Here is a 132,723-nt window from a genome sequence, read left to right as displayed (position 1 = left end):
AACACAGATGTGGTATTAGAACTTGCAGCCAACTGTGCTGGGGTTCCCTACACCTGATAAAGAGACTGAAGGGCCCACAACAACTACAAGCAGCTGAGCATTACAACAGCTGGCCAGGAGCATAACTCGGCCTCCCTGGGTGCCTACAGGGAGAGCAAATAGGCCACAGCAGAAGGATACACGTAGCCCACATAGGGGTCACCCCTGGAACATTGAGAACTGAGGGAAGCATACTGGAAGCCTCCTAAGGCATCACTTACATAAGGTCACCTATCCAAGAGCAGGAGACGTAGCTGACCTACCTAATACGTAGACACAAGCACAGGGAAAGAGGCAAAATGAAGAGGCAAAAGAATACATTCCAAGTAAGGGAACAGGACAAAACCCCAGAAAAGGAACTAAGTGAAACAGAAATGAGCAACCTACCCGACAGAGAGTTCAAACTAAGAGTGTTAAGGATGCTCACTGATCTGGGGAGAAGAATAGATGTACTCAGTGAGAATGTCAACAAAGAAATGGAAGATATAAAAAAGAACCAATCAGAAATGAAGAATACAATATTGGAAATGAAAAATTCATTAGAGGGACTCAAAAGCAGAGTAGAGGATACAGAAGAACGGATCTGTGAGCTGGACGAAAGACTAGAAGAAATTACCCAAGGTGAACAGGTAAAAGAGAAAAGAATTAAAAAGACTGAGGACAGTCTAAAGGACCTCTGGGACAACATCAAGCGCACTAACATCCGTGTTATAGGTGTCCCGGAAGGAGAAGAGCGAGACAAGGGGCAGAGAATCTATTTCAAGAAATAATAGATGAAAACTTCCCTAACCTAAGGAAAGAAACAGACATCCAGGTACAGGAAGCACAGAGAGCCCCAAACAAGATAAACCCAAAGAGGCCCACACCAAGACACATCATAATCAAAATGTCCAGAATTAAAGATAAAGAGAGAATCCTAAAAGCCGCAAGAGAATGTCAAGTTACATACAAAGGAAACCCCATAAGGCTATCAGCTGACTTCTCTGCAGAAACCTTACAGGCTAGAAGAGAATGGCACGATATATTTAAAGTGCTAAAAGGAAAAAACTTACAGCCAAGAATACTCTACCCAGCAAGGTTATCGTTCAAAATGGAAGGAGAGATCAAAATTTTCCCAGATAAGCAAAAATTAAAGGAGTTTGTCACCAAGAAACCAGTGCTACAAGAAATGTTAAAGGGACTGATTTAAGGGGAAAAGAAAAGACCACAAATAGGAAAAATTATCTATTTCCATGATTAGAATGTAATGGATACAAATGCACAACAAAGATGTTAGATATGATATCAAAAACATGAGGAAGGAGGGGAGTTATAGAGTACAGCTTTCAGACAGAGGTCAAACTAAAGTGACCATCAATTCTGTATAGAAGAAAAAAGGAACAGAGAAGGACTACTAAAACACTGAGAAAAAAAAAAAAAGTTAAAAAATGGCAGTAAGTACACACTTATCAATAGCTACTTTAAACGTCAATGGACTAAATGCTCCAATTAAAAGGCATAGGGTGGCTGACTGGATAAAAAAACAAGACCCATATATATGCTGCATACAAGAGACACACTTCAGACCTAAAGACACTCACAAACTGAAAGTGAAGGGATGGAAAAAGATACTCCACGCAAATGGCAATGAAAAGAAAGCTGGGGTAGCAGTACTCATATCAGACAAAATAGACTTTAAAACAAAAACTGTAAAAAGAGACAAAGAAGGGCATTACATAATGATCAAGGGAACAATCCAACAAGAGGATATAACACTTGTAAATATCTATGCACCCAATGTAGGTGCACCTAAATATATAAAGCAATTATTAACAGACATAAAAACAGAAATAGACAGTAACACAATAATAGTAGGGGACTTTAACACTCCACTTACACCAACAAATAGATCATCCAAACAGAAGATCAATAAGGAAACACTGGCCTTAAACGACACACTAGAACAGATGGACCTAGTAGATATATACAGAGCATTCCATCCAAAAACCGAAGAATACACGTTCTTTTCAAAGGCACATGGAACATTCTCCAGGATTGATCACATATTAGGCCACAAAACAAGCCTCCATAAATTTAAGAAGATTGAAATAATACCAAGCATCTTTTCTGAGCACAACGGTATGAAACTAGAAATCAACTATAGGAAGAAAATCAGAAAAGCCACAAATACGTGGAGATTAAACAAAATGCTACTGAACAACGACTGGGTTAACGAAGAAATCAAAAAATACCTGGAGACAAATGAAAATGAAAATACGACATGCCAGAATTTATGGGATACAGCAAAAGCAGTTCTAAGAGGGAAGTTTATAGCGATACAGGCCTATCTCAACAAACAAGAAAAATCTCAAATAAACAATCTAACAATGCACCTGAAGGAACTGGAAAAAGAAGAACAAACAAAGCCCAAAATCAGTAGAAGAAGGGAAATAATAAAAATCAGAGCAGAAATAAATGAAATAGAGACAAAAAAAACAATAGAAAAAATTAATAAAACCAAGATCTGGTTCTTTGAAAAGATAAACAAAATTGACAAACCTTTAGCTAGACTCACCAAGAAAAAAAGAGAGAAGGCACAAATAAGTAAAATCAGAAATGAAAGAGGAGAGGTTACAACAGACACCTCAGAAATACAAAAGATTATAAGAGAATACTATGAAAAGCTATATGCCAACCAATTCGACAATCTGGAAGAAATGGATAAATTCTTAGAATCATACAACCTTCCAAAACTGGATCAAGAAGAACTAGAGAATTTGAATAGACCAATCACCAGCAAGGAAATCGAAACAGTAATCAAAAACCTCCCCAAAAATAAAAGTCCAGGACCAGACGGCTTCCCTGCTGAATTCTACCAAACATTCAAAGAAGACTTAATACCTATCCTTCTCAAACTCTTCCAAAAAATTGAGGAGAGGGGGAAGCTCCCTAACTCATTCTACGAAGCTGACATTACCCTGATACCAAAACCAGACAAGGACAACACAAAGAAAGAAGATTACAGGCCAATATCACTGATGAACATCGATGCAAAAATCCTCAATAAAATACTAGCAAATCGCATACAACAATACGTTAAAAAGATTATACACCATGATCAAGTGGGATTTATTCCAGGGATGCAGGGATGGTTTAACATTCGCCAATCAATCAACGTAATACACCACATTAATAAAATGAAGAATAAAAATCACATGATCATCTCAATAGATGCAGAGAAAGCATTTGACAAGATACAGCATCCATTTATGATAAAAACTCTGAATAAAATGGGTATAGAAGGAAAGTACCTCAACATAATAAAGACCATATATGAGAAACCCACAGCTAATATCATCCTCAATGGTGAAAAACTGAAAGCCATCCCTCTAAGAACAGGAACCAGACAAGGATGCCCACTGTCACCACTCCTATTTAACATAGTACTGGAAGTCCTAGCCAGAGCAATCAGGCAAGAGAAAGAAATGAAAGGGATCCAAATTGGAAAGGAAGAAGTGAAACTGTCACTATTTGCAGATGACATGATTTTATATATAGAAGACCCTAAAGAATCCACCAGAAAACTTTTAGAAGTAATAAACGAATATGGTAAAGTTGCAGGATACAAAATCAACATACAAAAATCAGTTGCATTTCTGTACACTAACAACGAAGTAGCAGAAAGAGAAATTAAGAATACCATCCCATTTACAATTGCAACAAAAAGAATAAAATACCTAGGAATAAACTTAACCAAAGAGGTGAAAGATCTGTACACCGAAAACTATAAAACATTTCTGAAAGAAATTGAAGAAGACACAAAGAAATAGAAAGATATTCCGTGCTCTTGGATTGGAAGAATTAACATAGTTAAGATGTCCATACTTCCTAAAGCCATCTATAGATTCAATGCAATCCCTATCAAAGTTCCAACAACATTTTTCACAGAAATAGAACAAAAGATCCTAAAATTTATATGGAACAACAAAAGACCCCGAATAGCTAAAGGAATCCTGAGAAAAAAGAACAAAGCTGGAGGTATCACACTCCCTGATTTCAAAATATACTACAAAGCTGTAGTAACCAAAACAGCATGGTACGGGCACAAAAACAGACACACAGATCAATGGAATAGAATCGAAAGCCCAGAAATAAACCCACACATCTATGGACAGCTAATCTTTGACAAAGGAACCAAGAACATACAATGGGGAAAAGAAAGTCTCTTCAACAAATGGTGTTGGGAAAACTGGATAGCCATATGCAAAAAAATGAAAGTAGACCCTTACCTTACACCATACACAAAAATTAACTCCAAATGGATTAAAGACTTGAATGTAAGACCTGAAACTGTGAAACTTCTAGAAGAAAACATAGGCAGTACGCTCTTCGACATCAGTCTTAGCAACATCTTTTCAAACACCACGTCTGACCGGGCAAGAGAAACAATAGAAAAAATAAACAAATGGGACTACATCAAACTAAAAAGCTTCTGCACAGCAAAGGAAACCATCAACAAAACGAAAAGACAACCTAACAATTGGGAGAAGATATTTGCAAACCATACATCTGATAAGGGCTTAATCTCCAAAATATATAAAGAACTCATGCATCTTACCAACAAAAACTACCAACCCAATTAAAAATGGGCAAAGGACCTGAACAGACATTTCTCCAAAGAAGATATACAGATGGCCAACAGACACATGAAAAGATGTTCAAAATCATTAACTATCAGGGAAATGCAAATCAAAACTACAATGAGATATCACCTCACGCCCGTCAGAATGGCTATAATTAACAAGACAGGAAACAACATGTGTTGGAGAGGATGTGGAGAGAAGGGAACTCGCATACACTGCTGGTGGGAGTGCAAACTGGTGCAGCCACTATGGAAAACAGTATGGAGATTCCTCAAAAAATCAAGGATAGAACTACCATATGATCCAGCTATTCCACTGCTGGGTATTTATCCAAAGAACTTGAAAACACCAATTTGTAAAGGTACTTGCACCCATGTGTTCATTGCAGCGTTATTCACAATAGCCAAGACTTGGAAGAAACCTAAGTGCCCATCAAGGGACGAATGGATAGAGAAGCTGTGGTATTTATACACAATGGAATACTACTCAGCCATAAGAAACGATGAAATCCAGCCATTTGTGACATCATGGATGGACATTGAGGGTATAATGCAAAGTGAAATAAGTCAGAGGGAGAAGGTCAAGTACTGCATGGTTTCTTTCATTAAGTAGTAGATAATAGCAACAATAAACAAACACATAGGGACAGAGATTGGATTGGTGGTTACCAGAGGGGAAGGGGGGAGGGAGGAGGGTGAAGGGGATGATTCGGTGCATGTGTGTGGTGATGGGTTGTAATTAGTATTTTGGTGGTGAACATGATGTAATCTATGCAGAAATAGAAGTACAATGATGTACACCTGAAATTTTTACAATGTTATAAACCAATGTTACTGCAATAAACAAAAAATTTTTTTAAAAAATAAATAAATAAAAATAAAAAACCTGAAAAAAAACAAGAAAATATAAAACAGGTGTGGTAGATTTGCACAATGGAATACTATAGAGCCATGAGAAAGAATTATGTACAAATACAGGCAACAATATAGATGAATCTCACAGAGGAATCTCACAGATACAAGGTTGAGCAAAAGAAAATAGATTTAAAAAAAGAGATCGTACTACTTGCTTCCACTTACATGAATATCAAAAACAGGCAAAATTAATCTATGCTGTGGAAAGTCAGGATGGTGGTTTCCCTTGACACAGTGGCAATAAGTGACTTGGGGGGGACATGATGGGGTTGCTCCAATGCTGGTCATCTTCCTTTCTTGATCTGGCTGCTGGCAGCATAGGTGTGTTCTGTCTGTGAAACTTCATGAAGCTGTTCACTTATGTGGTCTTTCCTAAAAGTAGATTATACTTCAATAAAAAGTCAAAGAAAATTCCCTCTGGATTCTGTGTGAAGAATTGGTTAAGAAGGGTGCAGTGGCAAGAGGAGAAACATGGCCCCAGTTAAGGAGGCTAATGGAGAAGACCAGGGAAGAGGTGATATGGCCAGGTCCAGGCCAATGACAGTGAAGATGAACATGTGGAGACACATTTGGCATCCATTTGAATATCTCTCTGATCTTTCTCAATTTCAGTCTATCTTAAATCAAATTCAGAGAATCACAAAATCTCAGGGTCAGAATAGAAACTAAGGTTTGGCTATCTGTTGAATAGAGCAATGCACCCTCCTGTACATGGGGCACTGCATGGTGCAATCATCAACACGTTTAAGCCCTCACAATTTAATGACTATTACGTTACACACACACACACACACACACACACACGGCTGTAACAGCACCCCCCGCATCCACCCCAGCACTGGTTGACTTGGCTCAGACACAGCACCCCTCTAGAAACATTCCTGCTAAAGGTCACCTAGTTTGATCACATGTCCAGTGTTGGGATCTCTTTATATCCCTGCCAAGAGTTTATTCAGCTTAGGCTTGAGGGAACTTGTTCTTTCCAAGGCAGCTTATTCCAAATTGTAGGCCTACTAGCAAATCAATCCTTCCTAAAGGGAAGAGGAAATCTCATCCAGTCAGGGTTTCTTGTTATACCCTGTGGGCCATAGAAAGAAGAACCCAGTCTTCCACACTGCCACCCATCTAACGGTGCTTAAGTTCCTGCAATGGCCCTTCTTTCCAGACCGAGTACCTGTAGTCAGAGGCTCCAACAGGCCTCCAGGCCACTCAGCGGCTGGCTTGTCTTGTGGCCTCTCAGCCATGGAGGACATGGGACCTTCATCCCCACAATTCTACATGTTAGACTGTGTGAATATGACCTACGGTCTGGTCAGGCTTGTATGTGTTTGTTTGGGTTTGGTTTTGCCCCCACATTGTTCATTCATTCATTCTGGGATTACTGCACTCTCACATCCTAAACATTTTTTTTCACTTTTGTTGCTGCTGAGCCATACTTCTCCACCTGTGCTTACACACTTTCCCTATAGCAAATGAGGGGTCTTACATTTACCCCTAGTCAATGTCATCAGGTAGCCGGGCGTGGTTAAAAAGCTCGTTTATCTGGAAGTCAGAACATCTGGGCTCCATTCTCAGCCCTCTTGCTAGCTAGCTGAAAGTTGTAATGAATTTTGGGGCAAAGGCTGCCCCCGAAGAACTGTCAATGTTAAGTGAAACTTTCAACCGCATTATTTAACTTACAAAGAAATATTTATCACAAAGGATATCCTTTTAGTCTATCAAATTGACACAGATTTAAAAATGAGTATTTTCAGAGCTACACCCTTCCTGTGGGAAAGCAGAACAAACGTCTCCACAGAACACAATTAGTGAAGAACCCGAAAGGTTCATGGCCCCCTGGCCCACGATTTTAGGAATGCATGCTCAGCAAATAATCAACGAAGTGGACAAAGATATTCGGGCAGGGCTGACTATTTCATTTTGCCCATGGTAGCTAAAAACTGGAAATAATCTGGATGTCCAACCAAAGCAGAAAAGCTAAATTATGGACCATCCATTTGATAGACTGAATGATCACTCATAGATCATATTTCAAATAAAAGTACTGTGAGCAAATAATTTTACTGAGGGTATTAAACTGTATATGTTATATGATCTCAGTTATATCCATGGAAAGACAATACAATGTTATTATTATTTTTTGTGTGTGTGTGAGGAGATCAGCCCTGTGCTAACATCTGCCAATCCTCCTCTTTTTTTTTTGCTGAGGAAGACTGGCCCTGGGCTAACATCTGTGCCCATCTTCCTCCACTTTATATGGGACACCACCACAGCATGGCTTGCCAAACAGTGCGTCAGTGTGCACCCGGGATCCGAACCGGCAAACCCCAGGCCGCCACAGTGGAGCGCACGCACTTAACCGCTTGCGCCACTGGGCCAGCCCCAACACAATGTTAATAATTACCTTTAAGTTGTGAGGTTATGGATGACTCTTTCCTTCCTAATACTTTTCAGAAATTTCTGCGTTCTCTCAACCAATATTTCTTCCATAAGACAAAAAGCGTTTTTTAAATTTATTTAAGAAAAATCTTTCTAATACAATCTGTGCACAGAGGGATTACTATACCAACTTGCTAAGCACCTCCCTAATTTTTTAATCCCTCCTAATTCCCCTGCATAATAGTGCCCCTCAGTCAACTCTTTCATTATGCCTAATGTTCTCCCATCCCAAAACCTCCAATAGCTCCCATGTACCAACTCCAAATGATCAAGTCCATATATTTCAGTCAGAGATTTAAGACTCTTTATCATATTAGTTCGTTTCCTGGACTACTTTCTCTTCACACTATTTTCTACGGCTAGAGATAAGTGTTTTCTTACTTTGTAATTTTCTCAGTGTCTAGTATAATATTAGGCACATGGTTAGCACTTTTAAAACAATCCCAAAGTAAATCTGAGAGCAAAAATGTTTCCCCTATGATTTGGAATTCGCGGTAGGACTTGGGGTCCAGTTTTAGGAAACATAAGAATTCAGAAGCAATTAAGTATAGTGTGGAAGGCAGGATTATGGAGTATCATTGACAACAAAGTGTTCAAACAGATGGCCACTGTCCACAGCCGTGAAGGCGAACGAGAAGCTGGTGTCTACCTCAGGCTGAACAGGATAAATGATGTAAGGTGGCTGAACAGAGAAAAAGGAGCGGTAGCCAGGCAGGATAACCACAGGAGCGGAAGCAGAAGTGGGTTCCCACCAGGGCTGTGAAACACGTGATACCCTCTCACTGAAGAAGTCTGAGGAGTCTCACTCTTGGGATGTGTTTAATGAAAGGAAGGCCAAGGAACACGGGAATGGTATCAGGGCCGTTCGCCCCAGCCCCAGAAGCATGGGCTAAGTGACACTGGGGATCACTTCCAGGTCAAATGTTCTGAGAAAAACAAGCTTCACTGACTGACTCTGAGTGAACTAACCTCCCAACTGGTGGAGCACGGACTAGAGAAGTCAACAGGATCCTGAGTCTAGATTCAAGTGGTACAGGCTCAGCTGGTCTAACAGCCCCAGATTTTAATGACCGGCATGTTAATGTTTGGGCATCAGATTTCAGGTGAACGGAGAGGATTTATGTACTTTAATCAGTCAAGTCTTCCTCAGAGGCAACCTGAGCAACGTGTGTTAAGATGAGCATGTTTTTGTTCTGAAAGGTTAATACTCCTTTTAAATGGTATCTATTTCCTGTAACTCTTCCTTGCCCTAAATCTAACACACACACACACACACACACACACACACACACACACACAGGTCTTCATATTTTGGTTGCAAAATATTACTTAGGACTCCCAAAAAAATGTCCCTCCCACCTGTCTCCCCACGTATGTTTTGTGTGTAAACTATTTGTCCTATCTTATGAATTCTTGCTACTATCGTGATTCATTTGTGCATTTATTCTAGTAAAAAAGGAAGATCTTTCCCCCTTCCAAGACTGGATCATTTTCTTCCCCACCTGCTACCCTCTCTGTGGCCTCCACATTAAGCCAAACTCACTGCACTCACAGATTCTTGCCTCAAAATTGAAAAGATTTTCTGACAAATTAGCTTGAAGAAATCTCTGATTTTATAACTGTATGATACTAATACTTAAAAGTCATTCAATTAATATTTGGGAAACCTACTATATTAAAATTACTAAGCCAGATCTTGACTTGCTAAAATTGGATTAAGTAAAAGATATCATTTTAAGAAGGTAACACCAAGACTATATGCCCCCCTGTCCCTCCACACCCCAAACCCCAGAATTTGAGAAAGATATATTTTGGGTAAATGAATTTATTTTATCTGTACTAATCAAGAGGTAAAATTAAGAAAATATATTTTGAGATTCTATCTCAAACAACTGGACAGAGGCTTTCCACATATGAAGTCCTATTACATAGATGAGAAAATGGAGGTTCAAAACAAAGTGCTTTGCTGTAGTTTCAAAATTGTGACAGTGCAGGAATTTAAACTCAGGTCTCTTTCCACCAGATGGCACCCCAATTGAGAAATAATTCCAAAGACCAAAAAAAAAAAAAAAAGGAATGACTTTTAAATGGCTATTACTATTGATTTTTCTGTTTGCTAAGGAATGCATTAACTGGTAAAATAACCAAAATATGGTGAAAAGCTCCCTGAATTCTTCCAGTGAGAAATTCTGTATAGGTAAGTTTTCAGAGTAGCTGATTCTTAAATTTTTATAAGTTCTTGCATTTTTTAATTTTTATTGATAAACCCCTGAGGAATGTGTTAAATCCCTTTCTTTACTTAGACCACTAAATGTCCTTTAAAGTTTGTGGCTGGCACAGGGTCACCATGAAAGTTGGTCATTGGCCCTCAGGGACACAGACACGCCTGGGGCTGCAGGGACACAGGGCTCCTGGACCCCACACCACACCACTTCACCTGGCTGTCGCATGCCTCATCCTTACTTTTAGGTTAGCCGTGTTTCCTCCCTTGGTGTCAGTCGCCACTTCTAGTTTTCATCTCCTCTCTGTCCATTCGACTTGCAGACTCGAGCATGACTTGAGATAACCAAGTTTCTTCATAGAACTGCTACTAACAAAGCTACCGTTTTCTGAGGACCTGCTGTATGCTAGGCACGCTGCATGTCATCATCTATTTCATCTTTTTAACCTTCACATGACTCTACGCATTAGGTATCATATCCATTTATAGGTGAGGAAACTGGGGTTCAAATAGTTTGTCCAGGTTTTCACACCACGTAGATGGTGGAGGCAGGATTTATAGTGGACTCTCAGACTCGAAGGTGACCTGCCCCCTCCGCCCTGCTGTGTAGGTACCGCCAGAGTTGCCTGCTTGTTGAGCATTGCTGTGAGGTTAGAATCAAGAGGCGCTGACTGGGTGTGAAGGGCTCCCTGATCATTAGAGTTTGTGAGCATTCGAGTTTGCATTTTAGACACCAAGTTGGCCAATTTTGTTTACCTCCTGGGTCAAAGGAGAAAATAAAAGGAAACCTTTTGTAAAATGTAAAAGTCTATACAAATGTTGCCCTTATTTTCTGGACAGGTCAAGGGTTAATAACAGTAAGACTCACATTGCAGTCCACGTGGAAGCAAGCAAATGGAGGACAGTTGAGGCTACACACGGGAGTCAGGCTCATCGTTTGACTAACGGCCTCTGACCTCCCAGGCAGAAGGTGTCCTTGCCCCACATCAGACCCGGAAGGGAGTGCGAGGTAAACCCAGGAGAGGGCGGGCAAAGACACAGATTTTCATGAGAATACTCAGTAACAGGTTTTGACAATTTTATTGGAAAACAAGTACAGTCCATTGATCAATGATACCTGCTGTACATGAATCTGGTGTTTTACTGTATAAAAATATTCAGTATCTGTGGCAGAATTATACAAACAAGTTTTTAAAAAACCCTTCATTGTTAACCAGTACAAATATAATTTATCAAAAACGTCATTAAAAAAATGGCTCAATACCTTTTCTCTTATTGCAAATAAAATAAAGAGAGGCAGGAGAATGAACATACACATTCTGCTAAGCCAGTTTAAGCAAGTGGAAATGAAACACTTTGGTGCCTTTGCTTAAACTTTTCTTAAACACTTAGGCTGACAAAAAAAAAAAAAATACTATCAGATAATGCAGTCAAATTTAATTAATGGGGAATGCCTGAAAGGAAAAGCTTAAGAGAGGTTTTGGGAGGAAACAATAAAACAAAGGAAGTTCCCAGGGAACTAGGAACTCAGCTCCTTCCTCCGGAAAGGAATCCTCCCGTGGGGATGGGAGTGACCCCCCACATGCACTTTCCTGCTGGACTCCTCCTCCCTAAATTCCAGGTGCATTGCCACTGGTAATTCTTGGTTGTTGTCCCCTCTCCTTACTTTCTGGCCAATTGTGCCGCTAATTCTAAGTTTCAGAATTGGCTTTCTGGGCACTACACTTTATAGATGACAGACTACAAATGATCAGCAACATTGCATGTTCAAAGCATCTGGCAGCCCTGTTGGGACACGACAGCCCCGCACCCCCACCCTGCAGACTCTGGCTGCAGTCTGCGCGTGCTGCCAAACGCAAATAAGGCCCTTTCTTTGAAAACAGCAGCTCCAGCACAGCCCTGTGACTCAGGGCTGTCAGACTGGATCCAAGAGAAAACAGGTGGAAAGAGAAGAGCCAAAGTATTCGACTCTATTTTTGTCTAGTTCTGACTACTTTCGGGGAATAAAATATACCAAATAAAACTCTGTGTTCACCCATAATTTTAAATATTAAAAATGCAAAAAACAGAAGGCCTGTCCACGTCCTTACGACTTTTAAAACTGTACATGTGTCCTTCAGTTAAGTGGCACATAAACTTGGCTTTGTGGTTTTCCAGGTTTCTCTAATTATTCTGAGGACTATCACCAAGTTTTAAAAAATATTTTTCTATACCAAAAAAACCAATTTTCTTTCATTTTTAAAATATTTTTAGATTTAGAATGTTTAAATTCTAAGAAATATTTACCTTTAGGGAAAGAATATACGAAAGCAGAAAATTTTTTCATAAAATCTCAACATAATTTTTGTAAATTCCAACATTCAAAAGTTTGGAATTAAGTTTCTTAAATAAAAGCAATCCTCGACTCAGCCACCATTCTAGAAAACCATCATTTCTTCTCACAAAAATGCCAGGGTAGGGGTAAAGGGGACATTTATTGACCTAAAATCAAATATTGAGGACACTGTACTAGAAGCCAGCAACGGAGGTGCAAGCCCAGGTCTGATAATACTAAGAATGCAATATTTTTAAAACAGGTCACTTACTCTCTCTATAAAATTAAGATGATCGCAAAAATTAAATAAGATAATCTGTGGACATTTTTAAACAATAAAGCACTACACAAATCTATGTCATATGTGCAAATTACTCGTGAAGGCCCTGCGGACAAAGACACGCATGGCCTCCCTCTCAGAGAGCAGGCTTCTAGATGGAGAGAGAACAAGCTTCTCATAGAGTGACAGCCAACAGGAAGTAGCATCAGACTGAGGAGCCTGTGAGCATCTTAGAGCAGTCTCTTGGGGAAAATCTCCTGGAGAAACGGAGTAAATTTTGAATTTCACTAAAATTCTGGTCAGCTGGAGAAAATGCGAGAAGGCATTGTGGTTAGAGGAGACAGGAAGGCGAGGCCGAGATGGAGGAGCGCTGGGGCAGGTGCGAAGGCGCATGAGGCTGACCTGGGAATTCACATAGCAGGACAGAGAGGGGACGGCTGTGTGGACAGACTGGGGGTTTTGGGGCAGTGGTGAAATGCTAGTGGGAGAACTTGGGCTTTAGCTCCTGAACCAGGAGCAGCCCCGTGGAGGTGTTTTAGCAAGAGCGTGATGAGATGAGAACAGCATTTTATGAAGGATGGTTAATCTGTGGGACGTGTGTGACAGAGCGGAGGGAGAAAGCGACTTGGAAGTAATGAGTCTAGTAAAATGCAGAAGAATAAGGTAGAACAGAATGGTCACTCCAGGGGGCAAAGCATTAGGAGGGGATCAGTTCTCTGCTACTCGTGCTTTTGAAATTCTCTCTCCAGTGGAAAGCTAAGGTTATTTCAAAACCTTGGAATCCTAGAGAATCCCTTTGTTCATTGAAATGACAGTTTTAAAGATCTGTAAAATGAAATTCAGTCTTTGGAAACTGACTGCTAGCTGTTGATATGTATGGAAAATGCAAGGCAAATGGAAAGTTCTCCAAGGATATTTCTGCTTTCCTGAAGTGTCAGTCTCACTTCACCAGCACCTCTGCCCAGGAGAGCAACTCGAGGGCCAGTCAGCCTGCAGTCCCCAGACTGGGCCACAGCCCCGCCCTCCACCTGTAGACAACGTCAAAAAACCGTCTAGAGATGGTGAGTATTTCCTGCATGTTCTTTCCTCTCATTTGTTGTCCCAGTGTCTTTTCCCAGCAAGTTCAAACCTTCAGACAGGGCATTTGCCTTTTTAAAGGACTTCCCAAGCCCTCTGTTCTGAATTGCCCTGGCCTGCTATTGTCACCACATCCTGCTCCCTTAACAATCTGATTCCAGGTGACCTTGGGAATAAGGGACTATACAGGTGCATTTTATGACTGTACAAGTCAGTGGAGGCACAGCCCAGCCTGCAACGCCATAAGACAGGAGCCACCCAAGGAACTCTTGGCTGAGCGTCTCCCTGCTAGCCTAGAGGCACGTGGACCTCCCCTTGCAGTTTCTCCTTAGAGTCTGGCCGAGTGGCTGGGGACAGTAACTGGCGCTTGGATGAACGCAGCTGCCGCTGGACTGGCATCTGGTACCTAACGTTTTTCCAGAACCTTGTCTTTGCAGACTGCGATCCCTCTCTAAAGTCCCCCGACCAGCGTATGGCCCCATGTTTCTGCTTAATGAATTTAATGGATTCTGGCATTTTCTCATAGTCTTGGATTTTCTCTAGCTCAAGCAGGACAACTTTAATTCCATCCCGAATGAGAGCATTGTACATGGCTATTTGCTCTTCAGATGAGCTCCCCAGCCAGCTCAATCCTGATGTTTCTCGGACCAAAATGATAATCAGTCTCCTGCTTTTCTTTATGTTTTCATTAGCGACCTCAACAATGTCTGAAAAACATGAAGAACAGCATAGTAAGTAAAATTTCAATTTATAATCATTCTCGCTAGAACCCAAACTCCACAAGGTTCTTCCCACCCCACCCTCTATGTCTCCGAATACTCTTTTTTTCTTACCTTCTTAAGATGAAAGGAGTTTCTCATTTTATAGACTAGCTCAAAAATTGACCCACATAAGTTGGATATTTCATTTAGGACTCAGAATACTTTCAGTAGAAATTTTAAAACCTTCTTGTTAAACCATTTGATCTATACCACTCCAATTTATTGTATCAGTGGTAAAGTAACTATTGGCTCTAAGTAGTTGTTAAGTTTTCCAAAACTAAATAAAACTCAGGTAATTGATGCTCCAACAAAATATGAGAAAAGTAAATACTCCGCATTTAACAAAGGTGAAACTCCTTATCATGTACCACTAAAGAGGTTCTTAAAATCGTCAAATATGTGCTCCTATGCTACATTCTTCTAGAAAGATGAGACTCAACTGAATTAACCTAATTAACTTAGTAGTTAAATCATTTTTCAACAAGACTTTTACTTTTTTCCATTACATACATACCTTCCCCAACATAGTCATCTCTTCCATAAATGAACAGCTTATAGCCACACTGTTTTTCCAAGACCTCAGGCAAGACTTTAAACACAAAAATATCTGAGTTAGAGCTGGACCCTTCCCCAAGGGTCTTTGGATATAGTATGTATGCATCATAGGTCTTTCCATCTGAAGCTAAAGGGAAAATGTAATATATTTAGAACCAAAAGGAAAAATAAGAGATTTGGTAAAGCAAATCACAAACATGCATTTCAGAACATCAATATCACAAAGCATTTCAATATCACAAACATGCATTTCAGAATGAAGTATTCATTTTTTTGTATGATGGTACGAATGAAGCAGCAATACCAAAAGTATAATACCTTTTTAAAGTGTTCATCTCTTACAAGTTCCTATTTATTGTGTTTTACTACAAAGTTCTTCCTATATTCTTTGATGGCTACCCCACATGCAGAGATTCTTACCCCTCAGGATGGAACTCTCCTTGTCTCCCTGGTCTTATCTTCTTCCCCTAATGTCTCAGCCCTGAATTCTATCCATTCTTCCTTCTATATATTATTGTATTAGTTTTTTGCAAGGTTTAAACAAAACAGAAAGAGAACACCTCCCTGATGCATGAAAATCAAGCCATTTCTTTCATTTGAAGGCAGAGTACGGGGTGATCCATGTCCTACCCAGAACAGAGCAGGTCCTCAGCAATGGCTTCCAAACAAGTGGATTTATAAGCAGATGCTTTACATGCCTGTTTATCCCACCATTACGAATACTAAAACAGTAACTTGGAAAACAATGCTATTTAGTCATGAAATTATAATTATGTATAAGAGTAACTACTGTTCTTGTACATGCCACACTTCATTTTAAAATTTAAGTAAAAACCCTCTGAGTTATCTTCTACATCTCTTAACTATCCCTTCTTTCCAACAAGAAAATACTGCATAGAATACAAAATTGTACCTTTTGGGGGGCGAAAATCATAGCAAGAATCTCTGTACCAAAGCACTAGGTCAACCTTGAAGATTTTATAGATGAAAACAGAGAATGTAATGACTATTGTTAACAGGACAAATATACCAATCATGTGCTTCTGGAAATCAGGGACTAAAGAATAAAAGAGGAAAAAAAAATTTAGAACTAAAAGAACTGAAAATTTGAGCATAGAAAATTAAACATTATCATCCCAGAGAAACCATATTTGGGATTGGTTTAATCCCAGACAGTATTAACCCATTCATTATTACCATTTAATAATGGATACTAATGTACAAAGCCATCTAGAATGGATATAAAACTAAGGTACACTGTATTAACTTTCCACCTAAGTAGTATAATATACAATAACAGAAAAAATACCAAAGACTATAGGCCAGAACACTCCATAGCAAGACGAGTAAAAGTCAAAGTCCCCCAAAAACCTATAAAAGTTCCTGGAGGTAGAAGAGTCAGGTGGGAAAGCTGAATGCTGGGGGGAAGAAAAGAAAGGGTTTAGGGACGCCATACAGAATGTTTCACACTTCCACATTCTCCTGGCTTCGCTAGCTAATTATTCACCCAATGATTACAGAGGAGGAGGGGCAGAGGAGTAAGGTGAAGGGGAGGTAAAGAGGGTAGAGAAGAAGAAAGAAGAAAGTGTCTTCTAAATGTCAGGAGCCATGTAGGCATCCAGAAAAGAGAATCTAAAAGCTCTATTTTACTTTTCCAATTTAGGTGTTTGATCCATCTGCGACTGATGTGGGTATCACGTCAGTAGAAATCAAGATATTTTCCAGACTAACATCCAACTGGCCCAACTGATAGTTCACATGTACAGTCTTAATTATTGTAGCTTCATGCAAGATCCTGATATCTATAGTGTAACTCTTCCAGATTTATCGTTTTTATTCAAGACTACCTTGACTTCTTTTGGCCTTTTACATTTCTATATGACTTTTAGAATAAACCTGCCCACAACAACACACCCACACAAACACACACTTGCACTTGCACAAATACTGCTGAGATTTTGATTGGAATTATTTTGAACCTACAGATTCATTTGGGGAGAAGTGACAGCTATACAATATTGAGTTGTTTAATCTATGAACATTTTATATCCTTCCATCTACAGTCATTCATGGCTTAATAACAGGGATACGTTCTGAGAAACGCGTCTTTAGGCGGTTTCATCATTGTGTGAACATCACAGAGAGCACTTACACAAACCTAGATAGTATAGCCTACTACACACCTGGGCTATATGGTACTAATCTTATGGGACCTTGTATATGTGGTCCGTCATTGAAACGTCATTATGTGGCGCATGACTATATTTAGGACTTCTCTAATTTATCTCAATAATGTTTTTTACTTTGTTTACAGAGATCTTGAACAGCCTTTACTAGATTTATTCCTAAGTATTTGATAATTTTTGATGCAACTGTAAATGGTCTCTTTTAAATTTAATTTCTATTTGTTTGTTGTTGGTATTTATAGACACACATAGAAATACGACATATATACACACTAGTGATCTTGCTAAATTCATTTACTAATTCTAATAGTTTGTCTGTAGGTTCTTTTAGATTTTCTTCCATGCACACATTCATAAATACCCTGTTTTTAATTCAACTACAAATAATCTTAAAACATTTCACAAATACTTTCAATCCTGTGCTTGATTACACAATTTACGAAAATCAAAACTTCTGACATCCTCTCTCGAAAGTGGATATTTAGGCTTTCCCTGTGCATCTATCATTAGTCATTTACCTAAAAATACTCATTAGATACCTACGATGTACCAAACTTAAGTTGCTACTAGCTCTGGAAATAAAATGATTAGTAAGACAAGTGGTCTGCACCATCACAGAATTTACAGTCAAGTAAAGAAAACTGAGTATGGCAGATCCCGTGACAGGGACATATGGTGCTAGGGAAGTACTTAATGGAGGCCCTAAAGTCCTCTGTTTGGGCAGAGAGCTGGGTTGAGGGCAGACAGCAGGACAGAAAAGCTTCCTAGAAGAAGAAATACTTCAGGTGAGAAGTGAGAGAGGAATAGAATTTACCCAGGTGAAGAGGAATCCAAGAGTGTTCTGGGCAGAGGAAAGAGGTTTGCAAACCTCAAGGTCATGGAATCTTACCACGGTCGAACAAAATTGCATTTCAAATAAATAGTTCTGTTGTTTACCTGGATGCCTTAATTGGACATATGCTGCATTTATACCATATGAATTCCTGGCTAAACAGGTAAATGGATATAGATAAAATCTACTTTCCACTTCTGTAATATTAAGCACTGTGATGATTGTATTCCCTCTTCTGGGTGCAGGATTTTGCACTCCTCTGTTCAAAAGAGAGAGCGTAAATAAAGTTGTTTAAGTAAATTGCATCAACTACAAATAAAACACGTACACATGGCTTATCTCTTTGTCGCATAAATTACAGCAGAAATAATCATTAGCCCTAAGCACATATAACAATCAGGCTGTCAGCAACAGTGATCTGAGATTTTTACAGCCCTAAGACCATTGTCAGTAAAAGACTCAGTAGCAGAGAAATCAAATTAAAATTACCAGCTTCCAAGAAGAAAAATGTAGACATATGTATTCTTGTCTCCATGAGGCACAGAGTAGAACTGATGAAACAAGAGTAAATTGGGGCAGATGACAAAGGGTTTGGAGGTGACGCTAAGGAGTCGGGAGTTTATCGCTAGAGAGTTAATAGGGAGCCATTAGAGACTTGAGCAGTGGAGTGCCTGATTCTTGGCCCCATTTAACAAGTCTTTTCTAAACTGCTTAAAAAACAGAATAACATAATGGTAATTCAGGAAAATCGCTTTATTGGAATGTTGCAACATATATAACTGAATTTAAGGGAAAGCCCTCCAAGTGGTCCAGAATTTGCACCACAATGACATGTACTTCTACCTTAAATGTACAAGATAAATACACTTGCATCCTGCTTAGCTTAGCAAAACTCAATATGGGCAGCAAAGGGTTCAGGACTAGTCAAGTGCCAACTAACCCTTGCTATTAGATTAAACTATCAGAGTTAGATAAAGTATGACATGGAATTTAATACCAAAACTTCGCTATTATTGCACGACCGGCTCTTAGCATACTTACCCTTTATACTCTTCCACCAACACTGGATCTTCGTCATCAATTAATGAGCCATTCCACTTCCAGTAGACAAAGTCACTCAACTGGCCAGTGACATTGCAGATCAGTTGTACCCGGGATCCTGCAAAGCGATGTACTTTTAATCATAGCATTAATTGATTTTTATCTGATCTTTCTATCTCAATGGATTTACAAATGGCTACTGAACAAAAATTTTAAATTATTGAAAAGCACAAAGAAAAACTGTCCTAAAACCCAGAGACAGCCACTACTAGTAACTTTATGTATCTCGTTCCTTATCCTCTCTGTGTACATATGCAATTTTTAAAATGGGGTGTTACTGTCTACTATTTGTAATTATTGTGCATTGGGAATTTCGGATCCCATGATTAGCCTTCCAAAATAGGCTGCTTCATGGCTGCTTAGTATTCCATAATACAGATATACTATGATTAACTATCTTCCTATTGCTAAACACAACTTGTTTCTAATTTTTCATTATTATGATTAATTTTCCAATGAACATTCCTGTACATCAATATTGTACATATCCTAAAGTATTATTTTGAATAAAAATCTGGAAGTAGAGTTGAGTTAAAAGAGATACACATTTTAGAAGCCAAGCCCCCTCTCCCAAGTGAGACGGTACGCACCTACTCTGTCTAGCAGCATATGCACGTGCCATTTAGCCCCAAAACCCCCAGATAGCAAATATTTTGGGTTAGTCATTGCCAATTGAGAGAAGAAAAAAATTCCATTTAAATTTTCAACTGCATTTCTTGAATTCATGGTGAATTAACATGTTTTTCATAAGCTCAGTACTCACTTGCCTTTCTTTTGTGCACTGCTTGTTATGCCTACTGTCCATTATTTAATTCCACTCTCATAACACCCTTACTGATGTGTAAGAGCTCTTTATTCATCAGGATATTAACTCTTTATCACACAGGAAAACTATTCCAAATATCCAAATATTTCAGTTTGTTGCTTTCACTTTATTTTTGTTTGTGGAAATTCTTTGGTGTAAATTTTTTTTATTTGATTAAATTTATAACAGTTACCTTTATTTTATGTGTTTTCACGATTTTTTTCTAAAGCCCTCTCTACCACCAAATCAGGAAAATATCCACATATGTTTTCTTTTGGGTATACAGTTCACTGTCTTATTGTTTTGATTGTTTTAGCTCTCTAAGCTGTCTAGAATATAACTGGCTATGGCATGAGAGGGAGCTCTAACTTAATGTTTTTATCCAAACAGCTGATTGATCATTTCAGAACCACTTACTGAATAATAAATCTCTTCCTCACTAATTCGTAATGCTGCCTTTATCATAAAATGGGACTTTCTTGGTTGATCTGAATGTGTATACTGATGCCAAGGATACCACACTCTTAATTACTACAGTTTTACGGTAAATATTAATATGATTTAGTGCCCTTCTTCCCAACACTGTCTTAATAATCTCATCATTTTATTCTCCCAGGTGAATTTTAGAATCACTTGTCAATTTCTAAGCACATTTATATTTTTACTGGAATTCCATTAAATCTGTAATTTTGAGAGTTGATATCTTTTCAATTTCCAGTTTTTCTTATAGGAAAAACACATACATTTCTATTACAGTTTTCCTTAAACTGATCTTTCTCAAGACAGTTTTCATTATGTTCCCTTTGGAGCCTTTTTAGACATTTTATCCTAATTGCCTCCTTCCCCATGAATTTTTAATACCACAGATATACAGTATATCTGTTGATTTAAGATTTTTTTCACCCTGTAAGAATCAATTTTCTCCCCACTGGAGACAACATCGACACCCCCCACCCCCACCACCTTGAGAATATATGCTTTCAATCTATTTTTATGAGATTTGTATGTCAGGGTTTGGGTTTTTTGTTTTTTTCTCCCTTATAAATCCCATATATTTTAAAAAGATTGTTAAGATATTTTATAGACATCTCCATGACATTTACTGTTGGAAATAGCATCTCTTTTGCCATTATGTTTTTTAGCTGATTATTGCTAAACAAGTCTAATATTTTAGAATATTAATCTTATATCTGGCCAATTAATTCTATTTTTTCCCAGTAATTCTCTTGAGATTTGTAGGTACATAATTATATGATCTGAAAATAATAAAAAAGTGATTTTCTTCCTTACAGTAAGCATGCCTTGGTTCTTTTTATCTTTGATCGCATTAGTGGGCACTTCTAGAACATGTTAAGTAATACTGGTTATACAGGTATCTTTGTCTTGCTCTGGACTTCAATGAGAAAGACTATGCCCGTACATAGTCTAACGCTATAATGTTTCACCATTAAAACTGTTGGTGACTATTGGTTTGAACTGATGTTATTTATTAAATTAAGGAAGTATCTCTCAATTCCTATTTTTCTAAGTCATTCTCTTGGTAAGTGGTATTGAATCTTATCAAATGCCTGTTTGACACCCTTTATGATAATCATATGACAGGGTGATGTTGCATCTGATCAATGTGATATATTAAAATAACTGTTTCCTGATATGAAGCTATTTTTAGATTTGGAGATCAATGCAACCCAGGCTTTAGAGCTCTAAAGTACACACCTCTAAAGCATACATTCTCATCAGGAGTGACGGCCAATGGGGCAAAAATTGGTTCTTGGTGAGGGGGTAGGGGCAAGAAAATCTTAGCTATTGCAATGGTTTGCGGCCCTCCAAAGTGTCGTGGTACATCAACAAAAGACAATATATCTATGGCATTAAAATTCCAAGAAAAGGAAGAGTATTAGGAGGAAAAATGCCTTTTTAGGCTCTAAAGGGGAGCAATAATGAAAAAAAAATCAAGGTTGAGAAATATTGCTTTAGATTCTATTGGCCTATATTTAATTTTATTTGTTTATACCTAAGAATGTCTTTATATCATCTTCCACCATGAATGACAACTTGGCCAAGTACAGAATTCATAGGTCACAAACTTTTACCTTATAATCTCTGTACAATTATTCACTGTCTTCATGCAATTGCTGTTGCAGAAGAGAATTCTGTATACCAGCCTGATTTTTGATCCTCTGATACAAAAATCTGTTTTTATGTTTGGACCAGTGATTCCCGAGAGAATTTTTAGTGATGCCGGGAATGTTCTATATTTGTGCTGTCTAATCCAGTAGTCACTGGTCACATGTGGCTATAAAGTCCTTGACTGAGAAACTAATTTTTAATTGAACTAAATTAATTTACTTAATTTAAATTTACATGTACATGGCCACATGTGGCAAGTGGCTATTGTATTGTATAGTATAGGTCTGGATGCTTATAGGATTATGTCCTTATTTTTGAAACAAAAAATTTTCACTAACTTGGAAAAGTATTTTTCTAGAATGACTATCTTTTTGGCCTGTAGGTTTACTCTTCTGCCTAAAAGCTCTGGTCATAAGAAATCTACCTTGTACCAAATAAATTACATTTCTCATCCCTAGGCCTGTTGAACTTGGTCTTTGGCTGATGTTTTCACGAGTCATAAGTGTCCATAAAAAAGTAAGGGTGGGTAAATCAGACATGGCTAGATTTTTGCCATAAGAGACAAGAAATCCAAAGAAACATTTAAGACACAATCTGTGCCACTTCCTCTCTAATTATAGATATATCCAGTAAACAACCTAGGTTATGTGTAGTAAAAGTACAGTTTAGCTTAATCTTGAGTTCAAAATAACAATTTCGGCATATCCTGATTGGAGTCCACTTACCCAAGTCCACTTCTATCGTCTCATTAACTGGACTCACGATCACAGGACTCGTGGGCCTGTTATCCTCTGAAACAAAAACATCCACCGGGCTTCTCAGTCTCTCATAGATCAGAATCTCAAGTGATGACAACACTTGCCAAAATATACCAAAATATACTACATGACGTCTGGCTAGATACCCCTCCGAGTGCCCAAAGCATATATGGCAGGAGAGAGAGGTGAGAGGTGAAGGAAGGAAGCTGACACAAAGTCCACAGCAAAACTGTAAACACCCACTACAAAGCCTGGGCCCTTCTGAGCCCAGAGAGTTTGCAGCTACAAAAACAAACAGACGACAAAACACACAGACCGCTGAGTCTCCAGATAAGTGCCTCTCTTAAAGCAAATCAGGAAAAACAACTCATCGTGGAAAGGTACTTCTCTGGACGGAGCATTACTAACCAAAAGGGCCGTCCAGTGACACACATGCTTGTATCTAGTAACATTCGTAATGACAGAAGAGTAGAATGCCAAGCAATTTGGCGTAATTTATTAAAAGAGGCAGAAAAATACTAAGGAGCTCCAGAAATCAATCTGACTTTTATTTACAAAAAGATTGGCTTCAGGGGTTGATCTGTGGCCAAGCCTGAGAAACTATGAGCTTGAATGCCAAGTATTCTACCACAGTCAAAGAAAAAAGTAAGCTCCATCAGGGCAGGATATTGTCTCTTTTGTTCCCTAATGAATTCCTGGAACGGTACCTGGCACAGAGTAGATGCTCAATAAATGCTTCTGAATCTGCCTTTAGAAGAAAACAAACTATGACCTCACTCCTGATTAAGTATATTATTTCTACATAAGGGATCATAAAAGGAGATGGAGAATATTTAACACATATTTGACCTGTTTAAAAATTCTCTAGTGTCCAGTTTTTCCTAAAATTCTGTCTGCTGGTCTGGTTGCTATATCTCAAGAGCTACACAATGACCGGAGAGAGGCTGCTAAAAACTCAAGATGGTTGTGACACAAGGACTATTGAAAATTATGATTTGCTGATGCTCGTGGGACCTAGGCAGGAATTAATTTTTATTTAATAAAATTAATCTTTGAAAAAATAAATTATAGAATTGAGAAAACTTAGCTATATGTAGGATGAGCATATTCTGGGTGTTCCTAGGATATTTCCTATTTATGCCTGCTGTCCCAACATAATTATTATTATATTTTTGGTGAGAAAGATTAGTCCTGAGTTAACACCTGCCACCAAACTTCCTCTTTTTGCTTGAGGAAGAGTGGCCCTGAGCTAACATCCATGCGAATGTTCCTCTATTTTGTATGTGGGTCACCGCCATAGCATGGCTTGATGAGAGGTGTAGGTCTATGCCTGCGATCCAAACCTGTGAACCCTGGGCCGGCGAAGTGGAGTGCACAAACTTAACCACTGTGCTACTGGGCCAGCCCCCCAGCATAATTATTAATAGAGACTCATTTAACTTTCTAAGTCCTGGTTAGAGTAACTCTTCTTATATTACTTACAAAATCTGATATTTACAGAAAGGTTGAACATTCTGCCCATCCCTAGGTAATATGTAGGACGGCATTTTGTTGTAAAACAGTTTTTAATATGAAACATGGTTAATAGAGAATAGAAAGCCTCAGGAAAATTAACAAGAATAATCATCGTATACCTATTTATTGCTCATCTGTTATGCATCAGGCACATGACTGCAAGCTGAGCATAGTGATCTCTAATTTTCTCAACAACTTGGGAAGGTTGTATCATCTTCTTAAAGAGGAGGAAACAGGCTTAGAGAAGTTAAGTAACCAACAGGGAACTAACAGGAGGTAGATTCTGGGAGTGTAACTTATTCCAAAACCCGTTAGCGTCCCCCCATCACGCAAATGATCCTCATTGCTAGACACTGAGACTCCCCAAGTAAAGGTTCTCAGACCTGTCCTCATACACCAGCTGGAGACAGCCCCAGAGCTCTCTGGTAGGACCATCTTTAGCCATGCCAAACAATAATCTTCCTAGTTCAGTTGGAAAACAGAGCACATATTGTCTGTTTAACTAGCACTGCATCTGAAGCAGGAATGAAAAATATTTACATCGTATTTAGCAACAAAAACTAAAGCCAGGTGACCTTTGGAAAGTCATGAAGCTTCTCTTGGATTTAGTTCCTCCATGGACAAGGAAGGTCATATTAGAATCATGCTCTCTGGGCTTTCCCAGATTGAAACTCCTAGGATTGGAGCTATGACTCACCTAGAGTAATAAGTCCTATCACCCGGGTAATATGATACTGCTTTCCCAAGTGTGTGTAGGATATATGACAAGTATAGTTCCCTTTATGCGCTTCAGTCACGTTCACCACGATGAGTTTATCTGTTTGTCCAATAAAGTTTATATTGTCAAGCAGTAGAGGTTTGCAGTCCTAGATAAAGGGAGAGGAAGGAAGTATTGAAAACCAATTAACAACTTTCCCCAGTCTACTGGCAAAAGAAACTCCATTTTTTCACATTGGCAAGTGTTATATAAAAATTCACATATATGTGAATAGAAAATACTTGCATACAAGTTTTAATATTGTATTTTTTGGGCAAAAGTCATAATTTTATTCCTGGGATATTAAATTTTTATGCCTATGAGCCTTGCACTTTGAAGACAAGTGAAGACAAATTTATTTTGCAAGAAAAACTCATTTGAGGAAAGAATGCTAACACTATAGCTTCCTAGTAAGGCTGTACTTCCTTTCTTCACTGATATTATTTATTGTGTATTTCTTAACCTCTACAAAATGATTCCCCATGTCAGCTCCAACAGACAAGGTAGATCAAAGATGCCAAAACATGATGTGCCCCATGGAGTGCTAGCCAATACACTTTTAAGACAGTTCCAGAAACCGCTAAGTTATTTAAGAACCGCTTAATATTTTTAATGAAACACAAAATAATATATTTTGTAATAAATAGTTATCTTCTAAAACCTTTAAATTTATAATCAGCCTTATCTTTAAACATCTTTTATTCCTACTATACTTTTCTCAACTGTATCTTATTAAATAAAAATAACAGAAAGTAAGATTTTAGTTTAGCTGCAAATTAAATGTATGCAGTCTTCTAAAAAATTTCCTAGCGAGTTTCACTACTCTAAAGCAAACAATATGCCAAATGAAAAAGTACTCTGCAGATTCATTCTATTGTCTATTTTATTTGCTGGAAAAGTAAAATACCATATTTAATATAAAATTACCTTATACCACTGTATTTCGGGTAACTCATTGTTTTCATCTCTAAAAACTTCCAAGTAAGGACACACAAGTTGCCCATCTTCTGCAAGGGGTAGTTTCTGTGTAAATATAGCTTGGGCACTGTAGCACAAGTCAGGCTCATGCGCTACAAACTCTGCAGTTATTTTAACTTTGAGGCAGTGAGTTGAATTTCTAAAATAAATAAAAATAGGTGAATTAAGCACTATTAAAACATTTTTCTGTCCTCAACTATTGCAGGTACACAGAACACATGTTTGTAACATATTAATTTCTTTCTTACCTTACTTCACAAAAGTAATGTCCAGAATCCTCCATCTTAGCAGGAACAAACCAAAGTTTATCTTTGTGCTGATGAATCCTGGAGTCTCTTTCCATAGATACAGGAGTCTTGGTGTCATGTTTATACCAAATTATTGTGCCTTTGCTTTCACTTGGGTTAAGAGGACACGAACGAACATCAATTTCATATGCAGATGAAACTAAAACTACTTTTTCGTCACGTTCCTCACATGTATCTTTAAAAGGGAGAAAGGGAAAGCAATTTCTATAAGAAATTTGTCAGTGTTTCTTAATATAATATCTACATATAAACACATCAATTATTAAATAAATCAATTCATATTATATATGAGGGTTTTAATGCTCTTATGATTAAGAGCATTATCTTGAGAGTCTGAAAGATTTATATTCCAATCCAGTTGTGTCACTTACTACCTGTGTGCCTTTGAGCAAGTTATTTAACCTCTCTCACCCCGTCTTTATTCATCTAAAGATTGGTGAGAATACAGCAGGAGAGAGATCTGCTTCAGTAAAAAGATGGAGTCACAGGAACTGGATTTATCCTCCCACCTGAACAACTCAAAAATGGACAAAGTATCTGAAACAACAATGTTCAAGACATTGAACATCAGGGAACAAAGGACAGAAATACTAGAAAGATGAGAAACACAGGAGGCGAGCCCTATAATTTTCCCAAATTACTGCCTAGAGAAAGATTCCAGGCCAGGACACCGCAGGGAGGAAATGTAGGCAAAGCCCAGTGATCTCTCCGATCATTTTGGAGATGGAGGTGGGAAACAAGGTAAACCAAGAGTCTGCAGGGCAGAGTACCAAAGAGATTCAGAGCTGCATACAGAGAGAAAGAGCTTTGAGATCAATGGAGAGTCTCCCTCAAGTTTTCAGCTGAGTATTGATTAGTGTAAGCAGGTAAGAAAACTACTCAACGCAAGAGTGAGAATTGCCAAAAGGATTAGAGTGAATAGTGCCTAGAGCATGCACAATGCTGGGAATAGTTGCTGTTCTCAACAGCCCAAATGGAAAATCTCATTAATCTTGGGGCATCAGGTAGAGTACCCAGAAGGGTTTTGACTCAGTAGAAGGAGCAAATTAGGCCTAGAATAAACCTTGTTCTGATCTTGACTAATAAAGCTTAAAAGCAAGACCTAAAAGGATCGATTATTCCCAAGTAACAACCTTGTGGCAGAACAAAGCTCAAGAATACTTTTAGTAATACGAAATACCCAAAATGGTATAATCTATAATACCCAGCATTTATTCAAAAATTACTAGGCATGCAAAGATGCAGGATAATACAACCAATAATAAGGAGAAAAAAATCCATCAATCAAAGCCGACCTACAAATGACACAGATGATAGAATTAATAGATGGAAAAATTAAAATAGTTATTACTATTATGTTCCATTTGTTCAAGATGGTAGATCAGACACATTGAGTAGAGAGACATGAAAGAGACTTTTTTTTAAAAAAACCTACTTAGCGATTAAGTGCACGTGCTCTGCTACTGGTGGCCCAGGTTCGGATCCCGGGCGGGCACCGATGCACCACTTCTCTGGCCATGCTGAGGCCGCGTCCCACATACAGCAACTAGAAGGATGTGCGACTATGATGTACAATTATCCACTGGGGCTTTGGGGGAAAAAAAGGAGGAGGATTGGCAATAGATGTTAGCTCAGAGCCAGTCTTCCTCAGCAAAAAGAGGAGGATTAGCATGGATGTTAGCTCAGGGCTGATCTTCCTCACCAAAAAAAAAAAAAAAACCTAAACCAAACTTTTAGAGACAAAAACTACAGTGTTTCATCCAATATGCTAGATGTGATTAATAGCAGATTTGACATGGCAGAAGATTAGTAAACTTCAAGTCATAGCATTAGAAACTATTCAATATTAAACACAGAGAGAAAAACAACAGAACAAAATAAACCGGGCATTAATTAGCTGCAGGACAACTTCAATACGTGTAATATGAATCCCTGAAGAAGAGGAGAGGTGGGTGAAACAGAAAAAGTATTTGAAGAAATACAGGTTGAAATTTTTCAAGATTTTATGAAAATGATATAGCCACCGACCCCAAAATCACAATGAACCCCAAGCAAAAGAAGCATGAAGAAAACTACACCAAACAAAGACAAAAACAATGCAGCTTTCTTGCCAGAAACAATACAAGCCAGAAGAGAGTGGAATAAAGATAAATACTGAAAAAATAATCATCATCCTAGAATTCTATATCCAGTGAAAGTATATTTCAAAAATGAAGGTAAAATAAAGACATTTCATATTTATAAGAGCTGTATAAATTCATCCCCAGGAGACCTACTCTACCAGAAAAACATAAGGAAGTCCTTCAGAAAGAAGGAAAATACTATCAGATGAAAAATAAATCTACACAAAGGAATAAATAACACCAGAAATGTTTACTACATGGATTTTTTTTTATTTTTTTATTTTTTTATTATTTAATATATTTTTTTTTATTTAAATCTCTTTAAAGATAACTGAATGTTTAAAGCAAGAATAATAATATATTGTGAGTTTTATAAGATATAAAGAAGTAAAATGTATGGGAACAACAGGCCAAAGTTTAAGAAAGGAGAAGTGGATGTATACTGTTTTAAGCTTTTTATACTATATGTGAAATGGTGTAGTATCACTTGAAGGTGAACAGTGATAAGTTAATGATAGATACTATTATCTAAGCCCTAGAGCAGTTATTTAAAAAACAGTTATTAATATAAGCCAATGCAGGAGAGAAAATAAATCATGAAAATTCTCAGTTAATCCAAAAGGCAGTAAAAAAAAAAAAAAGAATTGATGGGACAGATAGAAAATAAAATAACAAGGTCCTAATATTAAATCCAAACATATTCATAATCATATTAAAATTTTTTAATGATCTAAACACCCCAATTGAAAGGCAGAGACGGTCAGACTGGATAAAGAAAGAAGGATCCAACTATGTGCTGCCTAACATACACACGCTCACACATACACACACTTTTAAGTACAAAGACACAAACACATTAAAGTAAAAAAAGTAAAAACCATACCATGCTAACACTAACCAAAAGAAAGTTTGAATGGTTATTATACTATTATCAGTCAAATTATATTTTATAGTAAAGAATATTATATTACCAGAGATAACAAGGGTCATTTCATTATGATAAAGGAGTCATTCATCAAGAGGTACATAGTAATACTAAATGTTTATTCACCTACTAACAGTGCTTCAAAATATATGAAGCAAAAACTGATAGAACTGCAAGGAGAAATAGAGAAACCCACAATATAGTCCGAGATTTCAGCACTCTACTCACAATAATTGATAGAACAAGTAGAACAATTAAACAGATAATCAGTAATGATACAGAAGATTTGAACAACACTATCAACCAATTTGGTATAATCGATATTTATAGAAAATCCAACCCAACAACAGTATCAGATACACATTCTTTTTAAGTGCACACAAAAAAATTACCAAGAAATATCATATTCTTGCTCATAACCAAATACTCAATAGATTTAAAAAGATTCAAATTAGACAAAGTATGTTCTCTGGAGACAATGAGATTAAATTACAAATCAATAACAGAAAGATATCTCAGAATTCCCCATATATTTGAAAACTAAAAAACACACTTCTAAATAACCCATAAGTCAAAGAAGAAATAAAAAGAGAGATTAGAAAGTATTTTGACCTAAATGAGAAGGAAAACACAACATATCAAAATTTGTGGCATGAGGGCCGGCCCCGTGGCTTGGTGGTTGAGTGAGCGCACTCCACTGCTGGCGACCCGGGTTCGGATCCCGGGCTCCCACCGGCGCGCTGCTTCTCCAGCCATGCTGAGGCCGTGTCCCACATACAGCAACTAGAAGGATGTGCAGCTATGACACACAACTATCTACTGGGGCTTTGGGGGGAAAAAATAAATAAATAAAAATCTTTAAAAAAAAAAAAAAATTTGTGGCATGCAATGGAAGCAGTACCTAGAGGAAAATGGATATTTAATGCCTATATAAGAAAAAAATCTCAAATTGATGACTTTGGTTTTCACTTAAGAAATTAGAAAAAAAAATTACATTCAAAGTAAGCAGAAGATAGTAAATAATATAGATCCAAGAGAAAATCAATGAATTGAAAAACAGAAAAACAACTTAAGTGAAATGGGCAAATTCCTTGAAAGGCACAGACTAAAAACCTTCAAAAAGAAGTAGATAACTTGAATAGCCCTACAGGTATTAAAGAAACTGAATTTGTAATTAAAAACCTTCCAACATAGAAAATTTCAGGCCTAGATGGCTTCACTGTTATATTCATGGAAGAAACAACACCAATTTTACACAAACTCTTCCAAAAAAGTGAAGAGTCACTAACACTTCCCAATTCACCATATGAAGTCAGCATTATTCTAATACCAAAACCAAACAAAGACATTACAAGAAAAGAAAACCACAAACCAAGCTTCACCATGAACACAGACGCAAAATTTCTTTAAAATATTTTAGCAAATTGAATCCTACAACATATCAAAAAAAGATAACGCATTAGGATGTACATAACATCCCAGGAACCCAAAATTGGATTCACACTCAAAAAAACTGATGAAATTCCATATATTAACAAATTTTAAAAGAAAAACTACATAATCATCTCAATAGATACAGAAAAAGCATTCGACAAACTCCAACATCCATTCCTGATAAAAACTCTCAGCAAACTAGGAATAGAAGAGAACTTCTTGAACTTAATAAAGGCCAGCTATGAAAAACCTACAGCTATCATATTTAGTAAGATTAGGAGCAAGGTTAGGCTGTCCACTCTATCCACTTCTATTCAATATTGTATTGGAAGATCTAGTTAGTGAATTAAGGCAAGAAGAAATAAATGGCATCCAGATTGAAGGGGAAAGCAAAATATCTTTATTTGCAGACAACATGATCATTCATGTAGAAGATGCTATGAAATCTACAAAAGACCTAGAAGGATTAGTAAGTTGTAGGATACATATGAATATGAAAAATTGAATGTGTTCACATAGACTAGCAAAGAACAATTAAGAACTGATTTTTTAAAATACCATTTACAATAGTATCAAAAGATATGAATAATTAAGAATAAATCTGACAAAAGATGCAGCTGTATCCAATGAAAATTACAAAATGTTGCTTATATAAATTTTAAAAGATCTAAATAAATGAAAACATACATATTCTATTCATGGATCAGAAGACTTGATATTGTTAAGGTGTCCGTTCTCTCCAAGTTGATTTATATTCAACTCAATCCAAATCAAAATTTGAGCAGGATTTTTTGTACAAACTGACAGCTGATTCTAAAATTCATACAGAATTAGTCAAAATAAGTTTTATTTTAAAAAGAACAAAGTTGAAGGAGTTACACTGCCTTATTTCAACATTTATTATAAAGCCACAGGAATAAAGACAGTGTGGTATTGGCATAAAGGTAAACAGGCCACTGGAACAGAATAGAGATCCCAGAAATAAATTACACAAACATATTCAACTGATTTTTTACAAGGCACAAAGGAAATTCAGTGGAGAAAAAATAGTCTTTTCAACAAACTGGATATCCTTACGCAAAAAAAAGAACTTCTGAGGCAGGATTTCCAGTTTGGCAGAGTAAGGGTCTTCATAAATCTATTCCTCCATAAAAACAACAAAAAGACTGAAAAAATTTTTCAAAATGAAAGGCTTGCAACAATCAGAACATTTATTAAACAACAACAATACCAGCTTAATCTCAGCAGAACAGCAGGGTTTGTGGCTTTATGACTTAAATTACTCTCATTGTCTCCTCTTCCCAGCTCCAGCACAGCCTTGAAAACCAGCAGCCTTACAAACAGAGCAGCTGTGAAAACCAGTACACCTGCAAGAGCAGACCAGGTTTGGAGCTCCTCAGAAAGTCCCATTCTCAGAGCACTGCCACAATTTAACGGGTAGCTCCCTGGAAAAGTCACACTCACAGATTAGTATTGTTGTTGACCTGACTCAGAGCTCCACAAGAAAAGCCCTATCCTCAGGGTGTTGGGTTAAAAAAAAAAAAATCAATCAGTGGCGATTGTGTAACCTTGCAGCTGCCTGAAGCTGCAATACCAGTTGGGACAAACAAGAGTCTGGCCAAAACATCTGGGGAACTAAACGTCCACAGTGGGCTTTGAAAAGCTCTAATAGATTCCTGGGGAATCTAGAAGAGTGCACATGTATGCAGGGCTGTGTACACGCCTAGGAAAGACCAAAGAAGGACTAGTCTCTCAAATCTGGATGACCTTGAAGTCATGCACAAGCATGAAGTGAAGGCTAAGGCAGAGTTATGAACAGCCTAAGTGTTAAAGACATACCTCAACACATGTAGAGCCCTTCAGCAAAGGGTAAAAAACTTATTGGGTCAAATAATCTAAGGAAATCTCTGATCAATCATTAGTTTACCAAGCAGAGACTTTAGTTGCCATACACTACAGAAAACACAGACTTTATGGTATTAGCCCAAGAAAGTTATTAAACAAATGAGCAGCAGCAGCAGCAACAACAATAACAAAATTAACAATAACAACAAACATTGTGTATGGGGGGTGGTGAGGAGGACGTCTGATTTCTAGACTTGCCACGTTCTCCTACCTAAAATGTCCGTTTTCAACAAAACACGCAAAGAAACAGGAAAGTACTCCCCACACACAGGGAAAAAAGCAGCCAACAGAAGTTCCCAGTGGAGTTCAGATAGTAGAATTGCTAAACAAAGACTTTTTAAATCAGCTATTATAAATATATTCCAAGAACTAAAGGAAACCATCCTTAAAGAATTAAAGGAAACTATGACAGAAATGTCTCATCAAGTAAAAAATATCAATAAAAAGAAATTATCAAAAAGAACCAAGTAGAAATTCTGGAGTAGAAAAGTCCAATAACTGAAATGAAAAATTCACTTGGGGGTTTCAACACCAGACTTGAACTGGCAGAAGAAAGAACTGGTAAACTTGAAGAGAAGTGAACTGATTACTGGAAGATTATCCAGTCTGAAAAATAATCAAGAAAACTGAACAGAGCCCCCGAGACCTGTAGGGCTTCACCAAGAATACCAGTATATGTATAACAGAAGTCCAGAAGGAGAGGAGAAAAAGGGTCAGGAAAAATATTTGAAGAAATAATGGCCAAAATTTCCCAAATTTGATGAAAACCATTAATCTACACATCCAAGAATCTCAAAGAATTCCAAGTAGTATAAACTAAAAGAGATATACACCGAGATACATCATAGCCAAACTGTTAAAAGACCGAGAGTCTTTTTTTGTGTGTGTGAGGAAGATCAGCCCTGAGCTAACATCCGTGCCAATCCTCCTCTTTTTGCTGAGGAAGATCGGCTCTGAGCTAACATCTATTGCCAATCCTCCTCCTTTTTTTTCCCCCAAAGCCCCAGTAGATAGTTGTATGTCATAGTTGCACATCCTTCCAGTTGCTGTATCTGGGACGTGGCCTCAGCATGGCCGGAGAAGCATTGCATCAGTGCGCGCCAGGGATACAAACCTGGGCCGCCAGTAGCGGAGCGCGTGTACCCAACCACTAAGCCAAGGGGCCGGCCCAAGACCGAGAGTCTTAAAAGCCAAAAACTTCTCATCACATACAAGGGACCTCCAACAAGATTAACAGCTGGTTTCTCAGAAACTACGTAAGCCAGAAAGCAATAGGATGACATATTCAAAGTGCTGAAAGAAAAAGACTATCAACCAAGAATTCTATATCTGGCAAAATTATCCTTCAAAAATGAATGAGAAATGAAGACATTCCCAGATAAAAATCGAGAGAGTTCCTTGTGAATAGACTTGTCCTACAAGAAACGGTAAAGGGAGTCCTTCAGGCTGAAATGAAATTACACCGGACAGTAACTCAAATCCACATGAAGAAATAAAGAACATCAGTAAAAGTAACTATATAGGTAAATTTACAAGTCAGTATGAATGTCTTTGGGCTTGTAACTGCCTTTTTTCCTATATGATTTTAAAAAATAACTACATAAAATAATGACTATAAATCAATCAAAAGGGAGCATAGACCTAAATGTAAAATCTAAAAGTATAAAACATCTAGAAAGAAATATAAGAAAATACTTTTGTGATCTAGGGTCAGACAAAGATTTTTTAGATATAGTGTCAAAAGCACAACTCATAAAAAATTTTAAAAATAAAATTTTGGACTTCATCAAAATTAAGAACTTCTACTTTTTTGTGTGTGTGAGGAAGACTGGCCCTGAGCTAACATCTGTTGCCAATCTTCCTCTTTTTGCTTGAGGAAGATTGTCCCTGAGCTAACACCTGTGCCAATCTTTCTCTATTTTGTATGTGGGACGCCGCCACAGCATGGCTTCATGAGCAGTGTGTAGGTCTGCACCCAGGATCCAAACCCGCAAACCCCAGGCCACCAAAGTGGAGTGCATGAACTTCACCCCTATGCCACTAGGCTGGCCCCAAGGACTTCCACTTTTTGAAAGACATCTTTAAGCAAATGATAAGACAAACCATAGACTGGGGGAAAATATTTACAAATCACACATATGATAAAGGTATTGTATTCAAAACATATGAAGAATTCTCAAAACTCAATAATAAAAAACCAAATTACCCAATAAAAAATGGGCAAGAGATTTGGAAATTTCACCATAGAAGATATATGGATGGCAAAAAGCACAGGAAAAGAAGCTCATTAGCATTAGCATTAGCAAAATGACATTAAAACAACAATCATATATTATTACTTTTAGGATTAAAATTTCAAAGGTTGACAATATCAAGTGTTGGTGAGTATATGGAGGAACTAGAACTCTCATACACTGCTGGTGAGGGTATAAAATGGTACAACTACATTGAAAGACACTTTGGCACTTTCTTAACAAGTTTAACATAAGCCTGCCATATGACCCAGCCATTCCACTCCAAGGTATTTACCTAAGAGGAATGAAAGTATGTGTCCATTCAAAGTACATTAATGTTCATAGCACCTTTATTCTTAATAGTCAAAAACAGGAAATAGCTGAAATGTCCATCAACATGTGAATGGACAGATAAGTTGTGATATATCCATACAACAGACTACTACTAAGTAATAAAATAATAACTATTAACATATACAACAACATGAATGGTCTCAAAATAATTATGCTGAGTGAAAGAAGCCAAACTAAAAAAAAAAAAGAGTGCCTACCTAAAAATACCACTTACTTAAAATTCTAGAGAATCCAAACTAATCTATAGTGACAGAAAGCAGATCAGTGGTTTCCTGGATATGAGGGAGCAGGGAGGGCTGGGAAAGAGGAATTACAAAATACCAAAAGGAAACTTGAGAGAATGATGGATATATTCTCATTATCCTGATTGTGATGATGGTTTCAGGGGTACGTATGTACGTCAACACATTAAATTGTATACTTGAAACATGTGTGGTTCATTGTATGTCAATTATAACCTATAAATATATAAATCTATTTAAAAACATAGCATTGAAGTGAAAGTGGCTGGGAACTTAGCATAGTACCTGCACAGTGAGAACTCCTAAGTATTTAGCTACTAGGAGTAGTAAGAGCAAAAACAATAATAGTGACAAAAAGAGTAAACCTTAAGTAAGGTCTCAGCTAGATATACTCTTCTGTTTATCTGGGCTTTGCTCCACCACTCCACCAAAATTGTTCTGATCAAGGTCACCTATGACTTTTAGGTTTGCTAAATCAAATAAACAACTCTCAGACATCATCTTAGTTAACATATCTGCATTTGACACGTATTATTTGCTCTCTCTGAAACACTTTCTTCACTTGCCACTTGTCTAATTCTCCTCCCATATTTCAGGCCAGTCTTTCACTGGCTCTCTGATGAGTGGAAGCCTGACCACCATTCCTTGGAGGGCTACAGGGCTCAGTCCTTGAAGTTCTTATCTTTTCTAACCACATTCACTCCCCAGGTGACCCCACCTAGTCTCCTAGGTCTAACACCAGCTGCTTGCTGAGGTCTCCAATTTTATATTTCCAACCCAGACCTCTCCCTCAGGCTCCAGAATACTTAGTCAACGTCACTACTTAGACATCTAATGGACAGCTAAACTCACCATGTCCAGTCTGAACACTTGTTCTTCCCCCATCCCATCAATGGAAACTCTACCTTGCATTTGCTCGGGCCAAGACTTTTAGAGTCATCCTTGATTCTTCTCTTTCTCTCACACCCATCCAATCTATCTGCAAACCTTGCTGCCTCTATCCTCAAAATATATCCAAATGTTGACTACTTCTCACTTCTCCTTGCCGCCCTTGAACAAGCTACCACCATAGCTTGCCTGGATTACTGCAACAGCCTCCTACCTGGCCTCTCTGTTTCTGCCTCTGCCTCCTTATGATCTGTTCAAAATATGAGAACCAGAATGAGCCTGTTAAAATGTAAGTTAGATCACCTCTCTGGTTTTGAACACAGAACACTGCAATCTTCCCATCTCACTCAGAGTACAAGCCAAGATCATTAGAAAGGTCTACAGAGTTCTACCCAATCAACCCTCCACCAGCCCCCCATTACCCAAATGATTGCATCCCTCACCTTTCACTCTGCTCCAATCACACTGGTAATTTAGTTCCTGGAACACATCAGTACTCTTGGCCTCAGGGCCTTGGCACATGCTGCCTGGAACATCTCCCCACCCCCAACCTCATATCTGTATAGCTCCCTCCTCCTCCTTCAGGTTCGACTCAAAAGTCAACTCAGTGAGGCCTCTTCTGGCCACACTTCCAAAAAATTTAGCCTTCTGCCTACTCCAATCCCAAAACTTTATACATTCCATTACTGCTCTTTTTCTCTCTACGCTTATAACCACATGACCTAATATATATTTACTTATCTAAGGTATTGTCTCTCTCCCCTACCGGAATGTAAACCCCACAAAGGCAGACATTTCTGTCTGGATTATTCACTACTGTATCCCCAGCATCTAGTACTTCGCACACAGCAGGGGCTACGTGCATTTGTAGCAAGAGTGGGAGAGGGGAAGAGAGAGAATGAATAAGCAGAGAAAACAAAGAACTATCTCTTGATGGTTTTCCGCTTGTGTTCATAAAGACTACACTAAACACCTCTTTTGAATGAAAGCCAGGACTTCCGTATCATACTCTTCTATCAGCAACAAAGTGGGAAGAGGCCTGGACTAGATATCGCAGACCGGGATTTTAGCTCTTGCTCTGAAACTAGCGACATGACCTTGGGCTCTTAATCTCACTGGGCCTCCGTTTCCCCATCTGTAAATGAGAGAATGAGAAGTGAAGATGCTGAACGGTACATCCAACAGTACGTTCTGTGACTCTGAGGCTCTGTGTCCTGGGATTCAACAGAAACAGGTAAGAAAAACGACTCTGTTAGGGAAGGTACTTCTTATATTTTAAATAGTAGATTTTTCTTAGTAGACAAGAACACAAGGATATGGTTAACTCACCAGCCTCCAGAGAAGAAATCAGCAGAGCTATGAAACAAACAAACCTCAGTAACACTTGCATATTCTCCTGGAGAAACAGAGGAATGGAAGAAAAACAAAAATAAAAATGTTACTATTCCAGAAAATCTCTAAAACTACATACACTAACTACCCACCTGCCCCACTCTCACCCCCAAGTCACACGGATGGGTTAATCTCCCTACATCATTAATGTGGTCATGCTTCTTCTGGATAGAAGATGGGGGAAGGGGATGAACATTTTTAACAGAATTGGGGACAAACTCAAACAACTTAAGATTAATAAAACTTCCATCATCTGTCCCACTATTCATCTCCAGTCTTGGATCCCATTTAAATTTTCCCAAAATCTAATCTATGCCACATCCAAATTAGACTACTCACTAGACCCTAAACCATCTTGCCTCTACTTATGTGGATTTGTCTCCCACCTGGAATGCACCCCACCACCAGGATCCACTTGTGGAAGTCTCCCCATACTTTTCGGTGCAGCTCAAGGTCACACTTTCACTTTATAAGGTAAGACACTAAATCACTTCTACAAAATGATATAGCTACATAGAAATGTACTAACAAAGACGAAAAGAAATAATAATAAATTAAAATTGGGTTGGTTTTTGTGGGTGGGTGGTTTTGCCCTTCTCCGGGGCTTTCCATCTAAAATTTCTACAATAAGCATGTATTAATCTTATCACCAAGAAAAAAATGAAAAGAAAACCTCCACAGCCCCTCTGAGTGGTTTAGGAAGGCCACACCAACGTGGCATCAGCCACAACAGGTATGAGGTCAGCGATCAGGCTGTGTATTAACTGAGGTCCTGGTAACATGTGGTTTTCATTAATAACACTGTGTCCATACTCACGGCGGGGTATGTCATCAGATTAGGCACTTGACTAATGCTGGAAGGAAAACACGCCCATTGCCTTATCTATAAAACCACATCACTAAAATAATTATCAATTAAATGTGAAAAAGGGGAAAAAATCGCTACTTTGCCTACCTTTCTAAACTTCTCAAGCCCAAATGAAGTTAATACTCAGTATAGCCTCTTCTCCTTTTTGAACGTCCCTGTTAGCTGCTCCTGAAGGGGGACGTTATAATTATGTGCAGTAAGTTCCAGCCCCGGATCTCCAGGGAACATCTGCACAAATCTGTTCACGGGCCTGTGGGTACCTCAAACTCAACAGGCCCCAAGCCCAACTCATTCGCTCCCACCAAACTTGCTCCCCACCTCACTGCAGGCACAGCATTGCCCCACACCGACCCCACGCCCACCCAACGAGACCTGGGCTCAACCACCCTGACGCTGCCACCCCCAGCCCTAACTAGTCTGTTTCCTTAGATCATCAAGTGGCCAGGGTCACTCACGCCCACCTCTTGACACCTCTTTAGCTCAAGCAGTCACCAGCTCCTGCCTGGATTCATTACGGCAACCTGCTCCTTTTTAGTCTCTCTGCCCATGGATTTACTGCTCCCCTTCAATCCAGAGAGCCTATGAACTCATAGTTAGCAAATAATCGTTTCACCTTCATTGGCTCCCCAGTGCACCAAAAAGGTCCAAACTCCTTAGCAAAAGCATACAGGTTCTTTGTGCTGAGGCTCTGCCTTACCGCTCCAGACTCAATCCCCCGCCTCCCACTCCTCCAGCACAGTCCATACAGTCAGCCCTCACCTTGCCCTGCTCTCCAGCCTCAGAGCCTCTGCCTTCACTATTCCCTCCTCCCTTCACCTCCGACATCCATCAGGTCAGCCCAGGTCTCCCTCCTCCCACCCTGCGCAGGGAGCCCCCAGCCCCGTTGCCTGGCTCGGCTTTCCTCCTCTGGACCCCCCAGCAACCTGTGTGTATGCCGGTCACAGCCCTTAGCACATTTTCCTGCAGTTACCCCAGGATAGGAAACCTCACGAGGGCGGGCACCAGGACTTGCTTATCCTGCACCCACGGTATCCAGCACTGTGCTGGGAACTCTGAAGCCCTTAATGAATTCTCGTGGAATGAATGAAAAGATGAACAAAAAAAATAGCTGTCCCCTCTACCTGACCTCAGGGGCAATGTCCAAGGTAGACCATGTAATTTCATGCTTTGAGAACATCAGTCCATTAATTCTCACAGGAGATGAAATTTTCCTATATTCTTATCTGAAGCTGTAACTACAAACATAAAATATTTTAACTAAGATATCACTAATTCAGACTCTAACGACATGTAATCATTTGAATATTAGCTGAAAAATGTTCTATTTAAGAAGTGGTATTAAAATGTATAACAAATGTCACACGTGCTTCTTAGGTAAATGCAGGGGAAAAAAGACTTTCTAAGCATGAGAGAGACCCCCATTCATAGTCTCCTCAGTCTACCCCCAGCATGAGGACAATGACCCCCAAGCCTGGTTCAAGCCTTGAAACCCACCTCAGAGCAGTAAGACTGCATTCCTTAAATATTCTGTAATTCTGACACTTTATTCACGTAAATTGGCCTCCCAAATTAGCCTAGATTAATAGATTATCATATTTATCTTTAAACTATATTCAAATTATTAAAATAAGATAGAAGGCTTTAAAGTCTTACAGCCTGGCTTATTACTCTTTCTGTAACTATGGAAGTATGTTTTAACTCTCTGTGATAGAGAAGAAGAAAATAAAGGGTTAAAATGTTTCCCAGTTACCATTTCCAGGCCAATCAGTGACTCAACGTTAGTTTATCAAAAGCAAAATAAAGGCACCGTGAAACCAACTGAACACTGCCTGTAAGTTCATCAGTTACAAGATCTGGCCTGTTTGATTACTAAGCAGAGGAGAAGAAAAGGAAGACGCCAGACTGAATTGTATACAGAGTGTATCTTGAGATATAATTCCAAATTAATTGTGGGGAAACAACGTTTAATCATTCCAAGTCCAGGGCTGGTGGCCTGCCACCACACGGCAGTGTGATCTTGGATGTGACTCTTCCCTGGGCCTCAGTTTCCTCATCTGTACAGGTGGGCGATGAGTTGGATGATCTCAGACCCCCTCCTGCCCTAACAGTCTATAAAACATGGGAGCCAAGCCCCAGGGACCCAGGGTTTACTTCGCCTGCCCCAGAACTGCTCTGGGAAAAAGCCACAGGGTGGGAGTGACCCCTTCCCCTCAGCAGAGGGCTTTCTGAGTCCATATCAGTCCCCAGGACCCTAGGGCAAGGGGTCCAGCTCCAGGCCATGGGATGGGAGGTAAGGGTCACATGACCTAAGAGAGGGAGGACAGTGGGAAGGAAGGAGGGAAAGATACATCCAAGACTCAAACTAAACTCGCTCCTGACGAAATCAGCGCAAACCTCACTATGCCCCGAAACCACAGAGAAATCCCAAGGGTGAAGCCAAACCGGACTAGCCTTCACATCACCAGTGGTGGAAAGGCTGGCCAAGACAGGAAGGCCCTCAACGACATCTGTGTTCTACTGCATGCCAGGCAGAGTGCTAGTGCCAGAGACAAAAGTAATAAAATAGTAAAATACAACAAGAACCTGCCCCTCGAGACGGCCACAATCTAGGCATTAACCTCATGTGAACACGAGACACGGCCCACAGCCCATCCATGACACACTGGGTAAAAGTTCAGCCTCGGTTCCCCGCCTGACAAAATTGGGATGATGATCACAGTAGCTGTGGGTGACGGCGGTGTGAGGATTAAATGAGCGGTCCCATGTGAAGGGCTTACAACATCGTCTGGCAAACGCTCACACTCAAATGTTAGCTGCTATAAACCACCCCAAGTTCGGATGACAAATATAAGTTTTGATAAAACGTTTTCAAATATCCCTTCATTTCTTTATTCCTTCACTGCCGAATTCAACAACTGTACACTGAATATCTACTACATGTCTGCATCCACATTTGGCTCTGGGAACAAACATAGGAATAATGACCCAGGGTCCGGCTCAAGGTGCTCATCAGCCAACAGGGAAAGTGGGCACGTCCACAGAGTTATACCGTGACGGGGGTGTGTCCACAGGGAGAGAAATGCCAAGGGCATGAGGGAAGACAGGGCCCTAACTCAGCCTGCAGGAGGGCTCCTGGATGAGGTGTGCCCGAACCTCATGGCTGGGAGGGGGTGGGGAGAAGGGGACGGCATGTTCTGGAGTATGAACCACGGGTGAGGTGCCAAGAGGCACAGGCGTAGAAGCTGAAAGTGCTCAGAACGTGAAGAGTCCTGCTGAGGAGTTGGGACTGCAATTTACAGGTGGCAAAAAAATCACTTAAAGGTTTTAAGCCACAGGGTGGGGTAAGATTGATTTTCATTTTCTTATAGAAATGTTGGCACCTGGATGAATAGAAACTGGAGACAAGAGGGGAGGCGGGGAGAGCAGGCTGCCACAGAGGGGATGTCCAGATGAGAGAGGATGCGGGCGTGAGTCAGCCAGCAGTGAGAGACAGACAGAAAGGGGGCATATCTGAGACCCACTCAGAGGCAAGTGAGAGAGGGGTGACTGAGCAGGTCTGGGCTGAGGTGGGGACCAGCATAAGGAGGGCAGGTTCCAGCACCCACAGACAGCCCGAGGAGATGCCCAGAGAGCATCACTCACAGCACCACTGGGCCTGGGTCTCCTGGGACTAGGTGAGCCGTGTTGCCTCCAACTGAAATTGAGAATTTGACTGTGAGGTGAAAGTTAAGTGAAATGGACAGCAGGGCATGGAATGTGCTGGAATTGGAGAGAGCTCAGACACTGAACTGGGAGCCATCATCACCCAGGTCACAACTGTAGCTAAGTTGACCCTGGGAAAGTGAGTGAGCAGGGGCTCTTAACAGGGTCACAGACCCCTTCAGAAATCTGAGAAAACCATGGAGCTGTCCCAAAGAGAAATGTGCCAACGAAAATAAAATATTTTTATATACAGTGGGAGATATTCCAGGACCACCTGAAACGGAGGCTGGTGGACTTCGGCTGTCAGGGAGAAAAGGCCAGCGGGCCCCTGGAGCGATCCAGCCCTGTTACCTCCGAGAAGGCCTTTTCTTGTACATAGTGGTCCTGCTTCTCAGGAGAGAATCACCATCTTTAAGGGGTGCGTCTAGCCGGGGAAGGAAGGGCACACACGAGCGGAAGCTTGAATGAAGAAGCTTAAAGTCACCAACCGCTGCACACATCTCAAGAGGCGTCAAAAAAAAACCAAAACAAGCTTACAAAAATGAGTCATAAGTTTAAGGAGTAGATGTTCCACAGTGCTTTGAGACAACCACTTTAGAAAATGAAGTCACGGGAGCGAGGAATCCAAAGAGGCCAACATCACCCGCTCTTGTTGATGGAACACCCACACCTGGCACTTTGCTAGACACGGGGATACAGCCGTGAATCAGACCACCTCTGGGGAGCTCACGGCTTAATGCTCTTGGAGAATACAGCTCAGAGAAATGTACCATATGCCAGAAAAAAATGAACAGGCCCTTTCTAAGTACAGGCACACTCTCTGAGTCCTTCTCTTCCTTACACTAAGCATATTAAGATACCTGCATTCCAAATTATATAATTTGAAATAACTTCACAAAAGCTGAGCTGTGACTGCCGTGCCATTATGTCCTGCAGACAGTTCACCATTCATCCCCTGGTTTTGCAGTTTACTTTTAGTATTTTGGAGTCTAATTTTTTTCATGCCTGAATCATTTCCTTAGGCCTTTGAAAAGCTTGTAAGGCCTAAGCATAAAGTCTTTTAATGCCCAATCAATAAAACAGCCTGACTAATTGAATGCCAAGCATTTTGCTTGGACTAAGTGTACTAAATACCACCTTATTATTCACTTTAGCCTTAAGTACACAGCATGACCTTATGGTGTCAGAAGCACAGTGGCTTAACAACACGAATCATAACATAGCACAGAATCAAAGAGAAGACCCGCTGGTCTTCCTGTTCCCAGCCCCAGCACAGTGCTGTCCCAACCTCCATCAGTGTGGCCCAGAAATGACTGTAGCTGATGGGAATCACATGGAGAATGTCAGAGAAATTAACAGAGTGGGGCAGGGGGAGAAGCACAGGCAAGAGGGATGAATTTATTTGGAAGGCCTAGGAAACCTTTTGCAGAGGAGTTGACTCCCCACGTCCCCCTAACTACTTCACCTTCCCTCTTCCTCTTTGCCCCAGAAACTTCTTAGAAGAATTCACTTTTAATTCTCAAAGAATTTTATATTCACTGCCTCCACTTCCCATCCACTGCTGAACGGCCCCACAGGCTACCTCGTAGGCCCACTGCTCCTCTGAATGCATTGCCTATGCCACCATGAGCCCCTAGTTCCTCAGTGCAAAGAGCCCCTCGGTCTCCATCTGACTGGACATCTCAGCAGCACCAGGCCCTACTCCACCCCTCCTTCCTGACTCCCTGGGCTGAGGGCCACCCCACCCCGCTCTCCTGCCTTCACCTTCCTGCCTGCTCTTTCCCTCGCAGGCTTGTCTCCTTGCACACCTGTAAGCACTGTACCATTCTGCCTCCCTGGAGCCTCTATGGTGCTTCTGGGACTGTCATTCAGTTCGACCGTGCCTAGTCGGCCGGCTTCTTCTGTGACTTCTGACCAGCTCTGAGCAGATTCTGATCAGAAGCCTCTCCCAGGGGCCCCTAGCAGACACCTCTTCACAGGCAGGAGTGACAAGCCACATAGGTTTTCCCTGGCACAGTGCACCGGGTGCCTCAGACTTCTGGCTCTGGGACCAGGGCTCTGGCGGCACTGGGTGGCTCCCCTGGTTGCTGGCCTTCCTAACCTGGGCCAGGGGAGAGGGCAGTACAGAGCAGACCCTCCCTGCTCCCATACTCCTGTGAGGTGCGCCCCATCCCATACATCTTGCACGTGGTAAGAGCTCAATAAATACTTGTGGAAGAAAGGAAGGAAGGGAGGAGAGAGAGAGGAAAGGAAGGAATCCACCCACCCACCATCTTTGCCTTAGACTACATAGGAACAAAGACCTGGCCTAGAATCAAGGCAGGGAGGATGGAATACGGGTAATGCATGCGGGGCAGAGAATGAAAACGCCAGGGGAACCAGTATCAGGGTCTGGAGATGGCCAGGAATTATACTGGGGAAAGCAGAGCCCTACCTGCAGGGTCAGACAAAGGGCTCATCCCCGGGAGGCCGGGGTGACCCTGCGGAGAGAGCAGCAGGAGCAGGACTGGAGACGGAGAACTGCTAAGGCCAGAAGGAGACCCGGGAAAACAGACCTCCCCGATTCAGAGGCAACACAGCAAAGCCCACCGTGATCTTTAAAAGTGATTTACAGTAAAATTCAAAATACACTTTTAGAAAATATCAACAACAATAAAAAGTCACAGATTTATTCCACTGTGTTATTTTTCGGATTAATTTTCCACATAAAATATTAAGTTGGGGGAGGATTAACTCCCCCAATAAATTAACAAGCCCTGACACACTGTTCCCCGTCCACCCTTAGGCGCAGTGACACCTATGTCACGTATGAAGTTCCCAGGCTTGCGACCAGTACCCTCCCGATAGCAGCTTCCAGCTGGCGTGCAGAGGCGGCGGTGCACTGAGGTACTGATGCCCAGCCGGGGGCAGTCAGCCGGGGTCTGGGGCGACCAGATGCCCCAGCTGGTCACCTTTACCTCCAGCAGCCTGGTCTGTTCACTGCAGTTCAGTGGTGTGAAAACAGGAGGCACAGCTTTCTATGACAATCACATGAAAAAGCTAGCCATTGTGAACTTCCCAAATACAGTTCCCATCACTTTCTAGTGATCACAACAGATTTGGCAACACAGGTATATCACAACATGACTATGCGGCACACGGAACTGACATACGAAACTACTTGTTTATTAAAGATAAAATGAAAGTGCATATTGGACGCATGAAGCAATTTCCTACTAGATGCAGAATGAGAAACTTCAGTGTGAATTAAATGACAGAAGCAGAGATTAAGTATAAGAACTAACAATGAACATACAGGCCCCCAACAAAAGCCCCTCTTCCAGGAAGACAGACCTCACAGTGCCGTCCTGTCACTCTGCAAGAGATTCCACACTCAGTGCAGCCACAGGAAAAGTGACAGCTAGGGGACAAAGGGGCTGTCACAAGAGCCCAGGCGGCTTCCTCAAGGCCCAGGGCCCCAGTGCAGGGGGAACGGGCACGTGTTCCAACTTTGTGGCCACATCACATCTATTAATGCCTTTTATTCTTGAGGAATTTCCCACAATCTTGAGGAATTTCCTTCCTGTTCCTGAGGAATTCCCCCACATTGTGAATCTTACCTTCCAGGACAGAAGCCAGGCATCAGACACAATCCAGACATGAAGACACACGCGCCTTGTGGGTCCACCTCTGGGGAGAGCACCAGCCCCAGGCACTGGGGGCGGCGTCTGAGCACGGACTGCACTATCCACACAGCACCTGCACAGAGCAGTGCCCCAGTGTGGCTCATTTCCAAATTATGTTTCTAAATTTGTTTCTATCTAAATTAACCTCCAAGCCTGACTCCCAGCCCGCCCCCAGCTCCATCCCATATTGTGAGGGGCCCTGAGCGTGCACACAGGTAGACATCCCCTCCATACAGCCCTGGCCACTCCACAGACCAGGCAGGCACTCTAGCAGTGGAGTGAATAGGGGACGACCCAGGAAAGAGGCCTGCATAGGCCCTGGAATCAGAGTCGAGGCTGTATGGGCAGGGAATTCTGAGGGTCCCGGGTACCTGGATCACAGTCAAGAGGGAGGAGCTGGTGGGCACAGGTTCCAAGCAGGCATATCCTCTTGGGCCTCCAGACCAAGGCATGTGGAGTGCGGCCCAGGCATGTGGCTGGCTGAGAAGCAGAGCAGAACCCTCCAAAGTACGGGGCCTGGGTAGACCTCTCCTGCCTGAGTCTAAGAGAAGTTGTGCAGCCGCCAAACCTCTGCAGGAACCCAAGAAGAGAGAGAAGACGGCACTAGGTGACTCCTCCTTCTTCCAGGAACCTGAAGTAGCAGAGCCCCAGATCTGAAATTTAAAAGGAAATCCTAACGGTACTTTCCACATTTCCATCTCACACCAGCTCACTCTTCACATTGATACCTCATAAACACACACACAGCATCATTTAATACAACTTCTCATCCCAAACATTAATCAATGTGTGTCTATATGTATATCTGACATAATGGAGAGAGATTCAGAGTATTAAGCTCCAACTCATGGACTGTAAGTGAGAAGAACCTGTGGATGAGTCCTTGGAAAAAGCAAGGACGAAAGTAGGTTTTTTAGGTCATCAAATGTTACAACCTCCACGTTCTATTGAAAACCAGTGGAAACACGTATAAGGAATGGGTTATGGTATTAAAACAAAGCCCATAATTATGATCTTCACCTGTCACAAGGATTCAAACAGTTATTAAACAGTCTCCAATATTGTTAAGACCAAAAATGTCAGTTTTAAAGACAAGCCATAAAGGAACTTACTTATAAAGCCATAGAACCACATGAATGCGGAAAACACTTCAGAATTCTGCACTTACACAAGTCTTTGTTTCTCAAACTAGAATCCTCAAATCTCCAAAGAGAATCTGCAGACAGCTAGGGAACTCAGAGTCTATCTTCCTGGGGCACTGATTTTACTCAAAGATTTTCTGGTGGGATTTATTTTTATATTAGAGAAAACATGGCTATATTATGAAACGGAAAGAAAAATCTCCAAGAGATAAAAAACATGAGGCATCCAGGAACTAGCCCCTAGGGTGAGCTACTTTGGAGTGCGGGGTGGAGCACTGACTTTTCATTTCCCAAGAGGAGTCTTTTGACGGTGAAGTCTGAGCGGCACTGCCCTACATTAACACCCACAGTCATCTCTATTCAGTCCCAATCAGGAGAAATGGAAACATCAGGGCTCCACAAACTCAGACCCACGGGGCCAGGCATACAGAGCAACCTAACCCTACTACAGAGGAGCCCCCAGGATGGTTCCACACTTGAGACATGGAAGGAAAACATGGAAGTGACCACAGAGGAGTAGGGGTCACCACGCGGTGCTCCGAATGTGACAGGACTGTTTCCGTCGTCCAGAGATGAACACCACACACTCCGCCACACACAGACATCCTAAAACCCAACTGCGTGTTCAGCGTGACCACCACCGATCTTCCCCCAGAGATCAAGCTTTACAAAACTATGAGCAAACAAACCACTCCCACCATGGAGGCAACACTCATCATCTCAAAAAGTCCAAGAAACACTGAAACTTTGGCCCTCTTCCTATCAGTAGATGGATCCAAAAGCCTAGCTCACAGCAGAGCTACCTGGCTTACTTACCCACACCAACGAGGCAAGGAAAGTTGTTCAATCGTCAAAGGGTATCATGCATAAGGATGTGAAGACAAAGTAAAAATAACCACAGAGGTTTGAGGTATTGCTATGAAATTAAGTTATTCAGCTCTTACGGGGCACAAAGCTCCCAGATTGGTGGTTTATTGGTGGTTTCACATGGGTTTTAAGGGCAAAGGGGAAAATGTGACACAGAGGGACATGATGGCTGTCACAAGAGGGCTGCTACAAACAAGATGGGCCAGACTCCTGCCTCTTGACTGCTAAGTTGAGTTGATCAAGGTCTCCACTTCACCCCCATGAACCTTCTAGGGCTCCTGGACAACAGGAACCAGACCCAGAGATGGGAATGGTTCGGGTCTCCTGTCCCTTGTCCCCTTTTAAATGTTCTGCCCTGCCCTTTCCAGCTTCTTTCATCCCTCCAGCACAGCTCCTATCGAGGGACTTGCCAAAGGCTGTGAAACTGAGTCCTGCCACACTCGACTTGTCAAAAAGGTGACTGTGAGAGAGAGAATGTCCCCAAGCACTGCCTTCCAGCCAGGCGAGAACAGTTCTGTTTCTCAAAGCGGGATCTACAGGTAGAGTCTCAGAGGACTAGACATTCTCTACAAGCATTTTTAATTGTTTTCACTTCTGTGAGGTTTTTTATTGAGGTGAAATATGCATACAGTGAAACACACAACAAATCTTAAGTGTACAATTCCATTAACTGGGACAACTTACACCAGGAATACCCCATCAAGATACAGACCGCTTCCATCCCCCTAAAGTTCCCTCGTGTCCCTCAGCAGTCACCCCCACTGCACACGGCCCCGTTGTTCTGACTTCTGCCACCACCTCTACGATCCTGTAACAATTCACACGAGTGCACTCCAGACAGCTGGCTCACACTGTCTCAGCGCCCTGCTATTTCAGGGCGCACATCCACATCAGCGCTGGAATCACGTACTACCAAGTGACACGAGGAACACAGTGGTGCTCAAAGGGACGAGTATGGCCCTCGAGGGAGCATTCTGAAAACTGCGGGGAAGGTGACATTTTGAGTGATCACGATGATGCATTTAGTGGTGGAGGCCAGGGCTGCTAGACTTCTAGAACAACACAAGGCAGTTCTACCCAATAAAATCGTGTCCCTCATCCTGCATACTTTCAGGCATCACACAGACATTCATGCCAATGGAAAATGTCATTTTTTGTTTTTGGAGCCTAGCTCCTAACTCCATCCTACACTTATAGAAAATATATATTGTTGGCACACTTTTCATACATACTGAATTTTCCAGGGATGCAACTATTGTGAAAACAGAGAGAGGACTGGCCTTTGACTAACACCTAGACCTTGACCAAGACTCACTCCTCGGTCAGTGGCATTTGGGTCTGCACCAGGACTCATGTATTCCAGGCTGACTAGCAGCTGGTCCATGCTCTCCTACTGGCAGTCTACATAAAGCATCCAGTGCCCTCGTCAGGTTCTAGTTGCCTCTGCCCAAACATCCACACACTGAAATACGTAATTTTGATACAAATTACTTTTATTTATTCTTTACATCTAGCTATTATATTCATTATTTGGAAATTACATTGTAGATAAGTTTTATTATTTCAGAATTTTAAAAGAGGTGTTTAAAATATTTGCATTAAAAGGGGGTACTGGGTTTTGAATGAGGTGAGAAGCACTGATCTAAAGAGACAGCATCTAACTCTTGGGCAGGAGGCATGGGCTGTACTTCCAGGGGCCCATGAGTTCTCTGGTTTCGAAAGCCAGATGTGCAGGGCCCAGGTGGCCTAGATCTCCCACCCCCCATTAGCACCCTGAGTCCAGCTGACATGCACTCACCAAACTGCACTTTCAATGGGGTCATTTCGAGAGACAGCCTAAAACTTGCTCTCTGCACCTCTTATTAAACGGGGACCTTCAGGAGAAAGTTCCTGCTTCTCTCCAGACCAGGAATGCTTTACTTCTCCTGGGCACTTCTTTTTCATCTTGAAGACATAAACGACTGTGCCCTGCCTGGTTTCCTCTCTCCCACGGCCTCCAAGAAAGTACAGCAGTGTTGTCAACCTTGGAGATACGTTAGAACCACCTGGGGGGCTTTAAAAATACCAGTGCGTGGGCACACCCCAGAGACTGGTCTGTTTGCTCTGCAGTCCAGTGCTGGCATTTCTCAGAGTGCCTCGGGCCATGCTAAGGCGCAGGCAGGGCTGGGGCACCCGGCTTCCCTGCGCATTCGCAGTTCCACTCGGCAACATCACAAGTATATAGTCCATGGAGGTTTACATTTTATACATTTCTAGACTCATTTCAGGCTCTGTTCTGTCTCCACTTTTGTTTTTCTTTCATTCTTTTTTTAATTTATAGCACCTTATAAATCCTTTCCCGGAACAGGTCTCCATTACTCTACTATGTGCATGAAAAGAGGAGAGAGCGCAGAATCTAAAGGTACATGGGTGACCAGGGGCCTTGAGGAACCCCAGCCCCTTCCAACACTTGGTGAGACCACTCCAGTGCTAGGGCTCCTCTGCACGCTCCCACGTGCCGGGCACGGCCAGGAGACTGCAGCAGCGTTTCTTGGGGCCACGGCAGGCAAACAGTGAGGAGAAATCAACCTGCTGACAGCGCAGATCCTGTCAGCCCACCTGACAACCTCGGAGAGAGGAAAACACAAACCAAGCGCCTGCTGTCAGCAGCAGGTGGGGAACTTCATGGGGCTGAACCATGAGTCACAGTGCCCCTGATGACTTCTGTCCTCCAAACTGGCAAGTTCACAGAGGGTCCACCACGTAGCATAATAATCATCTCTGTACTTCCCTACCCTCTATGCTATAGTAGTTTCATTGCAATTGTCCAGCTTTGCCATTTGGATTAATGAGACACTCTCTCCACAACACAGCTACCTGCTTCCAGGTGGACACCCACCCCCCTCTGATGCATCCCAGTCACGGGTTTTCCAACTGCCCTGGTCTGAGTGCTCAGCTGAGCCACGAAGTGTATCTCAGCACCTCTGCTATTCTTTAGGGAACCAAGGAGCTGCATCTGTGTCCATCATCTTCTTGTCCTCTCCACTGGAGACGCTGAGGGGTGTCCTGCCTGTGGGCAACCAGTGTGCCCACACTCTGTTCAAAGGGGCAAATTTCAAAGGCCCCCCCTAATGCAGAGAGACTGCAGACGTCCTGTGACTTCGCCAAGAGGACTCACGTCCTTTGGAGGGAGGGATTTTCATCTCTTGTTCACTGCTCTACCCTCAGTACTTGGAACAGGGCCTGGCACTCAGTAGACACTCAGCAAACCTTTGTTAAATAAATCAGTGAATCTAATATTAAGTAGTGTTTCACCAACAGTAGAGGAATTACTCAAAAGATGCTACATGTTTCAAAGTCATAACGAAAGACTTGTTGCCACATTATGCCACACAGGGCTCAGTACAGCCAATTAGAACGGAGGGTTTGATTCTGCCCTGCCAAGGTCATGTGAGAATTCAAGTGAAATATCCTTTCTGGAACTACACGGAGGCCGCCCAAGAGTGGACGGGTGCTGGTGACGCTCCACAGGCAGCAGAACGGCAGCTAGTCAAATAGGACCGAAAATAAATTAGGGTCTCCATAGCCGTTCTCCCATCAAATCCATCCCAAAGGCACCATGTTTTTATCTAGCATAAAATATAGGATATGAATACAGAATATTAAATTAAATATTAAATAGGATATTCAATAAGTAAGAAATTGAAAGGCATCAAGAGAGAAAAAGATGCCCGCGGCTGCATAGAAATGGCTGGGGAAAGAGGTAACAAACTTCCTCAGCACCACTCCTGGCTCTCCTCAGTTCATCAATGGTCACGGAGTTCCATTTTGCCCATTCACCTTCCAAAAGCTTGGCACTGAGCCAGGGTGACCCAGGCATCACATTCTCACGATGGCTGGATCTTGGCTGACCTTTTCTCCATGGCATCAGTGGCCCAGAGACGTCCCTAAGATGTGGAGCTAAAACCACTGGCACGTGCCCAGTTAATGAGCAGCCCCAGCCACCAGGAAACACTGCAGACAGCTGGCCAGGTAGGAATCCACACACCCTCCTCAGCAGCCTTCCTCCCTCCCGGCTGCGCACGGGAGAAACCCCTGGCAGGCAGGGACCACTGGGAGCCATCATATGGTAAAGCAGAGGCATGGGGTTTGGAGGCCAAAGGTCTCACTCTCCTTCTGGGTTCCAGGCCTTCAATAAGTTAGTCACCCTGTCTAAGCTTCTGTCTCCTCTGCTGTAAAGGGAGGGTGGTAATAGCATGTTTCTCACAAGACTGTCAGGAGGATAAAAGGGCAGTAAGTGTAAAGGGCCTTATAAACTGTAAAGTCCCGCATACGCCTGCTGTGAATGATGAGTGTCTTCTTGGTGTCTGTCTGTAGCTACACCACCCAGCATCATCCTTTACCTGGAGGGACCACAAGTGACCCTCCCCCACTGTGTTTAGGGCATTCATCCCTTATCTTGTTAACCAGACTGACCCATCTGGGCCTAAACCCCCAAGAGGGCCACTCCTGAACCAGCTGTACTGGGGCGGATTAAAACTCCTGGATGCAATTTACACAGACACATATATACACACACACACACACACACACACACACACCCCCCTACCTAGAACAATCCTCCAGAACCAGCGGCAACTTCTCCCAAAAGGGATTTGAACAACCTTTTACTCTTGCTTCACACAGGAATAAACACAAACAAAAAAGCCCACGGAATTACGCGCCATCACCTCCTTCCACAACAAACTAACAATCACGGGTCACTTAGGAAGCCGCCTTCCGCGCCGCAGAAGGGAAAGGTGACACGGCGAAGGTGTCAAAGCCACTGTGGGTCCCCCGCGCGCGCCCCGCTCGGAGCGCTCCCGCCTCCTCCTACCTGGGCGCGCCCCGCGGGGCGGCGGGGCGGCGGGGCGGGCGCCCCGGAGCCGGGCAGGGGCGCTCCGGGCGCGGGCACGGCGGTCACGTGCCCGCCGCTCCCGGGGCGCGGGCCGCCCGCTCCGGCTCCTCCGGCCGCCGCGCGCTCGAGTCGGCCGCGGGCGCGGGCACGAGCAGCGCCCGCCCTCGCGCCGGGACGTGCGCGCGCGGCTCGGGCTCGGGCTCGGGCTCTGCCTCGCCGGCGCGGGGGCGGGGAGCGGGCGGAGACGGCCCGGCCGGACCGCAGGCGGGGGGAGCTGGCCGCGTGCCCCCCGCCCGGCCCGAGGAGCGGGGAGGCCGACGGCCCCTTCCGGACGCCGCCCCGCCGGGGCATCGCGGGTCCCTCGGGTGCCGGGGCGCGGGGGGCGGCCGCGCGCTCCCAAACTGCGGCCCCGCTCCTGCGGGGGCGGCGAGCGTGGCCCCCCGAAGTGAGCTGAGACGCTCTCCTGGACCTCGCCACCTGGCTGCCACCCAGCTGCGGGGCCCTCGGCCTGAGTTCTGGGAACTGAGCTCGCGGCCGCCAGGCGTCCAAGCCCCGAGGCAAACACTCGCACTTTTGTGCCCGGAGCCTGAGACAGAAGTCTCTCTCACTTGGGAACTCGGAGAGCCTCTGACTTCTTGGTACCCCCGTTTCCCCTTCTGTGAAAAGGGATCATAACAGCACTCACCTTAAGGAGGGGTTGGGGAGATTAAATGAGCTAATACCGTAAACCAGTGCCAGGCAGAGAGCTGATGCCACACAAGAGTCACCTGCTAGTTTTATTGTTGTTATGTGCTGGGCCGAAAAAGCAGCTTGCACGTGGTACAGTCTTGATATCAAGACTTCTTGGCCAGACTGGGTATCTTTTAAGCTTAAAAGCCACTTACTCCCAGCCGCTCAGGTTGCGAATGAGAATTCACACGCAGAGAAATGCAGTGAATAGCCAGGGTCACACCTAGACCTAGGTGAGGGGCAGGAAAGACGCAGGGATCCTGGCAGCAGCTGGCGTGGGTTCCAAGCCCAACAGCCAGGAGTGGAAGCCTGCCCTTCCCCTTTCACTCCTGCCTCCAGCAAGTGACTACACCAGCTCCTTCTGAGGAACTGCTGGGCCATCCTCAGGGGAGACACTGAGTACATGATGATTGCTTCCTTCCTAACAGAACACACCACTCCTTCCTGCCTTTCTGGGCAGGCTCTTGTTTCCCTAACCCACCCCTCAACATCCTCTAGAGAAACCCAAGAATTGAGGTACCCCAGCCCTCAGCCACCCCAGATAACCCTGGGCTGGAGGAAAGCATAAAGGAACGGGCAGCAATAACTCACCAGTCCTAGTGCTGCCTTGTGGCCTGGCCTCATGACAGGTTCTCATTTTTTCATTTTATCTTGTTCCAGAGCTTGTGTGGTTCCTCTTTTTCAGGGAACAGGCTCAGATCTGGGGCCAGTGATATCATATCATGAGAATTCATCAGCTGTCCCATCTCTTAGCATTCCTTTCTAGAGTGGTGGTTCTCGAAACTTGGACTACACGTTAGAATCACTGGGGAGAGCTGGAACACCGATTCCCAGATCAGTTATATCAGAATTTCTGGGGCTGAGGCCCTAATGTCAGTGTACTTACAGCTCCCGGGTGATCCCCCTGTGCAGCCAGGGTTGCGAACAGCTGTTCCCCCAGGCTCCCTCAGTGAAGCCCTCACTCTGAATCCTTTACCTGAGGCTACTTCAGCACGTGTGTCCAAGTGGCTAAGACAGGAGGGCCTGGCTCACCTGCGCTTCTCACGCTGCAGAACTGGCCTGGTAGCCGTATGTGGGTGAACATAAATTACATAAATCTTACTATTTATGTAATTAAGGTTTTTAAACAGTGTACAAGTAGAAAGTAAACTTGATTTGAGCAAATAATGTAGAAATAAAAATTACTCTTTCCTTTAGTTTTTCTTTACATTCTGACTCCTCCCACCCACCCCTACGCCCGCTGTCCTGCTGGACACACAGGCCCCTCGACCCAGGTGGGACTCTCAAACACCCCTCCATTATGGGGATGGAATTGGAAGACTTCCTCTTCTCACCTATAACCACTGTTCTATCTGGGGCCTTGAAGTCACCTCCTCCCTCACTCAGCCATGCTGACACTTTCCCTGACTCTCTCCTCCCTTTGTTTCCTTTCCTAGGTAACTCATGTGTCCACCTGCTGTGCTCCATCCCCTGGGTTGGAGGCTTCATGAGGTGGAGACTGTCACTCCTGTATCACCCTCTGCTCTGGTCTCAGCAGCACACAAAGGCCCTGAAGGCAAGTGTGTGCTTCAGCGTAAGACACATCGCTTCATGAAGATGATGACAGATGTGTTTGACAAAAACTTATGAGAAACAGGCATAACATCTATAGCCTCAGGACACCTTCTGGAGTATGTCTCCCTCACCACCCTCCCGCCTCTGAAACTCTTATCATTTGGGAGACTTGACTGTCTCCCCACCACCCCACCCACCCCCACCCTGGGGACACCTTCCTTAAGAGAGACCATATCTCCTGAGGATTTTCAGTCTGTCCCCCACCAGTCAAGCTACTCAGATCATGGGACACTCTCTGAGAAGAATATTTACTAATGCACATGAAACAAAATCATGTTGACCTGCACGGCATGAGCTGATGATCTGAAAAATAAAACATTTCCCATGGCCTATGTGGCAGGACGTTTTGAAGGATTGTCCATTATAAAGAGTTACATTAGGCTTGCAAGCTTTAAAGAGGAAGCATTTTTGTGCTTGTTTCCTTGAATCCCCAAAGCCAAAGTGTTAGAGAACTTGGAGCATAGAGTTTATGTCATAAACCATTGAGTTCAGAAAGATGGATGGCAATGTAAGGGTATTTTTTCCCACCCAAAGGAGCAGAGTTGATGAACAGATGGAAAGAAAAGCCGAGGGGAGGTGACAGGTATTTACTGGCCCTGGAAGGTCTCTGAGAGGTGGCCCAGTGTCCCCGCTCTCCACCACCACCAAACAAGTGAAAGCCTGGTCTCCTCCCGAGAGAGGAGACTGATGGGTGCCCCCGGGTTTAGCCTGAGATAGCACCAGTGTCATAGCAAAGCCCCGTGTCCAGCATGGCCCATGCCAAGGAGCAGCCCTGACGGCAGAACTGCGTGGGCCTGAGGGGCTGCCTCACAAAGTCTAGCGCATCCTGGAGTGTATAGAGTCCCCAGACCCTCAAAGGGGGCTGCAAAGGGGCTGAGAAGGCCACCACCTAGAAGAGCCCTCGCAGGTGGGGAAAGTAGGGCAAGCATGTTCTCAGCTGAGGTCGGTAAGTCCAGAGGATGACCTATGCACCACAGCCCCTGCCCAGACACCAGGACAAGCCTTAAGCAGTCCACGCCCTTCATCTCTCCCACCCCCAAAGAACTCCAGTAACCATCCAGAGAAAAAAGGGGGTTTGAAGAGGGAAGAATTCTGAATCGATTGTGCTCTTACCCACCAAAGAGACTGAGTCTTGAACCAGTGGAGACTAAACAACTCTGAATTGGCAAGATTTTTTCTGGCATCAGATGGAAATGAGGATTCATGAGCAAAGTTGACTTCAGTTGTGGAAAATAAAGAAAATTACGTTTTTGTACACAGGGCCTCTGTGATTTTGCTATGCCTATTTTTTATTATTTATGGAACTGCCACAGTAACCGCTCACAGAACCACAGCGTTCCCTGAGATAGATTTAAAAACCACTGTCCTAGATGGACTTCCTTCTCAAGTCTAATTGTGCTCCTTTCACATATTTTCCATCTGCTAACCTCCAAATAACCACTTTTTAAATGTATGTCTCTCATTACCTCCCATCACTGCAACTTCTCGGTTTTAATTGGCTCAACACTCTCCCTTTCTCTAAGCAGTTGTGTGTGGGCTTCTGTGATCATCTTTCTATTCTGATGCCTCTGATTTTGCAAGACTTTTACCAATCAGAAAGCCACATGTGAACTACAGATGAGAGCTGATGATAAAGAGTAAAATATCATAAGACTGCCACAGCAATAAACTATTTCTTAACCTACTTTATAAGAGGAGGAAGAAAAGATGAATATGGCAGGCGGCCCTGCCAACTCTCCGTTCTAATTGCAGTTCTAATCTTGCTCAATGAAGGCAAATGACTGAAAGAGGCTTCTCACACCTGTTTTTCCCACGCTAACACAGAAACAGCACAGCAAATTCCAGAGGCCGATAGACTTCAGTAATTTCTGGGAATTCCTGCACTTAGCAGAACCGGACTGGTAGCCCTCCCTCTTATGCCAGCTGTCTGGTTTGATGATTGCTTCAACACACGACACTTAAAGCACCAAGAACCAAACCATCCCTCACCATCCACAAGGCAGCCATTGCCAGCTTCCCCACGTCAGCCAAGAAGGGCCTATTGAAACCTTTGTGCTTAGTCATATGCAAGACATGTAACAGAAGTACTGCCTTCCTTAAACTCATTTTTAAGTCTAATATTCTTTCCCTTGTGTTTCTACCTCGTCCCACCATCTTTGGTTCTTGGCAAGTTTCTGTAATTCATCTCTAAGTTTTGTACTTTCCCTTTTCCACAAGCACTTTCCAAAATCCACACTTTCATGTTGCAACCTTTCAACTCTTTGATCCTTTCTGAATACAGCTGCCAATTTATTTTCTCTAAGTGGTTTGCTTTCAATATGATCATGGTAGTAGATTAAAGATGGCTGCAAATTCTTCACTCCTCCTCCAAATTAAAGGTGAAGTCTAATTTCCCTCCCCTTGAATCTGGGCTGGCCTCAGTGTTTTAACCAATTTCAACTAACAGAAGGAGGTAGAATTGACTTTCTGGGACTTCTGAGGCCAGATCATTAAAAACCTTTCAGCTTCTTCTTGGAACACTTACTCTTGGTGCCCAAAGCTGCCAGGTAAGAAGTATTACTATCCTGAGACTGCCTAACCATTAGAAATCCTAAGCCACATGGAGGCACTCCAGTCCACAGCCCCAGCTGACAGCCAGAACCAACTCCAGGCATGGGAGTGTGCCATCTTGGATATTAAGCCAGTCACCCCAAGTCAGCCACTGTTTGACTCCATCCACAGGAGAAACCCCAAAGGGGAAGCACCTAGCTGAGCCCTATCAACCCACAGAACCATGAGAGATAATAATGCATTGTTGTTTTAAGTCACTGAGTTTATAGCGCAATAATAGATAAGCCAAACAATGACCGTACTCAAGAATGTGTCATGATTCTCCATGGCCTGTCCTGTAACATATGGAGTCAGCCTAACATGCAAGGCCTCTCAGAATTAAAATGACACCTATCCTCCCTTCTCCAGCATCACCTCTGAACACTGCCCAGTTACAGAGGACTTCCTTAAGGTTGTTATCATGACTATCTCACCAGCAAACAAAGGAAAAATGAGAGTTATGAGATGGTCAAATAGGTTTAGCATTATATACACTATTTAGAGTCAAAGAAATAACTAGAACCTTATACTTTTCAGCAAATGCTAACCACAAGAATGATTTAGTTTCTGGTGTTGTTATTCAATGATTTTCCAAGAAATAGTGCAACCCAGGAGAAGTAAGCCTCCACCAGCAAAGGTGCTTGGAAGGGTAAAGAGCAGACCATCACTTCTGACAATTGAAGCAGAAGAGAAATCTGGTCAGATTCAGGAGGGCCATATTTGTTGAATCATTTCCCTAATCCAAAAATTATATTAACACTCAACTATTCCTTTTTCTCGTCTTTCGTCAGAACAATTTGGCAACAACTCAGCAGCAGGTGAACTGCTGCCGGGTTACTACTGTTATCCATGACTGCCCTAAGGGAGTATGGGAGCTGGAAAAGTTCTCTGCCTTGGGCCCAAGAGTTGGGAGAAGAAGCCATAGTACCACTGATTCGTTCTTTGCCTCTTTCATCCTCATAAGTAAATCACTGAATTAAGTGCCTTGATGGTGGGTACTGAGCTGTTCCTACTTTGGGCTAGTTAGACTGGCTGATGAGCTCAGCTTACAGTCTAAAATGTACCTGGTCTTGTCCTCAGAGGCCAGTGCCTCTGGGCCTTGAGTCTTCTTGAGAGCGACGTCAGTAGAAGCCTGTCATCTCAATTCGCCAGTAATGGCACAAAAGATTCAGGATCCAGACTTTGGGCAGGAGACAAAGGGAGTCCCCTGTGTGTGACTTGTGCCTGAGCTTCTGGGAGGTGGCTACAAGGATTCCCTTTCTTATTCCTATCTGTGCTAATACATGCCCCCTCTAGAAACATGTAGCTATTTAAATTATTTAAAATTAAATAAAATTAAAAATCCACTTCCTCAGTTGCATTAGCCACATTTCAGGAGTTCAGTGTCTGCAATGCAGCAGTAGTGGCTACCATACTGAGCAGTGCAGCCAGCCATGGAACATTTCCATCACTGTAAAATGTCCTATTGGACATTACTGCTCTAAAGTCTAGATGATTCAGGACCTCTGGAACAGGGATCCCTCTCCAGCAAGTTAGTTTTCATCCAAAATGTACAACTTGCTAGTTTTAAATCTACACCTGAGCAACAACCTTCTTCACACCTTCTGCTTTCCTTTTTGTGAACTGTGTCATCATTCAATCTGTCAGTCATTGCTCAGCTAAGTCATACCTGCTTACACATTCCTTCTATATTTTATGTACTCAGTTTGTATATTATTATAACTACTTTACATTCTTTGATATAATGGTTTGTCCATAATTGTCTCATGTGAATATTTTTATTTTTCTAGTAAAAATAAATGTAAGGGGGCCAGCTCGGTGGCGCAAGCGGTTCAGTGCGCGCGCTCTGCTGTGGCGGCCCGGGGTTTGCTGGTTCGGATCCCGGGCGCGCACAGACGCACCGTTTGGCAAGCCATGCTGTGGCGGCGTCTCATATAAAGTGGAGGAAGATGGGCACAGATGTTAGCCCAGAGCCAGTCTTCCTCAGCAAAAAAAGAGGAGGATTGGCAGATGTTAGCACAGGGCTGATCTCCTCATAAATAAATAAATAAATAAATAAATGTAAGATCTTCAGGGATAGGAACCATGTATTTTTTGGGGGGTGGAGAATCTCTCCATTCCCTGTCCCAAAATACTCATATAAAACCCTAAATGTCAGAAGTAGTCAAGAGACCAGCTAAGGAGGAGGGTGTAGAGGGTTTTTTTATGGTAAGTATCACCCCAAACTTCTGCTCCCACACAATGTTTCTAGCAGAGGCAACACTGTGGTCACCAGTCATAGTGTCGTGAAATCAACAACAGAATATTTGTTACCTTTCAATTAAAACAAAAAAGACCAAAGATTTAAAATACAATCACGTTAGCAAATGAAATTGTAAAATCTTACCACACTCTACATTTTTGTCATTCCTTTTTGTTATTTTCTAAGAAAAAATCATTTATTATGCTATTGCTCTGACATATTAACTGTGTGCTTGTAAAGTTAATTGGCAATTTCCCAACTAAACCTGTTCATGAAAATAATGACACAGAGAAACAGTCTCAGAGAGAAAGTGCCCAAGGAGAAGAGGTGTGGGTGTGTACCCAGAACCCAGGCTTTCCTAAGAGCACAAGGGACGGGTCCCGGTACGTAAGATTGGGAAAGCAGAGGAAAGCCCTAAGTTTCTTAGGAGGTGAGTTTTTTCCCTATGCTTTCTCAGGAAAAGGAGAGAATCTTAGGAGTAAAATGGTGATGGCTAAGAAAGTATTGAGCACTCTTTCTGCTTTCCCTGCTCCCTGTGTGTAAGTCGTGAGGTAGGTACCTGGAAGACCAGTGAAAGCCAGCAGTTTGGGAAAGACCCTGAAACAGTCTCTGCAGAAAGAGCAATGTAAGCGAGGGAGGGGAGGGAGCAGAGCCCACAGACAAGAACAGTGCCAGGCACACCATGGACTCAGGGGCAGAACAGCGCCCCCATCACTACCACCTCATGTGCTGATCTGGTACATCTTCTGTCTGATTTATCCGTAAGTTTTTCATATTATTGATACTATAGTAAAGGGTATTGCTTATACATTTCAATTCCTAAATGTTCATTGCTAGTATATAGAAATACAACTGATTTTTGTATATTGATCTTGTGACCCACAAAACTCACTTAGTTCTAGCAGCTGTTTTATAGACTCCATAGGATTTTCTACATAAACCACCATGTTGTCTGCAAAGATAGTTTTACTTTTTCTTTTCCAATCTGGATGATTTTCATTTCTTTTGTTGACTTTTTACAGCTAAATCCTTTAGTACAATGCTGAATAGAAGTGAGAAAGGCTTTCAGTCTTTCACCATCAAGTATAATGTTAGCTGTAGGTCTTTCATAGATGCCCCATATCAGGTTGAGGATGTGCACTTCTATTCTTAATTTTCTGAGAATTTTTATCAGGAATAGATGTTAGATTTTGTCAAGTGCTTTTTCTGCATCTGTTGAGATGATCATTTAGTTTTTCTTTTTTGGTTTTATTAATACAGTGAATTATATTCATTGAGTTTCTATTCTGGGATAAAGCCTACTTGGCCATGATGTATTAGCCTTTTTATATATTATTGAATTGGATTTACCAGTATTTTGTTTGGAATCATATCTATGTTAATGAGGAATATTGGTCTATATCTATCTTTTCTTATAATGTCCTGTCTGGTTTTGATATCTGAATGGTACTAGCCTAGAGTTGGGAAGAACTCATGAGTTGGGAAATATTTATTCCTCTTCAATTATCTGTAACGGTTTGTGCAGAAGTGATATTATTTCTTTCTTAAGTGTTTGGTAGAATCCATCAGGGGAGTTATTTGGGCCTGAAGTTTTCTTTGTGGGAAGATTTTTAACTATAAATTCAATATCTTTAACAGATAAAGGGCTACTCAAGTTATCTATTTCCTCTTGAGTGAAGTTGGTAGTTTGTATCTTTCAAAGAATTTGTCCAGTTCATCTAAGTGTCAGTGTTTTTTTTGCATAATTTTGTTCCTAACATTCTGTTATTATCCTTTTAATATTTATAATGTAGTGCAGTGATATTGCCTAAGTCCTTCTATTAATATTTCTGTCTTCTCTCTTTCATTCTTGATCATCCTGGCTAGAGGTTTATCAATTTTATTGATCTTATAAAGAAGATTAGATCCAATTAGCTTTGGGTGTTACTGATTTCTCACAATAGACAAATTAAATTTCTGTGTTCTATTTAATTGCTTTCTGCTTTGATCTTTATTATTTCTTATCTTCTGCTTGCTGTAGGGGTAATTTGTTCTTCTTTTTCTAGTTATTATGGAGGCTGAGGTCATTGATTTGACATTTTTCTGCTTTTTATTTTCTGTGTGTATGTATTTATTTATTTTTTTATTTTTTTTGGTGAGGAAGATTAGCCCTGAGCTAACATCTATTGCCAATCCTCCTCTTTTTGCTGAGGAAGATTGGCCCTGGGCTAACATCTGTGCCCATCTTCCTCTATTTTTATATGTGGGATGCCGCCACAGCATGGCTTGTTAAGCAGTGTGTAGGTCTGCACCCAGGATCCAAACCCACGAACCCCGGGCCGCTGAAGTGGAGCACATGAATTTAACCACTGTGCCACCAGGCCCGCCCCTTTCTGCCTTTTTAAATAGGCATTTAGTGCTGAAAATTTCTCCATAAGTGATATATCATTCCACATATAAGAACCTTACAATACTATAGTTTCATTTCTCCCTGCCTGCCCTTTATGTTGTGTGTGTCATTTATTTTACTTTTGCATTACACTTATGTTTAAACAATTTTCTTTTAAAGAAATTTAAGTAATAATTTCATTGCCATTTCTAGTGCTCTTTATTCCTTTGGATAGACCCAGATCTCGATCTATCATCATTTTCCTTCTGCCTAAAGGATTGCCTTTAACATTTTTTTAGTATAAGTCTGCTGGTGATGAATTCAGCTTTTGTATGTTTGAAGTGGTTTAATTTTGCCTTTGTTTTTGAAAGATATTTTCACCGTGTATAGAATTCTAGTTTGACAGGGTTTTTTTCTTCCAGTTCTTTAGAGATGATTCTCCAAAATCTTCTAGCTTACATTGTTTCTGTGAGAAATCTGCCATATTTTCATCCTTGTTCCTCTGTAGGTGTGTTTTTTCACTGACTACTTTTAAGATTTTTTTTTATCACTAGTTTTAAGCAATTCGATTATGATGAAACTTAGTGTATTTTTTTTTGTGTTTCTTGGGGTTCACTGAGATTCTTGGATCTGTGGGTTTATAATTTTCATCCATTTTGGAAAAGTTCCAGCCATTATATTCAAATATTTCTTCTGTCACCACCACCCCCCCCTTGGGGACTTTAATTACATGGGTTTGGCTGCTTGAAATTGTCCTACAGTTCACTGATGCTCTGTTCTTCTGCTTGTTAGTTTGTTTTCTCCCATTTCATTTTGATAGTTTCTATTGCTGTGTCTTTAAAATCACTCGTCTTTTCTTCTGCAGTGTCTAATCTGCTGTTAATCTCATCCAGCATATTTTTTTCTCTCAGACAGAGTTTTCATCTCTAAAAGTTAGAGGTGCGTCTTTTTTTTTTTTTATGCCTTCCATTTCTCTACTTACCTCTTTGAACATATGGAATACAGTTATGATAACTGCTTGAATTCCTCGACTGCTAATTCTAACATCTGCATTGGTTTTTAGTTGGTTTTGATTGATTGATTTCTCTCCTCCTTATTTTCCTACTTGTTTGCATACATGGTAATCTTTAATTGGATGCCAAACGTTGTAGATTTTAACTTGTTGGATGCTAGATATTTTTGTGTCCTGCGATGTATTTTAAGTGTTGGAAATACTTCGATTATTTTGGGTCTTTCTTTTGTGACTTGTTAGGCAGGACCACAGCAGCATTCAGTCTAGGGCTCATTTCGCTAGAGCATGATCCTTCTTAATCCTCTAGCGAATGCCTGCTAATTATAAGGGTTTCCAGTCTGGCTGGTGGGAATAGAAATTGTTCCTGGCCGTGTGCACTGTCTACTATTTCATCTCGTCTTTAGGGTGGTTCTTTTTCTGGCCTTGGGTAATTTCCTCAGACACACACACACACACACACACACGTGATGATTGGTACTCTGCTGAATTCTTAAAGGGGACCCTCTGCAGATCGGAGGTTCTCTCTCATTGGAGCTCTCTCCTCTGTGGTGTCCTCCCTGTGAACTGTAGCCGCCGTGGTCTCCCTTGGCTTTCAGCTCTGTCTCATCAGTTCAGGAAGTTCGCTGAGCTCTGCCTGGGTCTTCCTTCTCTGAGGAAATGGCTGGCCACTCTCCTATGGCCTGGAAACTCTCTAGAGGGTCAGTAAGCAGGAGCAATCGTAGGGCTCACCTCATTTGTTTCCTGTCTCTCAGGCATCACTGTCCTTCATTGGCTGATGTTCAGTATCTTAAAAACCCTGGTTTCATGTATTTTATACAGTTTTTTGGGTTGCCTCTGGTGAGAAAGTAAATCCAGGCCCTATTACTCAATCTTGGCTGGCAGCAGAATTCGGCTACATAGTTTCCAAAGTTCATAAATAGGATAGTCAGCCATGAACATGCCTAAAATTCTTTACACGTCTCAAAAAATTTTCTTTTAATTTTGGTTAGAAATTATTTATTAAACATAACTTAGAATTAATAAATGTTAACCAAGGCCAAGACTTTCGAGGAAGGAAGTAAATTGTGAATGATGTTGGGTAAAGGACAGCCTGGTGACTGACAGGTCCTAGAGGCAGGGAGACCAGTTGTGATGCACCAGCCTGATTGGAAAAATTTCCAAGGATGTATCCCTGGGAGTGAAAAGGAAAGAACAGTTGTGAAGGAGGAAGGGAGAGAATGAAGGAAAGAAAAAGGGAGGGAGGGAGGAAGGGAGACATACGTAGTCCGAAGAACACGATCCTCTATCTCCAGGGTTGCCAATCCCAAAAATTTGGAAGGAAGAATTATCAGCACTTGTGATTGGCTGAATACAGGCATTACGAGGGAGAAGTTGAGAGGAAATTCTAAGAATGTTCAAAAAAATTGTTAGAGAAAAAGATATTCTACGTTAGCGGCTCTCAAAGGTCCTAGAGATCCTTTCAGAGGTCCACAAGTTCAAAACTAATTTGACAATAATTCAAAGATGGTATGTGCCTTCTTCATACACACTCTCTCACAAGTGTTCAGCAGATTTTCCAGAGGCTACATGATGTACATCTCAAAGGAGCCTGGATGTAGAAGCAGATATGAGAATTCATCTGTCTTCTGTTGAGCCAAATAGTAAAGAGATTTACAGAACAATGTAAAACAATGCTACTTGTTAAATTTTTTTGTTTTCAAAATATAATCATTTTTATAAAATAGATGTTATTTATGTTAACAGATAATGAATTTATTGCTATTTTAAAATGATCAATAAAAATTTAAATTTATTTTAATTTTTAATGCAGCTAATACCAACAGTTAACCATGTAAACAAATCTCTTTAAAGTTCTCAATAATTTATAGGCATGTAAAGTGGTCTTTAGACCACAAGTTTGAGAACTTCTGTTCTACGTAAAGCCTTTGCAGCCCCATGGAGACCACTGTGTAGTTCACGGAAGCATCTTCCCAGAAGCAAAGACAAAGGGAAGGTCAAGAAGCCAGAAGGGAGAATCACCCCCAACACCAGCTGCTTCACCTACTACCCAAACTTTAAAACGACATTTCACAGGACAGCTGCCCCTGTAAGCCTCACCCATAAGGAACTGGGTCCTAACTCTTCCTTGAGATCTTAACTGCTCTTTGGGTAGCACAAGGCCCACCCTGAATTTCTCAAAGGATCTGCAAAATCGCCAGTGCCATTTCCAACTTACTTCACCACCACATGCCTAACTATTCGTGTGACCCATGCCTGATAACTGATCATTTATGTAGAAAGGAAATGTATAAATATCAAGCACCTATTATGTGTCTGACAGTGAGTTGGATGCTTTAGTAGGACATCATATTTCATGCTCACCACACTATTAACAGTATCACTATCCCCTCATTTTATAGACAGAAGCAGACATTCCAGAGAGCTTAAGGAACTCACCTAAGGTTACTCAGTGAGTGAAATAACTGAACTGGGACTCAGCTCATGCTCCAAAGTTGATGATCTTTCCTGTGCCCATTGTTGCCTTTTACTGCTTCACCATTTAGCATGGCGTCATGTTTATAAAGTAAAAAACACCCTAAAATAGGTAGGAGCTGGGAGGTCTGCTTTTTTAGAACCAGAGGGTGTATAGCTCAGTGATTATGAATGTAGACCATGGAGCCTGATGGCCACAAGCTGGATCCTAGCTTTACCATGTACTAGCTGTGTGGCACTGAACAAGTCACTTAACTTCTCTGTGTCTCAATTTTCTTGACAGTAAAATAATGTTATTAATAGTCTCCACTTTACTGGGTTGTTGTAAGGACTGAATAAGTTAATGTGTAAAAAGCAGTCAAACATTGTCTGACACGTAGTCAATGATAGAGATGATCGTTATTTGCCATACATTAGTTATACCTGGATAACTTACTCAGGCTCTTTGAACCTACAAAACAGCTCCAAAAATATCTGCCCAGTTACACCACAGAGTTACTGAGAAAATTACAGATAACTAAGGTACCTGACAGCATTTTTAACTGAATAATACTATACAAATAAGCAAATATTACAGAAGCTTTATTAGGCATAAACTCCTACTGTGATGTCATTTTGGAAGGGGGAGGTTTCTGGTAAAGAGAGGATCAGTATTTCTTGCTGAAAGAGTATACACTAGTCACCACAACTGATGAATTCCTCACGCCAAAAACACAGCCAAAACCACATTTAAAAAGCAGTGTATTTCTGTACAAACACTCAAGTCTAAGGTAAGCAAATGTGAAACGTGTAAGCAACTTGGTCTCTGCGCTAGGACGGTGAAGGACTCTGGGCAGCTGCAATCTAAACAGCACTCAAAGATAGTGCGAGACTTAAAGGAAACAAAAGGTTGGTTTGCCAGCAGAAGTTTCTCAACATTCCTTACGTAAACTTAGAAATTTAATTATTGCCATGACAAAGTGGTTCTGCTTCGCTTCATTTTTCATTGTTAAAAAGTTTTACCCAAACCTGAATCATTTCCTGTCTTGACAACTGCAATATCTCTTTCCTGTTCTTCCTACACTACTAAACTGCAAAGCACTATTGCCAAAGATATTCTCCTCCTCGTTGCCAAAGAGGCATCTCGAGCCGTTAGACGTCACACGCACACGTGCACACACACGCACGTGCACACACATCCCTGCCCTGTCTGAATCCCTACTGGTGCTTCACAGCACGTGTCACCCTCTAACGTACTGTATATATTACTTTGTGATCTTGTTTATTAACCGTTTGTCCCTACTAGAAGTCCTGGTGGTCTAGTGGTTAAGATTCGACGCTCTCACTGCTGCGGCCGGGGTTCGCTCCGGGTCAGGGAACCACACCAGCCGTCTGTTGGTTGTCATGCTATGGCAGCTGTGTGTTGCTATGATGCTGACACTATGCCACTGGTATTTCAAATACCAGCAGGGTCACCCATGGTGGACAGGTTTCAGCAGAGCTTCCAGACTAAGACAGACTCAGAAGAAGGACCTGGCCACTCACTTCCCAAAAATTGGCCGTGAAAACCCTGTGAATAGCAATGGGGCAACTGTTTGATACTGGAAGGAGAGAGGATGGCGCAAAGGACTGGGCAGGGTTCCGCTCTGCTGTACACAGGCTCGCTAGGAGTCAGAATCCATTCAATGGCACTAACAATAGACCCCTACTAGAATGTAAGCCCCAGAAGGGTAGAGTTTTGGTCCACTTTGTTTACTGTTGTATTATCATTGTCTAGAGGAAAGCCTGACATGCGGTAGGTACATTTTAAATTATTTATTGAATGAATGAATGAATGACCTAACTCTGCACGTTAAAAGTCCTTGTACTTGATTTCAGTATTTGGCCCCAAATCTCTCCCACAACCAGTTATAGTTTTCTCAGCCATCTTTGTTTTGTCTCACCATGTGCTATCCATGAACATGCAGGTCTTTAGTTTTAGGATAAATTGTCTGTCCTGGATCCTTCTAAAGGTAGGTGGGGAGCTGACTCAGGCAATGGCACTTCAAAATATGGAGACCAAAAGCAAAGTGTTTCTCACCCTTGACAAAGTGGAGGGCCTGAACATGAGAACAAGCAGAGCAGAGAAAGTTGAAGTCCAAATCATCCATCAACCATCTCCACAGCTGCCACACCCAAGGATCCAGAAGCGGGATTTACATAGGAGCTCAGACCACGTGCTCCAATTCATGGCTTGCCTTTGGGGCTAATAAGTGGGCTGGGAAGAGAGCTTACACTCAACTCCTCCTCCTTCAAACTCAGGCTGGACAGCCACTGGCCCCAGATATGGGAAAGGGACGTCATGAGTCAGATAGAGGGATTGCTGGATTGGTGGGCTCCATACCTGGCTGTACACCAGGGCTCCTGGACGTTCTAAAGCCCTACCTCATTAGCAGAATCTATACAGATAGTGCCTAGGAATCTGTATGTTTAAAGAGCTACCAGCTGCTCCGCAGACCAACACTTGGTAACCAACACCGAGAAGGCCCCCAAGGGCACTTCCAACCCATGACCGTGGGACAGTGAGTGAGGCATGCCCTAGGGGAGTTTTAAGTATAGTGGAAGTACATTGGGTTGTCTGTTTGGGTGCTTTATTTAGTGGGCAGAAGTTGGGGGTCCTGGAGGTTATACAATATCCAGGACAGCGCTGCACAACAAATTGCCCCCCATCCTACAAATCTTCCAAACATCTCACGAGACCGGAACGTAAGTCAAATCTGAGCCTGGAGCCTAACTCTGTTTTTCATAGAAACAAAAAGTATTTTTTGTACAGTTTTAATATGTATTGAATTTTCCAGGAATGCAGCTACCATGGAAATTGAGGGGAAGGAGAACTTTATTTTTTCTGGAACTTTAAAAATGTTTTCTCACTATGAGGGAAAAATCACATCATCACAGGCAACACCACTCATGATATTTGAAATCTCCAGCGACACACAGACTGTTTCCATCTGCACTTGCAGCTGCCACATTACAGACTTCTCTGTGCATAGCTGCAAGCATCTGAGGGTTCCTTTGTGTCTTCCAGTTCAGTCATGCCCATGTAGGTACAGATTGAGCTGAATATGGAATAACTTTCATTTATCCTTCACATTATGATTAGGGTAATATGGTTAAGTTTTAATAGCATGTGTAGGTAGGTGACGTTATCAAAGAATTTATTATAGGATAGTAAAGGGGATGTTATAAAATATTTATTAAGAAAATGAGCATTGGGCCGGCCCCGTGGCTTAGCAGTTAAGTGCACGCGCTCTGCTACTGGCGGCCCGCGTTCGGATCCCGGGCGCGCACCGACACACCGCTTCTCTGGCCATGCTGAGGCCACGTCCCACATACAGCAACTAGAGGGATGTGCAACTATGACATACAACTATCTACTGGGGCTTTGGGGGAAAAAAAAAAAGGAGGAGGATTGGCAATAGATGTTAGCTCAGAGCCGGCCTTCCTCAGCAAAAAGAGGAGGATTAGCATGGATGTTAGCTCAGGGCTGATCTTCCTCACAAAAAAAAAAAAAAGAAAAGAAAAAGAGCATTAAGTCTGTTAAGAACCACCAATCTAAAATTTCTAATTCATCCCTCAAAACAAAGCTACTGGTTGGAGATGAAGACACTATTTTCTTTGACTTGTCCTTACTGTCTACTTGGCCATCCTTGACTTTATCCCATTCCTTATCCACAGTTTGTGACCTATTCAGTAATAAGTCTTCTAGGAGAACCACTTCAAATTCCAAGTCTTGTAGCATCCCAAGCATCACAAAAGAGGTCTTTTGTCATGGACAGGCCCCCTGGAAGACCCTCTCAGCTTTGCTCAGCTGTCCTTTTGAAGCGTAGACTTCTTCAGGACTTGTTTTTATTAATGTGAGCCCTGCTTTGAAATATTACACCCAAGACTTCAAGAAGGGCTCGACTCAACCATGTTGGCTGACACTCCTGAGCAATATGTGCCACAGTGGTTCTGAAAGGTCTTAATGTTTTGTGTTTCTCGCTCATCTCCCTTATCCCTCACCTGTGTGTCATGGTGTATATTCTGTCTGCTAAACGTGACTTAATTCCAAAGTCACCGTGGTGACTGCCCCCACCCCCTGTCAGAAACTCTTACCTTCACTTCCTCGGGAAGCCCTCAGTCTAAGAAACAATAATAATAAGGTTACCAAGAGTCATTACCAGGGGGAAAGGGAGACATTGTTTGTGCTAGACTAAATCCCAGCTAAGAATTATTCTTCATGCAGAGATGCTGAAAGAAGTTGCAAGAGCAAATCCTCTACTGTGAGTTTCCTACCAAGTTGTTCTGCAAAGAAAAGACGCACATGCTAAATGATCAGTGGGTTCTAGGTAGTCGGGTAATAGCTGAGAAGAGCCTCCAGGAGATCCTCCCAGCCATCAGCCTTGAGAGCTATGAGAGTGGCTACTTTGCCGTCTCCTGCTCCATCCTTATCTAGGCTTCCCCTGTCTCAATAGTGGGGTAACATCTGAGTGCTTTACGTAGATGATCTCACCAAATAGACCCCCTTTCCTCTCCTTCTTTCCCTTTCCATCCTTTTCCCCTCCCTTCTCTTCTCCATCTCCCTCTACAGTCTCTTCCAAGTCTCCTTCCTTGCTCTCCATCAACCAAGAAAGACCCACATGAGACACTCTATCCATATTTCTATATTTTCCTGGAATTGTATTAGTGTACATTATTTTAAACTGTAACATTTTATTGTTGTATATATGTAAAGTATTGATATAATTCAGAAGTATTTCCCCTAGCCCTTTCATTTACCTTTAATATTACAGTAAATTTTGCTTTGATTTACTCAAATTTGTTTTAAGCATAGCATTCTGGGAATACTTCATTCCAAAAAAAGCTAAATGTATTTATAAGAAAACTCATCTTGCTTCTCAAAGTGGGCTTCATAATGCTTTTCCCAATAAGATATAAACACAACTTCACGTGTAATAAGGACAGTATGGCGTTGGTGCATCTGTGGTTAAAAGTGCTTGACTGATGAAACTTTGGCATTATATTATATCATCCTTTGAATCAACATACCTTGGATTGGAATGCAGGGTCACCTTAAGGAAATAGATTGAATATACTTGAATATTTAACTCATGGCTGCATACTTCTTTCCCCATTTATGTAGATGTCTTTGGATTGGTGTGTACTTAGTGTATAGCAGACTCCTATTTCTCAGGAAAGTAAACCGACTACTCTGACCTCCACCTTCAGCCTATTGGTGTGGGCCTAGGAAGATACTCTTGGCCATGGCTGATTGGGCCAAGAGTATTCACTAGACCCAATGCTACATCATTCACATTGTCTCTCCCAAGAATTTTGCATCAAGTCTGAAATACTCAGAGCTAATTTCTATGCATCACGGATGGAGTAAAAACAAAGAAGGTGTTGTTCTGCTTTGAATTCCATTTGGGAGTTGCAGGGTGGTACATTTTCCTCCATATGAACCAGAGAAACAAAGACAGCCAGTTTTGAGAGAAAGAGAAAAGCAAGAAGTGGAAACAAGAAATGAAAGAGACTTCTTCAGACTCTGACAGGCAACCTCCCAGGCTGGTTCCAGCCCTTCTGGAAGCTGGGCTGCATCCTTGCCCTGGGGTTCCAGGAGGCACTTCTGAATCTTGACTACAATTTCTCTCTTTTTGCTTGAGCAAAGTTAGCTCACTTAAACAAACCTATGGTTCTTGTAATTGCCAAGTCCTACTGCTTGCAATCACCAACACCTAACTGAGTGCCCCTCACTCTTCTTAGTGAACTTTTTTTAAAGATTCGGTTATTATTGCAAGATTTGGCTCTTCTCTATTTCGTGTCCATGTTCATTATTGTGTGCGTGTACTTGTGTGTATGTGTGTGTGTGTGACAGAGAGACAGAGACAGAGAGGGAACTGACACAGAAAACCCTGATCTAAATATAGAAGTTTTAAAAGAAAGGCATTCTTTGAGGTCAAATTGTTCCTGAAAGGACATCTGGCTAACCCCAAACTGTCTTGCAAGATCGCCTTAATCTGTGGGTTCACTTGTCCCTAGGGCCTGGATCTCATCATACAGACTTGGGAATTCAGACTTCTCAGTGTCTTGCACTCATAATGTTCTTATGAGACAGAAGCATAAGTCCAGAACTGAATTCTGATTTTTTAGCTTAAAATAAAACCTATAACTGTCAAAGGGACAAGCTATTATTATCAGACAGCATGTTTTCTTCTTCCAGGAAGGAACATTGTGAAACCAAGATGTCGTCAGAAGGGTTCTTAATGATCAAGGAATCAGACAGAAGGGTGATTCCAGGTTTAACAGCATCAGTCTTGGGGGCCTTCATCCTTAGGCTGCACCAGAGTCTCTCAGGTGCTGTGACTGGTCCATGGCCTGGGGTGGGGACTGTCTCATTTGTCTGGGAGTCCTCATGCCTTGCTCCATGGTAGGCCAGGCCTCTCTGAGATGGACATATTTTTTCTTTAGCTGTATTTCAGGGTATAGCATGGAAGCCAGTCTATAGAATTGAGGTGGTCCAATCCCATTTGTATTGATTCAGAGGGTGATCTTATGTGATGGGAATTATATTTCTTCAATATATGAAACAGTGTATATTCTTTCTGGGTCACCCTTTAATTGTTTCTGGTTGCTCTGTGGCTTTATACATTTGAAGGAGAGGCATCCATGACCTTGGAGAGAGGAAGATGGAGACTAGAACAAAGAAGGTATTGCTCATCTTTGAACTCCAGATTAGAGTTTAAGGCCATGGCCAGACAATAGCCTAAGAAAAAATGTCATTAATTGTAATACGTGCAATAGGAAAGAAAAAAAATGCTCCCAAGTAACTATGGCCTATTGCCTATTGCAAGATGTGTCTTCAAATGTGGTGAAAAAATGTGCCAAGCTTTGCTGAGAGAAAAAAGACATTTATTTGGAACTCCTCAAACTGGGCCTTACATTTCCAGAGTCAGGGAGAAAGACTGGAGAGTAAGCAGGGCTAGACCAGGCCAGTGGAGACTTTCTACCCCACAGCTGGGGAGGAATGTCCTGTGGCTGATAGGAAGACCCCATAGAAAGAGAAAAAGGAGAAAGCAAGAGCTTAGCTCTTAGAGTCAAGTCTGGAAGGGGGCATAGAAACCTATGGTCATTTGGCTGGTGGCCTCCTCCACCTGGGGTAGCCTGGGGAGATGGGCTACCATGGGAGATGCCACCTTCCCCCAGAGAAGGTGGGCACACAGTGAGACTTGGCACAGGAGAATACAGAGCCGAGGGAGCTGCGACCAGCAGAGTGGGAGAAGTCGCCGAGAGTTCCTAGGGGCAGGAGGCTGGAGTCTAGGGGCCTCACATCTGCGGCAATGGCAAGGCCCACAGTTATAGGCACTGGGTGGCTTGATGCCCCCCATCCCAGGTGAGACCTGTCACACCACAAGAGACACACAGTGGACAGGAGGCAGCAAGGACCCAAAGGCAGGGACTACCACCATTGACCAAGCAGGATGAGACCTCTCACCAGGGCCAGCTTGGGTCGGGGTCCCCTCCACGATGCCAGCATGGGAGGCAGACCCTGCAGGATGCTAGATCAACCTTAGGGAGAGGACCAGAGAGGACCAAGGGGGAGAAACCCTGGAAAGCTCTTTACCAGGAGTTACTGAGATTTAAAATAAGCTATGACAGTGATAGTAATACCTGTATTTGGCTAAAAACCTTGCCTTGGACCAAACATGCTAGAACTCATTTATTCATCCAATAAATATTTATTGAGCACACACTACATACCAGGAAGTGTTCTAGGTACTTGGGATGTATCTGGGAACAAATGAGACAAAATCCCTACCCACATGGAGCTTACATTCTACAGAGTGTGGACAGACAATCAACTGTAAACATTAAAAAAAGGGAATTGTATCATATGTGAGAAAGTGGATGCGGAGAATGAGTCTGCCTCAAGAAGACTGAGCTTGAGAGCGAAATTGTGTTTTAGTTACACAATATATATTCCCCCTCTGAGCCCCTACACTTATTTTATGTCAGCGTTGCCTCCCTCTGAATAACACTGAAGGACAGAATAATGAACCCAAGATAGGCCCTACCCTCAAGGAATTGAGAGTCCACCCTGTGAGTTCACACAATGAGCTTCATGGGGGCAGGAATTATGTTCTTTCCTTCATTTAACAAAGAGTTACCAAGCCCCTAGTAAAATATACGCCAGGCGTTGGGCACTCACACAACACATATATAACACACACACACTACATAAAACATTCACACAACACACACACAAAATATACACATACAACAAACACCACACGCAAAACAGTCACACAATACACACAGTCATGCAACATACAGTATCAACACACAGATTCATACAACACACACACAAGACATACACACAACAAACATAATACACACACACACACAACATACACATCAAAGTCTCTGTGCTGAAGTACTTTAACGTCCGAGACCACGTGACAGAGACGTAGGTTGATCTAGCCAAATAAGCATGCGCAAGTTGATTATACTGAGGGAGTAATTGAAAGCCTGAGACCTCGGTGGGGGTGCTTTCTGACCGAGCCACTTCAGGATAACACCATTTGTCCACCTGAGTTCCCAAAGGAGGATTACAGAGTTCTGAGAAGCAATTTATGACCATGAGAATGATTTACAACTAAAATCCACCTGCTCAACCGAGAGCTCACGGTCTGCACTTGTTATATAACTTCCATTAAGACTCTCAAACTCTGTCCCTGCTGGGCTGAGAAGGCCATCCGGCGCCAGATGCACCTTCCATTTCTCTCAACACCTAATGCTTCGATGAATGTTACAAGTGCATTTTGAAATTGTGTCATTGGTGCCTCAGTTCCAGAATTTAACCTGATGCAGTTGAGTTTAAAAGAATGACCTACTGACTGCATGAAATTTAGCTTTCAGCAGATCCAAGGAAGTGCAATTTGGTTTCCACAGGAAATCTTCTGACTTCACGTGAGAGTACAAAGTGTCTTGAGAGGGAAAACTCTCCCCGGACAGAGGCATATTTTTGAAGTGCAGTCAGGAGCTTATGTTTTAACTTTATGCTTGAATTATCAAAAGAAAGGTCCGATCTAACTTCAGCACGAGGTTACAGTTTTCCCCAGTTCGCTCCAGTAAACGTTCTCTTTGCTCCCAGGGTCGTATGCTTATTTTGAGGAATTTAAATATACATATGTATAGATTTCTTTTCTTGATACTTTACAAACTGGTTCTTGACCACGCCAGAGGACTGATTTTGAAGGAAAACGTCCAAGAGGTAGAAGGCTTTGACACTTTCTCAAGGTCTTCATCAATGAGGGTCACTCTCAAACTCAAGTGCTCCGGGCAGAGGAAGTGTTTGCTGCCCAGCAGTGCCCGCTCCCTCCCCCCAATGCCGTTTCCGAGAAAACGTGTTACACATCCCGAAGGGGCCATGCGGATTTGGACACACATTTAAACAAGCAACAAGCTGCCTCGAGTCCTCTTTGGAACAAGGTGAGATTCACCTAAATAAATAAATAAGCAGGGAAGTTGCCAGAAGAAAGTTAGGATGGAGACTGCAAGACGGCTTTTTGAGTACAGAAGTAACTGAAGAGAAATGTTGGCGGCTGTATAAGGATCTGAGGAGTTGGAGGTGACTAACAGTAACACGTGCGACGGCTTTATGTTGTGATCAGCAAGGGAGCCAAGTGACAAATGTCCATCCCGGAGGAGGCCACAGACAGCACGAAATCACAGGGCGGAGAGGCCCAGGGTGCCTCCAGCTCTGCTCTTGCCCAGTCGTGCTTCATCAGCTACAGTTCTCCCATCTGTCACACGGGGAGAGTAGAGCCCACCTTGCCAGGATGGCGAAAATACAGATAAAGTGTTTGTTGTGGTAGTTGCACATGGTGGGTGCTTTGTTTTGTTATTTTTGGTCCCCCAAAGATAAGTGCGTAAGGCGCTACAATTTCAAGTGTAGAAAAGGTGTCGATATGGGACAATACTGCCCAATATTTAAAACCAAGACGTTAAAACTAAGATGTTTCAATATTTTATTTCCTTACTTTGTCATGTACCTAAGATTCATATGTAAATAAAAATTATCTTTTCACAGTGATTTTTTTTCCTTCCCCGTTTATCATTAGATTCTTTCAAACTGGGTCAAACACGTTGCAATGGGACTATGAATTAACATGAGAACAGTAGGAAGCAGAACTTAGAAAATATAGATACGCAAAGTTTATCTAGAAAGACATAGCCTGGCCATAAAGAAAACACAAGGACCAAGTGTAGAGTCTGCTAACACGATTTCACTCATTTCTTCCAATGGGAGAAAAAGCAAACCCAAGACGTATTCGGGACAAGGGCCATCCTGCACCACGCCCCCCCACCCCACCTTTTTCATTTTTGTATCCTCTAACCTGTCTAACACAGAGCAAAGCACTCAATAAGTACTTTTTGATACTTTAAAATCAGACAGAAAAAGTCATCTCAAGTCCGGGGAAACTGATCACCCTACCCCCCTTTTAGGCTGAATCACTAGCAGCACTTACAGACTTTCTCATACATAAAATTCCCCAAATACATTGAAGAGCATTTAGATGCAATAAAATTAATCCAGAAACATCATTTGCAGAACTGTGTTGGCCATCTACGCCAAAATCTGGCTGACCTTTAAATTTTATTTTTGTATTTTGAAAAGAAGAAAAAAATAGCAGTTACCGTATTTGCTTGAGTCAATGTAGCCCAAAATAAAGTAAATAACGTGCTAACCATCAAACCTCCTAATGGCCACACTTAATCTTTTTATATTCAGAGTGTTATTGTGACTACTTGAGACAACAAGATTAGTCTGTGGGAAGAGGGGGAAGCTCTTAAATTTCTTCCTCAGAAGAAGAACTGGGAGGAACAAAGTCAAGGTTAGAAGGTCGAGAAGAGGAGAGAGAGAAATAAAGCAGCAATTACGAAAAGTCTGAACCACCCTAATGCAATACACCCACCTTGTCAGTACAAAACTGACATGTGTAACCTACATGGGCTTCTTTTCCACCTTGTCAAAACGGATGTTTTCTTCTCAACAATCCAGATTAGCCAGATAAACAGTGCTAGGCAAGTCCCTACCTGCCATTTGCTTCAACCTTGGCAGTCAAAACCTGCCATGCAGGCCTCCTACGCCTCCAGGAGAAAGCCCAGACCGCTCGATCTCGCTTTCCAGACCCACCTAGGTCTCTCTTGACGCTGCCTATTTGAACATGTTCCTCTCCTCGCCCTTCATGCTTCGAGGCGTCAGTCAAATTACATACAGTCTCCTGTATGTAAGGCCAGCTTCCCCAGTCGACACCTCTTCCCCTCTACCCGGAATGTCATCCTTCTTCCCCCTCCAGCTCAAGTCCTCCTCTTCCTTACCCTTCAAGCACCAACCTAAATACTGTACACTCCTGGGGTTTTCCCACCCCTCCAACCAGGGGAAACGAGTGACTGTTTCCCCCTCCCCTGAACCTTTGGCTTCCCCTCCCTGCTCTGATGGCCCTGGCAACCCCGACTTTGTATGGCTTGAGTTCTTCCCTCTCCTGACACTCATCAAATGCTTAAAGGTAGGCTCTTTCTCTGACCGCCTTTATCCTGAACAGAGCAGATGTTTAAGTCTTTGCCAAATGAATGAAAGTGGCTATATTTACACTACTTACGCCCACCAAGCCTTAGAAAATTCAAACCACACTTACAAGATAGACAGTCTTCGATAACTTCCAGGGACAAGGTTTTCTGGGAAACGGACCCAAATTCTCCCAGCAGGCGGGATTTGGCAACCACCCTAGACAGCTTTTTTCTAGCCAGCTTCTTGTTTACTTGGGTAATTTACTGAATTCATGGCTATCGACTTCCGGATCGATGGTTCTCAAGCCATATTATACCAGCTGCAAAGTATAATCACCCGGTGAGTGTTTAAAAACCCTTGTGCGAACACTGTGTCCCAGACCAACACATCAGAAACTCTGGGGGTGGGACCCAGGCATCAGCATTTTTTAAGGCTCCCCGGTGATTCCAATATGCAGTCAGGATTGACAACCACTGACCTAGACCATAGAGGGTGACCCGATTCAGAGATGTTTGTTCTCTTTGTGTGGAACTGAGTGGGTCCGCTAACACAGCAACACCCGTTTTCTACACTGACCCTGCAGACGGGGCCAGGCAAAGGAAAAGTGTTCAGCTTCAGGGCTGATTCACACACAGCATTTGCAAAATAATTATTTCCCTAGAACAATAATTTATGATCTGGATATCAGTTCCAGACTAAAGGAAGTATCTGTCTCCACCACTGCCACCCTCCCACCCCGCCCTAGCATTTTTCATTTTCCTATGAACCTAGTTTCTGTACTCTATGTCACACTATCTTACCAAATTTCTTAAAAATTTCAACTGGGAAAAAAAGTTTAAAACTCTGATCTTGCAGTTAAATAAATCTCAGAATTTGAGGTTGATGATAAATATTCAAGTACAGTGAGTGATGGTGGGTGTAATTTCCCACAATATTACAAAAGCAAAAATGTAACCTCCCCTTCTCCCTATGAGTCAGCTCAGTAACCCGCTGTGTTAATCTAGAGAAATGCTTAAACCTTGAGGGAAATTTATTCAAAAGGGTAGTCACGGCAAGTTCATAGGAGATTTTTTAAATCAACTAAGCCTAAGTACACATTCTATCACCAAAGACTATAATCGTATATTTTCCCTCCAGGAAAGAAATCCTATGAATCTTTGCATATAGTTTTACAGATTATCCTTTTTGTTGTTTTTCTTTTCCAGCTATATTGAAATATAACAGACATGTAACTTTGTGTAAGTTCAAGTGTACAACGTGTTGATTTGATACATTTATATACTACAAAATGATTACTACCATAGGGTTAGCTATCACTTCCATCCTGTCACATAATTACCACTGCTTTTTCTTGGTGAGAACATTTAAGATCTACTCTCTTAGCAACTTTCAAGTATATAATACAGTATATTAGCTATAATCACTATACTGTACATTAGATCCCCCAAAATTAATCTTACAACTGGAAGTTTGTACCTTTTGACCAACATCTCCCATTTTCCCCACCCCTCAACGCCTGGTAACACCACTCTACTCTTCGTTTCTCTGGGTTCACCTTTTTTAGATTCCATATATAAGTGATACCATAAAGTATTTGTCTTTCTCTTATTTCACTTAGCATAATGCCCTCAAGTTCTATCCACATTGTCACAAATAATAAAATTACCTTCTTCCTCATGGCTGACTAATATTCCATGGTATATATATGGACAACATCTTCTTTATCCATTCATTGATAACATTAGACATTTTGGTTGTTTCCATTGATAGACATTTAGGTTGTTTCCCTATCTTGGCTGTTGTGAATAATGCTGCAATGAACACGGGAGTGGAATTATGCCTTTTAGATCCTATTTTCATTTCCTTTGGGTATATACTCAAAAGTGGGATTGCTGGATCATATAGTAGCTCTACTTTTAATTTTTTGAGGAACCTCCATACTGTTTTCCGTAGTCACTATATCAATTTACATTCCCACCAATAGCGCACAAGGGTTTCCTTTTCTCCACACCTTTGCCAACACTTGTTATCTCTTATCTTTTTGATTAGTCTATATAGATTCTATATAATCTATAGATTATTCTTTAACAGACAGATGATACTATTTATGAAGCCAGATTTCCCCACCTACTTCAGATAGGGTCTGTTTAATCATTCCAGAGAAATAGCTATGGAGTCCCTAATATACTTGAATTTGTACTTTATTATTACGTATATTTTATTTTTATTGATTTTGGCTTGCATATTATCTACCGATCATTTCAGAGTCTAGAAAATAAACTTTGCACATAATACCTTTTAAAAAGCTAGCTTACAGACACCATGCGCCAATTTGGATGATAAATTCCTATCAGAAGTGGTAGAAGTGAGCCTTGATCACGTGCTCCATGTGAATGAACTCTGAAAATCTTCAGCACGCATACAAGTATGACTACTTAAACCACATCTTAGAAAGAACTATTCTGTAAACTACTATTTCCCTTCGTCAAGTCCCCTTTTCATTTCAGCACAATGAGATGTAAAGAGGTTTGGGAGTCCAACAGACCCAGGTTCAAATCCTGACTCTGTTATTCATTTGCTACCATCTCAAGAAACTGCCTATCTCTGGGCCTCAGTTTCCTTCCGGACAAATTGAAAATGATAAAACCTGTTTAAGGAACACAGGTGATGTCTGAAAAGCACCCAGACGTTGTCAGGAGGAGACGGATGGCTGCTGATCCTGGTTCAGGCAGGAACTTCCAGGCAAGGCTGGTGCCTGGGCAGGGAGGCCCAGTACCGCTTGTACCTCCAGAAGAGGACAGCTGCTAATCAGCCCAGGACAAAGAGAGCAAACCGCCAGCAAATGAAATCGCAGGTAATAAATGGTCCAAGTAAAGTTGCCCCAGAATTTCCAGTCAAGTTCTACCCTCTCGCTAACTCCAGGAATAGAATTAGGAAAGCAACACCAACCTTAGGGGACCGTACTCATGGCTTTGCAATGTGTTGGTTTTGTGTCCCGCGCTGGACCACGTTGTTGGCATAAATGACTGAGTAGCTACAGTCATCAAAAGCAACACTGCTTACCTCAGCCAAGAAAGGACTCACTGTCAAGAGGTTCAGCATGTTTAGAAAAAAGACGGGATAATTTACAAGTGTGTTCACTTCCAACAATTTCCCGTCAAAGGATAAAAAAAGGCATACCTTCACAAGAGACACAAACAAGCCATTGCTTTGTTCTGTAGCAATGTCATCATCCATTTGTTTGCTGATTGAGGGAATGTCTGAAGGCTTCAGACATCAAATTCACTAAAATCCTCACTGAAATTTTAGTCTTTAAAGCTAGCCATACCATTGTCATGGACAGATTAAACACAGATATCAGAAAGCCAAAAGCCTAAAAATCTATGAATCCTGAAATATTTATTTCAATTATGATTAGCATAGATACATATCAAGTTTCATAAATATGTTTCTGGACTTTTCTTTTGTAAACATTCCTTCGGATGCCTCTTTTACCTATCATTATCACTCAACAAACCACACCCCCACGCCATGTTGCATTCACCTGGGCAATTCTGTCTGGATTGAGCACCTGGAATTTACCCGTGGATTCCCTTCTTCTCAGAAGCAAACCCTGCCCTCTTTCCCTGGACCAGGAGATAAAGCTCCCTGAGGCGTTCACTGATCTCACAGCCTTCCTGCTTCCCGGCCAGGTGTTCCTACATCCATGGAAACCTGCATCCCTCGGCACCTCGTCAGCGCCGGCAGTACCTGAGGCCTTCATCCCAGACGCCACACACGTGCCCACACACACATCAATCCCCACTCTGCGCTGGCCACAAATGACCAGTTGTGCCGTAGAGATGGGCCTGAGTGCCCAGTCAACAACACTTTGCCCAAGTGCTCTGTGTTTCTGCACAAGATGGAAGAACCTCTCAGCTTAGAGCCTTACCATCAGCCCCCTGAGGCTGTGTCCAGTCCCCACCTCTTCCACAGGGCTCTGCCAACGCTGCAGACTCATAGGCAAAGTGGCCCCATGATAATGGAAGCAGAAGTGCCAGAGTGAAAGAGGATGCGTCGTTGAGAGAGAGCTTTTCTGTAGGGCCTTTCCCAGATGATAAAACTGGAGAATTTTGCTCCTTTCTGAAGCACAGAGAGCCACAGAGCTCGGGGCACAGTCCCAGCTCCCCCTCTTGCCCACTTGGTGGGCTTGAGGAAATCTCTCAGCGCTTCACCTCTCAAGTTAGAATGATAACCCTACCTCCACCTCCAGAGAAGGATATAAGAGAAGCTCCAGCCCCGGAAGGCCTTCCCAGCACCAAGCGGGCCCCGGAGGCAGATCTGTAAGTGGCACACACTGCAGGGCCCGCGTTCTCATTAGGAACCCAGAAGTGGCTGGGCCCTCTCCACTGTCCCCTTCCCGCCTTCCTTCTGACTGTTGACATTGGGTTCTGTCTGGAAACTAGACTGCGCGTTTTCTTCATCTTCGTGTTTTCCCTCCCACCTCCCCTTCCTCTCACCACCCACAGCACCTAGTGCAGGGCTTAGCCCAGACTGGACACCCGACAATAATTTGTCAAAACGACCCGTTAATTTAGCAATACATGAGATAATGAACGAGAAAGCCCTTTATAAACTGAGTTTTGTTTCTGAGAGAGGTAAAATGTATTTTTGTAGAATGTCTCCATGGCCATATTTAGGCGAAGCTTTTGTCACTTGTTACACACACACAGCACAGGCTGGGCAAGAGAGTCCAATGTCCTGCATGCCAGCCCTATAGCAAATGTCACCCCTGCCACAACCTTTTGTGACAAATGCAAAAATGACATCCCCCAGTGCTTGTGCAGAGGAACTGTGCCTCCCTAACACCACACAGGTGAGCATTTCTGGTCTGTGAGGTAAGGCTTTATAGACTCTGGCACCATCTTCCCAGCCTGTGACTGAAGGCAACCAGTAAGTCAGAATAAAATGCAAACTCCTTGCTGTGCACCCAAATGCCACCCATCATCAAGCCCCTGTCTCTGTCTCCAAGCTCACCTCCAACCTCCCTCCCACTTGCTTGGACAGCCATGCACAGACCTTCCTTCTGCTCCTCCAACAGGGCTCTGATGGTACTCTTCCCTCTGCCGTCTGCCTGTCTGCCTCAGAGCTCATCCCTCCTCCACAAGGACTCCCCGTCACCAGGCTCACACAGATCTGGGCTCATTAGTCATTGTCTCAGCAACCATCTGTCTCTTTCACAATGCTTATCGCGATGTATGCAACTCCTGCTGCTGCCTGGCTGTTTCCTGTGACCCTTGCAGGCAGCAGGCAGATCTCCCTCCCTGACTGGGGCATCCCATGGCTGGACACACAGCCAGGGATTATAAACTAATCATTGAACAAAGCAAAAGTTATGATCACAAATGGTTTTAAAACAATATCAATACTACTACACACCTACTAGAATGGCCAAAATCCAGAACACTGACAACATCAAATATTGACAAGAATGTGGAGCAGTGAGAACTCTCATTCATTGCCGGGGGGAATGCACAAAGGTATAGCCATGTTGGAAGACAGTTTGGCAGTTTTTTACAAAACTAAACATACTCTTACCATACGATCCAGCAACTTCGTTCCTTGTTATTTACACAAAGGAGTTGACAACTTACGTCCCCACAAAAACCTGCACATGGATATTTATAAAGGCTTCAATTATAATTGTCAAAACTTTGGAGCAACCAAGTTGTCCTTCAGTAGGTACATGGATAAACTGTGGTCCATCCAGACAGTGGAATATTATTCAGCACTAAAGAGAAATGAACTATCAGTCCATAGAGGAATCTTAAAGGCATATTACTAAATGAAAGAAGCCAGTCTGAAAAGGTTACATACTGTATGATTTCAAATACATGATATTCTGGAAAAGGCCAAACTGTGGAAACAGTAAAAAGATCAGTGGTTGCCAGGAGTTGAGGGGGAGGACGAATCGGTGGAGCACAGAGGATTTTTAGGGCAGTGAAACTACTGCGTATGATACTGTAATGGTAGATACATGTCATTACACATTTGTCCAAACCTATTGACTGTACAGCACCAAGAGTGAACCCTAATGTAAACTATAGGTTTTGGGTGATTATAATGTTCATTGGTTGTAATTTATACATGCACAGGGGCAGTGGTTATACGGGAAATCTCTATACCATCCCCTCAGTTTTGCTGTGAACCTAAAACTACTCTCAAAAAAATTAAGTCCCCCCCATAAAAAGACCCCTCAGTCGTTATATGAGATATGAAAACTTTAAAAACACACTGAGTTAAACTCTTCCCCCACAAGACCATCAAAGTTTGCTGTCATACTGTGTTGACGAGCACATAGGGGAACATTCTCTCAAACATTCCCGGTGGAGGTGTTAATTGTTCTAATCTGGTGGGAGGTGGGTGGGCAATTTTGAAATATATATCAAAACCACAAATGCACATAGCCTTTGACCAGGCAATTCCACTTCTAGGAATTTAGCCAACAAATATACTTGCTTGCACTTCTGCAAAATGTTATGGGCAAGGCTGTTATGCATCGCAATATTGGTTGTAATAGCAAAGGATTGCAAACAACTTAAAAGTCCACCAAATGATCATCTAGCTCGTTGGATACAGTTGTGGAACAGGAAACAGAAGAGTGTACACCATTAGTGTATGTGATGGTTAATTTTACGTGTCAACTTGACTGGGCCACGGGATGCCCAGACAGCTGGTTAAACAACATTTCTGGGTGTTTCTGGAAGAGATTAGGACTTGAATTGGTGGACTGAGTAAAGCAGATGGCTCTCTCCAATGTGGGTGGGTATCGTCCAATCTGTTGAGGGCCTAAGTAGAGCAAAAAGGCGGGGGAAGGTTGGGTTAACTCTGCCTGACCCTGCGTGAGCTGAGATATGGCTCTTCCCCTGCCCTCGCTCCTCCTGGTTCTCAGGCCTTCAGACCTGGACTGGAATCTCCACCATTGGCTCTCCGGCTAGGTCTCAAGCCTTGGAACTACATCGCTGGCCTTCGTGGGCCTACAGCTTGCGGACGGCAGATGGTGGGACTTCTCAGCCTCCATAATCACATGAGCCAATACCTTACAATAAATCTCTTCCAAGAGAGAGCTATATCTCCTATTGATTCTGTTTCTCTGGAGAACCCTAAGTGTGAAAGAGGCGGAAGGAAATACAAGAAACTATTAACAACCGCTATCTATTGGTGAGAAAGAGAGAAAGAGATGGCTGGGGAAAGGAAGAGAGAGAGAGACTTCACTGAACAGCCTTTTAAATTGTGTGATCTATTCAAACGTAAATAAATCACGTGTTATCTGCTTAAAAAGTTAAAAATTCCAAAATCTTACTGAAAAGTTTAACAGAAAAACAAGTAAAATATCATTTTAGTTTATATTCTTATCTCCGTTTTATAACTGGAACAACTAAGCAAAGATAAATAAATTGCCCAGAAGAAAATAGAGCGAGGCCTCCACTCCCACACCAGCACTCACCGTGCTCCATCCCAGCCTCCTTGGAGATGCTCTTAGGACTTCCTTGGTCCTAAGGAATTGAGGGCTCAATGAATAGGAAGCATAAGGAAAGTGTCCTTACATATTTTCAACACCCATAACGTCTAGGTTGATGGTCCTGCCAGGGAGCACCCAGCCTGAAAATCAACTCCAGCTGCCGTTTCACACGAGCCCACAGAGATTCAGGGAGACTGAGGCTGAGTGCCCCCCACCAAACCCCCAAGTGAGGGGATGACTTGGCTGAGTTTCCAGGCTCAACACCTCCAAATGCAGCAGAACTGGACTCTCAGCACATTTGGAGAGAAGAACCAAGCGCATCAACACTCAGTGCTCCAGACCAGTGTGACTCATGCGCTAGAAAACTAAATAGACTTGATGTAGATTGAGGGCTTTCTCATCGCCAGGTGGTACCTTTGGGTGACTTTCGGAGCTTCTTAGAGTCTCACAGAGACTCACAAACAGTCTCAGTTTGTTTGGCCCTAGAGCTGGAATGATGATACCAATATTGCAAAGTTGTGAGAAAGATTAGAGATGATAAATGTAAAGAACCCGGAATAGTGCATGCTCATTAGTGAGAAATTAATAAACAGTGACCCAAGGGAACAGCACAAACACCATCAGTTGTCCAAAAACCATGTGTCATTGCCTCTGAAGTCCAGTCACTCCCCCCCACCCCGCTGACTCCAGAACTCTGGAGTAAGACAGTTTGAGTCATGAATCCCAGCTGTGTGCTGAGATTGGCCAGTCACTGTGTGACTTTAGGCAAATCTCTGCTCTGTGCTCAGTTCCTTAATCTGCAAAATAAGATAATAATAATGACTACCTCATTGATGAGGCACTTAGAACCAAATCTCGCACATAGTCAGCGTTCTATTAAGTATTAGCCATCATCATTATTTATTTATTTCTTAGTTTAAACCATTGCTAAATGTCAGTTTGGTCCTGATTTTAACAGTCTGGCACTGAGCTGGGGGTCAGAGTGGAGCTCTGTACTCCCTGTAAAGCTTTTCATAGAGATTTGCACTCACAAAAGCTGTGGTCTCGATTTTCCTGGTTCTACCCTTGGCTTGGATTCATTTGCTTAACATCCACTGAGAGCTTTAAAAGTTTACTGAATAGAAACTGAAACGAACCCAAATTAAACTAAACAAATACAATAATCCGTTTGCCCTAGAAAAGCTCAATTTCTTAAATCCTCTGCAGTTTCTTTTTGGGATATTCCTTTCCTTGCAGAGTTGGATAAAAATGTTCCTAGCTCCCTGCCATTGATTCATTCCAGAAACATTATTGAGCCCCCACCGGGTGTCAGACCCCAAACCAGGTCCTGGAGAGAGAAACACACCTAATATCAGTCCCCACTTCTAAGGAGCTCTCACTGGGGATCGAAGCAAGGCATGTTGAGGATGAAATGCGATATGAGAAGAATGGTGTGTTGTCCCGTATGCAAGTGAGATAAATAAGGGACAAAATAAAAACCACTTTTGATCTAAAGTATGTTCGTGTGCTGCTGGAACCACCAAACACTGCTGCTGAAGAACCAAGAAATACACTGTAACACACACACAAACCTTTCAAGTGTAGAATTAGAAGACATCGTCAAAATTTCAGCATGTAGCTTTCCAAAAACTATAGACTTCATAAGGCGAGAATTTAAATAAACTTCATCATAACAACAATATTAATAGTACCATTTTGTATTTTTACTTTTTTTCTATTCAAAGAAATTTCCTCCATCTCCGTTCTTTATGTTCCTAGTATGATCATGTGGTGGAATGGAAGACTAGTCCTTATCTCTAAATTTTGTAGATAAAGAGGAGATAAAATCATAAAGACTGAGGTTTGCCCTAGGTTGTTCAAAAGGTAAAAAGTCCGAGCAAAAGCATCTGATTCTGCCATGCAGACATCAGACAAGGTCAAAGGCCTCAGAATTCAAGTTGGCATAAGTTACCGTAAGGGACAATTGCTTTTGGTAATGAGTAACCCAAAAAGACAAGAAACTGAACCTAAAGGGGCAGAATAGGAAGTCAGAAGGTGTTACAAAAGGTCTCCGTAAAGCAAATTAAGACAACAAAATACCCTTTGCCAGTTAGCAAATTAGTACACTTTTTCTGAAAAAAAAAAAAATGGTACAACTGAATGCTGGTGGAAGTGTGGGAAAATGGTATTCATACGGTGCTGGAGGGAGTGTGAGTTGTTAGCTCTTTCCTAGGTTAATTTAGCAGCAGGATCAAGAGCTTCAAAAATGCTCATGCCATTTGACCCCACAATTCCTCTTCTGGGAATTTATCCCAAGGAAATAATCAGGAAGAGAAGCAAAGGTTTTGCTCCACAGATGTTGATTTTGGTAACGTTAATAATAGAAAAGAAAACAATCAAATATCTACCAACATGATTTAGTAAATTATCTGTGTAATACAATTTAAAAAGCTTGTGTAGGGGCCGGCCTGGTGCCATAGTGGTTAAGCTCGCACACTCTGCTTCAGCGGCCCCAGGGTTGGCAGGTTCGGGTCCCGGGCACGCAGCGACGCACCACTTGTCAGGCCATGCTGTGGCGGCGTCCCATATAAAGTGGAGGAAGATGGGCACGGATGTTAGCCCAGGGCCAGTCTTCCTCAGCGAAAAGAAGAGGATTGGCTTTGGATGTTAGCTCAGGGCTAATCTTTCTCACAAAAAAAAGAAAGCTTTTGTAGAAAGAAATTCATTATCATGGCACGATGCTCACAATATATTGCTCAAAGCAGGTAATAAAACAGCAAGGGCAGTGCAAGTATGTTTTTTCAACAAGTAAATGTGTTCAGAGAAAAACATACCCACCAAAATGTTAACAGTGCTTATCTCACAGTGTTAGGTTTTTGTTTTTCATCTTTTTTATTTATCTTTGTGTACTGTTTTAAATTTTATTTTTGACAGTGAGCATGTGCTGTTTGTGTCCTTTCTCTTTTTTTTCATGAGGAAGATTGGCCCTGAGCTAACATCCGTGCCAATCTTCCTCTATTTTATATGTGGGACGCTGCCACAGCATGGCTTGATAAGTGGTCTGTATGTCGGTGCCTGGGATTCGAACCCGCGAACCCCAGGCCACCGAAGCAGAGCGTGTGAACTTAAGCACTACACCACTCGGCTGGCCCCTCTGTGTGTACATTTTTAAAGGAGATATTTTAGAAGTGGCTCTTAGCCATTCCTTGACCATGCCTGTCAAGTTTTTCTCCTAAGTAAGCTAACAAGCACGTGCCCAAAAGGGTTTGTGGGTTAAAAGATTAACAACTGCCTGCTGAAATGAGAAAGGCCGTAAGTATCTTTTTAAATTCGTCATCACTACTAGGAAGACCAGATTCATCTCAAGAAGAGTTCCTCGCTCCTTCTGGGCAGCACTGTCTTCTTCCTTTTGCCATCGGATCCACACATCTACAGTGAACACAAACCACCGCCAGCCTCAAACACACACATGGTGGTCTCCAGTCGCCTGTGGGTGACACTGGGAGTCCCCAAACCAGCTGGTCGCTAGCTGCATTTCTTGAAACATCCTTCCCCACCATCCAGCTTTTCACACCCTCGTAGCCACAGTGCAAACTAGCATTTTGCCTAAGAGCGAGTAGCTTTAAGTTGAATTAAATTGAATGGTAAACCTCATTTTGTTCTCCTTTTTATTTTCCTATTTCCTTTCTTTAATCTTTCAGATTCTGTCCTATTTTCTTATTTCCCGCAACAACACTATTGATAGGAATTATGGATGTCAAGGGTATCCAATAAGGAATACAGGACAATGTTCATCATCCCCTCTGAGAACGCACGGTCTTCCTCATAGCTACAGGTGTAACATTTGCAAAGCTCTGAAAAAACATGCTCGTGCTATAAGATTACATTTTAAGCCCATATTGAAGGCAGTATGTACAAGTCTTGCTAATACAATACCATATAACTTTAAATACAACAAATGCATGTCTGTTAATAATAATGCAATGCTTTCAGTCAAACAATGGGCCAGATTATGGCTCTCTAAGACTGTAGAAACTTAACGGAAAGTGACAAAATAAGTCTTAATTCTAACATCAGGAGCAGCATTTTAAAAGGACTTTATTTATAATACCCTTCACTTAAACCTCACAATTTGCCAAAAGTCACATAACTATTTATGGTTTATTGGTAGTATATAGTTATGTATTTCCCATATATTTCATAGTTAATCTTCCATAGAATAAAACATGCATAATCATAGGTGATCTTTTAATACGGCTCACGGACACATCTTAAGGTTAAATATACCTACAGAGCCACGTAACTCCAAGAAATCCTTAAAATCTTGTTTCAACAAACAGCATAACATTATCAGCTGTATCGGATTCCATTTCCCTCCTAACTACTTCATCATTGTATAAGTAAACAAAAAGAAAAGGAGGAAAAAATACAGAAACGAAAACCCAGAGTGCAATCAATCATCTTACCATCTCCTCTCCTCGTCACTGGGGCATTCGGGAATGCTGGCCTCCCGGGAGGTGGGCACTCTCAGGGAAGCCCACAGGGTTTCTTTCCCCAAATGAAGCCAGCTGAGTTGACGCTGGTTATTAAAAACAAAAGCTCATTTTGAAGCCTGGATAGAGTTGTTAATTCCCTTTTTCTTTTTCCAAAAGAGCTTTGCGTCTGGTCCGTGCAGCACGAGTGTGACAACTCACATCTTGTCAGACGACCCCACTATGCCGAGGTGAAAAGAAAGGAGAAAGTGGGCTCTGGTGACGCCTGTGTCAGAGGCTGTTAGGACTTTAATCCTCAGCAGTGACACATGTAGCGAACAGGAAACTCAGAGCCAGGCAGACAGCCAGAATCATTCAGAAAACGTGCCAAACCCTTACGAAACACCAACGCTCTTCACCATTCACTTCTAACATTTCAGAAGGCTGCGTCTCTCTCCTTCTGTGATGTTGCGTTAAACCTAGACAAGGCTTGCCAACATGTCCAGCGTGTCGTAGGTTCCCATCATCCCAGTCTTAATAAATCAAGGCCAGGACTGGAGTCTCGTACCCTCTCCCTCTTCTGCTGACCTCCCAATCCTTCTTATGACAATATCCACAGACATGAGCCCCAGCGATGCTGCAGGACCCTTAATTCAGTTATTTACAGGGTTCAGACCCAGAGCCTCTTCACGATGTGCCCACCACCCCTGCCATGTGCCCTGGGAACACTGCAAGGCTCTCTTCTCAGCATCCTGGAGGTGAGGAGACCCGCTGATCACCCCTTGGCTCAGGACAATGCTCAGAGTGTGGCAGGGTGGGGAGGGTGCAGGGAGATGGAGGCTATAGCCGGAGCCTCTGGCTTCCACGTGTGGTGGCCTGGTCCATCCAGGAGAAATGGTGCTGTTTGATTGCCTCTTTTATTTCTCTTCTTTGGCCCTTCCTGTGCCCTGCATTCAGATTCACGTTCCCAACATCGCACAGGGTCCAGCTTATCATAGTGCTTCTCAAAAATCTGCAGCACAGGAGGAAAATGGCCAAATCTCCTATTCTGGCATTCAAGGCCCTCCACCAGCAGACTTCAACACAGCTGTCTGCCCCCACTGCCCTTCATAAGAACCCTTTGTGCCAATCTGGATGGGCCACCCACTGACCCTAGAAGACACTGTTCAAAGCCTTGCATGCACACGTTTCGCAGCCATCATCTCTCCTTATCCTCTTGAACGTGGCGCCACACACACACACAACACTCCTTCCTCCTCTTTGCCCTGCTCCCCATACTTCTGGTCTTCACTGCTGTGCACTCAAGCATACCCCCTACTGCATCCTGGGGTCATTCCCTGAACCCGTGTCTTCTCTCCATGATAACAGAGACAGCAAGGGTGGGCACTTATTAGGTGTCAGGCGTTTTTCTGGGAAATGTAAATACTTTAGATGATGTCCATTTTATAGATGAGGCAACTGAGACATAGAAAAAGTAAGTACTTTCTGCCAGATCCCTTAGCCAGGAGAGGTGGAGCCTGCGGTGAGCCCGGTCTGGTGCTGCTCCTCAAGCTCGCCTGGGATCAGTGCTATTTATTTGGTAACAGGGCAATTTCCTCACCCTTCTTGGTATCCTTTCCAGAGGGTGGCCCAGAACGCCTTCCCGTTCTAGGTAATTACCACGCAGCCGTGATTAATTGACAGATTAATGAGCTTTAATTGAGAAAACAAATGTTCCACTTCAGCCGTGGACATGGATTTCAACATTAAGATTGAGCAGAATGGTCTTGAGGTTTAAGGCGACATTCTTGTAGTGGTTTTGCTGACATTTTTAACCCATCTATAACGTGATGTTCAGGTCTAGGCCATCTGGTGAATCAACAGATTTGATTCAGACGGAGACCACATCCGTCTGAGCCAGCCAGAATCATCCCACCCTTCCTTCCATCCAAAGAAGTCAAGGATGGGCACGCCCAGAGCAAAGCCAGGCAGCACATGGCGTCCTTCTGGCCATAGTGAGGCCTCAGGGGTGGTCCAGTCAGAGCAAGGCTCAGGGCTTCTGCTTGACAGTGGTGGGAAGCACCCCCTTCAAAAGGCTGCTGGTGGGCACCCTTCTTAAGACAAAGAGGGAAACGAGCCCCCCACACAAGGTGGGCTGGAGGGGGTTCCAGAGAACTACAGAGGAAATGCTAGGACCTGACCCAACCCATATACCTCTAAACTGTTCAGTGACAAGAGCCAACACATCTTTTTTGGCGTTCTTAAGCCGGGTCATTTGAGTTGGATTTTCAGTTACCTGCAACCAAAAGTGTCCTGACTAACATATTTCTAATTCCTGCTCCTCCCTCTCCTCCTCCTCCCTCCATCCGTCCCCCTTCCTCTCTCCCCACTTTCCTCCCCCAGTTCTCCGCCTCAGTCTCTTCCCCCTGCTCCTCTCCTGCCTCCTCCTCCTTCTTCCTCCTCTTTCCTTTCTTACCCCCTCCTCCCTGCTGTTTTCCTGCATTTTCTTTTGCCTCTTTTGTTCTTTCCTCCCAGAAAGAAAGAGAGAAAGCTAACAGGGAGGCTCTGAGTGGATGGGAAGAGGCCAGTGAGGAGAGAAGAGAAGCTACAGGCAGCAGTGGTTGGCAATTTTCAGACAAATGCCCATTCATGGGCTCCTAGAAGGGCCCTCTATACTCTTGGAAACACACGAGCCATCCAGGGCTGCTGGGTGGGAGCGACTCCCGCTGGAGGGTGGGTGATGTTTTGTTCAAGAGATGCGTCTGGCCTCCCAAGGGGTGCAAGACACTCTTCTAGACTCTTCGAAGGAAAAAAAAGATCAGGAAGACCCAGCCCTTGGCTCCAAGAAGCCTACTATCCAGTAGATACTCAGGCTGTGGATGAGATGTTAATGGGTTTAACCCACTGTAAGGATTTGCCTCCCAAAATAGGAGTTTGTGACCCCAATTTTTCTCTAATCAGTTTAGCTTATTATCTGTACTGAAGCTCTAGTGGAGAGGAGAGATGGCACTTCAAGGACTTTTATGACCCTCTTTTCCACTCCAGACAATTTCTTCTCCCTTCCTCCTCCCACTTCTCAGCGAGGAGAAAAATGTCAGGAATCTGCACTGTTTAGTTAACATGCCTCAACACACATGCACACGCACACGCACACACACACATACACATGCACATATGCACATACACACTCTCTTGCTTGGGTTCTGTCAGTTGCTTAGTTCCCCCACACAGGGAAAACGAATAGTTATAGGTGACAACAAAAATTCAATACTAGAAGTTAATGGAAAATCCCCAAAACTCTGGGGTTCTTCATGAATGCTGGAGCATAGAACTCACTGAGCCAAGCCCAGAGCTTTTACTATAAAAACTATCAGAAGATGTCATTATGACCTGATTTTATCAGTAACATGGTCTTTGCAGAACTCCAGAACGTCTGTATACACTTAAGAGGTCAAAAATAACTCATGCATTTTCCTGGAATATTTTTATGGAAAAGTTTACACATTCAGAATTGATTTGCATTTAAGAATGTCATTAATGTGGTTGTAATCCATGTGTTTCCTACATGTCACAATTGATGCGAAAAGAGAATATGAAGAAGCACAGACAACACGTGTGTGCATGAGTGTGTGTGTGCATGTGTGTGCCCACATGCAGGCATGTACATACCTGGAATCTAACCTCGACTCTCCCTTCACGGGCTATGGGACTTTGAGACACGGTGGTCCAGCAATTTTGTAATTAAACAGACACTGATCTGGGCCCCAGGAGACTGCTTTAACTTCATCTATATGTCTTTGGGGAAATCATTTCACCTCTCTGGACTTCAGTTGCCACATCTGAAAAAAAAAAAAAAAAAAACACAGAGTATAGTCTAAATCCTTGCTACACAAAGTGTGGCCACAAGGCAGGAGCATCACCAGAGAGCATGTCAGAAATGCAGATTCTCAGGCCCCACCCCAGACCTGCTGAATCAGAATCCGCATTTTAATAAGATTCCCCAGGTAACTCCTGTGCACGTGAAAGTTTGAGGAGCACTGGTCGAAAAGATCTCTGAAGTGCCTTCCAGTGACACATGCTGTTAGTTTAACCTTTGTCCCTTTCAACTGGAAAAGTTAACACGCCATGTCCAATGGCTGCCTTGTAACCTTTGTGGTCAGGCCTTGGGAGAATCTGGCTTGGCACTTGCCTGCTGAGTTCACTCCTATTCCAGGCAATGACAATATAAACAAATCAGATCATCTCCATGACTCTCCCGGACCACTGAGCCCTATCGTGTCTTTTAGTTTCCTACCAAACCTCCTAGGAGAATGCCATCCCTTAATACTTCATACCTCCAGACAGCTTCCACATTTATTACTGGTTTTGAGGGATTTTGCAAGCACAGATTAGTGAGCAGGAAAGACTCTAGATGAATTATTACAGTGATAGTCTTTTTCTGTGTGTGAGGAAGATTAGCTCTGAGCTAATATCCATTGCCCATCCTCCACTTTTTGCTGAGGAAGATTAGCCTTAGGGCTAACATCTGTGCCCATCTTCCTATACTTTATATATGGGATGCCGTCACAGCATGGCTTGATAAGCGGTGCATGGGTCCATGCGCGGGATCCGAACCTGCAAACCCTGGGCCGCTGAAGCAGAGCACGCAAACTTAACCACTACGCCACTGGGCCAGCCCCACAGCAATAGTCTTTTAGCACTTAATGAAGCCATGATCGCTAATAGAAAGCATGAATTGACTAAGAATAGCCAAGTCTGGTGAAGTTCACTCAGTCTTCTGTTTGATGGGGTTATAGATGGGAAGATTAGGCAGAATACTGTGAACTTAATGAATCGGTAGTTGATGAAAGCATTTGCAAACCTCTTTTTTATGAGCAAGATGAAGAATGCAGTTAGTAGAGTTAGATATTTTCATAAACACCCATACTCCATGACAAATGGATCAGTCTAAAGAGTGGTCTCCACTGGAAAACCTCAGGCTCTGTACTTGATCCCTCCCAGGAAAGTTGGCAACCAGGCTAGGTGTGGACACGGTCATTGTCACCCTCCATTTGTGGTGAGTGAAGAGTAGAGGAGGGAGTGGAGGTTGGAAGGAATACATTTCCCCCGCAAAACAGCAAATTCAAGGTTAGAAAGCAGAACTGGTATCTGAAGTCAAAAGAATTATCAGGTGAGCATTGGCAAAAAGAACTAGAAGGTTTGGAGGTGGATCCTGGTAATATTCTAGGAGGCCATGAATGCAGAATAAGAGAGCGCCGCAAAGCCAGGCTAGAGGTTAGGGAAGGAGCTAGGAGGTGCAGAGCAGGTTCCTACAGCATGAGGGCAAAACTGGCAAGCTTATCACATGATGGAGTTAAAATGAACTGCGAATTCACTGAGTGAGCAAATTAGGATCCCAAAAGATCTCATTAGATTGGAACCATAGGCCAAATCTAATGACATGAAATTTAACATAGACTAATCTAAAATCCCATTCTTACTTCCCAAACCTAATTTTGTAGATACGGGACAGGCCACACAAAAAGCAAAAGATTGGTAGAAAACAACCAAACAAGTGTCCGGGTCTTGACTGACTAAGAATTCCCCTATGAATCCTAAATGTGATGGGAGACTGTGTGCTAAGCTTCCCTGGTAGAAGTGTAACTTCTAACATGAGGGAGGTGGTCCTTCTCAAGGTTGTCCTCCTGAGCAGTATCTTCCAAATGTTCTCCCATCGTGGCACTCAGAGAAAATGACAACATGGGCTGCTCCTGGCCAGAGATCAGCCAGGTTCTCCCGCCAGCCCAGAGGCCAAGGGGATTGATATCTGCACACCTGGAAGTCATCAGGCCCTGCTAGAGGCCATAGTACCCTACCCTAGAGACGGAAGTAGGACAATGGCATAGAAAGTTCCAGAGGCCGATTTAAGGAAGACCTTCGTAACAATAGAGCTCTCAGGAGCGAAATGGGCCAAATCTGAAGATCGTGTGTTTGCCCCATCTCTGAAGTACTCAAAGGCCACTTGAGGTGGGCATGAGTAGAATGGTAGAATCCATTCTACCCTCTCTTCTCGGCCCTCTGATTTTGCATTAAGTTTGTGGGTTCTTTTGTTTTGCTTAGTTTTGCCCTCATGACAAATCAATGTGCTAGGCAGGACATTTTCTCCTTATTCACATTTTGAAACAGGAAACTGGAGCTAGCAGGGACAAATCCAAGACTAGAATTTAGATCTACAAACTTCAACTCTTTTTCTTGTTTACTCTATCACGGTACCTAGCTGTACATTTCTGTGAAGGTGCCTAGCTGTACATTTCTGTGAAATTTGGGTGCAGTTGTCAGTTCTTCCAGTGAATAAGGAAGTCACTGCCTTTAATAAAGTAAGATGATATGTTACTTGTATTCATTGTGTGTCTAGTTCTAAATATGAGTCACAGCTCAATAAATGTGCCCAAATTGTGCTGTTAAATATTAGGTGAAGCATATTGTCTTCAGTTGTTCTTTGACACAAGTTAACTAGTGTCACTAAATCTGTAGGAAGGTTCAAAAAATCCTGATTAGCACAGATTTTTAAAATATTTTTTTAAGTAAGAATAAAAACATAACTACAATTCAGAAGATAGGGAAAATAGAGAAAAGATTTAAAAGTCTTTTATGGTCTTGCCACTTAATTGCCGTCACTGTTAGCATTTTGGAATATTTCCAAGTACCCTTTCTTTTTTGCCCACATGTATCTTTGTAATCTCTTTGACTTGGCATTACTTGGCAAGTGGTTTTTTTATGCTATTATGTGGCCTTCATAATTGTCATATTTAGTGCCACGTAGTACATATCATCTCATATTCTGAGACATTTCCCCTCTTTGCAATCTTAACTCTCTTTATGATTTTGCTTTACATTTAAAAAGAAAAAAGATTTTATCCCCACTACATTTTAAAAGTCTAGAAGGACAGACACCTCCGTAGCATTGACAGTGGTTACATGGGAAGGAAGGAATTGTTGATAATACAGGGTTATTTTCATCTTCATTATATTTTTTAGTATGTTGTAGATATTTTACCAGAAGTATGCATTACTTCTAATAGAGACTTTAAAAATCTATAGAATATGAAGTAAAGACTCAGTCACTACAAACTGAACACTTGTGTGCTCCTGCCCCGTCTGTAGCTGACACTAAAGGGACCACGGACACTGTTGCATCCAGTACAAGGAAATCAATAGACCCTGTGGTAGCTTGATTCACTTAACTTCAAGAGCAATTATCATCAAGTGTCTTGTGAGGGCTGTGTGTGTGTGTGTGTGTGTGCGTGTAGCCATAAAATATCATTTTCCATGTTTATTATGCCTATATCCTCATAGATGAAGATTTCATGAGCAAAAAACCCATTTATTTTCTAACTTACTGCAAATGTGGTTTCAGTTATAGAAATCATAAAAATATAAAGATCTAAAAGTACCTAGTGGTTCACAAAAGGCTTGTGAGACTGTATGTCTACTTACTTCCTTACTCAGTTTCAAACCCTGCTCTTCTCCTTAAAAACCAGTTCATTACTTTCTCTCCTATTCCCTCCATGCGAAGGAATCCTAACTAATGATGATCCTTAAAGTTTTTCTAAGTAATTCTTACCTTAAAATGGTTCTTTTGGATTCCGCTCAGACTGCCTCTCTGAGACATCTGAGTCCTTGTTGTCTAAAGGGACGATTCTGAACAAGGTGTTCTCACGATGTTCTACTCTGTCCGTTGGCAAGAGAGAACAGGCCTATACCGGGCGTGAGGAATCGGGTTCTCACTACGGGCCAGCCCCTGCTGGTCACGAGACCTCGACACATCTCCCCTCCTTGCCTCACCACCTCTTCTGTAAAGCAAGGCCCCAAGTGAAATGACACACAGGAGGTTCCACGCTGAGAAATAGTGGCAAAATTCAGAGACTGTGATTCATTTACTTCTTAGGCCTATGCATAGGACTCGAGCTCATTGTTCCGAGGCCAGTCTGTACAATCAAACGGCCCAGTTTTTACCAGCCCAGCCAGTAAAGCTGTGTGACCCTGAGCAAGTTTCTTAACCATTCTGTGCCTTGATTTTTCATCTATAAAATAGAAACAATATTTGTATTTACTTAACTGTATTATGGAGAATTTTAAGTGAAATAATACATGTAAAGCATTTAGAACAGTGCCTGGTATATACAATTAACATTAGTTGTTATCTGGAACTTCCTTTGTTCTTTTGTAAAAAACAATGCACCATACAAACACAAAACAAAATTTTCCTTTGAGAGCATTTGAGTCAATGAACAATTACCTTCTATACTGGTTTTCCTTCTACCTCTCAGAACCATTTTCTTCTGTACTCTGGATCCTTGTCCTCCTCCTAACTTCTAGCTACCAAGACGTCCCAAGAATCACAGCTGCCGAACCCAGCTCTTCGCCCATCTCATTCCTTCAGCCGTCACCCTCTGGGAGGATGGGAGCTTAGCCAAAGACCAATACTGTATGATCTCACTTATATGTGGAATCTAAAAAAAACAAAAACAAGCAAACTCATAGAAAAAGATCAGACTTGTGGTTACCAGAGGTGGAGGGGAGGAGGAGGTGGAATTGGAGGAAAGTTGTCAAAAGGTACAAACTTCCAGATATACGATAAGTAAGTACTAGGGATGTAATGTACAACATGGTGACTATAGCTAACCCCGTCATACGATGTACAGGAAAGTTAAGAGAGTAAATCCTCAGTTCTCATCACAAGGAGAAAATCTTTTTCCTTTTTTCTTTTTTTTCTTTTTATTTTATCTGCATGAGAAGGTGGATGTTAGCTGAACCTATTGTGGTAATCATTTCACGATATACGTAAATCAAACCATCATGCTGTACGCCTTAAACCTATACAGTGATGTATGTCGATGACTTCTCAATAAAACTGGGAAAACACAATAAATCACTTGGTTAGGTGGAACTGATACATAATCATGGATGTTTTAAAACCAGTTCTATACTACTGTTCTATGTCTTTAGTCCATACTGCTTGTAGATAGCTGGTACTAAGATAATTTGCTGTAACTCATGATAGTATTTATTTATTTTTGAATGGATTATTCTTTTTTTACATGTATTTGTCTTTTATCTCCAATAAAGGTGTCAGCTCCTTGGGGGGAAAGAAAAGAAAGGACACTGTGGTGGAGGGAGAGGGTAAGCTCAAAGCTTAAACTCTTGGGAAGCAGCTGGGAAGTAGAAAATTTGTGAAGTTTTGCCATATGTGTAAGCCTGTGAAATCATCACCACAATCAGGATAACGAGTACACCACCATCCCTAAAATTTTCTCACACTCCTTTGTAATTCATCCCTCCTGCCTCTCCCCAGACCACCGCTGATCTGCCTTTCTGTTACTATTGATTAGCTTGTATTTTCTAGAAATTTATGAATAGAATCATACAGTATCTGCTCTTTTTGTATGTCTTTTTTCACTCTGCATAATTATTTTAAGATTCATCTATGTTGTAGTATGTGTCAATTGTTGCTTCCTTTTTATTGTTGAGTAGTATTCCGTTGTGTGGATATATCACCATTTGCTTATCAATTCAATTATTGATGGGCATTTGAGTAGTTTCCAGTATGGAGCTATTACAGGAGAAGCTGCTTTGAACATTGATGTACAAGTCTTTGTGGGCTTTTATTTCTCTTGGGTCAATACTTTGGCGTCAAACGTCTGAATCAGATGATAGGTGTATTTGGAACTCTTTTGGAAACTCCCAAATTGTTTCCCAGAGTGGTTGTACCGTTTCATATGCCCAGGAGCAGTCCTTGAGTGTTCCATTTCCTCCACATTCTCACCAATGATTTGTATGCTTAGTCTTTTAAATTTTAGTCATTCTAACAGGTATTTCCCTAAGAACTAATGATTTTGAGTATCCTTTTATGTGCTTATTTCTTATCCATATATCTTCTTTGATGAAGCATCTGTTTAAATCTCTTGCCCATTTTTCAACTGGAGTGTTTGTTTTCTTAATGCATGTTGAGAGTTCTTCATATATTCTAGGTACAAGTCCTTTATCAGATATAAGATTTGTAAATGTTTTCCGTGGCTTGTCTTTCCATTCTCTTGAGTGTCTTTAGAAGAGCACAAGATTTTTCATTCTGATGAAGACCAATTTATCAATTTTTTTCTTTTATGGATTGTGCTTTTGGGTATATGTGAGATATATTTGCTTAACCCAAGAACATCATCATCAATGTATTCTCTTAAGTTTTCTTCTAGAAGTTTTATAATTTTAGGTTTTACATTTAGTTCTATAATCCATTTTGAGATAATTTTTGTAGATGGTGTGAAATATGGATCAAAGTTTTCGTGTGTGTGTGCTTTCATTTTGCAGATGGATGTCCGATTGTTCCAGTACTGTTTGTCAAAAAAACCATCCTGTCTCCATTGCCTTTTGACCTTTGTTAGAAATCAGTTGTCCGTATATGTGTACCTGTATTTTTGGACTGTCTATTCTGTTCCGTTGATCTATTTGTCTTTATACCAACATCATACTGCCTTGATCATTGTAGCTTTATGATAAATCTTTAAAACAGGCAGTTTAGGGTCCGGCTAGTGGCATAGTAATTAAGTTCACATGCTCTGCTTCAGTGACCTGGGGTTTGCAGGTTCAGATCCCGGACAGGGACCTGCACGTTGTTCATCAAGCCATGCTGTGGCAATGTCCCATGTAAAAAGTAGAGGAAGATTGGCAAAGATGTTAGCTCAGGGCCAATCTTCCTCAGCAAAAAAACAACAGCAACAAAAAAAAACAGGCAATTTATGATAGGGCAATAAGAAAAGGCACTGGTGAGTGGCACGGGAGATGAAGGTCAAAGATTAAGCTCTTGGGAAACAACTGGTTTTTGTTCCTCCTCCTAGCCTGTGTGTGTATATGTGCATAGATCAGGATGACAAGAGATTTTCACATATTGAGGTACATGGGATAGCTATTCTGGGTCAAAACTGATTTGGCTTGAACTAAAGAAGCCTGACTTATGGTCTATCAAATATACATTGTACATCTGCTTTAACCATTAAAGTAAAGAATGCATTAAACATTATCTCAAAGTAAAAGGATGCACTATTTTAAGATGAGAATGCATACTTCTCCTCCTACTCCCACCAGTATCGGGAATGCTTGCATTAGTACTCCTGGAGATAAATTCCCTTTCCCAGACATCAGACTCATGTTGACCTGCTAATTTGCAACTGAATACCTCTTTGAAGCTTTGATGAATATGTATCCTGGGTGTATCTGGCGTATGTTCTTTGCTATAAAAATGTATAAGACTGTACTGAAAACCATGCTTCTTTAGAATGCTTTCTTCCTTTGTGGGGACTGCCTACCCAGATTATAATTCTCAAGCCTGGCTCAAGTAAAGGTCATTTTATCTCTCTTATCTATAGAATGGTTATTGGTTATTTTTTGTCAACAATGATATCAGAAAATTAAAGTACTATCACTTTGCTAAATAAAATATTTCTCCTAGGAAATATCCTTCTACACATCTCCACTGCTAGGCCTTCATAATTGTTTCTTTAAAAATCAATCAAGTATAAAAATTGAATCACCTTCATCATTTTGTTAATTATAAATGCAGTGTCTCCTCACAGACATACACAATTACCTGCATTCGTGTGGCCAAGTCACTTATTCCTATCTCTGAATCTAGAAATGCATGCAGTGGGCCGGCCCCGTGGCTTAGCGGTTAAGTGCTCGCGCTCTGCTACTGGCGGCCCAGGTTCGGATCCCGGGCACACACCGACGCAATGCTTCTCATTACTCGGCTGAGGCCGAGTCCCACATACAGCAACTAGAAGGATGTGCAGATATGACATACAACTATCTACTGGGGCTTTGGGGGAAAAATTAAAAAAAAAAAAAAAAGTTTAAAAAAAAAAAAGAAATGCATGCAGTCACTTCCTAGATTCAATACCTAGTAACAGGAACTTTCTAAAGCTTTGGTAGAGATTGGTTAACAGCTTTCTCTAGGTAACTGTGTGGCAAACCAGGAGGCCTAGTTGATCAATTGCTCTAGCCATAGAGCACATGTTATTGTGGGGGATCAGAACTGGCCACCTCACAATATGTCTCTTTACCTTGATTATTTTCTCTAAAAGAAACTTTGACCTCCCCCCCACTAACTACCTAAAAAATTCTAAGATATAAGGCCTGTCCCCCAGGACAGGCCATCGCTATAGATAACTTTGGGTATGGATAGACTAAGAGGGTCCTTGCTAAGCTCGTTCTTTTTTTTTTTTTTTTTTTTAATTTTTTGTTTATTGCAGTAACATTGGTTTATAACATTGTAAAAATTTCAGGTGTACATCATTATACTTCTATTTCTGCATAGATTATATCATGTTCACCACCAAAATACTAATTACAACCCATCACCACACACATGTACCGAATTATCCCTTTCACCCTCCTCCCTCCCCCCTTCCCCTCTGGTAACCACCCATCCAATCTCTGTCCCTATGTGTTTGTTTATTGTTGTTATTATCTACTACTTAATGAAGGAAATCATACGGTATTTGACCTTCTCTCTCTGACTTATTTCACTTTGCATTATACCCTCACTGTCCATCCATGTTGTCACAAATGGCTGGATTTCATCGTTTCTTATGGCTGAGTAGTATTCCATTGTGCATATATACCACATCTTCTTTATCCATTCGTCCCTTGATGGGCACTTAGGATGCTTTCAAGCTATTGTGAATAACGCTGCAATGAACACAGGGGTGCATGTACCTTTACAAATTGGTGTTTTCAAGTTCTTTGGATCAATACCCAACAGTGGAATAGCTGGATCATATGGTAGTTCTATCCTTGATTTTTTGAGGAATCTCCATACTGTTTTCCATAGTGGCTGCACCAGTTTGCACTCCCACCAGCAGTGTATGAGAGTTCCCTTCTCTCCACATCCTCTCCAACACATGTTGTTTCCTGTCTTGTTAATTATAGCCATTCTGACGGGCGTGAGGTGATATCTCATTGTAGTTTTGATTTGCATTTCCCTGATAGTTAGTGATTTTGAACATCTTTTCATGTGTCTGTTGGCCATCTGTATATCTTCTTTGGAGAAATGTCTGTTCAGGTCTTTTGCCCATTTTTTAATTGGGTTGGTAGTTTTTTTGTTGTTGAGATGCATGAGTTCTTTATATATTTTGGAGATTAAGCCCTTATCAGATGTATGGTTTGCAAATATCTTCTCCCAATTGTTAGGTTGTCTTTTCGTTTTGTTGATGGTTTCCTTTGCTGTGCAGAAGCTTTTTAGTTTGATGTAGTCCCATTTGTTTATTTTTTCTATTGTTTCTCTTGCCCCGTCAGACGTGGTGTTTGAAAAGATGTTGCTAAGACCGATGTCGAAGAGCGTACTGCCTAGGTTTTCTTCTAGAAGTTTCACAGTTTCAGGTCTTACATTCAAGTCTTTAATCCATTTGGAGTTAATTTTTGTGTATGGTGTAAGGTAAGGGTCTACTTTCACTTTTTTGCATGTGGCTATCCAGTTTTCCCAACACCATTTGTTGAAGAGACTTTCTTTTCCCCATTGTATGTTCTTGGCTCCTTTGTCAAAGATTAGCTGTCCATAGATGTGTGGGTTTGTTTCTGGGCTTTCGATTCTATTCCATTGATCTGTGTTTCTGTTTTTGTGCCGGTACCATGCTATTTTGGTTACTATAGCTTTGCAGTATACTTTGAAATCAGGGAGTGTGCTACCTCCAGCTTTGTTCTTTTTTCTCAGGATTCCTTTAGCTATTCGGGGTCCTTTGTTGTTCCATATAAATTTTAGGATTCTTTGTTCTATTTCTGTGAAAAATGTTGTTGGAACTTTGATAGGGATTGCATTGAATCTATAGATGGCTTTAGGAAGTATGGACATCTTAACTATGTTAATTCTTCCAATCCAAGAGCACGGAATATCTTTCCATTTCTTTGTGTCTTCTTCAATTTCTTTCAGAAATGTTTTATAGTTTTCGGTGTACAGATCTTTCACCTCTTTAGTTTAGTTTATTCCTAGGAATTTTATTCTTTTTGTTGCCACTGTAAATGGGATGGTATTCTTAATTTCTCTTTCTGCTACTTCGTTGTTAGTGTACAGAAATGCAACGGATTTTTGTATGTTGATTTTGTATCCTGCAACTTTACCATATTCGTTTATTACTTCTAAAAGTTTTCTGGTGGACTCTTTAGGGTTTTCTATATATAAAATCATGTCATCTGCAAATAGTGAGTTTCACTTCTTCCTTTCCAATTTGGATCCCTTTTATTTCTTTCTCTTGCCTGATTGCTCTGGCTAGGACTTCCAGTACTATGTTAAATAGGAGTGGTGACAGTGGGCATCCTTGTCTGCTTCCTGTTCTTAGAGGAATAGCTTTCAGTTTTTCACCATTGAGGATGATATTAGCTGTGGGTTTCTCATATATGGTCTTTATTATGTTGAGATACTTTCCTTCTATACCCATTTTATTCAGAGTTTTTATCATAAATGGATGCTGTATCTTGTCAAATGCTTTCTCTGCATCTATTGAGATGATCATGTGATTTTTATTCTTCATTTTATTAATGTGGTGTATTACATTGATTGATTTGCGAATGTTAAACCATCCCTGCATCCCTGGAATAAATCCCACTTGATCATAGGGTATAATCTTTTTAACGTATTGTTGTATGCGATTTGCTAGTATTTTTTTGAGGATTTTTGCATCGATGTTCATCAATGATATTGGCCTGTAATTTTCTTTTTTTGTGTTGTCCTTGTCTGATTTTGGTATCAGGGTAATGTCAGCTTCATAGAATGAGTTAGGGAGCTGGCCCCCCTCCTCAATTTTTTGGAAGAGTTTGAGAAGGATAGGTATTAAGTCTTCTTTGAATGTTTGGTAGAATTCACCAGGGACGCCGTCTGGTCCTGGACTTTTATTTTTGGGCAGGTTTTTGATTACTGTTTTGATCTCCTTACTGGTGATTGGTCTATTCAAATTCTCTACTTCTTCTTGATCCAGTTTTGGAAGCTTGTATGATTCTAAGAATTCATCCATTTCTTCCAGATCGTCGAATTGGTTGGCATATAGCTTTTCATAGTATTCTCTTATAATCTTTTGTATTTCTAAGGTGTCTGTTGTAACCTCTCCTCTTTCATTTCTGGTTTTACTTATTTGTGCCTTCTCTCTTTTTTTCTTGGTGAGTCTAGCTAAAGGTTTGTCAATTTTGTTGATCTTTTCAAAGAACCAGCTCTTGGTTTTATTAATTTTTTCTATTGTTTTTTTGGTCTCTATTTCATTTATTTCTGCTCTGATTTTTATTATTTCCCTTCTTCTACTGATTTTGGGCTTTGTTTGTTCTTCTTTTTCCAGTTCCTTTAGGTGCATTGTTAGATTGTTTATTTGAGATTTTTCTTTTTGTTGAGATAGGCCTGTATTGCTATAAACTTCCCTCTGAGAACCGCTTTTGCTGTATCCCATAAATTCTGGCATGTCGTATTTTCATTTTCTTTTGTCTCCAGGTATTTTTTGATTTCTTCTTTGATTTCTTCATTAACCCAGTCGTTGTTCAGTAGCATTTTGTTTAATCTCCACGTATTTGTGGCTTTTCTGATTTTCTTTCCATAGTTGATTCCTAGTTTCATACCGTTGTGGTCAGAAAAGATGCTTGGTATTATTTCAATCTTCTTAAATTTATGGAGACTTGTTTTGTGGACTAATATGTGATCATATAAATTCCTGTTTGTGGTCTTCTTTTTTCCCCTTAAATCAGTCCCTTTAACATTTCTTGTAGCACTGGTTTCTGGGTGACAAACTCCTTTAATTTTTGCTTGTCTGGGAAATTTTTGATCTCTCCTTCCATTTTGAATGATAACCTTGCTGGGTAGGGTATTCTTGGCTGTAAGTTTTTTCCTTTTAGCACTTTAAATATATCATGCCATTCTCTTCTAGCCTGTAAGGTTTCTGCTGAGAAGTCAGCTGATAGCCTTATGGGGTTTCCTTTGTATGTAACTTGACATTCTCTTGCGGCTTTTAGGATTCTCTCTTTATCTTTAATTCTGGACATTTTGATTATGATGTGTCTTGGTGTGGGCCTCTTTGGGTTTATCTTGTTTGGGGCTCTCTGTGATTCCTGTACCTGGATGTCTGTTTCTTTCCTTAGGTTAGGGAAGTTTTCATCTATTATTTCTTGAAATAGATTCTCCGCCCCTTTGTCTCACTCTTCTCCTTCCGGGACACCTATAACACGGATGTTAGTGAGCTTGATGTTGTCCCAGAGGTCCCTTAGACTGTCCTCACTCTTTTTAATTCTTTTTTCTTTTACCTGTTCAGCTTGGGTAATTTCTTCTAGTCTTTCATCCAGCTCACAGATCTGTTCTTCTGTATCCTCTACTCTGCTTTTGAGTCCCTCTAGTGAATTTTTCATTTCCAGTATCGTATTCTTCATTTCTGATTGGTTCTTTTTTATACCTTCCATTTCTTTGTTGACATTCTCACTGAGTTCATCTATTCTTCTCCCCACATCAGTGAGCATCCTTAACACTCTTAGTTTGAACTCTCTGTCGGGTAGGTTGCTCATTTCTGTTTCACTTAGTTCCTTTTCTGAGGTTTTGTCCTGTTCCCTTACTTGGAATGTATTCCTTTGCCTTCTCATTTTGCCTCTTTCCCTGTGCTTGTGTCTACGTATTAGGTACGTCAGCTACGTCTCCTGCTCTTGGGTAGGTGACCTTATGTAAGTGATGCCTTAGGAGGCTTCCAGTGTGCTTCCCTCAGTTCTCAATGTTCCAGGGGTGACCCCTATGTGGGCTACGTGTATCCTTCTGCTGTGGCCTACGTGTGTCCTTCTATTGTGGCCTGTTTGCTCTCCCTGTAGGCGCCCAGGGAGGCTGAGTTATGCTCCTGGCCAGCTGTTGTAATGCTCAGCTGCTTGTAGTTGTTGTGGGCCCTTCAGTCTCTTTATCAGGTTTGGGGATCCCCAGCACAGTTGGCTGCAAGTTCTAATACCACATCTGTGTTGCAGTATTTCTTTTAAGTGAGTAGGCCCCCAGCGTGGCAGGTTGTTAGGCTCAGGGGCTTACAATCGCTATCAGCCTCTAGCCTATTAGGTCTCTTGTCAGCTCTCTGAGGATTGCAGCTGGGTGGGGCTGGCCTCAGGCACAGGAGCACCCAATTGTATCAGGTTTTGGAAGGTGGAGCAAACCTCCTATGTGGGTCTTGGAGAAGCACAAGTCTTCTGCGGCTGAGAAGCCCTGCCGCCCACAGGTCCACACACACAGTCAACACAGTCCTGCCCCGTGTGAGCGCCCCGACCTCCCCAAGTGGACTCAGTCTCTCCACAGCGGGAGCCCCACACACTCCGCCACCGCCCCACACTCTCCACCTGCTCCTTGTGCACACCCTGCCCTGCTCAAGTCGGCTCAGTTGCCAGGCTGCAGAGAATCCAGTCACCAATCTATGCAGGCCCACACGTTGCCTGAGGGCTTGTTGTTGGGTGGGGCCAGTCTCTAGGGTGGGCTGCCTGCCCTGGCTGAGCTGGATTAAATCGGTGCTCTAGCGGGTGGGGCAGACCCTGGGCTAGCAGGCCTCAGGGAGAACTCCAATGGCGTCTGTGTCAGCACGCTCACACCAGGCCACAACAATGGCCGCCGCCAACGTCCCAGTCCCTGGAGAGGTCTCACCCCTCACCCTCACCGAGATGCACTCAGGGCCTATTAGGTGAGTCTCTTGTCACCAAAGCACTGTGCACCTTTCTTTCTGGTGATTTTAGGATGCTTTCGGAAATGGGTGAGTTTGCGTGCGGGCCCTTTAAGAGCCGGTTTTAGTTTCTTTGTGAACCGGGTTTTCTGGGGGTGCTCCCCAATGCTTTAGTAGCAGGCAAAGTCAGATATTATGCTGCTGGTCTCGATTGTGCTGGGTCCACAAAATGCCCACAGCGGGGGTGCTCCCCGGCTCAGGGCCCCGCGCCTCCAGGGAGGCTGCGTACCTGTGAGCTGCTCCCGGCGGCCGTGACGCTGGCGGCTTGTGAAGGCGGCGTTTTTCTCTCCGGAAGGGAGTCTCTGCTTCTTCTACCTCAGTTAGGATTGTCCGTTGTTGCAGGAGTTCCTCTTATCCAGTTTTCACTTCTGTCTCAGGGGTAATTTTTCCACGAGTAGTTGTAAATTGGCTGTGTCCACGGGAGGAGGTGAGTTCCGAGTCTGCTTACGCCGCCATCTGGACTCCGCCTCTGCTAAGCTCATTCTTATCAAAGCTGAAAACCAAGTAAAACTAGAAGTTATCCTTTGCAAGAGACATTTACATTTATAAGAGTAATCTCCATTTGTAAAGGTTATCTCCCTCTCTGTCCCTGGAAGAAGGGGGGATGACCTTATCTCTAGAAACTTTTATCAGTGTGGAAGGCAAGGACTTAAATCTGCATATTAACTTCTTGTTTACTGTGCTTTTCTGGTAATCTCCCACAGCTGACTGCCCCCACCTCCAACATCCTCCTTTGTCTTTACCCGAATATGCTATTTAAAGATCAGAACCTCCACCATTTGTCAAGTTACTCAGTTTCCCTGGTCTCTCCCATGTATACATGTTATAAAGCTTTGTTTGATTTTCTCCTGCTATTCCATCTCATGTCAATTTAATTTGTAGCCCAGCCAGAAAGGACCCAGAGTGGGTAGAGGATAGTCTTTCTCCCCTTCAGTTTGGCAACTTGGGTGGGATAAAAATTCACTGGCTGGACACTCTTCACTCCTGGAATATTGCAGCTAAGAGGTCCTGGACCCCTGGCAAGAGCCAGCAGGAAGTAAGTGTTCTTACCACGTCATTCTCCCAGATCTCTTCCTGCAGCATCCAGCGGAAGTGAAAGTGATGAGTTTTTTTCCTTTTCTAAATTTAGATTAGCAGGAGAAAATATTGGTGAAGCTAGCTTCTTGGACTCAGTGACTCTAGGATCTGGTTGGGTACTCATTGGTTAATTGATCCTTTTCCTCCCAGAAATAGTCACTATTTTCCCTTGTCTCTGTCTTTTTTTCTTTTGTCTTGTTCTATGTCTTGAGAGCTTGGTTTCGTGACCTTTCTGGTCTCCGCCATCCGGAGGATGTATGTACTGAACATGCATCTTGGTGGCCAGTCGAGTGTGTCCGGCCAGGGGTTCTGGGACACACTCTTTGTCTGGCTGTGCCTGCTCTCAGGGGTTTGTCATAAGGGGTCCTATTTGCTTTCATAAGGGGCCTTTGTCATCTCAACCTTTGTTGCTCGTTGTGCTTTCTTATTTTTAAGAGTGAATTCTCTTGATCTCTTTTGGGGACACCTCTTGCGTCCATAGTTAAAGCTTTGGTATGAGTCACTGTTAAGATCCGACTCATCAGTGTGGCCAGACAATGGATCATTTAAATTGGGAAAACCTCTAAATTGGGGGAAAAAATTGTGAGCGCTCTCATCGTAATTATTTTATTGGTACCTATGAAAAGGCCAAATTAAAAAAAATGGGAACAAAAATGACTAGCCTTAAGGCCCTGACTCAGGTTACAATTAAAGTGAGAAAATGTAAAAGTGGAAGTGTTGATAAGATTATAAAGGTTAGAATGTTTCAGCTAATTTTATATGAAGAGGTTATATCAACTTCGCCTGAGTATGTTTTAAAATGTCTAACTAGGAGTGCTTCCCCTATCCAAAACTATAAGACCAAGATCTGTTGATAAAGTACATTGTCTTGAAAGTTTTAGAACATACAGATCTTTAATTCACCTCTTAAGTTAAAATTTTCCCTGATATTAAAAAAAAAAAAAAAAAGAGCAATTGGAAAAAATGTAGCTGGAAGGGTAAGTCAACTTCTTTGTCATTCAAAATGTAATCCAGTTCTTTGGGGAATTGTAAGCAACTGTCTTTGTCTTACAAATCTCTGCAAGGCCAAAGGTATGGCTCTAGAAGGCAATTCAAAGTTCATTTGCTGATCCCAAAGCCTCCCCTCCAAACTCCAGAGACTTAAGCAGTGCTTAACAAAAGGAATATCTAGCCCATCCCAGATTCCTAAAACTGAAAGAAAGAAAAAAAATATGGGAAAAGAAGCTTTTGCAGATGCAAACTGCTAAAATTTTTAACAGAGGCTGTAAAATCTTTGTTGCATCTGTCTGTTGTTTTTGTGTGTGTCTGTATGTATGTTACATGTGTATGATATTTTACCTTCGGATGGTATAGCCAAAATTAAGAGCTCTGTTCAATTGGCTTAAAGTAAGCGCTTAACGTGTCTTTCGAGTTAACGTGATATGAAATAATCTTTGGTAAATGAAAGCTTGTTTAAATTTGTTAGTTTGATTAACATAGACATGTCCTCAGAGGTATCAGCATTGGATATGATGCAGACATGCCATCTGGGTTTACTAGTGAGATAAGCTCATGTTACCCCTCTTACAAATTTGTCAGCAAAATAATAGCTTTAAAATGATAGCTAATTTCGTCCCATGTCTCATCACATTTTCTTGGGTGATCTAAACATAATTGTTGGGAACAAATGCTTTAGATGTAAGTGATTTAGAGTTTATAGATAAACTTTCAGCAATAATTATAGTTTGTGACGTGTGCTTAAAATAACTTACAAAATCTCTTTGGTAACTGGAAACTTTGGAGTTTTCCTAGGTTAAATTAAATTAAATGATAAAAAAAAATCATTGAGTATTCAGATCATTTTCAAATAAGATAAGATATTAGACATTGTTAAATATAGGTTTCTCTACTTTTGGCTTATTACAGAAAAACTAAAAGGTGTTTTGGGTCTATTGGTAAACATGTACTGTGTTTTATTAAGATTGTACTATAAAGTAACATATTTCCAGAAATTATGAAAAGTGTTTAAGTTTGTCAAACCACAGAATGTTAATGTAACAGAAAGTTTATAACTGCTTACTTAGTTTCTACTTAAAAATTAAGTTTTCGGGCCAGCCCCGTGGCTTAGCGGTTAAGTGCTCACGCTCTGCTACTGGCGGCCCAGGTTCGGATCCCCGGCACGCACCGATGCACCACTTCTCCGGCCGTGCTGAGGCCACATCCCACATACAGCAACTAGAAGGATGTGCAACTATGACATACAACTATCTATTGGGGCTGTGGGGAAAAAAAGGAGGAGGATTGGCAATAGATGTTAGCTCAGAGCCAGTCTTCCTCAGCAAAAAGAGGAGGATTAGCACGGATGTTAGCTCAGGACTGATCTTCCTCACAAAAAAAAAAAACTTAAGTTTTCTAGGGTTAAAATTCTAATATATGATTAAAGCTACTAAAAATTAAGGAAAATATGTTTGTATTCAAGTAAAGTAAGATATATTTTCAGTAAAGAAGATATAAATAATGGAAATATTTTTGTTTGTTAAGAAAGAAAAATTTGTCCTAAAGTACTTGGAGGGAAGAAAGGAAGGCATGGGACAAATTCTGAATGTAAAAAAAACATGACAGAAAGTTTGTGAAAGTAAAGTCCTGAGGAGTTTTATGCATGGTCAAGTTGGCTAAGATTAAACTAAATCCAATTAAGTAAATGAGTTTTAATGTCAAAAGTAAGCTGGTGCAAAATTAAAATTCGGTCTTCTTTCTCTTAAAAGGATAATTTTCTTGAACTTGATAAAGAAGTTATAAAAAGTTTTTCTTTACCTTTGAGTAAGTCTACCTAAAAGATAGAAAAACTATGTTTTGTTAAAATAATTTCCTATGTTCAGAGAGACTGAGGTCTCTCTATTAAGATTTTTTTGACTCTTTTAACTCTCTGTTTGCCCTTGACTGTTTATGTTGTCACTTTAATTGAATGGATAACTGGGCATTGTTTCACAGTGAGCATTGTTTCCTACTTGAATAGCGTTTTGAAACATTTTGATTTTTTACAGGCTTCCCCCCTACCCCAAAAATATTCATATCCTGAATGATGTCTTTCTTTTGACCTGGAAGAAGAAAAAAAATTTTTTTCCTCTGAGAATTCTCAGAGGGCCCCTAGGACTTCTCAAAGAAATTTGCTGTCTTCCTATAAGGAGGAAGATACTAAACTTTTTAGGCTTATTTGGTATGTTAAATTATTTGGGAACCATTGTCAAATAAGTGATGATAAATCTTCTTAAGTGGTATTGTATGGGTAAATGTTATTGATATAAGTATTTTAAAAATTATGTAACATTCCTAGCATTCTGATCTGTCCTGGTTATCAGTCATAATTCTAGTTATTATCTTAAAGTGTTGTATGTCACAGAAATTAACCAAATTTCTTTGTCAATTGCCATTTTGGGGTCTTATTGTTTACAGACAGTTGTTGTTTTACCCTGATGCTTTTGCAAATGTTTTAATCTTCAGAGAGATTCATGGAAAGGACTCTGGCACATACTCTAAAATACAGGTTTCTGACAAACTTTCAGATTATAAAACTGAACTAGGTAAGAAATTACAAAACTCGAACAGAGAAACTAGTGGCCCCATAAAACTGCTAACAGAAGATTAAGATCAAGAATTGATTGCACAGGACTGAATGAACTGATGAGGATGATTATAATTTTTATAACTTCATTTGACATATTGCTGATTTTTTAAATGTTTTGTTTTTCAGATTTAAGGAAAACTTTTTCTCTTTTCTCTTAAGCTAACTGTGACTTATAGCAATTTGGTAAGTTACACTTTTGTAAACGGAATTGAAACATTTATCTTTTTCTCTCTACCTGATCACTCCAGAATTTGGAAACTCTTAGTGAGTATTGTTTTCATGGAAATATAATTATTTGCATAAGTTCAATAAGAATCTGTTCTCATTATAACAGGACACAATTGGAAACATTGGTTATATTACCAAGGCTTTGACTGGAATATCATATTTTGAGAGAAACATACAGACTCAGAAATGACAAGACAGCTTTTGAGGAATAAGATTGACTTTCTGGAATAAAGCCACGTGGAAATATTGGCCTGATACCTTGTTTACAGAAGTTCCAAGCAATATCACCCAGGTGAGTAAGGAATGTCACTTATCTGGCAGGTGCAAGGAACCTCAATATTTTGGGGGACCTTGAGAAGAGAGGAATTCACCCAAATCTGTATGTATTTCAGGCAAAGTCTGATGACAAAACCCTTGGCTTGGCTTTCCTGGCCTCGAGAGGCCTTTGAAGTTCAATCCGAGATTCCCTATAAAAAGTTCCAGCAAAGCAAATTTAAAAGAACCTATATGATCAATTGTTATTCTTGCTGTACTTACGTAAATAATTGGGCCAAATTTATTGAAACCAGACATTTTACAAACTAGTTAGTCTTAATTGGCTATCTTTGATAAAAATGAGGGTGATTTTAGAGAGAAAAATTATTTCAGTGGAAACTATAGTACACATTTGTGGATATTAGATCCTAGTTCTGTTAATTGTCTTTGAGGGTTTTGTTTTCTACCTACAAACTGGACTAGGTCCTGAATTCTACTAGTCTCCCGAAATATCTGGCTACAAATCTCCAAACTAACGTTTTCAATTTTCCCATCATTTTCATTTGGAATCATAGAGAACTGAACCTGCACTTTTTCCTGAAGCCCTGCAAACTGAAGTTGTACAACTTGATATGAACTTAAGAGAGATCACCAAGATAGCATGCCTGTTGCTGTATAAGCCACTCAAAAAGATACCCGAACACTCGATGACATCATCAGAGACATTTTAAGCTACAAAAGATGCTTCAACGCTGACATCTAGAAATCTTCTTAATTGGCTGTCCTCTGAATTCAGAAACTGGTTTATAATTTGCTCCAACCATTAACTTTGTTTTTATTTTGTTTCCATAGAAATGCTTCTTATTAAATACCTGATTGCTTGCTTCCACAATGTAGGTCTAACTTTGGGAGACCCCCTGCATCACTGCCTTATAAAATGAACTTGACTGGAGCAATCTATTATCAGGACTAAGAAATGTGTTCAATGAGATGGAACAATCTACCGACAAGAGATTTTCACGTATTGAGATATATGGGGTAACTACTCTGATTCAAAATTGATTTGGCTTGAACTTAAAAAAGCCTGATTTATGTCCTGTCAAACATACATTGTACATCTGCTTTAGCCATTAAATAAGAATGCATACGTCCCCTCCTACAAAACCAGTAATGACCTAACGGTAATACTCACCTATATTACTCCTAAAATAAGTTTCCTTTCGGCCCATCAGGGTTGTGTTGACCTGCTAATTTGCAACTGCATACCTCTTTGACACTTTGATGAATATGTATCTTGGGTGTGTCTAACATGTATTCTTTGTTCTCAAAAGGTATAAGACTGTACTGAAAACCATGCTTCTCCAGAACGCTTATTTCCTTTCTGGAAAAAGCCTTCCCAGGCTATACTCCTCAGTTTGGCTCAAGTAAAACTCACCTTATCTCTCTTACCTATAGAATGGTTGTTGGTTATTTTGTGTCGGCAGCTTGTGTGGGACTACTCTGACAGATTAGAAATTTGAGGGATTTCAAATGCATGACTAGTTTGTAAAATGGGACATTTGCTGAGGCCCAGGGTGGAGCAGACAGCTGGGAAGGAGACTGAAAGCTTTTCAAACGCTGAGTGAAATCTCCTGAAGTCTTGAAGTTAATTACAAATCCAAACCTCTTGGAAGGAGGTGTCTGCCTCAAGGATGTAACCTGTTTTCCCCTCAAGACATTTGCCAGATTTTTAATTTATGTGAGACTGAACACTGGAGAGCTGGGCTGTGAATCTCTGGAGGGCATATCTGGATTTCCCATAGCCTTTCAGGAATAAGGAAACAGAGACTCAAAAGGTTTTCTAGGGGCCAGCCCGATGGTGTAGCAGTCAAGATCACGTGCTGTACGTCAGCAGCCCAGGGTTAGCAGGTTCGGATCCCTTATCAAGCCATCCTGTGGCGGCGTCCCATACAAAGTAGAGGAAGATGGGCATGGATGTTAGCCCAGGGCCAATCTTCCTCAGCAAAAAAGAGGAGGATTGGCAACAGATGTTAGCTCAGGGCTACTCTTCCTCAAAAAAATAGATAAATAAATAAAGGCTTTCTAGGAAAAGCTAAGTAGGTAAAAGGATAAAGAATATTAACGAAGAATGGGAATCTACAAAAAGGAATCCAATAGACAGTCTAAAGCTAAAAACTATAATATTTGAAATAAAAATTTAGTTGATGGGTTTACAACCGATTAAATGTAGCAGAGCACAGGGTTAGTGAATTGGGAAATGATTTAACAGAAAATACCTAAACGAATGCACAGATAGAAAAAAGAAAAATAAAAAAAGAGCATAAGAGACATGTGAGGCATACGCAAAAAGTTTAGTGTACGTATAATTAATCCAAGAAGGAAAAGAGCAAAAGAGCAAATCATAAGCAATATTTGAAGAGATAATGGCCAAAAATTTTCCAAAACTCATGAACCACATATTCATGGAGCTTAGAAAACCCCAAGTTGATGCAAAAATAATGTTTGCTCTAATGGACTTGTTTGTTGTAAGTACCTCAAAGAAGAACCTTTGTGGAGATTTAGGTTCCTGTGGCCAAAACTCCACATGGTAGGTGGTGATGGCAGTGAAGTGGGGGAGGAGGAAGTAGAGGGTCAAATTTGTTTGAAAAGCATAAACTAAAGACAACTACCCCTAGACCCACCATAATAAAACTGTTCAGAATCAAAGAGAGGAAAAAAAAAAAAAACTTAAAGCAGCCAGGGCAAAAAAACATATGACTTTCAAAGGAAAATTTACGGCTGTCTAGGAAGGGTGAAAATTAGAAGACAGTGGAATAATATATTTAAAGCATCAAAGGAAAATAATTGCAAAACTGGAATTCTACACCCTGAAAATATGTTCTTCAGGAGTGGGTCCAGATGTTGGTTATAAACAGAAATCCAAGCAACTATTATAAATATGCTCGAAGATATATGGTCAAATAATTTTTTTGAAGTTATTGATGAATGAACAGATATGGAATCTTGTCAGAGAAGCAAAAGATTTGAAAAGTTAAAAAACAGGTTGGAAGAACAATAACTGAAATTTTAAATTTTACCAGGTGGCCTCCAGAGCAGATTAGTAACAGGAGAGGAAAGAATCTGTGAACTTTAAAATAGATTAACAGAAATTGCACAGTTGGAAAAACATAGAGAAAAAAGATCATAGAAAAACGAACAGAGTGCCAGAGACCTATCAGATAACATCAAGCTGCCAATATACATGTAATTAAACCCCAAGAGAGGAGGGGGAAAGGGAGCAAAAAAATATTTGGAGAAATAATGGCCAACAAATTCTCAAACTTAGTGAAAAATATTAATTTACAGACTCAACAATCTCAACAACTCAACACAAAATAAACACAAAGAAAACCACACCAAGGCACACTATAGTCAACCTACTAAAAGTCAATGCTAAAGAGAAGATCTTGAAAGCAACCGGAGAAAAATGACACATTACGTACAGGGAAAACAATGACTTTATTAATAACTGATTTTTCTTCAGAAAGTACGGAGGCCAAATGACATTGGAACAAAATATTCTAAGTGCCAAAAGAAAACTAAACTGTTGACTAAGAATTTTACGCCCAGGGGGCTGGCCCCATGGCTTAGCAGTTTAGTGCGTGCTCCGCTACTGGCAGCCCAGGTTCAGATCCCGGGTGCGCACCGATGCACCCCTTCTCCAGCCATGCTGAGGCGGCATCCCACATACAGCAACTAGAAGGATGTGCAACTATGACATACAACTATCTACTGGTGCTTTGGGGAAAAAAAAGAGGAAGATTGGCAATAGATGTTAGCTCAGAGCCGGTCTTCCTCAGCAAAAAGAGGATTAGCACGGATGTTAGCTCAAGGCTGATCTTCCTCACAAAAAAAAAAAAAAAAGAATTTTACGCCCAATGAAACCACCCTTCAGAAATAAATGCTATTATTTGCAGATAAAAGTATTTTATGCCTATAATATTCAAAAGCATCTACAGGGGCTGGCCCCGTAGCTTAGTGGTTAAGTGCACGCGCTCTGCTACTGGCGGCCCAGGTTCGGATCCAGGCGCGCACCAACACACTGCTTGTCTGGCCATGCTGAGGCAGCGTCCCACATACAGCAACTAGAAGGCTGTGCAACTACGACATACAACTATCTACTGGGGCTTTCGGGAGAAAAAGGGGAAAAAAAATAAAGGAGGAGGATTGGCAATAGATGTTAGCTCAGGGCTGGTCTTCCTCACAAAAAAAAAAAAGCATCTATAAAGTAATAGAATTAGTAAGTCAATTTAGCAAGGCCACTGGATAAAAGGTCAATATAAAAAATCAATTTTATTTCCATCAACACATAAGTAGTAAATGAAATTTTTAAAATGACATCATGGATAATCTCGTTAAAAATAGCAATCACCCAAAAACAAGTTTAATAAATATGCAAGTTCTCTACATTGAAAAATCACAAAAATTGCCAAGATAAATTAAAGAGTACATATACAAGTGGAGATACATACCATGTTCAATAATTGAAAGACTCAATATTATAAAGATGTTAATTCTTCCCAAATTGACTTATAAATTCAATGCAACCCCAATCAAAATTACTGTAGTTTTTTTTTGTAGGAATTGACAGATGATTCTAAATTTCATATGGAAATATAAAGTACAAAAGGTAGCCGTGGAAACCTTGAAGAAGAATAAAACCTTGAAAGAGGACTTAAATTACCAGATATAGTCTTATTTTAATGCTATAGTAATTAGGACAAGATGGTACCAGTGCAAGGATAGACAAACTGACCAAGGCAACAGAATGAATAGTCCAGAAAGAGACTCCTACATACACAGTTATCTGAATTATATCAAACACAACACTGAAGTGAAGTGGGGAAAGGGTGTTCTTTTCTATGAACGAATTATTTCAATGGCAAAGTGGAAAAATTAAAATTGGGCCTTGAACCACCACCTAACACCATATGCAGAAATCAATTGTAGATGGACCATGATCTTAATGTGAAAGGTAAAACAATAGAGCCTTCTAAGGAAAACATGGAAGAAAATCCTCGTAACTTTGGAGTAGGCAAAGATTTACTACACAGAACAGAAAATATTCTAACCATAAAAGAAACAGTATTGATAAATCAAGATCTGTTCATCCAAAGACACCATTAAGAGAGTGAGAAGGCAGGGGCCAGCCCAGTGGCGTAGCACTTAAGTGCACGTGCTCTGCTTTGGTGGCCTGGGGTTCACAGGTTCGGATCCCAGGCGCACACTGATGTACTGTTTGTCAAGCCACACTGTGGCGGCATCCCATATAAAATGGAGGAAGATGTTAGCCCAGGGCCAATCTTCCTCAGCAAAAAGAGGAGGATTGGCATGAGATGTTAGCTCAGAGCTAATCTTCCTCACAAAAAAAAAAAGAGAGAGAGAGTGAGAAGGCAATCTACATAGCTGAAGAAGGTATCTGCAATAGACACATCTGACAAAGTATTCTTATCCAGAATATGTTAAAGACTCCTGCAAGTCAATAAGAAAAATACAAATTACTCAATAGAAATATAAACAAAAGATTGAGCAAATACTTAACAAAAGAAAATATTTAAATAGACAATAAATGTTTTTTAAAGTGTTCAACTTTATTAGCCATCAAAGAAATGCAATTAAAGCCATAATGAGATACTAGGACCACCTACTACAATGGAGAAAAAGAGAGAAAATACCAAATGTTGGTAAATATTTCAAGCAACTGGAGTTCTCCAACAGTCCTGCTGGGAGTACACGAGTGAAACCACTTTGAGAAACTGTGTGGCAGTATCCACTACCAAGGAACATATGGGTATCCACGACCTGGGAATTTCACTCCCGGGTTTATGACCAATGGAAAAGTGTAGAAATGTTCACCAAAAGACAAGAATATCCATAACAGCTCTATATATACTTGGAAAAAACACTACCGAAGTGTCCATCAGCTTTATACTGAGTAAATAAATCATAGCATATTCACAAAACTTGATTTTGTGAAAATTCATTGAGTTGTTCATGGTAAGTTCACTTTAAGTAACTGTCACTTTTCTGTAACATCACTGGGCTGTGTTTAACTAATTGGGCTTCATTTAAATGGGTTTTCCAGATCAGGACTTTTTTTTTTTTTTTTTAAAGATTTTATTTATTTATTTTTCCCCCAAAGCCCCAGTACATAGTTGTCTGTCATAGCTGCACATCCTTCTGGTTGCTGTATGTGGGATGTGGCCTCAGCATGGCTGGAGGAGTGGTGCCTCGGTGCGCACCCGGGATCTGAACCCGGGCCGCCGGCAGCGAAGCGCACGCACTTAACCACTAAGCCACGGGGCCAGCCCCCAGATCAGGACTTTCCATGGCCTTTCTCAGTTGAGCCTCGTGTTACAGTTGCTAAATCTCAGCTTCCTCAGCCAACAAGGAAACAGATTCAGAGTCTCAAAGAGGCGTTGGTCAAGGCTACAGAGCTAAGTAGCAAGACCAAAACAAAAATTAATATTCAGCTAAAGTAAATATTGATATTTCCATTTTCACAAAGCACTAGCCTACATTGCAGTTGTTTTTAAATAACTGGTAACTATAGCTTTAGGTACGTGAGGAAAATGCTTAAATGAATCCTCAGCCATGCTCAGATGTATTGAATTGTTCTGATAGTTCCGCGAGACATCAGACAAGAGTAGCCTGAGAGGGGAGAGCCCACATCTGCTTGTGTCAAGACTAGCTCAGGGTTTCCCCTTGACCAGTCAGACCTTCCAGCTAGTTTATAACAAGGGAACTAGAAGGATTACACACAAGGAGAAGATTTTGCTCCACCCAGCTGTATCCCAGTTCTACTTTGGGGAACAAAGCATTCACCTGGGGAAAAAGTTGCTACCCAAAAGAAGAAAAGAAAAGATTTTGTTCTAGGCACCATCAGTACAAGTCGGCAGCTGACGGGTAGGAAAGTTACATCTACTTTGCATTTTCTTTCCAAACACCCACTCAAAGAAAGTGCCCTCTAAAATGTGGAAATGAGTCAGCGCATGAAGCTTACTCTCCTAAGGAGCAGCAGAACCTCTTGGAGTCCAGAGCAGGTGTGCTCGGAAACCAGTCAGCATTTGCCATGTGTGCTAAGTAATTGCTGCCCTACAGAAGCTCATAGTCCTGTAGGAGCGGTCCCTGCTAGGCCTCTTGATGCTTCTGACAGCACTCCTGTTCTCTCATAAAACTGGCACAGGTCCAAACCTCAGCCTTGACTACAGTTCCTGGGAGGAAGTTGTTCTTCATACACCAAGCTTCGCTTTTTATCACGTGGCTACTTATTAGAAAACATTGAAAAACTCTAACAATCTCTGAAGGTACCCAGCCAGACAGTCTCAGAGCCTGGACTATTAGCTCCCACTTGCACTGACCACACAGCCATCTTCAACATCTCCCGGCACTAAATCTCTCTCTGAAGACATCCCATTGCCGGCATGCTCACCTGAAGCATTTAAAGAGAGAAAAATAGTGTTGCCCAACTTCACAAGGAAGGATAGGACTCTGTCTCCAGGGGCTCGTTTCGTGAGAGCATGTTGAATAGGACAAGGTAGGAAAACCAACGCCTGTGCCATCACTGCCTTTAGCTGATTGCGGAGTAATCATGGCACCATTTCCAACTCGACTCTGATTCCAAAGTTTTTATATCAAGTAAATCGATGATATCTAAAAACCAAAAGAGTGAACTTTGATCCAAAGTGCTCCCAGATGCACTACGCATCCTTGGCTTCAAGACAAAGATAAACATTTTTGAGAAGATATAATTAATAAGTTTTTTCTCTTGAGTTTTCTAGCAAAAGGGACCACATGAAAGGAAATTTTCCAGAAATAACATTTAAAATAATGAATTAGATTTAAAATGTAGTGAAGACAATGTACAGGATGGGGAAATAAAGACAAAGATAATTATAAAGCCAAAAAGAAATGGAAGAAAATTTGAAGAAAAAGAAGGCAGTGGAAAAGAAGAAAACACATGAGTGAATGGCAAGGTGGGGGTGTCTGGCCACATCTACTGATTCAGAAACTCTGGAGGGGGCACCCAGCCATCTGTGCTCTCCAGTGATTCTGAGGCAGGCTGAAATTAGAGAAACACTGAACTGGAACATTCTGTGACCCACATTTTAGCTTCTTTAAAGGGGGCTCTGCATTTTCTGTGTTTTGTACACTTCCCCAGTGTCTCAGGCAAATGGGCCTGTTAATAACAATGAGTGACTGACTGGGCGGTTTGTACTACAGCCACTGAGATAACCCAGAGGGGAAGCCTCTGGAACTGCCCTTGGCTAGTAGTCCCAAATCTACTAGCAACCTTAGGCCATTACATCTTGCAAGGTGGCGGTAACCTGCCGCATAATTGTTCCAGCACACCCACTGTGATTCCTCACATGAAGATCAAGCTGCCATTCATGTCTAATTAGCCCTGGGCTTCTAATCAGGAATGGCACTGTCTCTGGCCCTCTTCCTCGGCAGGAAGCTGGATTACTCACTGGCAGCCGAGGTGCTTCCCAAACCCCTGACCGGAGGATGGGGAAGGAGCTGTTATTTCCTGTCCCTGGGTACAATTCCTCTAACTCAACTCCCATTCTTATTCTACTATGAAAACTTGATCATTTGTAGAGCAATGGCTGAAACCATTGTGGAGCCAGACTGGTAGATGCTCTGGTACGTTGCAAGCTAGAAGATTTTATCATTGGTTCTTGGGAGAGCGCCAGATAGGCCATTGGGTGTGGTTCTGACTCTCCTAACCTCAGTTGGTTTCAACTAATTCAGCATATTTCTACAGGATTATTTAAAACCTTTGCATTTAGAAATAGGTACTCTCATATATTCTTATTTTTAATACAGCTTTATTGAGATATAATTCATATACCATAAAATTCTCCCTTTTAAAAGTGTCCAATTCAGTGGGTTTTAGTATATTTATAGAGTTGTGTCTCCATCACCACTACCTAATTTCAGAAAGTTTTCATCACCCCGAAAAGAAACTCCTACCCATTAGCGTTCATTCTCCATTCCTCTTTCTCCTAGCCCCTGGCAACCACAAAACTACTTTCTATTTCCATGGATTTTGTTATTCTAAACATTCTATATAAATGGAATCATACAATATATGGCCTTTTGTGACTGGCTTCTTTCACTTAGCATAATGATTTCAAAGTTCATTCATGCTGTAGTGTGTATTGGTAGTACCTCGTTTCTTATCATGGCCCAATAATATTCCATTACATGGACATACCACATTTTGTTTGTCCTTTCATCAGTTCATGGACATTTGAGTTGTTTCCACTTCTTAGCTATGATGAATAACAGTGCTATGAATATTGTGTACAGGTTTTTGTGAGAAAGTAGAATTGCTGAGTCATGTGGTAACTCTATGTTGAACACTTTGAAGAACTACCAAACTATTTCACAAAGTGGCTGCACCATTTTACATTCCTGCCAACAATGAACGTGTTCCAGTTTCTCCACATGCCCATCAACATTTATTATTACTTGTCTTTATTATTTCAGTCATCCTAGTGGATGTGAGGTGGTATCTCATTATATTTTGATTTATATTCCCTAATGACTAATAATGTTGAGCATCTTATCACACACTTATTGGCCATTTGTATATCTTCTTTGGAGAAATGGCTATTCAAATCCTGTGCCCATTGTCTAATCGGGCTATTTGTCTTTTATGTTAACTTATAAGAGTTTTTCATATATTATGGATACAAGTTCCTTATCATATATATAGTCTGCAAATATTTTATCCCATTCTGTGGGTTATATTTTAATTTTCCTAAGTGTGTGCTTCAAAACACAAAAGGTTTAAATTTTGATGAAGTACAATTTATCTACTTTTTTGTTGTTGCTAATGTTTTTGGTGGCATGTCTAAGAAACTATTAGCTAATCCAAGGTCACAAAGATTTACACTTATGTTTTCTTCTAAGAGTTTTATAGTTCTAACTCATACATTTAGGTCTATGGTCCCTTTTGAGTTAATTTTTGCATATGGTGTGAGGTAGAGGTGAAACTTCTGTTTATTTCTGGACTCTCAATTCTATTTCATTAATTTTTATGTTTAAACTTATGACAGCACCACACTGTCTTGAATACTGTAGCTTTGTACTAAGTTTTGAAATTCAGAAGTGTGAGTCATTGAACTTTGCTTTCTTTTTCAAGATTATTTTGGATATTCTGGATCCCTTGCATTTCCATATGGATTTTATGATCAGCTATTCAATTTCTGCAATAAAAGCAACTTGGATTTTCATAGGAATTGTGAATTAATCTGTAGATCAATTTGGGCAGTATTGCCATCTTAAAAATATTGATTCTTCTGATCCACGAGTGTGGAATGTCTTTCAATTTGTCTAGATCTTCTTTAATTTCTTTCAACAATGTTTTGTATTTTTAGTGTACAAATCTGACACTTCTTTTGTTAAGTGTTACTAAGTATTTTATTCTTTTTGGTGCTATTGTAAATGGAATTATTTACTTAATTTCATTTTCATATTTTTTATTGCTAATGTATAACAGTAAATTGATTTTTGTATATTGATTTTGTATCTTGCAACTTTGCTGAACTTTTTTATTAGTTCTGAATTTTTTGTGGATTGTTAAAATGTTTCTATATACAAAACCATGTTCTCTGTGAAGAGAGAGAATTTTACTTCTTCCTTTCCAATGTAGATGCCTTTAATTTCTGGCCTAATTGCTCTGGCTAGCACCTCTAGTACAATGTTGAATAGAAGTAAGAGCAGATATCCTTCTATTGTTCCTGATCTTAGGGGGAAAACTATTTTATCTTTCACTCTTCAAAATAATGTTAGTTGTGAGTTTTTCATGGATGCACATTATCAATTTAATTTTTTTTCCCCCAAAGCCCCTGTAGATAGTAGTATGTCATAGCTGCACATCCTTCTAGTTGCTGTACGTGGGACGCGGCCTCAGCATGGCCAGACAAGCGGTGCGTCGGTGCGTCGGTGAGCGCCTGGGATCCAAACCCGGGCCGCCAGCAGTGGAGCGCACGCACTTAACCGCTAAGCCACGGGGCTGGCCCACACATTATCGATTTAAAGAAGTTTCCTTCTATTCTTAGTCTGTTAGTTTTCCTATTTTAAGGGTGTTGGATTTTGTCAAATGCTTTGTTCACATCTATTGAGATGCTCATGTGATTTAGTCCTTTATTCCATTAATATGTTCTTTGATTTTTGGATGTTGAAACAACCTTGCATCCTTAGGATGAATCCCACTTGGTCATGGTGTGTAATCCTTTTTATATGTTGCTCTATTTGGTTTTCCCTTACTTTGCTGAGAATTTCTATGTCTATATTTATAAGGGATATTGGTCTTTATTTTACTTTTCTTATGATGTCTTTTTCTGGTTTCGGTATTGGGATAATATTGGCTTCACAAAATGAGTTGGCAAGTGTTCCTTCCTTCTCTATTTTTGGGAAAGTTTTTTGAAGGGTTGGTGTTAATTCTTCTTTAAAAGTTTGATAGAATTCACCAGTGAAGCCATCTGAGCCTGGGCTTTTCCTTGTAGAAAGTTTTTTTTTTTTTGTTACTAATTCAATTTCTTTACTTGTTATAGGTCTATTCAGATTGTCTATTTCATCTCAACAAGAAAAAAACTAACAACCCAATTAAAAAATGGACAAAAGACCTGAACAGACATTTCTTCAAAGAAGAAATACAGATGGCCAACAGACACCTGAAAAGATGTTGGACATCATTAACTATCAGGGCAATGAGAATCAAAATGACAATGAGATATCACCTCACACCCATCAGAATGGCTATAATTAATAAGACTGGAAACAACAAGTGTTGGAGAGGATGTGGAGAGAAGGGAACTCTCGTACACTGCTGGTGGGAGTGCAAATTGGAAATTTGCATAGTGCAGCCACTATGGAAAACAGTATGGAGATTCCTCAAAAATTAAGGATAGAACTACCATACGATCCAGCTACTCCACTGCTAGGTATCTATCCAAAAAACATGAAAACACCATTGCATAAAGATACATGCACCCCTGTGTTCATGGCAGTGTTATTCACAATAGCCAAGACTTGGAAGCAAACTAAGTGCCCATCAAGGGACAAATGGGTAAAGATGTGGTATATATACACAATGGAATACTACTCAGCCATAAGAAACGATGAAATCCAGCCATTTGTGACAACATGGATGGACATTGAGGGTATTATGCAAAGTGAAGTAAGTCAGATGGAGAAGGTCAAATACCGTATGATCTCACTCATTAAGTAGTAGATAATAACAACAACAAACAAACACATAGAGACAGAGATTGGATTGGTGGTTACCAGAAGGGAAGGGGCTGGGGAGGAGGGCAAAAGGGATGATTAGGCACATGTGTGTGGTGATAGATTGTAATTAGTATTTGAGTGGTGAACATGAGAACATGATGTAATCTATGCAGAAATAGAAGTATAATGATGTACACCTAAAATTTACACATTGTTATAAACCAATGTTACCACAATAAACCAAAAAAAAAACCAGATTGTCTATTTCTTGTTGAGTGAGTTTTGGCAATGTCTTTCCAGGAATTTATCCATTTGATCTAGACTATTTGATTTGTTGGCATACAATTTTTCATAGTATTCCCTTGTAATCTTTTTTATTTCTGTGCAATCACTAGCAAAGTTGCCTCTCTCATTCCTGATTTTAGTAATTTGAATCTTCTCTCTTTTTTTTCTTGGTGAGCCTAGCTAAAGGTTTGTCCATTTTGTTTTATCTTTTCAAAGAACTAACTTTTGGCTTTGTTGATTTTCTCTATTTTATTTTCTATTTCACATTTCATCATTTCCATTTTAATTTTTATTGTATTCTTCCTTCTGCTTGCTTTGGGTCTAGTTTTTGCTTCTTTGTCTACTTTCTTAGGGTGGAAAAATAGGTTATTTATTTGGGATATTTTTAAAAAATAGTAATTTACATCTCTAAGTTTCTCTCTACATACTGCTTTAGCTGCATCCCATAAGTTTGGTATATTGTGTTTTCATTTTCTTACTTCTTAAAGTATTTTCTAATTTTTCTTTTAATTTCTTCATTGATCCATTTGTTTTTAATGAAAGTTTTTAATTTCCACACATTGGTGAATTTCCTGAATTTCTTTCTCTTACTGATTTCCAATTTCATCCTATTGTGGTCAGAAAACATACTTTGTATGATTTCAATCCTTTTAAATGTATTGAAGATTTATAACCTAGCATGCAGTCTATCCTGGAGAATGTTCCATGTGCAGTTGAGAAGAATGTGTATTCTGCTGTTCTTGGGTGGAGTGTTCTGTATATGTCTCTTAGGTCTAGCTCAACAATGTAAAATTGGCAATGTCTATCATCCAGGGAAAGCTACCAAGCATGCTAAGACGCAAGAGAATGAAATAATAAATAATAAAGAAAATCAATCAATCAAAGCTAACCCAGAAATAACGCAGATTATAGAATTAATAAACAAGGATATTAAAACAGTTATTATTACTGTATTCCCTATGTTCAAAATTCTAGAGAAAAGATCAAACATATTGAGTAGAGATATGAAAATGATTTTTTCAAAGATCCAAATCAAACTTATTGAGATGAAAACTACTATGTCCGAGTTTTTTTAAAAAAATACATTGGATGGGATTAATGGCACATTCAACATTGCAGAAAAAAATATTAGTAAACTTTAAGAGATAGCAATAGAAACAGTCCAAAACTAAACAGGGAGAAAAAAGATGGGAAAAAATGAACAGAGCATTGATGAATTGTGGAATAACTTAAAGCATCCAAATATGCATGTAATCGTAGTCCCCAAAGTGTGTAGGGGGGGAAAAGAGTGGTGAGAGGTGATGGAAAAAATATTTGAAGAAATAATGGCCAAAAATTTCCCAAATATGATGAAAACTACAAACCCACAGATCTAAGAAATGCAACAAACCACTAGCCAAGAAATATGAGAAAGACCACACCAAGGTACATTATAATCAAATTGTTTAAAACCTGTGATAAAGAGAAACCTTTAACAGCTGCCAGGAAACAAAAGAACAAAGGTAAGGAAGACAGCAGATTTCTCATCAGAAATACTGCAAGCTAGAAGAACTTGAACCAATATATTTAAAATACTAAAAGAAATAACAACAGTCAACCTACAATTCTTTATCCAGCAAAAATATATTTTGAAAATTAAAGGGAAATGAAGTTATTTCAGACATACAAAAGCTGAAAGAATTCATTACCAGAAGACCTACAGTACATAAAATGTTAAAGGAAGTCCTCCAGGCAAAAGAAAAATTATACCAAATAGAAACCTGGATATACACAAAAGAGTGAAAAGCAACAGAAATGGCAACTACATGGGTACATACATAAGATTTGTTTTTATTATTCAAAGCTTATTAAAAGACAATTGCCCGAAGCCAAAATAATAACGATGTATTATGAATCTAATAACATATAGAGGAAAAATGTGTGACAATATTAGCACAAAGGCCAGGTGAGAGAAATGAAAGCATTATAAGATTCTTATATTACACATAAAGTAGTACAATATCACTTGAAATTAAACTGTAATAAGTTTAAGACATGCATGATAAATCCCTTCAGGGTACAGATTGTGGGTGACATGGTTGGGAACCTCTGTCATACACTGCCAACCGTGCCAGGAGATTGATCTTCTAAAAGCCACTTGTGCCACCCTTTTGCTGCTTGAAATTTAAGTGGCTCTTAATAGCCTCCCCCAATAAAATCTGAAGTCTTTAACCTGTCTTTCCATTCTTATCTGTCAAGATACGCTTTACATACTCTGTGAAGAAATGACCTCTGGCATCTGGGTCTCCTTGGGACACTTCTGGGAACTGCAGTAGATAATCAGAAATGTATAGGGTGGTTTTGCACCAGAAATTTACACCTGGTGAGTGGGTAGGCATGTAGTGAGTCTCCAACAGTCATGTGGGAGGAGATTCACAAAGGTATAAACCCTTTTGTGAATGGCAAAGAGCTTCTCATGTCTGGCAGAATCCTCACATTACCCTCGAACTAACACCCACAGCTGTACACCTCCTTGAGCAAGTTGAGGGCTTGAGAACCACACTTGGAGTCATCTATGTCAGTTCCTGCTTTTACAGAATCCTCTCCTTCGGGGCCAGCCCAGTCCATAGCAGTTAAGTTTGCACATTGCGCTTTGGCCGCCCAGGGTTCACTGGTTCAGAACCCCGGGTGTGGACCCACGCATTGCTCATCAAGCCATGCTAAGGCAGCGTCCCACATAGAAGAGCTACAACTGTGATACACATCTACGTACTGGGGCTTTGTTGAGGAAAAAGAAAAAGAGGAATATTGGCAACAAAGGTTAGCATGAGGCCAATCTTCTTTAAAACAAAAAAACAAAACAAATAAATAAATAAATAAATAATCTAAAAAAAAAGAATTCTCTCCTTCAATTTCCACATCCTTTTCTATTAAAGGAACTTAACCGTCTCTGAGTCTATTAGTATCTTTCCTATAGTTACAACAACCACACCTACTGAGCCCTCAGAAGGATTGAGTCAAAGACCCAGACTCTGTTGACTAAGTTGATTTAGGAAAGACATAGGAAAACTGCAGGTAAAGGGCATATACCAGAATGTCTGGGTGACAGCTGAGCCCTCCTTGGCATAGAATCACAAAAGTTTGCAATCGGGAAAGAATCATTTCACTAGAGAATGTCCACTCATTCTCTTGATTCCGAGCACTTTGACTGAAAAAAAGTTACAAACTCAGATAGCTAATTTACAGTTCCTTGGTTGTTTCTACAAGTTATAGCCAAAGCAGAAAGAGAAATGAGGCTTTCCATAACCTGAACAGAAATCCAGCTGAAAAGTGAAACTAAGAGTGAGACTGGAATTTAATGCCTGGAAAGAAGACATTGAGAATGGTAATGTTGGTGACAGTTCTGAGCCCAAGGAATCTCTGGATCCTCCATCACACTGGAAGACTGCCAAGGTTTGGGGTACATGTTGGGCTGGGGATTGGGAGCAGAGAGGAGCAGGGCAGTGCTCAAACTCACACTGAGCCTACTCGCCTTGTAGAAGCAAGTGGTATCAGATCTCAAGACAAGGAAATAAACAGACGGCAGATCTGGGAATAGGAAGAGGTAATAATAATCAAGCTTAAAAACAATCACAAAAACAAGTTCTGACTTTTCCTTCCTCGCAGCCTTTTCAGGGAATACTTTGTCAGTGCGTTCCCTGAAAAGGTTACTAAGAAGGAAAAGGATCCAAGTTAAAATGTTTAACAGTGAGTAATCCTTTTTTTAACGTGTGTATTAAATCTTTCTTTTTACAAGTAGCTCTAATCTTAGAATTATGTGATTTCTGCAAACCAGTTGCATGTAATATATGTGTGTTTGCGTGTGTGTGCGTGTGTTTTAATGGCACTCTGAAATCAAGGACTCAGAAATTAGATAGATGATAGATAGATAGATAGGAAGATAGACACACACGTACATATGTATACATACATAGACATAGATGAAGAGTTCTACAGGTGGAAATCTAATCTCCTTGGAAAGGGATGGAATTTATTTTTTCTTTTCAAATAGATGGTGCTCACCTCTGCATTTTTGCAACATCTAAATTTGTATCTGCCTTTATAGGTATGCTTTTTAACATTTGTTACAATTTTGTGCATGACTGCGTCTCCCCTACCAGCTCACAAGCTACTAAGGGTAGGATCCCTGTACCGAGACTCTCTTAGTACCTGCCATGACCAGCATGGAGCCAGTGTCATGACATGCTCATCATACATATTTGTTGAATGAATATACATTTCTTGCACAAACTGATTAACAGGAAAGATTTAGTAAGGAATTTTTTATCTGAATTGGATGAGGTCAAAGAGTGGAAAGTACATCAGCTGGTAGGGTCTTTAGAGGTCATCTATGAAACTCCCACCACCACCAACATGTTTTACTTGCGAGACCTGGGAAAGCTAGGGGCCTGAGCAAAAGGTCGCATGACTGATTAAGGGCAGTGCAGGGTAATCCAGGTTGACCACCGACTTTGTCAAGGTCCAAATCAGAAAACAAGTGAAAAAAGTATGAAGGATATATGTATGTGTATGTATATATGTATATACGGGATCATGTAATGACAAATGGCATTGCCTTTCTGATTAGAAAAACGATGTATTGAAAAAAATTCATGAAACACAGAAAATAAAAATCACCAAAAATTTCACCATCTGGAGCAGGCCATGTTTTAAATGACCACAAATTCCCTTCCTTTATTGCTTTACTTTATGGAATGCCATTGTGAAAAATATTCCTACCTTTTCACCTCTCAAAATGTCAATGAGAAAATGGGCACTCCTTGCTGGACATTGCAGTGGATTAAAGAAGGCTGCAAATTCTTTGTCACTCTCTCCTTTGAGAGGGGTGGTTTGTTTTCTTTTGTCTTAAATCTGGTGTGACTGCTTTACCCGTAGCAGACAGAGGAAGCGATGTGGTGCCAGCTCCGGGCCAACACCTCACAACCATCCAGCAGCTTCCGCTTCTATACTTTTGAGAGTTCTGAATTACTGTGTGAGAAATAGGCTACCCTGACGGAGCAAACATGTGGAAACACCATGTGGAGTAGCCCTGAGACCACATGGAGAGAGAGAGGCCCTGTCATCACAGCATGCCACCTGAGCCCAGCCTTCCAGCTGTCCTCACCAAGACACCAGCCATGTAAGGGAACCATGTGGAACCTTGCCAGCCCAAGTAAGCCCCCACGTGACTGCAGCCCCAGCTGACATCACATGGAGCAGAACTGCCTGGCTGAAGCTAGCCCACTCACAAATTATGAGAGAAAATTAAATGCGTATTGTTTTACTGGATTTGGTCGGGGAGGAGGGTGCTATTACACAGCAATACGTAACTAAGACAGCTAGCACAAATCTTAATATTCGAGCTTTTTTAAGAAGTATCAAAACTAAATCCAAAAACACTAAATCTCAAGTTATATTGTGAAGCTGGAGACCATGCGCAGGTCATCACTGATGAAATGGAAAGAACACAGGGTTTGAAGTGGTGCGACTGGGTTGAGAACTGACCAAGCCACTTAAGAGCTGTTTGACCTTGAATAAGTCACTTGACCTGTTTGCTCCATCTCATCATAAAATAGGGGCACTGTTGATGTCAAAAGGGCAGATGAAACCATATAAGAGAAGATGCTTTTTGCTGGGTAATGTAGGGTCGCTCTTTGCCTCTTCTCTTTTCTTTGAGCTTAGAGATTTGTTGACCATGAACCGTGGCTTTTCAAAAGACAGCACTGCTGTCTCCTACCTTGGAAAGACAAGAGGTTGTGAGATCTAGGTTATTTAAGAGGTAATATTTTGTCTATTTGACGTCCAAGAAAGAGCCCTGAGAGTGGTTCTCACGTGCTCAGAATTTTAAGCCATTTCACTGAGGTTCTGTGAAAATTCAGAACAAGGGGTAACAAGGGCCGTGGAGGAGTCACATGGTGAACTTCTGAGAAAGCCACCACACTTCCCCTTTTAATCATCATCGGTCTCTTCTAACTGTGTCAACACCTGGGGGTAGAGGATGGAAGGGAGGGAAGGAAGTAACAGCAGAGATTTTTCAGTGATTGAATCTTTGTTTCTGTTCCAATTTGTGGGGGCCATGGCTCCTCCTTCCGTCCCAACATTTACCAGAATCATCACCTTGCCTAACAGGTTCTTTCGGTACCTAGGTGAGTGTGTTTGTTTATTTGTTTGCTTATATCTATCTCCCCCACTAGGATGTAAACTACCTGAGAACAAGAACCTGTCTACTATTTTCACTTATCCACGGCCCCTAGACAGTGCCCTGAACACTCACAAAATATCTGTGGAATGAATGTCTTAGTTCACTAGGGCTGCTATAACAAAATACCAGAGATAGCTTATAAACAACAGAAATGTATTTCTCACAGTTCTGGAGGCTGGAAGTCTGAGGACAGGCGCCAGCATGGTCAGGTAGGGACTCTGTTCTGGGTCCTCACATGGTGGAAGGAGCAGGGAGCTTTCTGGGGTCTCTTTTATGAGGGCATTAATCCCATTCACAAGGGCTCCACCCTCATGACCTAACCATTTCCCAAAGGCCCCACCTCCTAATATCATCATCTTTGGGAGTTACACATGAATTTGGGGGAGACACAAACATCCAGACCATAGAAATGAATAAAGGCCAAATCTCTTACACTTTAGCCCCAGACCTTCTGCACCAGGAATGGGGTCTTGGGAATCTGTCTCTTTCTGAGTTTTCCACGTGGTTGATCCTCATGTACTCTTAAGATTAAGAACCACCAAACCTAGTGCCTAGATCAAACAAGAGCACTTAGAACAAACGACAACAAAGAAAAGGTATGTTCATGTTCCAGGCTCAAAGAGAAAGGGAGTTTTATACCCACCATCCCAGGAGATGTTTCCAAACAGACCAGTCAGCTCATTTGACTCCAGTCAATAGCTAGCTTGCCAGGAAGGATGCTCCTTCAGTCCCTGCACTGTGGAAACATCCTCCCAACAGCTCTTGACACTGTTTCTAGGCACTTCCGGGGCTGGATGACTACCCCCGACTTGGTCCTGACACACAAAGCGATGCGGTGTGTGTGCGTGTGTGGGTCTGGGATTCCTCCTGTGGGAAGACGAGGCCCGCAGAGGCGGAGACTGGAGAATCGCTTGTCTGAGGGACGCAGAACAGTGAGGAAAGAGTGGCCCGGGGGTCAGACAGACGAGGATTCAAACCAAACTTCTCATCTCACTCTGCACAACAAACACATTTTAGATAGATCAGAGACTGAAGTAAAAAACAAAAGAGAAAATATGGGAGGATATTTTAATAATCCTCAACAGACGAAGGAATTCTCAGCATGACATAAAACTCAAGAGACTGTGAAGGAAAATGACTTATAATTTCAGCTACACGAAGTGAAATCTTTTGTATAGAAAAGACAATGTGGGGAAAAAAATAAAATTTGACAAACAAATGAAAAACTTAGGGAAAATGTTTGTGACACATATTACCAACAAAGGGTTAATGCTCATGATAAATTAACAATTCCCACAAATC

At 41.3% G+C, this 132,723-nt stretch overlaps 1 protein-coding gene and 1 long non-coding RNA gene across 2 annotated transcripts; one reads left to right on the top strand and one right to left on the bottom strand.

Annotated features, from left to right (window-relative positions):
* Positions 1-11,120: 11,120 nt before the first annotated feature.
* Positions 11,121-132,438, bottom strand: IL1R1 (interleukin 1 receptor type 1). Its single transcript, XM_087426296.1, has 15 exons — positions 132,065-132,438; positions 107,700-107,963; positions 98,017-98,230; positions 93,408-93,577; positions 46,696-46,977; positions 38,027-38,093; positions 26,533-26,767; positions 26,234-26,423; positions 25,247-25,415; positions 23,002-23,067; positions 19,282-19,399; positions 18,345-18,499; positions 16,136-16,279; positions 15,182-15,349; positions 11,121-14,613 (listed from the first exon to the last, which is right to left on the bottom strand). Exons 5-15 carry the CDS (start codon positions 46,774-46,776, stop codon positions 14,195-14,197), a joined length of 1,812 nt encoding a protein of 603 aa, XP_087282422.1. The 5' UTR covers positions 46,777-46,977; positions 93,408-93,577; positions 98,017-98,230; positions 107,700-107,963; positions 132,065-132,438; the 3' UTR covers positions 11,121-14,194.
* LOC147912070 (uncharacterized) lies at positions 107,270-114,110 on the top strand. The gene is made up of 3 exons (XR_015550323.1): positions 107,270-107,431; positions 112,486-112,671; positions 113,210-114,110. It is a non-coding gene; the product is annotated as an uncharacterized LOC147912070 (long non-coding RNA).
* Positions 132,439-132,723: the final 285 nt, after the last annotated feature.

This window comes from Ceratotherium simum, chromosome 40 (assembly GCF_057802395.1).
Source record: "Ceratotherium simum simum isolate JZ-2026a chromosome 40, ASM5780239v1, whole genome shotgun sequence".
Classification (NCBI taxonomy): Eukaryota; Metazoa; Chordata; class Mammalia; order Perissodactyla; family Rhinocerotidae; genus Ceratotherium; species Ceratotherium simum.
Note: the sequence above shows the minus strand (reverse complement) of the source record. Positions and strands in the feature narration are given on the sequence as shown.

What these genes read in the sequence shown, in the direction of transcription:
- IL1R1 (XM_087426296.1), bottom strand. Translation starts at nt 46,776, where the DNA reads ATGCCTTGGTCTGGAGGCCCAAGAGGATATGCCTGCTTGGAACCTGTG. An exon ending in CCGAAATACAGTGGTATAAG is followed by an intron (nt 25,416 to 26,233) that starts GTAATTTTATAT and finishes CCCTTTATCTAG; the next exon opens with GACTGCAAACCTCTACTGCT. An exon ending in TTGGTGGAAGAGTATAAAGG is followed by an intron (nt 18,500 to 19,281) that starts GTAAGTATGCTA and finishes TCTTTTGAACAG; the next exon opens with AGGAGTGCAAAATCCTGCAC.